This window comes from Sminthopsis crassicaudata, chromosome 2, assembly GCF_048593235.1.
Source record: "Sminthopsis crassicaudata isolate SCR6 chromosome 2, ASM4859323v1, whole genome shotgun sequence".
NCBI lineage: Eukaryota > Metazoa > Chordata > Mammalia > Dasyuromorphia > Dasyuridae > Sminthopsis > Sminthopsis crassicaudata.
This window is the reverse complement of record NC_133618.1, coordinates 275,842,164-275,986,342: the sequence shown is the minus strand read 5'-3', so window position 1 is coordinate 275,986,342 and position 144,179 is coordinate 275,842,164. Positions and strand designations below refer to the sequence as shown.

General features: G+C 36.7%; 3 protein-coding genes across 5 annotated transcripts; all 3 read right to left on the bottom strand.

The window, feature by feature from the left end:
- Positions 1–42,508: 42,508 nt before the first annotated feature.
- On the bottom strand, positions 42,509–106,114 carry LOC141556053 (normal mucosa of esophagus-specific gene 1 protein-like). Of its 2 annotated transcripts, XR_012486411.1 has the most exons (6): positions 105,909–106,114; positions 98,884–98,942; positions 98,701–98,786; positions 96,840–96,900; positions 91,356–91,921; positions 42,509–42,528 (listed from the first exon to the last, which is right to left on the bottom strand). XR_012486411.1 is itself a non-coding variant. In XM_074289542.1 (5 exons), the coding sequence occupies exons 2-5, from the start codon at positions 98,917–98,919 to the stop codon at positions 91,853–91,855; spliced, it is 252 nt and encodes an 83-aa protein (XP_074145643.1). In that variant the 5' UTR covers positions 98,920–98,942; positions 105,909–106,114; the 3' UTR covers positions 91,342–91,852. The 2 variants fall into 2 exon arrangements, 1 of the variants encoding a protein (XP_074145643.1); XM_074289542.1 differs by lacking the exon at positions 42,509–42,528 and having other exon boundaries at positions 91,342–91,921.
- LOC141556052 (normal mucosa of esophagus-specific gene 1 protein-like) lies at positions 80,738–87,845 on the bottom strand. Of its 2 annotated transcripts, XM_074289541.1 has the most exons (6): positions 86,766–87,845; positions 85,601–85,774; positions 84,306–84,365; positions 84,108–84,193; positions 83,202–83,262; positions 80,738–81,016 (listed from the first exon to the last, which is right to left on the bottom strand). In XM_074289541.1, the coding sequence occupies exons 3-6, from the start codon at positions 84,339–84,341 to the stop codon at positions 80,948–80,950; spliced, it is 252 nt and encodes an 83-aa protein (XP_074145642.1). In that variant the 5' UTR covers positions 84,342–84,365; positions 85,601–85,774; positions 86,766–87,845; the 3' UTR covers positions 80,738–80,947. The 2 variants fall into 2 exon arrangements, with proteins under 2 accessions (XP_074145642.1, XP_074145641.1); XM_074289540.1 differs by lacking the exons at positions 85,601–85,774; positions 86,766–87,845 and adding an exon at positions 84,563–84,764.
- Positions 106,115–111,579: 5,465 nt separating the features above from the next.
- AFG2B (AFG2 AAA ATPase homolog B) lies at positions 111,580–130,968 on the bottom strand. Its single transcript, XM_074289538.1, has 8 exons — positions 129,758–130,968; positions 128,323–128,502; positions 121,125–121,283; positions 118,749–118,958; positions 118,436–118,660; positions 117,055–117,189; positions 113,131–113,256; positions 111,580–111,801 (listed from the first exon to the last, which is right to left on the bottom strand). The coding sequence occupies exons 1-8, from the start codon at positions 130,895–130,897 to the stop codon at positions 111,637–111,639; spliced, it is 2,340 nt and encodes a 779-aa protein (XP_074145639.1). The 5' UTR covers positions 130,898–130,968; the 3' UTR covers positions 111,580–111,636.
- Between the last annotated feature and the right edge of the window lie 13,211 nt (positions 130,969–144,179).

Genomic DNA, 144,179 nt, shown 5'->3' with positions numbered 1-144,179 from the left:
ATCTGATCCTCACAGCCAATCTTGGAAATTGCTGCTATTATTATCTCCATTTTGCAAATGTGAATGTTGTACCCAAAAATAATTAAGTGACTTGCTCAGGATCACTCAGGTTGCAAGTGTCTAAACTAGGATTCAAATTCAAGTTTCCTTGACTACTAATCAAACACTACCCCACCCTGGGAGAACTTATCCCTTATTTGAGGAGACAACTTTAATGGCAAAATAAAGGCCACCCTCTCCAACTTTTGCTCACCTTGACCAGATTCTTCCTACTTATAGCTAGTAGGCAATAAGGAATTTTTCCATTTTTTTTCCTCAACAGTATTTTATTTTTTTCAATGCATGTAAAGATAATTTTCAACATTCATTTTTGTAAGACTTTGTGTTCCAAATTATTCTTTCTTTCTCCCTTACCACCTCTCTCCCCAAGACAGCAAGTAATCTGATACAGGCAACTGTTCAATTTTTGTCATTATAATTGTTCTCTAAGGCCATTTTATTCAGTTTAATTCCATTCAACATTATTCCATTTAAAAAAAAAAAATAAGGATGAGCAGGCAGTTTTCAGAAGAACCAGGAAAGACTTACATGAAGTGATACAAAGTGAAGTGAGCAGAACCAAGAGAATATTGTACCAATGACAGCAACAGTGGGCTATGATCAACTATGAAAGACTTAGCTCTTCTCAACTATACAATGATCCAATGATCCAAGACAATTCCAAAAGACTTATGGTGGAAAATGCTATCCAAATCCAAAGAAAGAACTGATGGAGCCTGAATACAGATGGAAACATTTTCACTTTTTTGCTTTGTCCTTTTGCAAACTAATTTTTTTTTTTTTGCAAACTGTTTCTTTTTTCCACACATGACTAATATGGAAATATGTTTTACATAATTGCACATATATAACCTATATAGAATTGCTTATCATCTTAGGGAAGGGACAGAGTAAAAAGGGAGGGAGAAAATTTGGAACTGAAAATTTTATTTAAAATGAATGTTTAAAATTGTCTTTACATGTAATTAGAAAAAAATAAAATTCTATTTTAAAAACATCATTCCACTCAATATAATGTTATTGAACATTACAGCATAGAAGGCATTATGCTAGGTATTGGTGTAAAGAAAATCACACATGCTCTCTGAGAACTTACCTTCTTTTATTTATTTATATTCTAAACTTAATAAAATAAAAGCAAACATTTCCATAATGTAGCAGAATAGGGGAAAAATGGATGAAGATAAAACTTAAAATCTAGTATGTAAAACTTGCTATTCCTTTTAAACATACAATAAAGTTATATGTAACTTTCTTTTTTTTTTCCTTTTCCCACCCCCATTTAAAAAACAACATTTATTTTTGTGGTTAGTTCTCCAAAAACATCTTTTCTCCTGGGGGAGGGCAGGAGCCATTTCAGATTAAATCAGATCAGAGAGCCCATTGTAAAATTTTAAATATGAGCAGTTGCACCTCAGAAACACTACAATTCAGTACTTGATTTATTGTTTTGTTGATTATCTAGATTTAAGGAGATATTAATAAAGCAAATTAGACTTTAAAATGTGTGCATGCATTTTTGTTTTTGTTTTTTTTGTTGTTGAAAGAGTTGTTAAATATTTTCCTTCACACCCATGTAATGCTCTTATAAACATTGCTTAAATTTGGCAGGAGAGTGGTAGTAGGCTCAAGGAATTAAGTCATCCCTAGACTGGAAGACTGGTGACTGACTAATAATCAATCATAATCATAATCATAGTCATAGACTCTAGATGTCATAGTGTTAGACCTGGAATTGGTAGACCCAAATTAAAATCCATCCCTTCTACACTTACTTTATTTATTATACTAAGTACTACACTAACTAGCTGTATGATCCAGGGCAAGTCACTTTACCTCACCTGTTAAATGGAGATAAAAAGAAAATAGCACCCACTCTCCAGGATTATTGTGAGGATCAAATGAAATAATTTTTATTAAAGCTTTTTATTTTCAAAACATATGCATTTTCAACATTCATCCTTGCAAAACCTTGTGTTTCAAATTTTTTCCTCTCTTCCCTCCACCCCCTCCCCTAGATGACAAATAATTCAATATATGTTAAACATGTGCAATTCTCAAATGAAATAATTTTAAAATATTACTAAATTACTATGTACACACAGTAAGCCTGGCACAAAATAAAGTGCTATATAAATGAAATTATTATATATGGTTTTTTAACTATTATCATAATTGGGCAGCTAGGGTGATATGGTGGATAGAATGCTAGACCTGCCAGGAATACACTTCTTCTTGAGTTCAAATCCTGCCTTAGATACTTATTGTGTGGGTGACTCTAGGCAAGCCACCTAATCCTGTTTGACCTCAGTTTCCTCATCTATAAAATGAGTTGGAGAAAGAAATGACAAACCACTCTGGTATCTTTGCCAAGAAAACTCCAGATGAAGTCACAAAATTGGACCCAATTAAAGAAAAAAATCTGAATAATCAATTATAGTAATAATACTGACATTTGCAATAGCACTTTTAAGTTTTGCAAATTGTCTTATACCCATTATCTCATTTGAACCTTACAACAACCTTGCCCTTTCTTTTCCAGATTTAGCTTGCCTTTTGTAACAAAGAAAAATAAATAAATATAAACAACAGATATTGGTATCTTCTAAAATATATATCACTCTGCCCTAGTAATCTTTCACTTTTTTGCCAAGAACATTTCATAGAATTTCATAGAATCAGAGAATTATGATGTTTAAAAAGAGTTTGACAGCCAATGCCCCAAAAAGAATACTCAATTTCACATGTCTACCAAGTGGTCATTTAACCTTAAATCTCTCCAAAGAAGAGAAAACTACCCTTTTGAGGCAAGTCATTCAGTTTCAGGATAGTTCTTGTTAGGATGTTTTTCTTCCCCTCAAACCTATTGGTGCAGTGGAATGGAATGCCAGTCCTGGAGTCAGGAAGACTGGACGTAAATCTGGCCTCAGATATTTATTAGCTGTGTGACTCTGGCCAAGTCATTTAACCGTTTGCCTCAGTTTTCTTATCTATAAAATGAACTGGAGAAGAAAATGGCAAACTACCCCAATGTCTTTGCCAAGAAAATGACAAAAGAGATCACAAAGAGTTGGACATTACTGAAAAAACCATAATAAAGTGGGTGCTTAATAAATGCTTTATGACAGTCTGATTCATACCTTATAGTACACTATCACCAGATCTTTCTCAGTCAATCAAATAGCTGTCTTCTGAAGCCTTATATGTCTTGCACTTATTAAAGTCATTTTTAAAAATGCAATTCTAAGAGTTGATCTTTATTCCTTTTAAATTGCATCTTATTAGATTCAGCCTAATGTTCCTACTTGTAAAGATACATTGACATTTTAATTCTATTATTCAGAGTTTTAGCTATCCCTCCCAATTATGTATCATTTGCAAATTTGATAAGCATGTCACTTATGCCTTTATCCAAATCATTGATAAAAATGTCAATAGCACAGGACCCCAGACAGGCAGATCCCTGAGGCATTCTACCTGAGACATGATACCAAGCAGGCAGGAACCATTAACAATTGTTCTTTGACCTCTGGCCAATTTCATATCCATTCAGTACATACATCTCCATCTTTTTGGAGCCACTTTATCAACTGCTTTGAATACATAATAACAACAACATTTCCATGGCTCCTACCCATTTCTATCATTGTAATGTCCCTGGCAAAAAGAAAAGGAAGGAAGGAAGGAAGGAAGGAAGGAAGGAAGGAAGGAAGGAAGGAAGGAAGGAAGGAAGGAAGGAAGGAAGGAAGGAAGGAAGGAAGGAAGGAAGGAAGGAAGGAAGGAAGGAAGGAAGAAGGAAGGAAGGAAGGAAGGAAGGAAGGAAGGAAGGAAGGAAGGAAGGAAGGAAGGAAGGAAGGAAGGAAGGAAGGAAGGAAGGAAGGAAGGAAGGAAGGAAGGAAGGAAGGAAGGAAGGAAGGAAGGAAGGAAGGAAGGAAGGAGAAAAAAAAAAGAAGTGAGTTTAGTCTGGCAAGATCTGCATCTAATGAAATCAAATTAACTCAATAATCATTTGCTAGATATTCGCCAAACATCTTTTCAATGATCTCTTCCAGAATTGAGACAGGTATAGAATTCTCTCCTACGTATGTGGCCCTGGGCAAGTCAGTTAATTTCTGTCTGCCTCATTTTCTTCAGCTATAAAATGGGAGTGCTAGAGAAGGAAATGACAAATCTTTCTAATATTTTTGCCAAGAAAATTCCAAGTGGGGACACAAATATTCTAACATGACTGACTATGATTGAGCAATGAAGAAAATGGGGATAGTAATAGTACAGACTTTGCAAAATGCTTGTGAAGATCATATTAGATATTTGTAAAACCTACTGCCTGCACATAGTAAATGGTTAATGAACACTTGTTCCTTTCCTTACCTGGAATTAAAGTACTGGAATTTTCTTTTCTCTATATTAAAAATATATATTTTCCAAGGCAATCTCAATGGATAGAAAACACCATCTGCATCCAGAAAAAGAACTATGGAAATTAAATGTAGATCAACTCATGCTATGTTCACTTCTTTTTTCTGCCTTTCTTTTTTTTTCCCATGGTTTTTCACTTTTGTTTTGGCTTTTCTCTCCTAATCTGAGTCATAGAGCAATGTATATTAAAAACAAACAAATAAATAAAAATTTAAAAACATATACATAAAAATATTTGTCCTTTTTCAGGCTTGTACTCTCTCCCGTTTTTTACTCTTCATTATTTTGGGAAAGTCTATTCATTTTTTCTGCAATAAAAAATTTCTTATAGCATAGTAGTATTCCATCACAATCAGATACCACAACTTGTTCAACTAAAGTTAATTAGGTATCTGCATTAAGTCTGGAACCAATATGATGAGGGAATAGAAATTCACCAAAGTTGCCTAAGGAGGAAGAAATCCAGTTCAGACAAATTGAGAAAGTTAAAGCTTGTGTAGGTCCTAGGCTATGGATGGTTACTGTATTTCCAGATAGCAATTAGGGAAATCCAGTCTCAAAAAAATACAAAAACAACAAATTTACTTATTCAGTTCCATAACAAACTACCACAAATTATTTTTATAGAGCTAGAAAAAAATCTTAACTAAATTCATCTGGAAGAATAAAAGGTCAAGAATATCAAGGGATTTTTTTTTTAACGTGAAGCTGACCTAATCATATCAGATCTCAAACTGTATTATAAAACTGAAACCATAAAAAATATCTGATACTGGCTAAAAAATAAAGTGATAGGTCAATAGGTAGATTCAGTAGGAAATGGCCATCATAACTTAGTGTTTGATAAACCCAAATACCCCAGCCCTGGGGACAAGAACTCACAATTTGACAACTGGGGAAAGTGTGGCAGAAACTAGGTAGGTATACATAGATCAGCATCTTATATTATATACCAAGACAATATCAAAATAGTTACATAACATAAACATGAGAACAAGAAATAGTTTGTCAGATCTATGGAAAAAGGAAGAATTTATAGCCAAAGAAAAGATAAAGAGCATTACTAGATATAAATTTTTATTATATTAAATTTTAAAAGTTTTGTACAAACACTAATATAACCAAGATTAAAAGGAAAGCAGAGGGGCAGCTAGGTGGCGCAGTGGGTAGAGCACCAGCCCTGAATTTAGGAGGACCTGAGTTCAAATGTGGTCTCAGATACTTAACACTTCCTAGCTGTGTGACCCTAGGCAAGTCACTTAACCCCAGCCTCAGGAAAAAAAATTTAAAAAGTAAAGCAGAAAGCTGGAAAATTTTTTTCATAGTATTTGATTTTTTCTAAACACATGTAAAGATAGTTTCCAACAATCATTTTTTGGTAAGATTTTGAGTAAGATTTTGGTAAGATTGTCTTACCTCCTCCCTCCCCAAGACAGATAATAATACAGATAATAAGATAAGACAATCTGATATAATTTATACATGTACAATCATTTTAAATATATTTCCATGTCATTCATATTGTGAAAGAAAAATCAGAATAAAAGGGACAAACCACAAGAAAAAAAAAACCCAAATAAAAAAGATGAAAAAAGCATGCTATGATCTGAATTCAGTCTCCATAATTCTTTCTCTAGATGTGCACAGCATTCTCTTCATAGCATTACAAGTCTAATGGAATTGTCTTGGACCACCACACTGTTGAAAAAAGTTAATTCTCTTAGTTGATCATCACACAATCTTGCTCTTATTGTGTACAATGTTCTCTTGGTACTCTACTCACTTCACTAAGCATCAATCAATTCATGTAAATCTTTCCAGATTTTTCTGAAATCAGCCTGCTCATCATTTCTCACAGAACAATGGTATTCCATTATATTCATATTGATGGGCAGCCACTCAATGGGGATTTTTTTTTATAATTGTCTCTGACAAAATCCTCATTTCTCAAATTTGTAGGGAATCAGTTAAAATTCATAAAACTACAAGTTATTCCCCAATTAATAAGTTGTCAAAAGATTTTTCAAGTGAAGAAATCAAAGCTATCTAAAATCATTTGAAAAAATGCTCTATATCACCACTGATTAGCAAAATGCAAATTAAAACAAATCTGAGGTATCACCCTGCACCTACCAGTCTAGATAACATGATAGAAAAAGAAAATGAGATATTGAAAGAGATGTAATAAAATTGAGACACTATTGTATTGCTCATAGAGAGCATTTGGAGCTATGTCCAAGGGATGATAAAGTATGCAAACCTTTTGACCCAGCAATACCTACCGTATCTTATATTCCAAAGAGATATTTTTTAAAAGGCAGAAAGACCTATTTGTACAAAAACTTTTATAAGAAACCTTTTTGTGGTGACAAAGAATTGGAAATTGCAGAGATGCCGGTCAATTGGGTAACAACTGAATGAGTTGTAATATATTATTGTGATTGAATACTATTGAGGTATAAAAAATGATGAGCAGAATGATTTCAGACGTGTCCCCAGGAACTGATACAAAGTGAAGCGAGCAGAAGTAGGAGAACATTGCACACAATAGTATGAATACTGCACAATGATCAGCTGTTACTGACTTAGCTATTCTCAGGACTACAATTTCCCAAGGAAATTCCAAAGGACTTGTGATGAAAAATGCTATCCAGATCCAGAGGAAGAAGATGGAGTCTGGAGATCAAAACATACTATTTTTCACTCTCTATATTTTTGTGTTGTTTTGTTACTCCTTTGGATCTGTGTCTTTTACAACATGACTTACATAGCAATATGTTTTACATGATTAAACATATATAAACTATATCAAATTGCTTCCTGTCTCATGATAGAGGAAGACAGAAAATTTGAAACTCAAAAAATGTTTTTAAATGAATATTTAAAATTGTCTTTACGTGTAACTGGGGGAAACAAAATATTATTTTTAAAAACAAAAATAAACTAATAAAATAGAAGATATTAATGTAGCTATGAAGGAAAAGAGAAAAACTAATGAGAGCTTGGAGTGTAGTGATTACAATAGGAATGGAAAAGACATAAGAAATATTGTGAAAGAATTGGCCAGAATAATCAACTGATTATATTTAAGAGGTAAAGGAAATAGTCAAAGATAGCACTGAGATTTCAAGTATACATAACAGAGAAAATTTATCCCACATAATAGAGTCATTTATGTTGATGTGGATTGTTTTCCAGGGTGGGAAAAAAAAGGAACAAGTTAGGTTTTTTAATGGATTTAATCTTTTCAGTTTTCTTGGCAAACATATTGGACTGGTTTAACATTTCCTTCTGCAGCTCATTTTACAGATGAGAATCAAGTGACTTGTTCAGGGTCACACAGCTAGTAAATGTTTGAGAAAAGATTTGAACTCAGGAAGATGAGTCTTCTTGAGTCCAGATCCTGCTATGCCATATAGCTGCCCTTTTCGTGGTTAGTGGTTACCATATTATTTTCCATTACTTATGATTATGACCATTCTCCAATTCCTTCTTTTTCATTTCTCTCAAGTATTGTAGGGCCCCATCTTCCATCTGTGAGTTTCTCTCAGAACTTGTATTTTGAGGAAGAGGTGAAACCAACTTTCCTCCTATCCTTCCTTCTCTGGACTTTGCAATATGCCCTTGCAAGGATCTTCCTCACTTTCTGCTCCCCCTGCTTTTCAAATCTCCTTTCTGTGTTATCTTCCCCCATTAAAATATAAACTTTTTGAAGTCAGGAACTATCTTTCTTTTTGTTTTTATTTGTACCTTCAGTATTGATCTCAGTGTCTGGAACACAATAAGCAGCATTTATGGCATCAGAAGGCATTTTGTTAGTTCCTAAAACCTGTGCAAAACATAAAGGGAAATTTCAGCAGAGAGGATATAGTGAGTGAGTTTTCATTAACCCATATAAATGTCAGATATTTGTGCTCTTCAACTGAACTTTTGGCAATACTGCGTATCTGTAAATCAGACCATAAGACAAACTGGACTGAGGACAATATATATGTCCCCTGAATGAAATAACTGTGCCCAGGCAAATAACTTGAAGACAAAGAAATGGAACAGGAACACTTAAAGAGTAGATGGGCAACTGTAGGTTTTCTCAGTTTTTCCAGTTGGCCATTTCTTACCTAGCTGCATTACTTTAGCACTTCTCTGGACCTCTTCACTCTATTCCTGGGAGTTTATTCGGGAATTTGCAAGATTCTGTCAGTCTTGATATTCCACTTCATTACGACATTCCATTTCTCTGAATTTCAAAATCTCCATTTAAGGAAGGAGCTTAACTCACAAAAAGTTGTTGGACATGACTACAACAAATCAGCTCAGAAATTTCATTTCTCAAGTGGCTTCTACTTTGGGACTTCACCACATCTTCCCAGCCTGTAATCCCAATATACATTGAGGATAACATCTCATACTCCATCATTTTGGTCGTCTGGTATGAGAAGACTCTGACTGCACCCCAAAACCTCAACAATTCCATTTGGGATTTTCTGCACAAAGATACTGTAATGTTTTGCTATTTCTTTCTCCAAATCATTTGACAGATGAGGAAACAGGCAAACAGGGATAAGTGACTTGCCCAGGGTCCCACAGTTAGACTGAGGCCAGATTCAAACTTAGGGAGATAAGTTTTCCTGTGTCTAGACCCAGAACTCTATCCACCATGCCACTTAGCTGCCCCTTAGTATGTTGTCTAGGTGTTTAATAAGTGTTTCTTAACTTTTATTATTGACTGGTCCCTACCTCAGATGCCTGCCTTTCACCATAATCCTGATCATTCTGATCCTGATCTTTCTGCCCAGTTCTCTGGACTAATTATGGATTCTTGTTTATCCTACAAAGGTCTGAAACATTAACAATCCACAAGATCTAAATATTGGCCAGCATGAGTAGTGAGGGACAGAAAGCCAGAGAGATCAACTATACACACAACACATACACACAGATATATACGTGTGTGTGTGTGTGTGTGTGTGTGTGTGTGTGTGTGTGTGTGTGTGTGTGTATCTTGGCCAGAAACCCTAAGGATCTTCCCCTCCCAGATTCATTCATTTATTCATTTAGATTTGATGGGGGGACTAAGTGAAAAAGGAGATTCTATGCTTTAATTGCCTTTATCACTGGATCGGTACACCCCCAGTCAAAGTAAAACCTGTTGAAGACCTTAGCTAAAAAAGACTAAGGTCTCCCATTCATCCAGGGTCATCTCTAGTTGTTCTGATCTGTATCTGGCCACTGAACCTAGAGGGCTCTGGAAGAAAAAAGTGAGACAGGTGACCTTTCACAGCCCCCCTTCACTTAAATCCTGGTGATGACCTTAGTTTGAATTGGGTAACCATTTCCTTTTTTTCTCTTTAGTTATCAAGAAGGCTGTGCAGTGATAGGTCAGGAGGACATGAAACTATCTTGAGGCTGGATTGTGTATGACAGCTGGAATTATGTCTTGTAGGAGGTATTCAGTGGGAAGAGATATAATTTTCGAACATTCTATGCTGGAGGGGGATTTCTTCATATCATCTGGACCATCTGTCTGCCTCTAGAGAAAAGAAAAAATAATGCATTCTTTTAAGAAAATGTGAAAAGGCAAATAAAAATTCCCCAGTAAAGGAGATATGGCCAACATGATGAATTTTCCTTAATATTCTGATACAAGAACTGGAAATAAAGCAAGTGTTCATGAATTAGGGAAAGGCTAAACAAATTTATAAAGGAAAATTAAGGTAATGCAATATTGTTCTATCTTAAAATAGTGAAAGGGTTAGTTTCAGAGAAACTTGGGAAATCTTTTATGAATTGATAGAACATAGTGAGCAAAACTAGGAGAATAATTTATACAATGTTTACAATAATGTTTAACAAAACACCTTAACATGAACAACGACATGAATGAATAAAACATTTATTATTTGCTTACAATATGCAAAGAATTAGGGATACAAATAGAACAATCAGACCAAACATGTCCTTGAAGACCTCATCATATTCTGATGATTTTCCTCTTTGATGATATTTCCCCATTCTAATGAGGAATGTAATCGAAGATTTCAGCTACAAGTCAGATAGGAAAAGTCCCATGGTTCTTGGGGTGATAACGTAAAGTAGATACCAGTACCTTCTCTTTTCATACCTTTATGTCATATGACCTACTTTAACTCCAAAAGCTTAATGATAAAGTATGTCTCCTATCTTTTGATAGAAAGACATAATAGACTTCAGAAAGATGGGACCTACATTTTTTTCAGAAATCCATGAATACTAGTTTTCAATACTAATTACTCTTGATAGTATTTATTTGGTACAATTGATGACTTTGGTGTGGAATACTAGATATGTAGTTATAGTAATATAAAACAAAAGAAGAAAAGCAAAGAGGGGAGCATCAATAAAACATTTTTTTAAAATGTAAAGAAAAAAGTAGAAGGAAGATCAAAGGATAGACCACAGGCAAGCAGGCAACTTTGTCATTGTTATGTCAAATGTTATATATGTGCGTGTGTATCTATAAGTATGTATGTATATATATTTAAATCAGGATAGAAGTTCATTATTTCATATACAATCCTCTTTTCCTCTTCTTTACATATTGAAATATTGCTGTTCATAAACTTGTAGATTTAGAAATGAAAGGGAACTTAAAATTCATTGAGTCCAACTCCTTCATTTACAGATAAAGAAACAGACCAGAAGTAAAATGACTTTTCTAATCAAAGAGCTAGTAAATGTCAAAGAAGATTTGAATCCAGGTCTTCCTTACTCTACTTGCTGCCTCAGTATGGTTGTTATATTTTTAGAGTCATAATAATAAATATATGGTTTTTTATTGTAATCTAATCATAGGATTTGAGAGAGAGGATGCAGTCCAGCTTTCTTGTTTTACAGAAAAAAAGAAAAAAAAAGAAAAAAAGCTGAAACCTAAAGTGGGAAAGTAATTTATCCATGGCCACACAAATGTAATGTTTTGTTGTTGGTAGTTTTTCCCCATTTTGTTTTGCTATCTAATGCCACAAGTGCTGCTCCACCAGTGCTATTCCAGATAGATAAACAAGAGAACAGGTATTTAGTAGAGATGAGATTCATGATCTTATGCAAACAACTTGAATCTTCACCATCATGTTTCTCATGTACCAGGGGTTAATTCTTAGACCAGATTACTGACTGTTAAATAAGCTGTGGGTTTTCATCCAATCAATAAATAAGCATTCAGATGGCTACTATGAGCTGTGCACAATGCTAGATGCTAGCGATACAAAGACAAAAATAAAATAATCCCTGACCTCAAGGAGTTTACAGTCTGTTGGTTTATTTTATTTTACCATATCTTTAATCCTATATCCCTTTATAGATACTAAAGATTAAATGTATTTAGGTATTAAATATAATATATCATTCTTACTTGTTATAGTACTGAATTTTGCAAAAATTCTCTCATTGTAAAAAGCCCTACAACATAGAGTTATATTTAAAAGGGAGGGCTGCAAAGCTGATATATGTAGTTCTCTAAGATTAAATATAGAGTATCCTGACTGTTTTTCAAACTATCAACCAAATATGACACCCAAAATAGAAATAAAGAGGAAGGAACCCACATGTTCAAAAATGTTTGTGGCAGCCCTTTTTGTAGTGGTAAGAAATTGGAAACTTGGTGGATGCCCATCAAATGGAGAATGGCTGAATAAGTTATGGTATATTAATGTTATAGAATACTATTATTCTATAAGAAATAATCAGCAGGATGATTTCAGAGAGGCCTGGAGAGACTTACAGGAATTGATGCTAAGTGAAGTGAATAGAACCAGCAGAACTTTGTACACAGCAACAAAATCATGCAATGATCAGCTCTGATGGACTTGGTTCGTTTTATTTTGTTTTTTTCCTGAGTCAATTGGGGTTAAGTGACTTGCCCAGAATCACACAACTAGGAAGTATTAAGTGTCTAAGACCAGATTTGAGCTCAGGTCCTCCTGACTTCAGGGCTGGTGCTCTATTCACTTCACCACTAGCTGCACCAGACTTGGTTCTTTTCAGCAATGAGATGATTCAGGTCAATTCCAGTAGACTTTTGATGAAGAGAGCCATTTGCATCCAAGATGACTATTGGGACTGAATGTGGATCACATAGTATTTCACTCTTTTTGTTCTTGTTTACTTGCATTTTATTATCTTTTTCATTTTGATTTGATTTTTCTTGTATAGCAAGATAATTGTATAAATATGTATGCATATGTTGGATTTAAAATACATTTTTACCATGTTTAACATATATTGGATTCCTTGCTATCTAAGGGAGGAGATGGGGGGAAGAGGAGGAAAATCTGAACACAAGGTTTTGAAAGTATTAATGTTGAAAAATTATCCATGGGGGGCAGCTAGGTGGCGCAGTGGATAGAGCACCAGCCTTGAATTCAGGAGGACCTGAGTTCAAATCTGGTCTCAGACACTTAACACTTCCTAACTGTGTGACCCTGGGCAAGTCACTTAACCCCAGCCTCAGGAAAAAAAGAAAAGAAAAAGAAAAAGAAAAATTATCCATGAATATCTTTTGAAAATTAAAAAACTTTAATAAAAAAGGATTATTCAGTATGACCAGGTGGATTTCATTCCAGCAATGCAAAATTTGTTCAACATTAAGAAAACCATAAACATAAAGGTTATATTGATAACAAAAATTACAAAATTATATCAATGGATACAGAAAAGGCTTTTATACCATTTATGATTTTTTAAAGTTTTAAAATGCATGGGAACAAATAAACCTTTACTTTAAAAAGATAAATAGTATCTATATAAAACCAGCTACTAGTGAATTCCTCACTAACATTACCTTGTATCTAACATGTTTGTACCAAATGTGTATATGTTGTTTACTCTAGACAGATTGTAAGATCTTTGAGGATAAAAGCCTACTTCACATTTCTTTGTATTCCCAGTGCCTATACAACACTTGATCAACTTGTAGGCACCTAATAAAAGTTTTTTATTAATTAAAAAAAAGAAATAGGGAGGAAATAAAATTGTAGAAGAATAGCCCCTTCAATTATAAAATCAATTTTTGTATATCAGCCTGTATGACTGACTGATTCAATGTTGGTGTGTTGGAGATGTCTGTCCATGGACATGGTGCCATATATTAATGTGTTGCTATGGAAGCATAAGAGATGTAGTACTTGGGGAAAATGAACTAGCACATATTAAGACACCAAAAAAATATCCAGTACTGAGAGCTACCATTTGTGGAATGTATATCCTTGTGAGTCTCACTGTATAAAGACCAAGAACTTGTTATGTGGAGCATAGTGCCTCTTAATGATATGGGTCTCAAAGGTTGGCAAAACAGAGCAGAGTGTGTGTTTATCGAATGAGATAATTATTGTAAAGCTCTTGGCATAGTGCCTAGAACACAGTGCTGTTATTGTCTATTATCATTATTATTGCTTAAGTGTTGCAAACTAGCCCCTCATTATCGGCAAAATGGCACTAAGACAAGAGACAAGATAAAAATCTTGGTAGTTCGTTTCTCTTTTTTTGTTATGGGGATTTCTAAGCACAGACCAATGTTTTTTTCAGGACTATGACAAGTAGAGTGAGATCCCTTGCTATACAAAAGCCTTACAACCATGTTAGTAACAAGTCTTACTACTAAGTGCTAAAGGGAAACCTGCTCAAATACTCAACAGTGAATGTTTCTTCCAGGGACAGAGAAGATCAAAAGCTTACCCTTACTTTCTCATCCTGTACAACATTTATCCATGTTTTCCAAATTCAGCATGGAAGTCCATCTAACTAGGAGACTTTCTTTAATTTCTACCAACATCATAGGAATACACAAAGTATACATTGGTTGTTCCTCCCTTCAGTCACATAATCTATCCTTTTTCAAGCATATATTTCCTTGATAAAATCTTTTGCTCAGGTTTTCAATTTTTTTAATTTGTTATACAGTGTTGTCTCTATATATCCATCATGCTTGGGACAAAATTGTGTTCTGAGATACTGATTTACTCAGTGAAAGAACTGAATTTAATATATGCTATGGAGGTGTCCTGAGAATTTATTAAAAAAAAAAAAAAAAAAAAAAAAAAAGACTTTGAATCTTAAATAAATCCTGAATTGTTGAGATATGGTTCCAATATCTCTAGAGCAGTTAAAATTGAGGTGATGCTAGATGTGACTTTTCTCACATCTATATAAGTCTTTAAATCATTTGTTACATAGTTGATAAATTGCCTGATCAATTTTTGGTTTTTGGTTTGGTTTTTGTTTGTTTGTTTTAATGGAGTGGGGCTTTTGTTTCAGGGAAAAACTGATGGGGGTTGAGGTCCCTTTAAGATTCCTTTCTGATTCCCAACCCCACCATGGCTGAAGAAGCTAGCACCTTTGATTCACAAATCCTGGTCAAAAAGCACCCTTTTGAATTCCAATCTGGGCTTTCCCAGTCCCCACTATCTGCTCAGGTTTCCCCAACCCCCACAAACAGCTTCTTCCTTATCTAAAAACCCATTGAATTCTATTCAATGCTAACCCTGGCCAAAACCAGCCAGGAGCCTGGGACTCCACCCACCTTCAAGATCATAAAAAGGAAAATCTGGAGTCCACTCGTTGCAGGAACCCAAACAATGGCATTCTTACATCAGCCATGCCAAGGATTCCTGTCCGCCCGGTGAGCACCTCTGGCCCTGGTGTCTTTCTACCTTTACCCTTACTTCCAAACCCCTACAATAAACCTTTTTTTATCAATCTAGGTTTTCGGGCCTGTAAATTCCTTTACAGGGGATTCTGCACCATCACTAGACTGCATTTAACTATGTATCCTTGAGCTGAACCTAAAGAAGGACAGCTAGGTGGTGACATAGTGCACAGAGTGCTCTGATCAAATATAACGACAAATACTTACTGTGTGACTTTGGGCAATTCATTTAACCCTATTTGCCTCAGTTTCCTCATCTATAAAATGAGCTGAAAAAGGAAATGTCAAAGCACTCCAGTATCTTTGTCAAGAAAATCCCAAATGGGGTCATGAAGAATCTGATACCATTGAAATGACTCAATAGCATTGTTTATAAATAGTCACTAAATAGATTACTTATTTCTTTTGTATGTATAATTTTTAAAAATTTAAAACAAATACAAAATGAGAAAAGAAAAAAAATTGTTATATACATAGTAGACCATAAGCAAGAATTCAATATAAAACCATGGATTTCCATTTAAAGAAAACCTATATTAAAAAAAATATATATATATATACACACACATTGTTTTTAGAACTACTCAGTTTTTCTTTGCTTCCTTGTTGGTTTTTCTTTGTTTCTGAACTTTTTACTTTATCTTTTTTCCCCCTCCTTTCCCCTATCCTTTAGGATGGATAGATGGATGGATAGATAGATAGATATAAACATATACATATATACTCACATACCTATATATAAGACTATAATGTGCTTATTTCCTCCTACCATCTGTTTCTCTGAAGGTAGATAGCATTTTCTTTCATGAATACAAATTTCCCCCTGTTTTTCTTCTAAATCAACCAACTCATCATTTCCTATACCACATTAATATTTTAATCCAGTCACATTCTATCTGATCGATTGTCTATGAAAGTTTTCTCTCAATTTTCTTCATTCCTTCTATTCTTTGCTACATTGATTTCACAAAAATTGTAATAATTTTCAAATAATAATCAAAATTATCCTTTTTACACTTGAACAATTCTGTCCCTTATAAAATAGTTTATCTACTTCCTTTACTTTTTTCTTCTTAATTTCTTGGAGTTCCTGACTTTGCTCCCAAGTTAAAGAGGAAAAAATTAGAATCACCAAAAAAAAAAAAAAAAAAAAAAAAAAAAAAAAAAATCATGGGAGCATTGATAATCCTGTAATAATCATGTAAATTGTCTTCCTAGCATCTTTCAGGTGGTGACTGGTGATTTTTATTTTTTATTTTTTTTTTTGCTGTGGCAATCAGGTTAAGTTACTTGCCCAGGATTACACAGCTAGGACATGTTAAGTGTCTCAGACAAGATTTGAACTCATGTCCTCCTCACTTCAGGGCTGGTGCTCTATCCACTGCACCACCTAGCTGCCCCTGGTGATTTTTTTCTATTTCTATTTTGTCCTTTATTCTAGAATTTCAAGGCAATTTTCCTTGATAATTTCTTATAATATTGTATCAAGATTATTTTTTTCATCACAATTTTCAGGTAGTCTGTTCTTATATTATTTCTCTTTGATGTGTTTTACAGATCAGTTGTTTTTTTGATGAGATATTTTACTTTCTCTTCTTTTTTTTATTCTTTTAATTTTGTTTTATGATTTCTTAGATTGTTAGAATGTCATTAGTTTCCCCTTGTCTAATTCTAATTTTCAAGAAATTATTTTCTTTCTTAAGTTTTTGATTCTCTATTTCTGTTTGGTTGACTTTCTTTTCATAATTTTCTTGATTTTCTTCAATTGCTCTTATTTTTTTCCTAATTTTTCCTCAATCTCTCTTATTTGATTTTTAAAGTGCTTTTTAAGTTCTTCCAAGAACTCTTTTTGTGTTTGGGATAATTCGACATTTCTCATTGAAAAAGGAGGGGGTGGGTTTTTTTGTTTTTTTTTAGTTCCATTATCTTCCTCTAAATATGAACCCAGATTTTTTCTGTCCCCATAGTAACTAGCTGTGATTGGATTCTTTCTCCTTTGCTTACTCATTTTATTTATTTATTTATTTATATTTTATTTTTAGTGGTTACTAGTATAATCAAACTGTAGTCCTGAGATATGGGGAATGCTGCCCCAAGCTTCAGGTCTTTCTTACTGTTATTTTCTAGGGTCTATCTCAAGGCTCAATCTTACACACCACTCTCAATTCCTAAATCAAAGCTTGGGCTCCCACCCACACTGCCTGGCAAATAATCTTGCTCTCTGTCATCCTTCTGGTAGCTCTGATGAATTGTGAGAATTGAAGGTAAGAAATTCCCTCTGGTTGGTGCTGTAAGGTCCCTTGTGAAAGAATTCACAAACTGAAGTCTGTGTGGCAAAAGGGAATGTATTTGAGCTAAGACAGCTTGCTAAGATTGCTAGGAAAACAGCCTTCTTAGTGGGCAAGGGCCTGTTAGGAATATAGCAAAGGTGGATTAACACTAAGAAGAAAATATCTTAAGCAGTGGGCAAGATCTTGTTAGGACTTCTGCAGAGATTCAGGGTTCAGAGTTGTCTTTTATCAGCTTTCTGAAGCCTTATCAGGGTTTTCTCAGACCTTAAGCTAGGAGGAATTGGAGAGACTAATCTCCAGTTCAATAGAGGGTGGTGATTATGCCCCTGGCCAAGATCTCCATTTGAATGAGACCTTTTACCTTGGGAAAAATGTTGTCTGAGAGATGTTTGAGGCTCAGGAACTCCCTTCCCCCCAAAAGGGGACCACAGTTTCAAGGCCTTCCTCAAAAGTTAAAGGGGACACAATTTACATCATTTTCCCCCAAAAGATTTCAGTTTACATCAGTTGCAAACTACAAGCTATCCTCTCTGTTCTGGAACTAAACCCAGAGACTCTGTTCTCCTAAAGATCCCCAGAGCCAACAGGTTCCCTGCCCCTCACTATTGCACTCATCAAATGTGTGCTAGCTTCTTCTCCCCGCAGCCACAGCCCAGAATGCTTCTGGTCAGCACAGCTATGTTTTGGGAGAGAACAACAAGGGAAAGTCCTTCAATCTTTCCTTACTCAGTGATCAGACCTTGTGTGTAAGGAGAAAGGCACTCTCTCCACCCAACTGCTCTAGGGCTTATTGGATTCTGCAAAGTTGGCTTGGAGGTATTTACACTTCACTTAGGCTGAACAACTGCCCCGAGGTCTGATCTTTCCTAGGGTCTTTTCAAATAAGAGAACAACTGTTTTACTCCATGTTTATTTCTGTAGCTCTGAAGTGTGAATTCTGTTTCTTTTTTTGTGGAGGAAATTTGAAGAGTCAAAAGTTTTTTGATCCACTCCACTGTCCTCTCAAAATACTCTTGAACTTTTTCTTTCAAAGATTTACATGATCTTCATGAATGTACAATTGTGAGACACTTTAGTGTAAGAATCATTAATCTCACAAATAAAAAACTTTTTCATAATTAACAAACAATAACCACAGTGCAATTATGTCTTCTCACCTTTTTGTTCTTCTCAACTCTACCCTACACATTCCAACTCTGCCCATGCATTACACTGCTCTCTGAAATTTGTATTCCATAATGAACTTCTCTCTCATATTCCTTCCATTTACTACCTCTCAATGAAACTCAGTTTTTCCCAGGCAACATCTCCCTGTCTTCTCCAGAACTTCTGGTCAATTATCACATACCCCCTCAAGCATTAGACCTACAAGAGCAGTAGAAATGCTTCTTGGTTCCTAATTTCACTTCTAGACTCTCCCTTTATTTATATTCTTACATACTTAGGCTACATTCATTACATACATTATATACATTACAACTTTCGGCAACCACACTTTTTTTGATGTCCAAAAGTATCAATTGTTTTATTCTATTTGAAGTGGTTACTGTTGCCTACCAACCTCTAGATCATTCATTCTCCTCTATCTTGATGTATTTTTCTCTACTCTTCCTTCTCCTCTTTACAGGAGGATTTAAACATACATATTGATGTTTACTCAACTTTTCTAATCTCCCAATTGTGTAACTTTTAAAAATCCCGCATTCTACCTCAGCTACACATACAGTCACACCCTCATTACTCACAACTATTTCACTTAGTATTTACAATTCTGTTATTTCTATCTGACTATAATTACAATTATTCCTTCTCTCCATGCCTCTAACCCTAAATACTTGCCTTCATTATCACCTATAAACTTTCCTCTGTAGGTACTTTCTCCAGCCATTGTCATAGCTCTCCCTTCACTTTCCTCTCCTCCCAGTCCCAACCCTATAGTTAACCAATTCCAAGCTACCTTCTTCAGCTTTTTGCTGTTTGTCTCTTGCCCAACCACAGTCCTGGATTCCTCCTCCTATCCACATGCTGTTGGAAGAAAGTTGGAGGAAAACTGGAGGAAGTCCCAGGACCACAATGACCAGGTACACATAAATTCATGCTGTCCGACTCCAACTTTAGCTTCTGTACAGCAAGACAGTCAAACAAGGTGACATGTGTTCATAAACACATAGGGTGTGTGTGTGTGTGTGTGTGTGTGTGTGTGTGTGTGTGTAATTATACCTGTATATGTGTAGGTGAATGGGATAAACTCTCATAAGAATGTGACCTTGACCTATGTTCTAATTGTGACTTGAGATTTTGCAATAACAAGTTGAGCAATAGCTAAAAGCTGCAGGTGTTCAATTGTCTTAAATAAATTTATTTCTCTCCTACCCTTTTCATTATTTTCATTATTCATCATTTTCCATTTCCCTGACTTTTCATTAGCATTTAAGTACCTGATATGATAAAGAGTCTGTTATTGACTAGTATTCTTTGTTTCTGGGGTGGATATTTAATCTCTGAGTTAATTAGAACTCCCTAGCTAATGGGAGAAAAAATCAGAAGGGGAGGGGGCACTTGTGTTAGGGTCTGTCTAATCTTGTGTTTTGCATTTTGTGCTTTGCACTCAGCTTACTGGCATCTTCTCTGTTCCGAGTTGCCCTTTCTTGTGAGATCATAATAAATCTTTTTTTGCTTTTTACCTTGAAAGTCTCTGATTTTAATTTGGGTAAGAGTTGCTGTTCCACACATAAGTATTATGCATATGTGTATATATACACACACACATATATATATGTATATATATATATATACATATATATGTATGTATATGTATATATGTGTGTATGTGTATGTGTATATATATTTAATGTTATTTTTTATTTATTTCTTGTTATTTGTGACCCCCATGTGAGATTTTCTTGACAAAAATACCGGAGTGGTTTGCCATTTCTTCTCCACCTCATTTGACAGATGAGGCAAACAAGGTGTCTCCTAGCTGCTCATATATGTATAAATGCATACTATATGTATATATATTGCTTATATGTGCATATTATAAATACAAAAACCTTTGGATCAAGTAGCTTAGGAGGCAACATTATACATACACATACATATATACATATATATGTTTGTATTATCTATAGATATACAAGGGAGAAAGAGGCAAGTAGTTTCTTTTCCTGAGTTACATGATGCAAAGTTTGGAGTTTGATCCTATAGGGCATGTAGTAAAGTACAACATGAAAAATGCTTAAACTACTATAAAGCCCAACCTTCTTTATCATCCAGTTAGTTAATTAACATTTGTTAAACTCCTCCTAGATGCCTTTTTAGATAAGAAAAAGAGAAGTGAGTGAATTACTGGAACTATTGAGTTTCCTTATGTAAAGGAATTGGGGGGAAAGGAGGTCCTGAAAGATATATTTCTATAATAGCAAATATAGTACAAAAGTAGTACATTGAACTTTGTACCTCTAGTTTATCACCTCTCTGATAAGACATGTATAGCATATTTGATAATCCATCTTCTGAAATAACATGGCATTCACTGTAGTTTTAAAGTTTTTCCCAGTTGTTTTCTTTTGCAATATTGTAGTCACTGAAATAGCTAGATGGTATTGTATAGAGAGTAGGCTTGGATTTACAATCTTTGGAAACTGAATATAAATCAACACATGCTTTATTTACATTTTTTTTCTTTTTCTTCTGTTTTTTTTTTCCTCTCATGGTTTTTTCCATTTGTTCTAATTTTTCTCTGACAACAAGATTCATAAGGAAATATGTTATTGTTATTTTAAAGAATGTACATGTATAACCAGGAAAAAAATTTTTTTAATTTAAAAAAAAAGAGGAAAAAATATTTATGTTCAAATCCCAATTCCATTCTGAAAAACTTTTTAGCTATGTGATTGTAGACAAATAACTTAATCTCTCTTTGCCTATGGAAGGAACTAACAAACCATTCTGGTATTTTTGCCAAGAAAACCCCATGGACAATATAGTCCATGGCGGTCACAGTCAGGTACAACTGAAGAAGCCATTGAATAAATTGTTCTTCTGCTAACTCACTTCACTCTCTATCATGCAAGACTTCCCATGCTTCTCTGAATTCATTCCTTTTGTTATTTCATGCAGAATTTTGATATTCCATTGCATACAGTCATAAATTATTCATCCATTTGCCAATGGATGGATTCTGACTTTGTTTCTATTCTTTGCTACAATCAGAAGTGATCTATAAATATTTTTCTTCATATTAATCTTTTCCCTCTGTCATTGACCTCTTTGGTAGTATTCCTAATAATGATATCATTGGGTTAAAGGTTTAGTGATTTTTTTTGTTTTTTGGTTTTCAGGACTTGTCTCTTGGTTCCCCCTTCTGGGCTCTTGCTGCAACTACTTGTAGGGAACTGGGTTTTTTTCACCTTGTACTTTTCAACTGAATTCCTTCTATCTTGCTTTATTTACTAAATATATATATACACACACACACACACACACACACACACACAATGCCATCTAAATACATTCCTCAAACTTTTTAAGGAACTTAATCCCAAGCACTACAGACTTAGGAACAGAGACTGAACTGAACTGGTGATTTCCTTTCCTTACCAAGTAACCAATTAAAAAAGATTCACGATTTTATCAGTGGAGGGTCCTTCTGGTATAGAAACCCCCTCTATTGGTGCTTTCTATTATTATTCTTACTATTGTTTTCACATCCCTGCAGCTGACTTGTACTGGCTCAGGACTGTTAATTTTTCAGTTGTGAACAGATACACCTCAGAAATCAGCAAAGGCTACAAAATAGGGCTGGATTTATTGTTTTGTTGATTGTCTAGACTTAAGAATATGATGGAGAAATCACTAATAATTCAGAATAAATGTGTCATAATACACTCATTTTCCCAAAGATTAAATATTTTATTTTTATTTTTAAATAAATAATAGCTTTTTGTAATAGCTTTTTATTTTCAAGATGTGTGCAAAGAGTTCTCAACATTCATTCTTGTAAAACCTTGTGCTGCAAATTTTTTCTCCTTCCCTTCCTCCATCCCATTCCCTGACAGCAAGTCTATATATGCTAAATATATGCTAATATATTTATATTATATATTGTATAATATATTTAAATAATATTTAGCAATATATGCTAAACAGGTACAATTCTTCTATACATATTTCCACATTTATAATCCTGCACAAGTAAAATTAGATTAAAAGGGGAAAATGAGAAAGACATCAAAAAGTAAGCAAACAACAAAAAAGTTGAAAATACTATGTTGTGATCCACATTCAGTACCCATAGTTCTCTCTCTGAATGTAGATGGCTCTCTTTATCACTAGTCTATTTGAATTGTCCTAAATCGTCTCATTGTTAAAAAGAGTCACACCCAATAGAATTGATTATTGCATAATTTTGTTGGTGCTGTACACAAAGTTCTTTTGATTCTACTCACTTCACTTATCATCAGTTCATGTAAGTCTCTGAATCTCTGAAATCATCCTCCTGATTGTTTCTTATAGAACAGTAATAGAATCGAATATTTATCAACATACCTGTTTATATACTTCTCTGATATCATAAGAAACATACAAAGGTGAAAAAAAATTAGGGAGAAATTCCTTCTATGACACAAACATGGTTCTGATACATAAACCAGCAAGAGTCAAAACAGAGAAAGAAAATTACAGACTACCCTCCCTAATGAATATTGATGCAAAAATTTTAAATAAAATATTAGCAAAGAAATTACAGCAACTTAACAGCAGGATAATATACTATAACCAAGTGGGATTTATACCAGGAATGCATAGCAGGTTCAATATCAGGAAAATTATTACCATATTCTACCATATCAATAACAAAACCAACAGAAATCATATGATAATCTCAATAGATGCAGAAAAAACTTTGTGACAAAATACTGCATTCACTCCTATTTAAAAAAAAAAAAACAAAACACTAGAGAGCATAGGGCTAAAGGGAGCTTCCTTTTAAAAAAAAAAAAAAAAAAAAGCAGATATATCTAAAACCAACAATAAACACTATTTGTAATGGAACTGCTGGATGCAGTCCCAATAAGATCACACGTGGAATGAGGATGCCCATTAACACTACTATTATTCAACATTGTACTAGAAATGTTGGCTTTAGCAATAAGAAAAGAAAAAGAAATTAAAGGAATTAAAATAGGCAATGGGGAAATAAAAATATCACTCTTTGCAGATGATATGATGATAAATCATGAGATGAGAATCATAGAAAATCATCCAAAAACTTACTCAAAATAGCTAACAGCTTTAGCAAAGTTGCAGGTTATAAAATAAACCCACACAAATAATCAGCATTTCTACATATTACTGACAAAGCCAAGCAGCAAGAGATAGAAGGAAATTCCATTTAAAATAACTGGACAAAATAAAATATTTCGGTGTCTACCTGCCAAGACAAACCCAGAAACTATATGATCACAATTACAAAACACTTCTCATACAAATAAAGACAGATCTAAACAACTGGAAAATATCAATTGTTCATGGGTGGGCCAAGCTAATATAATAAAAATGACAATTTTGCCTAAATTGGTCTACTTGTTCAGTGCCACACCAATCAAACTGGCAAAAAATTATTTTATAGAACTAGAAAAATAATAACAAAATTCATCTGGAAGAGCAAAAAGTCAAGAATATCAAGGGAATTAGTGGGGGGGAAAATTACAAAGAATGGTGGCTTAGCAGTACCAGACCTAAAGTTATATTATGAAGCAGCAGTAATCAGAATCATTTGGTACCAGCTAAGAAATAGAGTGGTGGATTAGATACACATGACACAATAATCAAAGTAATCTAGTATTTGACAAATCCCCAAACTCCAGCTTTTGGGATAAGAACTCATCACTTGACAAAAATTGCTGGCAATACTGGTAAATAGTATGTCAGGAACTCAGCATAGACCTACATCTCAAACCCCGTAGCAAAATAAGGTCAAAATAGGTACATGATTTTGGCATAAAGGGTGAAGTATATTAGGAGAGCAAGGAATAATTTACCTATCAGATCTTTGGAGAAGGGAGAAATTTATGACCTTAGAAGAATCAGAGAACATTAAATTAAAAAGGCTTTGCACAAACAAAACCAATAGAAACCAGATTAAAAGGGAACTACAAAGCTGGGGGAAATTTTTTTTTTTTTTACAGCCAGTGTTTCTGATAAAGGTCTCATTTATAAAATATGTAAAAACTGTCAAATTTATAAGAATACAAGTCATTCTTCAATTAATAAATGGTCAAAGGATATGGACAGACAATTTTCAGATGATGAAATTAAAGTCATCTATAGTTATATGAAAAAATTATCTAAATCACTATTGATTAGAGAAATGCAAATTAAAATAACTTTAAGGTACTACCTCATACTTCTCAGATTGATAAGATGAAAGGAAAAGATAATGATAAATGGTGGAGGGGATGTGGGAAAATTGGGACACTAATACATTGTTAATGGAGTTGTGAAATGATCCAACCATTCTAGAACCTGTCAAATTGTACATACCCTTTGACCCAGCAATGCCATTACTGAGTCTATATCCCAAGGAAATCATAAAGGAGGAAACAGGACCCACATGTGCAAAAATTTGTGTAACAGCTCTTTTTGTGGTAGCAAAGAATTGGAAAATGAGTAGATGCTCATCATTTGGGGAATGGCTAAATAAATTGTGGTATGTGAAGGTAATGTAATATTATTGCTCTATAAGTTAATTTTAGAAAGGTCTGGAAAGATTTACAAAAACTGATGCTTTGTAACTATGCTAAAAAAGTTATCAAACTGTGCATATCCTTTGACCCAGCAGTGTTTCTACTGGGCTTATATCCCAAAGAGATCTTAAAGGAGGAAAAGGGACCTGTATGTGCCAAAATGTTTGTGACCAGAAACTGGAAATTGAGTGGATGCCCATCAATTGGAGAATGGCTGAATAAATTGTGGTATATGAATATTATGGAATATTATTGTTCTGTTAGAAATGGCCAACAGGATGATTTCAGAAAGGCCTGGAGAGACTTACATGAACTGATGCTGAGTGAAATGAGCAGGACCAGGAGATTATTATATACTTCAACAACAATATTATATGATGATCAATTCTGATGGACGTGGCCCTCTTCAACAATGAAATGAACCAAATCAACTCCAATAGAGCAATAATCAACTGAACCAGCTACACTCAGCGAAAGAACTCTGAGAGATGATTATGAACCACTTCATAGAATTCCCAATAGCCCTATTTTTTTCTGCCTGCATTTTTTATTTCCTTCACAGGCTAATTGTACACTATTTCAAAGTCTGATTATTTTTGTACAGCAAAATAACTGTTTGGACATATATACATACATTGTATTTAACATATATATACTTTAATATGTTTAACATGTATACGTCAATCTGCCATCTGGGGGAAGGAGTGGGGGGAAAGGATGGGAAAATTTGGAACAAAAGGTTTTGCCATTGTCAATGCTGAAAAATTACCCATGCATATATCTGGTAAATAAAAAGCTATATATAAAAAAAAAGAAAAAGAACTGATGCTGAGCCAAACAAGCAGAACCAGGAATACATTGTATACAGTAACAGCAAGAATGTTCAATGATCCACTTGGTTCTTCTAAGCAGTTCAGTGATCGAAAGCAATCCTAATAGACAAATAGGCTAAAACCACTATTAAAAAGATTATAAACTATGACCAGTTTAGATTTATATAGGAATACAGTGTTGGTTCAATATAAGATTATAAATGTAATAAATCATATTAGTAACATAATAAAAACTAAATGATTATAGCAATAGAATAGATACTGGAAAAGTCTTTGACAAAATACAACTATTTCTATTAAAAACTTTGTAAACTATAGAAATAAATAGTTCCTTAATAGTAAGGAATATAGCAACATAGCAAGAAGTTGAGGAAAAGGATCCATGCGTAAAAAATATTTATAATTTTTCTTTCTGTAATATCCCCAAACTGGAACTAAGAGGGTATCTCCCTACTGGGAAGGACTGATATATGAATGTTTTAAAATATTTCTTTAATGAATAGAAATCTATTTTCTTTCCCACCCATTCCCATGGCATTAAAAAACACTTTTTTTTCAATTTGCATAGTCAAGCAAAATAAATTCTTTCATTGGGTATGTCCCCCCAAAAACAGTTTTATTCTTTATCCTGAAATCATCCATTACCTGTCTGCCAGGAAGTAGATAGCACGTTTCATTATCCAACCTCTACAATCATAGATGATTGGTTGTTTTTATAGCTTTTCTGTGTTATTATTGTTGGAAATTATTCTTTAGTTTTGCTCACTTTATTCCTAATCAGTTTACAAATCTGTCCTTCTTTGTTCCCCAAATTATCCATTTTTATAATACTGATGTTATAGTATACAAAATATTCTCTTCTATCAGTTCATAAATGTGTTTTTCCTTGTTTTGTGTTATGGAACACAATACTATTCCATTACATTTTCATAATTTGTTCATTCGTTTCCCAATTAATGGATATTCCCATGATTTCCAATTCCTTTTTATTTTGTTTTGGTTGGTGGGATTTTTGTTTTTTGTTTAGTTTTGTTTTTTGAGGCAACTGGAGTTGTGACTTGCCAGGGTAACACAGCTAGTAAGTATTTGAGGTCTCCTGACTCTAGGACTGGTTCTCTATCTATTGAGCCAGCCCACTACAACTCATGTCCAGTTTCTTGCCACCATAAATAGAACTGCTATAAATGGTATTTAAAATATATATATAATATATATATATGCTTATATATATATAATATATATACTTTTCCTCTCTCTTTGATTTCTTTGGGATGTAGATTTATCAGTGGAATAGCTGGGTTAAAAGCCATGTGCTGTTTCATAACTTTTTACCTGAAATTCCAAATTGTTTTCCAGAATTGTTGAACCTATTCACAGCTCCATTAATAATACATTAATGTGCCTGCTTTCCCACCTCCCTTCCAACATTTGTCATTTTGTTTTTTTGATCATTTTTACCAATCTGAGAAGTCTGCAATGAAACCCCAAAATTGCTTTAATTTTATTTCTCTAATTATTAGAGATTTAGAGCATATTTTCTATATGTCTTAAAGTCTGGGTTTCTTCCCTTGAGAACTACCTGTTCATATTTTAAGGCCATTTATCAATCAGGGAATGACTGTTAGCCTTATAAATTTGAATCAATTTTTTGTCTCTCTTTGGAAATGAGAAATTTTGTGAAAAAGATTCTCTTTATCTGGGAAACTTGCCACAAGGATTTTCCCCAGTTAATTGTTTCCCTATAAACTTAGATTTTATTGGATAGGTTTGTGCAAAAGCTTTTAGTTTTATTCAAACTAAATCTTTCATATAATATTCTATGATCTTCTCTATCCCTTGTTTCATCCTGAACTTTTCCTCTTCCCATAGATTTGATAGTAATTTTTTCCATGTTTCTCTAATTTATTTATGAAGTGGATTTTAAAATCTAGGTCATGTATCCATTTGCAGCTTTTCTTGGCATAAGGTGTGAGGTTTTGGTCTAAATGTAATTTATTCCATAATGCTGTCAAATTTTCTCAGTGCTTATCAAATAATGAGTCCTTATCCATTGCTAGGGTCTTTGAACTTATCAGTTACTAAGTTATCAAGTTCATTTGCCTCTGCATGTTGTGTACCTAACCTGTTCCACTGATTGATTTCTATTTTTAAACTAGTACCACTTTGTTTTGAGAATTATTTTGTAGTATAGAGAACTAGTACTATGAGACCCTGTTCATTCTCACTTTTTTCATTATTTCCCTTGATGTTCTTGACCTATTTTTGCTTCTATATGAATTTTGTTATTATTTTTCTAGTTTTACAAACTAAACTTTTTGTAGTTTTATTGTTACGGTATTAAATAAGTACATTAATTTAAGTAGTATTATCATTTTTATTATATTGACTCATGCTATTCATGAATAATTAATCTTTCCAATTATTTGTCTGACATTTCTGTAAAAAGTTGTATTTATATATTTCTTGAGAGTATTTTTGAAAAGAAGATTCAAGTATTTTACATATTCTCTACTTTAGTTAAATGGAATTTCTCTTCTGTCTCTTCCTGACAGATTTTATTGTTGTCATATAGAACTAGGGCAGCTTGGTGACATAGTGAACACTTATTATTAGCTGTGTGACCCTGATCGCCTCAAAAAAGAGGTATTATATAGAAACACTGATAATTTGTGTAGACTTGTTTTGCATCCTACAGCTCTGCCATCATTATTAATTGTTTCAATTAATTTTTAGTTAATTCTCTAAGTTTCTTTAACTACACCAACATATCATGTGCACAACTAATAATTTTGATTCTTTTTCACCTATATTTATTCCCTCAATTTCTTGTTATATAAATATTATTGTGTCACAAGAAATAACATAATGGACAATTTATAAAGAAACTGAGAGGACCTCTATGAGTTGATGTGCTATCATGTGAGCAGAACTAGACGAACATTTTACAGTATGACAACAACATAGAGAAAAACAACTTTGAAAGACTTTAAAACTCTGATTAATGCAATAATAAACCATAAATCCAGATGAATGAAGATGAATCATATCACCCACCTCCTACCTGATGTACTTAAAATACAGAATGAAACACATATATTTAAAGTAGCTAATGTGAAAATTTGCTTGCTGGACTTTTTTGGTGAAAGTTTTTGTTGTTCTTGTTTTTATTGTTCAATTGAGGGAGGGGAAAAGACAATTAAAAAAAAACCCAAGAAACATTACTCCCTGAAGTCATATTACAAAACAGCAATATCAAAACCTGATATTCTATTGCAAGAAATCATAAATGAAAACTGACCAGTTCTTAGAATCAGAGGGCAAAGTTAAAAATAGATAATATCCACCAAGAGCCTTCTGAAAAAAAGAAAAGAAAAACTTCCCATCAAATCATAGCCCAAAACTAAAATTTCCAGGTCAAAGTGTATTGCTCAGTTCTAGCCCTTTACAAGAGAATAGAGTAGAGTGGGAATGAAGGGGAAGAAATGAAGGGGAAAAGAAGGGAGAGAAGAGTGGGAAGGGACCAGACTATCAATTGTGGAATTAATGAGCAAATGGCAATATATTAATGTAGTGTTGTGTTATTGTGCCTTAAGAAATGATAAAAAGAGATTATGTCAAAGAATCCCGGGGAGTATGAATTGATAGTGTGAATCTAAGAAGCAACACTATAAAAGAAAAAAACTATTTAGAAATACTTAAGAACTTTGTTCAATGCAATAACTATTGTCTTCAGAGGACCTATGATGAAACATTTTGGCTACTTCCTAACAGAGAAATCATGCACTGAGGATGCGAAAACAGACATGCATTTTTAAAGATAGCCATTATATGGATTCATCTTGCTAGACTATATTTATTTATTTATTTTTCTTTCCTCTTTCTTTTTAAAATTAGGATTAGAGGTTGAAAGGAGAAGAGCAGTTAACAATAGAGTCTTTTTCAAATGGGGTCGGCCACTAAAATTTTTAATTTAAAAAAAGAATAGAAAGAAATTTAGAAGAAAGCACAGATCGTCTTGGAAATACTGCAAGGTGCCACTTACCAGAGAGCTGAGGAACTTAAAATAAAGAGAGGAATGTGTTTTACTGAAGGAAGGAAGGAAGGAAGCACTTATTAAGTGTCTACTATGTGCCAGGCTTTGTATTAAGTATTTTACAAATATCTCATTAATCCTCTGGGAGGTAGGTACCAGTATTATCCCCATTTTACAGTTAAGGAAATCAAGACTGACAGAAGTAAAGTGACTTGCTCAGAATCATGTTACTAGAAAGTGTTTGAAGCATGATTTGAACTCACATCTTCCTGATTCCAGTCTGGCTCTTTATCAACTGTACCACTTACCCATCTTACCTATCTGAACTATGTATCTTTCTTTCTTCCTCTCTTTCTTCTTCCCTCCCTTTCTTTCTTTCTTGACTTCCTGCTTTTGTTCCTTCCATCCTTTTTTTTTTTCTTTAGGTTTAGTGGGGAAAGTAGCAGGAAGAACAGACTATAAATGCATATCAAATGAATTCATAAATTTTTAAATTATAAAGCATTGCATTAAATTTGTTATAAATTGTTTTTAAAAAAACAAGCCATAGGAAATGGCGATTCATGATTTCAAATAAAATTATTTTTTTGTGATGTTCTATATACATGGAATTTTTTGTTTTGTTTTGTTTTGTTTTTTGGTATTTTAAATTCAAAATAAAAGTTTACAAAGATTTTGGTCTGGGGTTGTTTTTGTTTTGTTTGTTTTAAAAGTTAGGACCTTTGATACAAACACAAGTGTCAAGGGAAATCTGATGGCTTTTTTAGACCTTCAATTCTTTTATTTGATGTCCTATGTTCCTTGTCTAGGTTTCTGTGTTTTTCACTCTGTTTATTTGCCCAATCTGCTTCACCCTAGATCCTGACATCCATGTTTCCAGACAACCTGACAACCTGGCAATGAATTTCCCTGATTCAGTGACCTTTCATTTCCTAACATAGCAACTGAAGCAGAAAAAAGAATAATTTTATAGGTTAGGTCCTGAATTCATTCTTACTTCCAGGTTAACTGGATTATTAATATTGATGGTAACCATTAACTCCCACCAGAATCCTACTTGGGAGCTTCCTTCTAGAGTCAAGATGACTCTTAGTTCTTGCTGGGTATTTTTACCAACACAAAGAGGGAATCATGGGCCCAGTGATCAAAAGTATACTTACCAGGACCAGCCCAATTACCTTCACATAGGCTCATTAAGGGATCTGTATAATTATGCATAAAGTATAATTATATTTACATATGCATAATTAATTTTTTCAACCAAAGAGTCTTATAGACTAATTTGTTTTTGTATCCCCTACATTTTCCGATGTGTCCTACTCCCTCTCCTTCCCATAGATCTATCCTTTATATTAAATAATTTTTTTAAAATTTTATTTATAAAATTTTTTGGCATTATATATGCATGAGTAATTTTTTTTATAACATTATCTCTTGCATTCATTTTTCCAAATTATCCCCTCCCTCCCTCCACTCCCTCCCCCTGATGGCAGGCAATCCCATACATTTTACATGTCTTACAATATAACCTAGATACAATATATGTGTGTAAATACCATTTTCTTGTTGCACATTAAGTATTAGATTCCGAAGGTATAATATATTAAATAATTTTTATGAAAGAACAATTATTTTTAGCAAAATTAATCAACATATCAAAAAGTATGCCAATACATCTCATATTCTCACAACTACATCCCCACTTTTGTAAAAAAGCAATGTGAGGTGCCTTCTCAAATTTCTTTGTTTGGTGGTCAATCTTAATAATAATATAATTCTAAGCATTTGGTTTCAATTTTTTTGTTCTTTCCATTTACATTATTGCAGTCAATATGTATAATTTTGTGTCTTCTTGGGTGTACTTGCTTCACTTTGCATCCATTCATGTCAAGAACATATTGTTAAAAAGGACCTATAACTTCAGTGGTAAAAGCAGAAAACTCTTGGGGAGGTAATTTCCTGTAGTAATGCAGATTGTCAACTATTCTGCAACTCTGAAATCTTATTTATTTTTTTTATTTAGAATTTTTCCACAGTATATATGCATGAGTAATTTTTTTATAATATTATCCCTTGTATTCATTTTTCCAAATTATCCCCCCCTCCCTACATTCCCTCCCCCCGATGACAGGCAATCCCATACATTTTACATGTGTTACAATATAACCTAGATACAATATATGTGTGTAAATCCAATTTTCTTGTTGCACATTAATTATTAGCTTCCGAAGGTATAAGTAACCTGGGTAGATAGACAGTAGTGCTAACAATTTACATTCACTTCCCAGTGTTCCTTCTCTGGGTGTAGTTGTTTCTGTCCATCATTGATCATCTGGAAGTGAGTTGGATCCTCTTTATGTTGAAGATTTCCACTTCCATCAGAATACATCTTCATACAACATTGAAGTGTACAGAGATCTTCTGGTTCTGTTCATTTCACTCAGCATCAGTTGATGTAAGTCTCTCCAAGCCTCTCTGTATTCCTCCTGCTGGTCATTTCTTACAGGCAACTCTGAAATCTTAAAGAATAGTCACAAATAATTTGAGGGATTATTGAAGGAATGGCATCTGAGCAATAATGACTAAAAATGAGTATGGTTTCATTTAAAAAAAAACAGGTTATGACCTTCTTAGAGGTAGATTATTAGCTGTGGAATTTTTGAGTTAAAAGGCATGGATAGATTGGTTATTTCTTCATAAAACTATAAATCACTTTCCAAAGTGATTGAGCTGATTCACAGCTCCACTCACACTCATACAATATGCTCATCTTTCTACAATTCCTCCAAAATTGACTATTCCAACCCTCTATCTTCTTTGACAATTTGATTAGCATGAGGTAAAACCTTGGAGTTACTTTGATTTGTATTTCTCTTCATAGTTATTTGCAGGATTCTTTTATATGGTTGTTAATAATTTGCAATTTTTTTCTTTTGAGAACCATTCATTCCTATTTTCAGCTGCTAATTTATTAAGAAATATGAAAGGCTTTCTATCTGAGAAAAAAGTAGAAGAGTTCTTTTTATAGTAATAAAGGAGAGATAGATATCTATTGAATGAAGGTATGGCTAAGCAAGTTCTGTTTATATGAATGTGTTGTTGTGCCAGAAATGATGAACATAATAACTACAGAGAGCATGGGAAGAATTTTATGAAATAATGTAATGTAAATTTAAAAGAACCAAGAAAATCATATTAAATATTATTTTTCTTGTTTTTGTTGACATGATCCCATGACAAGAAGAATCTGACAAGACTGAAACAACTAAACAACAAATGCATTACAGAACAAAAAATATTGTTGAGATGGGATAGGTGAGCAGCTTTGCTCAAGTGAGAAAGCACCAGTAGATGGAGCCATCACCTTGCATACAACAAAATGGTCCTTTCTAATAGACTAGTGTCTTTTCATCAAGAAATTTCTAAATAAAAGCATATGCTTATTAGGTATTTGGACCACAAGCTTCCTAAAACAGTGAGGGGGAGAAAAGAGTTTTCCATCCAAACGCTATCCAAAGAAGCATCTTGCAAACTGAAAATATTTACTGTATTTTTCATTTCAAGTCTTTCTTCAAAAAGATTTGGTTGCCCTTCTAACTTCCCCGTTTTTTTATTGATGTTCCTATCATTCTATTGGTCACCAAAGGTCAAGACTTCAGAGTCATCTTTGGCTATTTCTTCTTCCTCAGCCTTATATGCAATATGAAGAAATCTTGTATAAAAGAGTCCTTTTTGATTTCTCTTTAAAAAAATATTAAGAGATCTTATTTTCTTTTAAATCTCATTTTTCTCCAGACTAAACTGCTAAACTGCTATGTCTCGTTTCCCCAGGACCTTCTTTATCATGTAATCAAAAATCTTTTCATTCTGGAAACTCAATTTACTCTGGAATCAGGACTCTGGGATTATTCACACTGGAAGTACCATCCATCCCATTGTTCTCTTTTTGTAACTAACTGGTTTTCCCAGTGAGAGCAGGGGGCCCAAACCACCATGAATTCATTTCTGTACAAGTTGTGCTACTGACTCATCTTCACAGGACTTTAATCTACAAAGTCATCATTGGATATCTTCACCACTTCCCTCCCTCACTGCTTTCAGCTAGCTCCCTTCTTACCCATTAGAATAAAAATTTCTTGTATTTGTATTACCATCACTTAGCATAATATCTAGAAGACTTAAGAGTTCAATAAATATTTGCTTGTTTGATCTAACTTTCTAACATCCTTGGAAAAGCCCCTAAGAAAAGTAAGTAGATTGAGGACAAAAAGGCTTTTCTTACCCAAATAAAAGTGTTTAAAGAAATTCTCATCAACCTGAAGTGATTAAAAGACCTATCTCTTACCTTTGAAAAAGATTTGTAATAAAAGTAGGATTAGATACAGCAGAGAAGTGGTCCATTGGTTTACTGTAGGAATGAGGGGAATGATCCTGTAATTTAACAATTCTGAATATTAACCCAGAACTATATAGTTACAAATCTTGCTTTTCTTCCTTGGAATTCCTCTAAACATGTTATTTAAAATTGATTTGGGGCACAAAGTCATGTTGGACAACATGCGTGGAGGACTCTACCACTCTAGAAAGCTTTCTCTCCACATTAAAAATGGCATGCATAGAGGTTGAATTATTTCTATTATATATGGATAGAGAAAATTATTTCTGGCAGATTTCTGGCAATACAAAATTATTTCTGGCCTAAAAAAATATAGAAGTAGTAATATTTTTAACCTATTATTTGCTCAGTCCTATCAATTATTTCTTTGCATTCATATTCTGCCATTTCCCTCCCCCATTAAAATATAAGGTCTTTTTTGGTAGACATGATTAAATTTTTTTGGCATGAGGGGAAGCAATTGGGGTTTAAGTGAATTGCTAATAAATGTTTGGGGCCTGATTTGAACCCACCTCACCACCTAGCTGACCCTGGTATAATTTAATTCTTGGTAGTTGTGTCCCTTATGTATAGTATATAGTAGGTACTCAATAAGTGCTTGTTGATTGATTGCTTGCAATTTTTTTTGCAGGCAATTTCTGCTGCCACCATCCTAGTTTGAATTCTAGTTACCTTTTCCCTACACTATTGTGATCATCTCCTAAGTGATTTTCTCTTCTCTGGTCTCTCCCCTCTCCAATCCCTTCTTCACACAAGCTGCCAAAGTAATTATGCTAGATCATATCATTCCCTGAATAAAAACTTTCAGTGCCTGGGATAAAGTACAGACATTCAAGGCTCTCCACAATCTATCTAAAAATTCCCCTTCTTCAATCTTATTTCATATTACTCTGCCACGCCATCTACCTTCCAACAAAATCTGACTATATATTTTCTGCCTCTGTGGTCACACAGAACAGGATCAGACTCTCTGAACTGTCTATCAAATGAAATAATATTTTTAAAGCATTTGACTCAATATCTCACTCATAGTAGATACTTAATAAATATTTGTTCCCTCTCCCCATTCTCCCTCTCTCCCCCATGATGACCATTCACAAATTTGAAATGAGATGTCATGAATAGCCAAGACATTGAATTCTCCAAGCTCTAACCTCAGAAGTTTCTTCAACCTATCCTCATAACAAAGTAAAGGGCCTCTGTCATTCTTGTTTTCTTCCTCTGGAGATGCTCCAGTTTATCAGTGACTGTGGGAAGCAGACCTAGTCTGACTAAAATGGAGCATTGAAGTTATCCCAAAGAGGGATACCCTCAATTGAGGGTAGGTTCACCCTCACTGAGAAGTTTTTAGATAATTGTTTGTAATATTCTTCTCTAAAATATATTGTTCTCTAGGAGCTGATTTCTTGGGGAGCTTCTGGAGGCAGCCAGTAATCACCACAAGTGCAGCCAGGGATTAAAGTCCAAATCCTTTATTGTCTCCTTCAAAGTCTTGTCTCCTTCACTTGGGGCTCGGCTAGTTTTTCTGGAGGCCTGTCTCTCTCCTTGGTTCTGAGAGGCCTGTTTTCTCTGGCTTCTGAATCTCCTCAACTTCCAAAGATTTGTGCTTGAGCCTCCAGCCACAATAAAGGTGGACAATGGAATGAATCTGTCTCAGCCTCAGAAAGCTACTAGTGCACCTGTCGTTTCTGGCCTTGACAGCTCCTCCTTATATGCTCCACACTGAGTATACATCAGTCATTATATCACTAGGAAACCATTATTTGTTGTAGAATTAAATCAATTCTAAACAAGATTTAATTCAATTCCACTTAGCACCTTTTTTCAAGTTCTGGCCCATAACAATGGTTGATGAACATTCATTGGGATGTTCTTGTATAGATTGGACCAAATAAGTTCTAATTCAGAAAAATCTGTGGTTCTGTTTTCCCAATATAGCCTTTTTGTCCACTACTTTCATGCATTTGCAAAACCCTTCTCCAATCCCTGCAATAAATTTTCCTCCTAGCTTGTTGAAAGTCTCTCTACTTTCCAATCAATTCAGGTGCCACTTTTCTCTGATCCCTATGATCAGAGAACTAGGGAGACAATGTAAATCAACACATCCTTTGTTCACTTTTTTTTTTCTCGTGGGTTTTTCCTTTTATTCTGATTTTTCTCTACCAACATGACTCATAAAGAAATGTGTATTTTTTTTAATTAATGTACATGTATAACCAGAAAAAAAATTTTTTAAAAGGTTTTTTTAAAAAGAACATAAGCTCCTTGAAGTTCTGAGGCCTCTTATTGCCAAGGCTTAGTACAGTGCCTGACACATAGTAAGCTTGTACTTACATGCTTGTTGACTACCTGAATATTTCATTCCATTAAAAGTTTATTGAGAGCTGCGACTATGTGAGTTTTTTCTTCTTTGTATTCTCAATACCTCCTACAATATTTTTAAATATTTCTTGTTTAGTGCTTCAGCTTCATTATTCTTTCACTGGGTTCCTCTTTTAATAGTGCAAATCACAACCCTTTCCTACCTTAGTAAATGGCCTTCATTAGTTACAATGACCAATAAATTAATCACCTTGTGGCCAACTTTCTGATGAATAGTCTCTTTGGTTACAATCCATCACCAGGCCCACATGCAAAGCTTTTTTGTAGGGCAGATCTTCATCACTTCACACCTTGATTACTGCAGAGCCTGTTGGTGGGTCTGCTTGCCCACCAAGTCAATTTGTCTTCCATTCAGTCACCAAGACAGCTGACTCCCTGGTTTCCTTATATAATCCCACCTTCTACAAGGAGCCTTCCCCAATCCTTTAACTCCAGTGTTTTTTCATGATTATTTCTGATTTATTCTATATATAGTTTGCTTTGTAAATATTTGTTTGCATGTAGTCCCTTCTCTTCCCACTTTTGTTACATCGTAAACTTCTTGAGGTAGGGACTGTCCTGGGCAATTTGGGGCATACAAGAATGTACATGTCCTAGTTTCTGTCATCAAGGAAATAGGAATGATAAGACATCCATGCAAATAGCAAAAATGAAGCAATTAGTAATAGGAATCAAGAATGGTACCAAAAAAAGTTCTATAGAAGTTTGAAAGAAAGAGAAAAAAGAGAAGAAAAAAGGAAGGAAGGAAGGAAAGAAGAAAGGAAGGAAGAAAGGAAGGAAGGAAGGAAGGAAGGAAGGAAGGAAGGAAGGAAGGAAGGAAGGAAGGAAGGAGGGAAAAAGAGATCACTTCCAGCTCTGGTGGACAATAGGAATAATTTCATGTAGATAAGGACAGGTTGATCTTTCTGGTACCTTGTTTTGAATGTTACTCTCACTCTTTTTAAAAACATTCACTGGCTCACTATTGCCTACCTACCCAATAAAGCTATGCCACACCATCAAACTGCCAAGAAGTTACTTCACAGAGCTAGAAAAAAAAATTTTATTAAATTCATCTGGAAGAACAAAAGGTTAAGAATTTCAAGGTAATTAATGAAAAAAAAAAAAAAGTAGCCTAACTCTACCAGATCTAAAACTATATTAGAAAGCAGTAGTCATCGAAATCATTTGGTACTGGCTAATAAATAGAATAGTGGATCAGTGGAATAGATTAGGTTCACAGGACAAAATAGTCTATGACTATAGTTATCTAGTGACTGATAAACCCAAAGATTCCAGTTTCTGGGATAAGAACAAAAATTTCCTTTGATAAAAATTTCTGGGAAACTTTGAAAAATAGTATGACAGAAACTAGACATTGACCAGTACTTAACACCCTATACCAAAATAAGATCAAAATGGGTTCGTGATTTAGATATAAAGGGTAATACTATAAGCAAATTAAGAGAATAGATCTGTGGAGAAGAAAGGAATTTATGGCCAAAGAAGAACTAGAGAACATTACAAAATGAATAATTTTGATCATATTAAATTTTAAAAGATTTGTAAATAAAACCAATACAGCCAAGATTAATCTAAGAGTTTTGATAAAGGCCCTCATTTCCAAAATATATAAAGAATTGACTCAAATTTATAAGAATATAAACTATTCTCCAATTGATAAATTTTAAAGAATGTGAACAATTTTCAGATGAAGAAATTAAAGCCATTTCTAGTCATATGAAAAAATGTTCTAAATCATTATTGATTAGAGAAATGCAAATTAAGACAACTGAGTTACCACTTTACATTTTTCAGATTGGCTAAAATGACAGGAAAAGATAATGATAAATGTTGGAGAGTGTGAGGGATGTAGAAGACCTTTACCCAAAATGATCACTCAGAGGTCACTCAAAATAGAAAGCAGAAAGTTATTTATTAAAACCTCCGGAGGGTGAGCCGTCCCATCACTAGGTAAGAAAGAGAAAGCTTGGGTAGGAGGGCTAAAGAAGTAGTAAAGATACACAGCTTTTATAGAAGAGATTACATCATAAGTAAGAGAACATTGAGAAGGGGAGGGGGAGGCACCTAATTGGTTGTTGCTATTCAGAGAGATTGAAATGGAAGGTTTCTGTTTCCCTGAAATCACCTGATTTCTAGGAAACAGAAAATCAGGCCTTCAGGCTTAATCAAGCAGATAGTGGTTAAGCTAATAGACTAAATATTGATAAATGTCAAATACTGATAAATGTCATCAGCTCAGGTTAAGTAAATATATTTATAGCCAAGGCTCAAGTAAATATGGGCCTGCACATATTATACAGGTCATAGGGAAACACAGAAATAATGAAAATAAAATACAAAAAAAGAATTCATACATTCCTGTAAGTTCTTCACCTTCTCTCTCTATTACACACAAGGGGATGAGGGAAAACTGGGACATTCATGCTTTGTTGGTGGAATCTAAAAGAATGATATTCAAGAAAGTGAATTTATCTAACCATTCTGGAAAGCAATTTGGAACTATGCCCAAAGGGCTTATCCTTTGATCCAGCAATGTCTCTATTGGATCTGTATCCCAAATAAATAAAAAAGAAAAAAGGACTCACATGTGCAAAAATTTTGTAGCAGGAAAAGAACTAGAAATGGAGTGGATGTTCACCAATTGGAAAATGGCAGAATAAGTTATGGTATATGAATATTATGGAATATTATTGTTCTGTAAGAAATAACCAGCAGGAGGAATACAGAGAGGCCTGAGGAGACTTATATGAACTGATGTAAAGTGAAATGAGCAGAACTAGGAGATCATTGTACACGGCAACAAGATTATATGATGATCAACTGTGATGAATGTGGATCAACTGTGATGAACGTGGCTCTTTTCAACAATAAGGTGATTCAGGCCAATTCTAATAGACTTGTGGAGAGAGACATCTGCATCAGAGAGTGGACTATGAGGACTGAATGTCACTCACAACTTAATACTTTCTTTTTTTTTATTGTTGTTTGCTTATTTTTTTTCTTCTCATTTTTCCCATTTTGATGTGATTTTTCTTGTGCAGCATGATAAATATGGAACTATGCTTAGAATAATTGTACATATTTAACTTATATTGGTTACTTCTAGGGAAGGGGGAAGAGGGAGGGAGAAAAAATTGGAGCACAAGGTTTTGCAAGGGTGAATATTGAAAGCTATCTTTGCATGTATTTAAAAAAAAAAAACAACTATAAGTATTTTTTTTAAAAAGCTCACACTTATTATTCTGACATAAAAGGTCTTCCCCCATTCTTCTCCCTTCTATTCCCCCCAACTAATTTAGCATTGATCTATCCTTCTGGAATTATTTTACAGAGAAGATATTATTTATTTTTCCCCAGCAATTAAAAAAATTTGTTTTAAAAATTCAAACCCGGGGGCAGCTAGGTGGCGCAGTGGATAGAGCACCAGCCCTGAATTCATGAGGACCCGAGTTCAAATGTGATCTCAGACACTTAACACTTCCTAGCTGTGCGACCCTGGGCAAGTCACTTAACCCCAGCCTCAGGGGGGGGGGGGGGGAAAAGAACTTAAAAAAAAATAATAATAAAAATAAAAATTCAAACCCTATTCTTCACTCCATCTTCTCACAAAAGTGTTGCCTCTTTTTTGTTTTTTTTAAAGAAATACATTACTAATTCTACTAATTCCTCTTCCCCACCAAAGATACACGAAAACGTTTGTGATCTGAAGGACCATCAAAAAACTATGCTTTTCAAAACAATTATAAATTGTCTTTATGGTACCGAATAGATGCTACTCTTGGTTTTGGAAACCTAATCAGTCAAAACAAACAATAAGACATGCTGAACAATTCATTTCCAACTTTAACAGACTTCTGTAAACACAATCTCTTGACAGAAGAAGAAAATTAGTTTGAGCACAAATATTGAGTAGAGGAAACAGGGGAATATGTTTGGAGCAAAGGGTATGTAAGAAACATGGTATGAGATGAGGCTGACCTCCCCTATGCCTTCTTTAACCATTTGAAATCTTATTTATCCTTCAATGCTTCACTCTATCCCACCTGCATAAAGACTTCCTTGAATCTCTTCTGTAACAGGGTATCTCTTATTCCTCTGAACTTTGATAGTGCTGTTTTTGTGGACAAGTAGGGTCACAGTATCTACAATGCTAGACCTGGAGTCAGAAAAACCTAAATTCAAATCTAATCTTATCTAATCTTAGACACTTACTAAAAGTGTAACCCTGGGTTAAGGGTTAACCCTGTGCCTCTGTTTTCTCATTTGTAAAATGAACTTGAGAAAGAAATGGCAAACCATGTCAAGAGGAAGATTTTAGTTCTACAACCACAAGTATATAGTCTTATTTATCTATAGCAGTGAAATATATCCCAATTAGGCATTCTTTGACATTTCCCAGTTTGATTTCCATTATCTTTTCATAATCATTTCCTAGACTCATAGAATGTTAGAAACACCAACTCTCCACTTCTTTTCAGCTTCTTTTCGTGTATAATCTTCCCACCTTAGATTATAAACTCTTTGAGGGCAGGGATTAATTTTCTTTCTATTTTTCCTTATAATATATTTCCCCAGTGTTGAGCTCATTGCCTCCCATATAGTTTATTGATAGACTGATTGACTGGGGCTTTTCTCCTTTCTCAGTAGATGAAAAATACTTTAAGAACTAGAAAAACACTTCTCTTTTTCTTTTATGAGCTCATATAGGTTTGACATTCCCTACTCCCCCCTCACCCCCAGTTCTTTGGGTATAAAGAATCAATAATCCTCCCTCTCCCATACCCCATACACAGCTGATGCAAATGAAGGCAGAGGTTGAAAGAGATTTCAAACTTCAATTTTCTTCCCACTAAATCTACCTACTTTTGCTTTCCTAATTTATGGTATTTTAGCAAAACAGCAGTGTAACACATAGTTCTTACATCCTTCTCACATAAATGAAATTGCAGCAACTTCCTGCCCCTTGGATTCTGGAGAAGGAGCCTGACCTTATCATGCATGGCCTTTACATGGGCCTGTTGTCATAATATGCTGTACATTAGAAAAACCCTTTAAGTTAGACCTCAGAGAAGAGTTAAAAAATTCATCTCCCTCCTTTCTTTACAAAGGTGAAAGACTGACTTAGGGTGCAGAATATTGTATATAATGTCAGATTCAGCTACTATGGATCCTTTTATTGGTGCTAGAACTGAAGTGTGGTACAGTGGAAAGAACATGGGATCTGATAGCACAGGTTATTGCTCAGTCATTCAGTCATGTCCAACTCTTTGTGATCCTATGGACAGTTCACTTTACAGATAATTGAGGCAAACAGGGTTAAGTGACTTCCCCAGGGTTATACAGCTAGTAATAAGTGTCTGAGTCTGCCTCTAGGCCAGTTGCTCTGCCCACTGTCACCTAGCTGCCCTAAAAAAACCAGTGGGAATTGAACAAAGAACAACTAAGGTCTAAAGTGAGAAAGGTCTAAATTCCTTCTAGATAGAAGAGAATGAGTTAAAATGAAAAGAAAAATAGATTCAAATTACTCAATAATATAATTTCTACAGTCAACTCTACTTTGTTCTCAGACATTCTTGAGCAGGATGGAAAGGGAATATAATTTTGAGCAAAGCTAAAAGTATGGGGTCATATAATTGAATGTGGGGGCAAAGAAAATTTTGGTAAGAGTAAAAAGTATTAAATATTCTGCCAATATTTAAATTTTTATATAAAAATAAATAAGCACATTCATATTGTTAGTATGAAAATTTGCTTTTGTCTTTAATAAATGATAAATTATATGTATACCAAAGGATTGTTTTAAAATAAATTTATTTATGATTATCAGTAAACGTTTGGTTTATATACCTATTTTACATATCTATATATTTTGTATACCTATATATTGAGGTTGTATAAAAATTTCTCTGGTGAAAAGATATCACAAGTAGAAAAAGTTTTAAAAGCCTTGACTTAAAGAAAACGTCAAGAGAAACCTGACTTATTCTCCACCATTTATCACTAGTTGAGTCACAATTTCATTTTCTGTAAAATTGAGATAATTATCACTAGATTTTAAGTTCTTTGAGGGTAGGAACTGTTTTTTACCTCTTTTTTTAAATCTTCTGTGCAGTACTTGCCACATAGCAGACACTAAATAAAATAAATTGATTGGTTGAATGTAAAGGGCTGAAACTCTTGAGTTAATGCACTGAGGTCAGACAACCGAGCCCTTAAGGGTAATTAACAATTGGACAATACTCTATAAGAATATGCTTGGAAAATGGCCCTTCCCACTATCCTGTGCTGGTCCAATCATTCATCCTTCGTCCATCCCCTTGACTGCTACTACTAAAGACCAAGAATAAAGACCAAGAACTGTTGCTTATCCTGACTTTGGCTAATTCTAAGGTATCCAGGGTGCTAACGCAGATTGAATGAATTATGCCTGTACTACTTCCCTTGCAGGGTTATTAGAAGAATCAAAGAACATCATAGATTTGGAGCTACAAGGCATTGTAAAGCTTCTTAAATTTGAGGTTATGACCCCATAATTGTAATTATGCCATGAAAAAGCACTCTAGTTTTATATGGCAGCAGGAGAGCTGGTTGAAGAATCTAGTCTGAAAACTAACTGTCTCAGGAATTGAGACTAACTGTCTCAACTGCCTTGGTTGCCATCAGCATGGATGCCTTAGAGAAATGTATGGGGCACTTACAACTCTGGAATCCTAGAATTAGAAAGTTCCTCAGAGATCATTTATTTAGTCCTACTGTCTGCCTGATGTGAACCACATTCTACAGTAGTATTCATTTACATGTGTCTAATGATTGGAGAATGACCAAATTGTGATATGAATATATTTATTTTATTTTGTGGGTTTTTTTTAATTTATTTATATTTGCTTTTTAATTTTGAGTTCCATATTCTCTCCCTTTCTTCTGCTCCTTTCCTCCCCACTGAGAAGGCAAGGAATTTGATACAAATTACACATAGCATTTCCAAATTAGCCATATTGAATTAAAAAAAAAAAAAAACAAGAAAAATAAAGTGAGAAAATTGTACTTCAATTTGCATTTAAAGTTCATTGATTCTTTCTCTGGAAGCAGATAGCATTTTTCATCATGAGTTCTTTAGAATTTTCTTGGATCATTGTATTGATCAGAATAGCTAAGTCTTTCACAGTTGATCATCATTACAATATTGCTATTACTGTATACAGTGTTCTCCTGGGTCTTCTAACTTCACTTTGTTGTGATATGAATATAATAGATTAATGCTATACCTTCATTTGACCACCTCCTCTCCATTTGGGCTGGCTTGCTTACTCCAACTTTTTCTCACACCAGCAAGTCTAGGTTATTAACAGGCAGACCAGGACAATTTTGTGACAACTCAACCTTTCTCACCATCTTAAGGGTAACTTGTGGAAGAAAGACATAGTTCTCCAATTGTGGCTCCTGAGCCCTAACAGGTGTATTTTCCTATTTACACAAAATCAGTAACCATGACCATTATTTCTTAAACATAAAACATTTACTTAATATGAGGCAAAAGCATTCTCCCAACACATTCTCCCACCAATATATTCAGGATTCATATGGAAGAGTAGGCACTTGCTTACAAAAACCTAGCAGGAAACCCTATGAGTAAAGAAAACCCATATGCCCAAATAGCCTTTTATGACTTTGAATTGCAGTATCTGTTTCCTTGGTCTTTTCAGGAACAATTTGTACTATTTTCTGCTAGATGTATCACCTCCTGCCCCGTACCACTCTTCTACTAGGCAAATCTTCTGCTCTTAAATTGATGAAAAATTATAGGTTCTTTTAATTTAATCCATTTAAAGGGAATTGAGAAAATATTTTTCCTTTCTTGTTTTTAATTTTTTTACTCTAAATTTAACAAACACTAAATAAAAATAGCATTTCCATACGCCAACTTAAATAGATTGTATAGGCAACTATGAATCTGTATTGTATACAACTTCCTTTTAAGTATATAACAAACAAAAAGTAGACAGCTAGGTGATGCAGTGGATAGAGCACTAGCCCTAGTCAGGACCATCTGAGTTCAAATCTGGCCTCAGACACTTAACACTTCCTGGCTGTGTCACTCCGGGAAAATCACTTAACCACAATTGCCTCAGGAAAAAACAAAAAGAAAAACGTCTCACTGCATGCACCTGGCATCCATCATTTCCCTGTCAAAAGACAAAAAGCATGCTTCTTCAACATTTCTTTAGAATCTTCCAAATAGGGGCAGCTAGGTGGCATAGTGGATAGAGCACCAGCCCTGAAGTCCAGAGGACCTGAATTCAAATCTGATCTCAGACACTTAACACTTCCTAGCTGTGTGACCCTGGGCAAATCACTTAACCCCAGCCTCAGAAAAAAAAAAAAAAAAAAGAATCTTCCAAATAATCAGAATTTTAACATCATTTAAAGTTGTTTGATCACAATATTATTATTCTTGTATAAAATGTTCTCTTCATTTTGTTCACTTAGCTCTGAATCTGTTCATACAAGTAATAGCAGATTTCTCAGAAATCTGTCATAATTTCTCATAAAGCAATAATATTCATAAACTATAAACCATTCATGAACCATTTATTCAGTTATCCCCAAATTGATAGGTATCCCCTTTGTTTCCAGTTGTTTTCTATAACAAAAAAGAACTGTTATAAATATTTTATATATATTGTTCTTTTCCTCTTTTTTGATCTCTTCAGGCCTGGAAGTGGGTCAAAGTTGAGTGATTTGAGTGGGCATTGGGGTGAGGAACAGTTCCAAATCACTTTCTATTTCTAATTGCTCAGCTCCACCAATAATGCTTGTTTTCTTACAGCCTGTCTATAATTTCATTTTTGTCACTTTTATCAATATGTTAGTGGAACCTCAGAATTGGTTTAATTTGTATTTCTCTTATCATTAGTGATTTGGAGCATTTTTTTTTTTTCATGAACCATTCATTCAGCCATTACCCAATTGAAAGGTATTTCCTTAGTTTCCAGTTCATCACTATTAAAAAACAAAAAACAAACAAACAAAAAAAACTACTATAAATATTTTTGTATTTATTGATCTATTGGCAGCTTGGATTTCTTCCTATGAAAAGTATATGATTGTATCCTTTGACACTATTAGAAAATGAACATTGTTCTTATGTATTTGAATCTATATTTTAGATATGAAACCTTCAGAGAAACTCACTACAAAGATTGCCCCATCCCTAACCACGATGAGAAAGTATTATATTATCATAGTAATAAGCAATTTCCTTAAGCAAAACAAAACAAAACAAAAAAGAAAACTGCATAGTTCCTCAGGCTACCTGTCTGAAAAATACAGATAAGCCCCGTTAACACTTCCCTCAATAAGAGTCTCCATTATACAGTAGAGGACCATATCTAACAGTCATAATTTGTATCTTGCCTCTGGAGCCAGATGGTCCTGGAGACAAAATTGAGAGTGGTCACTTTGCACAGCTTACCCTCATTCAAATCCAACTCACTTGCATGTCATGAAATCATCTCATTTCATGGTCCTCTTCAAGAATGAAGGCCAAACAAAAATCATTAAGTAGTCAGCTTTTAATTATCTTATTATATCAAAAACAGAAGGGGAAAGAAAGTACAAGAGATAAAGCAGGAGCAGTCTAGTGAAAGCAGCCCAATGGTACAAATAGCTCTAGGGACAACAAAGCAGTAGTGATGAGGTACACAGCAACTAAGCTTTATTTCTTCTTTTCTTTTCTTTCTCTTGCCAGTATTTCTTGTGAATTTATTTGATTTCTACTTAACTTATTTTGAAACTAGTTTTCAAAAATGACTAAGCTTAGCCATTAAGTGATTTAAGTATTTCATTAATCAAATGCAGCAGAGAAAAAGTCAATGAACTGGGGGAAAGAAAAATGCTTAGGAGTGGGAGGGAGAGGGAAAGAACTGTTTGTTTTATAATATTTCAGGGCAGGGAGAAAACAGAGCTGAATTATTTTTAGATGAGTTTAATAGCTTTGGTTTCAAGTGGAAGTCAGGAGTCACTGTGATGGGGATGAGAAATAGTACTTTGACTACTTTTTTCCATTAAAATTGGGCAAGGAAAGAAGGGTTGAAAGGAATATTATTCCTCCTTTGGGAGGAATAGGAGTAGGTAGATAGATGCCTGAGAGGAGAAGCTGGGGAGAAATAACATCATCCACAAAAGGAAGGGATAGGAGAAGAGAGAAGAATGATTAGCCCTCCACATCATCAGGACAATACATTACCCTCACTCCTAGATGTAGTAGCTGGCATGAAATATTATTATCCTAGACAGAAACTTCCACAGAGAACAGGAAAATGTCCAGGAATGCCTTATTTCTTCCATTCAGTCTTTTCAGGAAGCTTTGCCTACCCCAGTCACTAGAAGAATTTGATTCACTGAAGCTTCCTCTCTTTGTATGGTTTGGTTGTAAGGGATGTAGACAACAAACAACTTTTAAGTTTTAGGGAGTGGGGTGAGAAAAAGAAGAAAGGTACAAAGCAACCAGAAAAGCAATAAAAGAAAAAGCAAGGAAGCCATAGACCCAATCATCAATAAACAGGAATACTCAGCAACTGACTAATTAATGGTCTTGGAGATGAGAGAGTGGTAAAACCTACCTTCCTTCACTTGATTGACTTGATGGGGTTGGGAGAATATAAATGTTAAGGGGAATATCCAAATTACCTAACAAGATTACTGGTATTCCTCCTACTATGCAACATGGGAGTTGCCTCCTTTGATTTGTTGCGTAACTACAACAGAATGATGTCTTTAAATTTGACCAGACTAAGACACTTCCTGGTCTTTCTGGCTGTGTCCAAAGGATAAAGATTCACTCATAGTGTGGGAGCCAGAAGGTGGGGTACTTCCCTTTTTTATCCCAATTCCCAGAAATGGGCCTTGGGATGTTTCTCTTCTGTTTAGTTTATCCTCAGTTTTGGGTGCCCTTGATGATCTCAGGGATTCGAGCCATGATGAGGTTTGAGTTAAGTTGCAGTCTTAAAATATTGTACCCTGCTATGGTAGCCTTGGGTTTGGGACTGTGTTCTAAAGGAACCAAGGTAATATATATTCTTATACCTTTTGAAGCAAACCTTTCTCTCAGTGGCTAAATGGAACAGGCTTAAAAAGTCTAAAGACTGCCTAATCCCTCTGTAGAATACCAGAGAACACTGGGGGAGGGATAAAATGTTACATTCCTGGTCTCAAGGAAACAAAATAAAAGGCAGTGTGACACTTTGCAACACTCTTTCTTAGGAACTCGACACACCCAGAGCGGTGACTTCAGCCGAGTCAACCATACAACCTCACCCCACCTTCTTGATAGTCACCCATTTTTCTTGTTTTGCTTTGTTTCATTAATTTCCCTGTTCCTGCTCAGCCAGGGATTAGTCTGTACAGGTTTATTTGTTTGTTTGTTTTCCCTTTACAATTTCCACTGTACAGCTGCTTGGAGAGATCATAGGCTCCTGATCAAAAACTAGAAGACACCTCAGAAACCATTATTCCAAGCTCCTTTTCCACATGAGATGTGCTCCTACTTTGGATGTTGTTATAATTCTCAGTAAATATTCCTTAGTAAAATTTAATTAAGCTAGAGGCAAAACAGGAATCTGACTTCAAGGATCACACAGTAAGGCAAGCAGTCATGATCTATTTAAAATTTTTCTTTATAAATAAGCATTTTAGGAATGCAAAATTCATTCTTCTTACATTAGTGACAATTGCTGTTGTTTGTCCTTTGTTCTCAAAGAGGACCGTGACATCGGGTGGCATGCAAATTTAAGTAAGGATTTAAGTGAAAGAAGGTTGTGCAAGGTCACCTATCTCACTTTCCCTCCAGAACCACCTGGATCCAGTGACAAGATATAGATCAGGGCAACTGGAGATGGCCCTAGCAATATTTATGTTGGGTACAATTATACAATGGTTAGCCACACCACCATGTCTAATGCTTCATGACACCACCAGGTTTTCTTGGCAAAGATACCAGAGTGGTTTCCCATTTCCTTCTCCAGTAAGACCCTGTTTTACACATGAGAAACTGAGGCAAATAAGGGTTAAGTGACTTGCCCAGAGTCACACCCCTAGTATCTTTGACTGGATTTGAACTTAAATCTTTTTGGTTTCAGACTCAGTACTCTATCCACCACACTATCTAGCAGCCCCAAATTACCAGTGTACCTACATTCAAGTAAGGAAAAATAATAATAAAGAAACTTGTTTGACTTGTGAAGTATTATATCTCAAAACAAAACAGAAAAAAAGTTGCAAATTTTTCTCTATTGGATCTCCAAGACTAGAAAATTCAATAAAAACAGTCTTTGGTACAGAATCTCTCATTTGAGCTATTGCTCAAATCCACATTTAATGTGTTTACCCCAATAACTACTGTCCTGATATTTTGATCAGTTAATAATTTTCCAATCACTTAAAAGTTGTTAACATCAATTAATTATTACAAAGGAATATTTACTGAGAAGATAAAGCAAAGCCCTAAGTGAAAAAAAAATAACAGAATTGGGGCACACTCATTTCTATCACCTAGGTCCCTGTGGAGAATGTATTTAAACTAAAATGGTTGCTGCAAACATCCCTCCTGCCAAATTCAATTCTAGGTGTGACAGCTAATAAATGAGTGGCTCTCTTGGGTGACATGGTGTTTTAGGGTAAAGGTCAATTCACTGCAAAGCTGAGTCATTCAGGTTAGAGCTGGCTCAATGTTGTTTGGTGCTGGTGCTGGTTCTGGTGCTGGTTCAGTTTTTCATGGTATCTAATTCTTTGTGACCCCATTTGGAATTTTCTTGGCAAAGATACTGGCTGAAGTGGTCTGCCATTTTCTTCTCTAACCCATTTTACAGATGAGGAAACTGAGGCAAACAAGGTTAAAGTGACCTATCCAGGGCCACAAAGCTAGTAAGTATCTGGGACCAGATTTGAATTCAAGATGACTACTAGCATTCCCTTTGTTGTAAATGCCAACTGCTGAATCTCTGAAGCTCTTCCAATATTCCACTCTATTTCCCCCCCCCCCCCCCCCAATAGCCATTTATCCAAGACCAGGAGAGAAGAAACACAACACGGAAAAGGAAATAAGACATACCATGTGTTCATGGATTCCAAAGGGTTGAGGTGAGAAGATAAGACACCCAGTAGCAGTCCCTGCTACCCCTCTCCCCATATGAAAGCATACAGCAGTTCTTTCTTTACTTTCCGCCACTAGGGAAAATGGTTTTTTGTTGATTCCTGTTTTTTGTATGTCCACTCAGCTTCACCTCAGCAGCTAATTAAAGGACTTTTTCCCATCGCCATAAAGTAAATCAATAGGAAATATTCAAAGAATATTCTCAAGTCCTGAATCAGGGAACAAGGACTCGTTCACCTGCCTCCACTTGGATATGCAGCAAGCAAAGGACCCTGCAGATACTCCAAGAAATGCACAGTCCTTCCCTCTGTTATATTATCTTCCTTCCAAACCTAAATCTTTGCTTCATATTCAAATTTATTTTTTTTTACTGCAGCCAAATCAATGTTTTTTTAAAGTGAACTTTTTTTTATTTTATTGTTTCCAATTACATAGAATGATTTTTAATATTCATTTTTTAAAAATTTGAAGTCCCGAATTATCTTTTTCTCTCTCTTCATCCCTCCTTGAAAAGGCAAGCAATATAAGTTGGACATGAATAGTTATGCAAAACATATTTCTATTTTAGCCATCTTGTGAAAGAAAACACTGCACAACAACAACAACTCCACAAACAAACCAAGAAAAATAAAGGAGAAAAGTGTGCTATGGATCTGCAGTCAGTCTCCATCAGTTATTTGTCTGGAGGTAAATAGTATTTTTCATCATAGTTCCTTCATAATTGTCTTGGATCATTGAAGTGCTGAAAATGGCTGGCTATATTGCTTGGAACAACTGCCTAACAACAGTTGATTACAATATTGTTGTAACTACATATAATGTTCTCCTGGTTCTACTCACTGCACTTTGTATCAGTTCTTACAAGTCTTCCCAGGTTTTTCTGAAACCATTCTGGCTCATCAATTTTTTTCTTTTCTTTTCTTTTCTTTTCTTTTCTTTTCTTTTTTTTTTTTTAATATTTTTAATAGTTTTTATTTACCAGATATATGCATGGGTAATTTTACAACATTTGCCAAACCTTTTGTTCTAATTTTTCCCCTCCTTCCCCCTGCCCCAGATGGCAGGTTGACCAATACATGTTAAATATGTTAGAATATAAATTAAATACAATGTATATATACATGTCCAAACAGTTATTTTGTTGTACAAAAAGAATCAGACTTTGAAATAGTGTACAATTAGTCTGTGAAGGAAATCAAAAATGCAGGCAGAAAAAAATAGAGGGATTGGGAATTCTATGTAGTGATTCATAGTCATCTCCCAGAGTTCTTTCGCTGGGTGTAGCTGGTTTAGTTCATTACTGCTCTATTGGAACTGATTTGGTTTATCTCATTGTTGGAGAGGGCCATGTCCATCAGAATTGATCATCATACAGTATTGTTGTTGAAGTATACAGTGATCTCCTGGTCCTACTAATTTCACTCAGCATCAGTTCATGCAAGTCTCTCCAGGCCTTTCTGAAATCATCCTGCTGATTATTTCTTACAGAACAATAATATTCCATAACATTCATATACCACAGTTTATTCAGCCATTCTCCAATTGATGGGCATCCACTTAATTTCCAGTTTCTGGCCACCACAAAGAAGGTTGCCACAAACATTCTTGCACATACAGGTCCTTTCCCTTCTTTAGTATCTCTTTGGGATATAAGCCCAGTAGTAACACTGCTGAGTCAAAGGGTATGCACAGTTTGGTAACTTTTTGTGTCTCATCATTTCTTATAGCACAACTATATTCTAATAAAATCATATACCACAAGTTGTCCAGCCATTCCCCAATTGATGGGCATCCTCTCAATTTCCAATTCTTTGTCACCACAAAAAGAGCTGTTATAAATATTTTTGTACATATAGAACTTTTCATTTTTCTTTAACATTTTTAGAATAAAGACCTAGTAGTGGTATTGCTGGATCAAAGTTTTTACACAGCTTTATAGATCTCTGGGCATAGTTCCAAATTGCTCTCTAGAATGATTAGATCCATTCACAATTCCAACAGAGCCTTTGTGTCCCAACTTTTCCTCCAACATTTGTTATTTTCTTTTCTATCATGTTAGTCACAAATTAATATTCTTAAAAGGGCAAGTCAAATTGTATCATTGCCCTTCCCAAAAAGTTTCTTTTAAATGCTCCGTAGGCAGCTGGGTAAGACAGCGATAGAGCAATAGATATGCAGTTGAGACCTGAGTTCAAATCAAATGGCAGACATTTACTAGCAGTTCTTTGGACATTTGTGAGAATGATTCTTAGGATGTCACTTAACCTCTATTCATCTCATTAGGATACTAATAACACTTACCTCTCAGGGTTATTATGAGCCTCAAACAAGACAATATTTATAAAGAAATAAACAGTACCTGACACTCATTGCTCACTCATTTTCAATTGTGTCCAACTCTTTGTGCCCCACTTGAAGTTTTCTTGGCAAAGACACTGGAGTGGTTTACCATCTCCTTCTTCAGCTCATTTTATAGATAAGGAAACTGGGATAATGAGGGGTAAGTGACTTGCCCAAGGTCATACAGCTAATAAAGTATCTGTGGCCAAATTTGAACGCAGGAGGATGAATCTTTTTGACTACAGGCTTGGCATTTCATCTGCTTCATTAGTTCAAACCTTGGCTATGTAGCTGACACAAAAGAGGTGTTTATTAATTGCTTATTTCCTCCTTTTCTCCCTTTTGCTTCTAGGATAAAAGTAATATTCCTCTGCTTGGTTTTTAAAGTCCTTCAGAATCTAGCTACCTCCAACTTTTCCAATTGTATTTAATACAGCTCCTACTTCATTTACTTATGTTCCATCCAATGTGGCCTACTTGCCTTTCTTTGAACTCACCGTTATTTTTTGCCTCTATGTATTTATCCAGGCTACCTCACACACTTAATGAACTTCTTCCTCACTTGTACCTCCTAGCATCCTTAACTTCCTTCAAAGTATTTATTAAATATATGTTGGCTCTCTTCAATTCCTTGCTAAAATCTCACCTTTTACAAAAAACCTTTCCTGATCTCTCTTAATGCTAATTCCTTTTCTGTTTCTTATTTTCAATTTATCCCATGTCTAACTTGCTTGTATATAAGTCATTTTCATGTTGAATGAATGCTTCATTATTCTGTGAACTCCTTGAGAACTATATTGTCTCTTATCCCTTTCTTTATATCCCCAGCATTAAGTTTATAATACATGATACCCAGTAGACATTTAATAAATGTGGATTGACTGATAAGCTTCTAGAGAAAGATGGTTAAAATTATAAGAAGACTTGAAAGTAAGCCATATGAGTTGAAGGAATTATAAATGTTTAATCTGAAGACAGAACTTGGGGGTAACTTGAATCCATCACCATCAGGAGTTGGATAGAATGACTCATCAGTAAGATCTTCTGGAATAATAATTGGTCATTGCACTGATCAATATGAATAATAATTAAAAAAACTCTCTGAACCTAACTACATAAAGACCAAAAAAGATAACATTTTCATATTCTTAACACATATAAAGAGGATCCACTACAATATCATGAATTTACATTTCACACTGTTTACTTTATATATATATATATATATATATAATAAATACTATGAGTTTTCATATTTTCTATGCTTTCTTGTACATTTTCTTTTATTCTCTGCTTCTTTTTTTGTGTACTTTTTATAATTTTTTTTCCCCTCTCTTCTTTCACTCCACCTCATGGCTACCATTAGATAACTTTCTAAATTGTTATTCCAATGCTGTATAAATTGTTCTCCTGGGGAAAGGGTCCCACATGTGCAAAAATTTCTGTGGCAGCCCTTTTTATAGTGGCAAGAAAATGGAAACTGAGTGGATGCCCATCAGTTAGAGAATGGCTGAATAAGTTATGGTATATGAATGTTGTGGAATATTTTTGTTCTGTAAGAAATGATCAGGAGGATGATTTTAGAGAGACCTAGAGAGACTTACATGAACTGATGTGAAGTGAAATGAGCAGAACTAGGAAACCATTTTACACAGCAACATCAATATTATACTATGATCAATTCTGATGAAGGTGACTCTTTACAACAATGAGATGATTGATGCCAGTTCTAAAGATCTTATTATGAAGAGAGCCATCTACACCCTGGGAGAGGAATGTGGGAACTGAATGTGGATCACAACATAATATTCTCATTCTCAAAAATAAATAAATAAATTGTTCTACTAGTTCTGCTCAATTCTTCATCAATGTCTGTCTTTAAAACCATTTCTTTTTGTAATATTGACATTAAAATGTAATTTTTTCTTCCACTCATTTCATTCTTTAACAAGGATTATTAGATGATATCAATTAGTTCCACTTAATGAGTTGTTAGTTAAGAGTAAGATGATATAGTAAAAATAATTGGTACAAAATATTCCCATTCCCTCCCACCTAGACTAGGACACCCTTTTCTACAAAGATATGCGGAAGTTGAGGGAACTCATATGGCAGAGGGGTAAGTCACAGTTCCTGATTCTTGGAAATTCTTTTCTACTTTGGGTATAGGCATTATTTAGCTTTGAGGCATTCTCTTTGTATAATCCTGAAACTTCATTTCCTCAAGTTGTCTGGTTTGTTCTTGATGTTGAGATTTCCACCAGTCACTATTATCCTGCATGTATTACTGGGACACTGTTGAAAAATCCACTCTAAAACTTTCCAAGTTCACTAGATCCTCCTCTAGGAAGAGGAGGATGGGGAGGAGGAGACAGAAGCTTTTCTCATTCCCCCTCTCCTGCAATTGATTCCCTCCTAGAATCCTATCTGCAAATGCTTTCTTTTCTAGGTTGGCCAGAGACAGGAAGCTGGAAATCCAACATGGCTTATTATTTTATGGAAAATCTATTGAGTATGACTGAGGCTACGCAGCCAATCCCAATACACTTCTTGTTCATCCTCTTTCATTTCATTCACTGACTTTCATTCCCTCCAAATTGATCAAAAATATCTTGAACCTAGAGTGATGCCTTTTATTGATTAATTAATTGATTTAATGGAGATTGCCGAGACCTCTTCTCCCCTACTTCATATCTTATTTATTCAATTGAGAAGTCTTCATCCTCTGTGATTATTGAGGTAGGAGAGATAGGCATTCACACTTACAACAAACATTATAATTTCTATTTTTCCAGATGTAAAACTAAGGCTTGGAGAACTTAAATGAGTTTTTGAAATCCATGGTTAATAAGTGGCAGACTCAACATTTCAACCAGGCTTTCTAACAATGATTCTAATGCTCTTTAATATATATTAATATATTAAGACGATCTCATGGGACATGGCACTGCATCAGCACCACTCCAAATTCTCAAGGAGCATTGCTGAACTCAGTGGAAGAGTTTAGAGTATTTACTCAGAACCAGAAGATGAAGAAGAAAAGTCATGGAACATCAGGTTGCATTGTAGGGGAATGGTGCAGCAAAAGAAGCAAGGACATCTTCAGTTTCTAGCCGTGATGTTGCAGAGATGATTACCCTCACCAATGGAGTATCTGAGGGGTCATTGTGGTTGAAACAGTCTTTGCAGGGAGCTGTGTTCACTTCTCTTCCAAAAGACCCTGGGGTAGGTTGGGAAACTCTTACTTCCTAACTAAAAGCCACAAAATTTAAATATATTCCATTCTGCTTTAACATGTATTTCAAAAATATCTTCCAATACAATGAATATATTAAGGAATGCTTTGAGCATTGACTCAAATTTCAATTTTGCCTCTATACTATTTCTTCTGTAAGAAACATTAAGGATGCAAAAAATGGCACCACTTCACAATAAATCAAAAACTGCGACCCTTCCAAAATTTATCACTTCTCCCTCCATTTCAACCTTACCCTTCCCTTCTACCCAGAAGCTCAATTTCAGCCTGCAATCTGAAACTGAGGGTGTACCCACTTTATAGTGTAGTTGTTTAAACCATGTGACATATTAATTGTGCTACCCTATTTTATTGGGCAGCTAGATGGTACAGTGGATAGAGCACCTGGCCTGAAAGCTCCTCTTTGGGAGCTCAAATCTAGCCTCAGAGACTTACTAGCTGTGACAGTGCAATTCACATAAATGCTGTTTGCCTAATTATCCTCAGTGAACTGAGAAGGAAGTGACAAACCACTCCAGTGTCTTTGCCAAGAAAACCTCAAATTGGGTCACAAAAGAGTCAGCATGACTAAAAACAACTGAACTTCCATGTTTTAAGTAAGTTCCTATTTGTGTGTGTGTGTGTGTCACAAAGCTTTTTAGCATATGATCTCAACTCCATTTACCCCATAACCATAAATGTGGTTTCTACTGTGTGGTTTTCATAGAGTGATATTTTTCAGAAAACATATTTACTGTTGGGAAATTCTTCATCCCAGAGATCCTCCAGGAGAATAATTCCCTCCTAACTTGGTTCATTTGACTGGAAGTCAATAAAAAGGCAAGGCTAGAAGATAAAAAAGTTTATATAGCATCACCTGATGGGCAGTGCTCAGGTGACTAGTGTTGATAAGTTCCTCAGTTTAAAGATCCTAATATTAGGGAGTAATTCCTTTCACCTAGGTCCATTAGACTGGAAGTCAATAAACAAGCAGATAGAAGAAGAAGAAGTTAAGATAGAAGAATTTTAATTACATAGCTTTAGGGCAGACAGAAAAGAATCCTGTCAGAGAGTCCACAAAGCCACTTTCCCTATTTGGGAGGTTGATTTAAAAAGACAGGCTCACTTAATGATTTGTGAAGAACCATATTAATTATTCAATTAATCTTAATACTTCCTTTTTTTTTTTTTTTTTTTTTTTTTTTTGAGGTCCTCTTGAATCCAGGGTCAATCCTCTAACTTTAGTGCCTCCTAAGATAAGGTCTATCCTTGGGGTTGTTTCCCCAGAGTTAATCTCACCAGACCATCTTGGTGGGAATGGAGGTCTTAAACTAATCTCAGCATAACATAAGGCCCAGCATTTTAATAACCTTCTCCAGTAATTCCACTCAAACTCTTCCTGCTGCTAAAACCTTGTAGAAAGGGTAGAAAATAGTCCACCACAACCCCTATGTTCCTTATAAATTTTTGTTGTTGTTGTTTGGTTATTTTAGTCATTTCTGACTCTTCATGACCCTATTTAAGGTTTTCTTGGCAAAGATAAGGAATAGTTTGCCATTTCCTTTTTAGGCTTATTTTACAGACAGGGAAACTGAAACAACTGAGATTAAGCGGCTAGTTCAGCATCATACAGCTAGTAAGCATCTGAGAGTAGATTTGAATTTAGATTTTCCTGATTTCAGGCCCAGTACTGTATCCACTGTGCCACTTAGCTGTCCTATCTCTTATACTATTTCTTCAGATAAGAAAGAAGAAATAAATATTTGTTGAGCATCTATTATGTGCTAGACCTTTGCCCATAAGGTATTGTTTCAGCCATGCTGCAATGAATCCAGGTGAGACAATATTTTTTAATAGTGGTGCAGCTAGATGGTACAGTGGACAGAGCCCTGGTCCTGGAGTCAGAAAAACCTGAATTCAAATCTTTCTGGCTTCAGACACTTAGCACTGAATGAGATGAGGTGAGATCTTTCAAGACCAGTTGAAGTAAAGCTTCATCTACTTCAGTGTTTGAGTAGGCCTGAAGGACTGTGAACATCAAGGGCATAATTGCGTTCCCCTCTCGTGATACCTCCTCCCTATTTCAGCCAAATATGGGCAACTATGTACTTATTGGTCAAGTTCAATTTCATGGGCAGATCTCGAGTTTAGAATGTAAGACTCTCAGCCAATGAAGATGAGGGTCAGTGGTGGGAGGGGGTGTTTTGTGTTAAAGATTAAAGGTGCTGTCCTGCCCACAGGAGGTGCTTCCTCTCTTTGATTGTCTGCTCGAAGGGTGGGACACCCTTCTCTCGAGAATGTACAATAAACTTTACTTTTCTCTAGAGCTCTCTTCAGCTTTTTTTTATTAAATGGTGACCCCTCACCATTTCTGTAGCACACAGCACTTATTAGCTGTGTGACTCTGGGCAAGTCCCTTAACCCCAATTACCTCAAGGGGGGAAAAAAATGGTACATAGGAGATACTCCATAAATGCTTAATCCCTTCCCTTCTCTAGAGGACCTAATGTCTCTCAAAATCTCCTTGAAGTAGTTGCTCTGTGACAAACTTTCATCCTTTTAGTTTTGTAATGCCAGAGAAACTGAGGGAGATTAGAGAACAATTTAATAATTTATTTAATGGAGAGATTTACTGGAACCAAATGGACCCATGGTTTGGTCCGAGGGCTGAATGAGACTATGGTCTCAAAGAATCCAGCAGTGAATGTCAGATACAAGATTATTTTATAGGGTTACAAGAATAATGACATAATGGGGGAGGAACCTGGATGGGGAAGACCTAATAGGGGGAGGAACCTAGGATGAGGATGACATAATGGAGGGAGGTACTAGAGAGGCTCATGATATTCTAATGATGTTGTGGGGAATGGAGAGATAAGGTGAAAAACTTATAGGAATGTTTAAATTCTTTTTTCTATATTTTATTATTCATTATTTCTATGTCTCTGTGACCTGAATAATGATGTGTTAGTTAATATTTACTTAAACTTTAGATATATTTACTTGACTTGAAATGATGACATTTATCACTATTCAATGTTATCAATATTTAGACTATTAGTTGAATGCTGTTAGTTTAGTAATCTAAATTTTGAAGGTCTGTTGGCACCCATGTCTAACATTCAATTAAGGGGAGAAGGCACCTATTTCTCAATGCTCCCCAACTTATAATGTAAACAGAAACCTTCCATTCTAATCTCTCCAAACAGCAACAACCAATTAGATGCCTCCCCCTCCCCTTCTCAATGCTCTCTTATTTGTGAGGTAATCTCTTGTATAAAAGCTGTGTATCTTCACTACTTCTTTAGCCCTCCTACCTCAAACTTTCTCTTTCTTATCTCATCCTCGGGGGTTTTCAATAAACTTTACTGCCTTCTACTGAATGATCTCTGAGTAGTCATTTTGGGTAAGCGTCTTCTATATCCCTCACAATGTCTAAAATGGATAAAGGCCTTTATCCCATCAAACATTTAGTGGGAATGACTATAGCCTAAGGTCTAAGATATAAGACTTTTATCCTAACATTAAGAGGGAATGATTATAACCTGAGGCCGAGTAACTGAATAGGACAATTAGGGAAACTGGGTCAGGACATTAAAAGAAAACTGTGGCACAAGATTTTAAGATTAATTCTTATTTAAATGCACATAATTATGGGAGGGATATGATTTTAAACTAGTTATTTAAAACTGTTATTAGCACTAATAACACTTTAACCTTAGTATAAAGTATAAAGTATAAAGGAAGAAACTAATAGATAACTATAAGGGGTAGGAGTGGGGAGCTGGAAGGAGGAAGCAAGAAAGCTCTGGGGAGTGGGGAAGGTGAGGAGACCAAGTCCCCAAATGGATAGGGTGGAGTACTTTGGCACTTTCCAGTTTTGCACTGGGTTAGCCTACCTTGGTATTACTGTCAAACACTTGCCAAGATTGAATCATCCCAGAATCTTTAACATAGTTTTGTTCTGCTTTTTAAATTTCTTCTCTCTAATTATTTAGACCTGTATTTCTCCACCTTGTCTTTGCTGGGCTTGGCTATCCGGATACAAGCTCAATCAATGACTGCTCCATCGTCTTTACACTTTCATCACTGCAGAGAAGCTTTGAGAGATAGTTAATGCAGAATGACAAAAACAGTCTAGCAAGTGGAGGATCATCCATTAAGAATTAGAAGGAATTTTTGAGAGTCCTTTAATCCTGTACTTATCAAATTCAAAAAGAAATGATCCCCGGTTGTAGGTGGACTTAGAAATCCATAAATTAACATTATCTATGTTTTGGTGTACTTTTATTTATTCTGTTAAACATTCCCCAATCTGGTTCTAGCAGTTCTCAAGGATTAAGGTCAGGAAGACTTTGAACTCTCCATAATTCAAGGGGCCTTGAATTCAGTTGTCCTATCATAAGTAAATGGAAATTTCACTTATGCAAAGCAGCTCTGGCTGAGCTTCTCTTCAAGGTGGAGCTATGAGGAGACTTTCAACGGGCCAGAATGTGAGGATACCTTGATTCCAGAAAACCTGGGGACAATGATCAGTAATTTGGGGTATACACCATGTTATAGATGGATTTGATAAGCATATTCAATTTAGCCTCTCCCTGCCACGATTCACCAGAGGGGAGCTCCTCACTCCATTAAGGTATCCTACAAATCAAGAATCTGTACAGGAACCTAGCCCACAATCATCATACCCAGCTATTGCCTGGGGATAAATGAGTGGAGTAGGTATATACAGGCTGCTCCCTTTGGAACTGATAAAAGTGATTCAGATCTTAGGATCTAAGAGTTGAAAGATCCCTCTTAGATTTTCTATTTTTAACCACTCCTCATTCTTTCAATACTAGGTATATATATATAAGTGAATTTAAATTTGAAATCATTCCTAAGAATTAGCACTGTTCAAAAGTGGATAAAGTGCTTCAGGAAGCAATAGGCATCATCTAATTGGGGGCTACAAGCAGAAATTCAATGACCACTTTTCTGATAAATTATAATGGGAGTGTTCCTTTCTGCTATGAGTTGAATTCCACAACTTTGGCAATCTGTTACTGGCTAGATCTGGGATTGTTTGCTATGTAGGAATTTACCTTCCCCACTCTCCCCTGTCCCCCATTTATACCTATCTCTGCAGAAAATCCTTTATATTATGGCATTCTTTAAAGGGTTTTGCAGCCCATGTAACAAAATGCTTAAGTTAAGAGAAAAAAACCCTAATTAATTAAATTAGTTTAGAAGTTGAGATTAGTACATGTCTAAATTCAAATCTGAATTTAGAGCTTCCAGATTCCAGGCCTATTGCTCTATCTATTATGCAATCTAGCTGCTTTATTAAGCATATGACTCTGGGCAAGTCACTTAAACCTGTTTGCCTCAATTTCCTTATTAGTAAAATAAGCTGGAGAAGAAAAGGTAAATCACTCTAGTATGTTTGCCAAGAAAATCCTTAATGAGATTATAAAAGTGGGCCGAGATGGAAAATGACTGAACAACAACAAATTATCCTCTTTGCTACTGAATGTATCTTTATTCCCCTAATATGCTGATCTTGGAAGAAAAGTCAGAATATGCTTTGTTCCCTATTGACACTCCTTTTCACGCTCACACAGAAACTTTTCCCTTTTTTGAAGTTAATGAAGTTAAAAATTAAGCCAATTAAAAATTTCCCCCCTATACAGATTAATGGTTGTTCTTGTGTACTGTTTTGAGGTTATAGATCTCACTTCCTAAAGGAGGTCAAAGCTAAGCTTATCTCCTGCTTTCCTTCCCCATATTAGCTCAAACCACCCTAAACTTCTCAATTACCATGTTCTTAAGAGAACCTACTCTTCCACTCCACCTCAGCTTTTCACTGGGATATTAATTCCTGGATCTCATTACCCAGAAATATTCAACTTCCTTTTTAAAAAATCTGGCATTCCTCTAATTATATCATTCTATCTTATAATTCTATCTCCCCCTTTTCTTTACTCTCATTATATTTTTTCTCTCATTATAATATACAACATAACCGAAAAGTTTTAGTGCAGTTTTAAGCTTTTTATACTGCACTAGTATTTTGGGGATACTCTGAAAAATCTTTCTAGCCCCTCAATAATTTTTCAGATTATTACCTTTTGCTTCCTTTCTTCTCTAATCTCAAACCAATTCAATTGTACACTATCCCTTACTATTGAATCCTTGGCCTCTTGTCCTATTGATCCTTAAATGTTAACAAACATCTCTGGATTACTTCTCCCATATAATTCCTCAACCCTTACTCATGAAGGAAAGTTGAACATTTCTCTCTGAAAGCAATACAAGGAGATTGAGAGGCAGTTGCAATTTCTGACATTCCTCCTCTTCTCTCTTGCCTCTGATTTATTTCATTCCCAATTCACAAGCAACAGTAAAGGCTGATTTGCAACTCTTTCAAGTGTGTTATAATTCACAGCTGTTGGGGGCTTTCAGAGAACAGATCTGCCCCTTCAAATTTAGGCGTGGTTCTTAACAGGTGATAAGAGCCAGAATTTCTTTTGAATTTGAATCTGGTACAAGGACAAAGAATTTAGATTCATGAGTCACATTCAGAATTAGCCAAATGTGAAAAATTGAATTTTATGATGTTCACCAAAAAGCAGCAAACTGATAGACTATTTCCAGATTAATAGTTCTGTTTTCAACCTAATGTTTATTTATTTAACTGCCAGAAAAGTACATTAATAGCATGTTAAAATGGGGCAGATAAAATTTTATCTCAAGAGAAAACAGAGTAAAAACAGGTATAATAGATGCTTGATCAGACTTTACAAATCCAATTTTGAGATACTTAAAGCTTAATGACAGTAGTCATTAAATATTGAGATGAGATTATGAACAACAATAAAATGGCAGAAAAGTGTCAATAACACAGGCAAGATCCATTTACTGCCTGACAGTAATATTCACTGACAAAATAGGTGGCAAGCTCTTTTTTGTGTAGAAAAGAATTGGAAAATGAGTAAGGTACCCATTAATTGGGGAATGGCTGAATGAGTTATATAGTAAAAAAAAGTAATGGAATATTATTGTTCTATAAAAAATGATGAACAAGCTGATTTTAGAAAGGCCTGGAAAGAGTTACATGAACTGATGGTGAGCAAAAAAGCAGAACGAGGAATACATCATATACAACAGCAAGAATGTGTGATCATCAACTATATAAGACTTGGTTATTCTCAGTGGTTCAGTGATTCAAAGCAATCCCAATAGACTTTGAACAGAAAATTCCATCTGCATCTACGGAAAAAAAACTAAGGAGACTGAATGTAAATCAACACATGCTATGTTAACTTCTTTTTTCTTTTTTTTATTTCTCCATTGGTTTTTCTCTTTTGTTCTGATTTTTCTCTCCCAACATGATTCATAAGGCAATGTACTTGATTGATATAAATGAATTGATTTGTTTGACTGTGATACTTTCCCCCCCTTTATTTGTTATAACAGATGACTTTCTATAACAGATGACCTAAGAAATATGAGAATAAAGATAATGCAAAAACAAAAGATATCAATAATTAAATGATATAAAAAAAACAGAAGACATCAATAATTTAAAAGCATTCCTTTCACTCCCTGAGTTAGGGCTGAAATGCACCAGTAAAATATAAATTTAGTTCTCAGATTTCATGCCAATCGTCTCTTCCCAGTTTTCTTCATCCATTACTTTACTTCACCCCCCTAAATCTTCTGTCCTTAATGTTAAGGATAGGGAAAATAAACAAAATAGAAGTAAATAAAAATAATAGTATATGTGGTTCTTACAAATATTAAACTTTTAGAATATCATAACCTCATATCAATAATAGTAATAAATTGGTTTCAGTTAAGTTCACAAGTTATTTTTCATATTTAAAATAAACATTTTCAAAAGGACAAGGAAAAATTAAATGATGAACATAGCTCAGGAATTAATTTAAATTTAACTAAATTAATTAAATCTTATACAGAAAACCAATTCTACAGAAAAGAATCTGAAAGATTCTTTAAAATATTCTTTAAACCTTTAGAAACAGCCTCACCAAATTATAGATCAATTAACTTAAAAGCAGGCCTATCTCTTGAAATCTGGAACACACTTAGTGTGTGGGGGGGATTCCATGTGGCCACTCTTCCCAAAAGGCAGGGGGTAGGGAAGGCAGCTAACTTTCACCCCAGGCTAACTAGGTGCTAACAGAGCGAGTTCTAATCAGACGTTTTCTCCAACCAGAGTTCAAAGCAATCAGCATAAACTTTTGTACTCCAGAGGCCGCTCGTAAATTTCAACTATCCGAGTGGTAGTTTTTTTTTTTTTTTTTTTTAAGTTTAAAACCACCAGTAAATTTTACCTAATTCCCAAATTTCTTAATTTTAGCAGAGCTCTGAACCAACAGGACAAACAAGTGACAGAGAAACAAGTCACATAAATCACATGGACGTGATCTAGTGGCCAAAAACATGAAACAAAACATTTAACACAGACCAGGGCCTATCTAGAAATTTTAGATTAGCCCTGAGGGAAGTTGTGATCCAAATAGAGTTTATTTGTTTGTTTGTTTGTTTGTTTTAGCCAGATGGTATCCAGATTTATACTCTGGAATGCCCAGAGTTGTGCCAACTGGCACACAGATGTGTCTTCGACCCAGGTAGGGTCCCCTGTGTCCAGAAGCCCCTACTCCCAGAATTTATGCTCGTCAGCATTTCATGATTCTGGGAATCCAGATGTTAGCATACAGAACAGATGGTACCCCAAAAGGTACTCAGACTTACTCTCCAATGGCCAAAATGGGGGTGTCTACCTTCAGGCACATTTGTGGTTGGAAACTGCTCTCTTTCCTGGAGGCGCTGGAAAAAAAAAAAAAAAAAAAAAAACCAGGGGGGCCGGCCTCTCCAGGTCAAGAATTCAGATCCACAGCCACCCTGAGGCTCAAAAAGTCTTTTATCTCTAATCCTGCTCATTTTCTAATATCTCAGTGGGAAGCCTCCAAAATGTAAGGCCAGAGAAACTGAGCAACATAGAGATTAGAGACTATTTAATAATTTATTAAATGGAGAGCTATACTAGATCCACGTTTGGTCTTAGGCTGAATGAAACTATCCAAGAATCCTGTGAACAATCAGAGTTCTCAAAGACATATATACACGTGGCTCAGATGCAGAGGGTAGACTGAGGCAGGGGCGGAATCAGGGTGTTGAGAGCAGGAACTGGACTGACAAAGTGGGGTGAGCCTCCAGAGAGGAATGACATAATCAGGGAGAGGCACCCAGGATATGGGGAGAGGCAACTTGATAAGACAGTATCTGACATTCCAAAAGCTTGGGATGGAGAGAACCATTCTGATATTCTATCAAGTATTCTGATAAAGAGTGAGGGAAGGTTTTGCAGAACTGAGAAACAGGGAAACTAAGGCAAGATTGGGTCAGGATAATTAGGGAAACTGAGCCAGGACAATAAAAGAGAACTGTGGTATAACATTAGCAAAGACAGTTATGAAGATGGCAAACTAAGAATAGCTAAAGAAAATTTCCCTTAACTAAATGTACACACACATTCTCCTACAGCTACATGCAGAATCTGTCAGAAGAATGAGCTCAAAACAAGTACAATGTCAGTAAATCCCAAGACAGCCCAACTTTGGAGTTGCAGGGCTTTGGTGTCTTTTTTTTTTTTTTTTTTCCTCATTCTGTCTTTACAAAGCTTCCCCTTGAATGCAATTTTTCTCCTGGGTGAATTTCTGCTAAGTCAGCTCCTAGAGACCCCCCTCTGCAGCTCAACTTTTAATTGCCAGGCTGAAGTCTCATTTGAATTCATAGCTGGCTCTTTTCTTTACTGCCAGATGTCCCACTCCTTGGATTTGCTTAAATGCTGCCTCTCCATTGACCACTTCTCAATATCCATGTCTGTTTGAAGAGTATGTGTGTCTCTGCTTCTGAAATTATGCTTTGGAGTCTCTCAATGCACTCTCCAATTGCTTGAAAAAGGATTACCTACACTGACCAATAGGGTGGAGGAAGAAGAAGAAGAAAACCTCGTTTTTTTTTTTCCTCAAAAGCCATTCCATTTCAGAAAACAAATCATGTGAGGGAATCTTCCTTTTCTTCTGCCTCTTGACAAAATTACCTATAAAGCTAGCAACTCAGCCTTTAAAGGTCCCTCAGAGGCATAAATTAATTTCAATCTATATGAAAACATGATCTGAAATAAGAAAAAAATACATTAATATCTCTGAGATTTCATCTCATTCTGAAAAATGTCAAAAATTCTCAAAGATGACTATATGCTTGGCACATAGTAAGAACTATATAAACGTTAGCTATTATTATTATTATTATCATCACACCTTTTCAGGGAAGAACAGATCATCCAATCTTGTAGCTTCTTCTGCTCCCCTCCATTTGGGAATCAAAGGCTTTCTTGGAGAGGGGCAGGCATAGTGTCTATGCCTGATTCCCCAGTGAGTACATTTAGACAACCTACATGAATATACACATTTTACAAGAACAATACACACACCCTAGAATGATATATACACAATGATTATAGCCATGTAAATGAAAAAATCATTAAAAGGAAGACAAACTCTGAATAATTGAAAAGCCACTAATGGTCCCAAAGAAAAGATAATTCTCAGCAGAATGCTTCAGGCATTGTCAGAGGAGGTCATTGTACTTGTTATTTGTGTTTATTTGCTTTTCTTTGTTGCAAGGAGGGTTTAAATTCTGGTTTCATGGAGAGGTGCATATCTAGAAATAACTAAAGCTGAAAAAAATGTCATTTATTTTTCTTATTTTTAAATACATACAAATATTTTAAGACCTAGGGCCATTCCCATTAGATAACTGAGCAAAGGATATAAACCATTTTTCAAAGGAGAAACAAAAACTATCAACAACTTAAAAAATGAAACCCTTTTCTTTTCTCATTTGAGGGGCGGTGAGAGAAGAGGTATGAAATATTGGATAACAAAGAGTGAGCCCCCTGTATAGAGAGTGATCCATCTGTGGTGAGGGCAGCAGAATAGCCATCTCTAGCCCTTCCATCCCACCACTTCCCCCACCCTCCACCTACCAAACACTAAAGGAGACTTTAATTCTAGTGAAGAGGAGAAGCAGGAGATTAAGATCAGATGCTTCTCTGCTCTCCAGAGAGAGAGACAGAGAAAAAGAGAGAGGGAGGAAGAGAAAGAAAAAAAAAGAAAGATAAAGAAAGAAGGAAGGAAGGAAGAAACAAAGAAATAAAGGAAGAAGAGGTAGGAAGAGACAGAAAGAGAGAGAGAGAGACACAGAGAGAGAGAGACAGAGACAGAGAGAGAGAGAGACAGAGACAGAGAGAGAGAGAGACAGAGACAGAGACAGAGAGAGACAGAGAGAGAGACAGGCAGACACACAGACAGAGACAGCAAGAACAAGGGTAGAATTATATCTATCTTGTCCCTTAAATATTCTTAGCTTGGGGGATATGTTCAGGCTACATCTAACTTCAGATCATTTTGTCATTTTGAGGGGACAGAGGGTCTTTAGCTCTATGTCTAAGGCATGGATTCCTTTCTATAATGAACACACAATAGTAAATAAATAAAGCCATCCCCTCCCCCCCAAGTCATAGCAAAAACAGAAAGCAGAGAAGGTATACACAGGAGAATATATACCAGATAGTGAAGGACTTCTCCCATTGGGGGTGAGTGAGGTAACTCATTTCAACAAAGTGTCCTAGATCTCACCCAAGTAGAAACTCCCTGAACTTTCTAGAGTAACAAGTTGGCAATAGGGGAATGAAGGAGACTGAGACTACCTGCTCCTCTCATGTCTTCCAAAACAACTTGAAATGAGATAAGACCTCTTCCATCCTCTCTTGAATCTGGAAGCTGGAATCTCTCAATGTTTAAAGAGCTGAGGAGAAATTGAGTTGAGAAGATTCAACTTGATGAGTCTTGAAAGGGGATTCAAAACTTGAGTATAAAAGAAGACCATTGAAGACAGGAGCTCTCTTGCTTCTCAAGACAACTTCCCATTCATCTCCATCAAGAAGAACGGACCAATGGCCTTTAGACAGAGCTTACAGTTGAATGTGGTTGCTCTGTGGGTTAGTTTTGCTTTGACTGGTTTGCTTTCTTCTAAGGTCTCTTCCAGTTCTCAGTCAATGGATCCTGGGATTCCCAATACTACGAATGTTTTCCTTTGTTACTAGGAAGGTTGAATAAATCAATCAATAAAAGTTCTTACTATATGTTTAGGCATGGTGCTAAGTGCTGGAGAAGGGAAAGTAATAAATAAGGAAATCATCTTGGAGTGATTAAAAAAAAAAACAGAAATTGTATCATAAAAGTAGGTGATGTCGGCCCTGGGAGTCAGTTCATGCTGGTCAACTGGACCAGGGAAGGGAATGTAAATAGAAATCCAGGCTCACTACAATATCCATGGAAGGATCACCAGCTTATCATTCTTTTCTGTGGGAGTGGTTACCTAAATGGGTGGCTGCTTTCCTTCAATTCCTTGAGTGTGTCTGATTAATTTCTCTGTCCAGCAAAGTTTTCTAGGGGCTCCGAAATCTGCATACTGGGAATGATAAGCCTACAGATTTCTAAAATGGAAAAAGAGAGAGAGAGAGAGAGAGAGAGAGAGAGAGAGAGAGAGAGAGAGAGAGAGAAACAGAAGAGAGACAGAGAGAGAGAGACAGACAGAGAGACAGAGAGAGAGAGACAGAGAGAGAGACAGACAGAGAGACAGAGACAGAGAGAGAGAGAGAGAGAGAGAGAGAGAGAGAGAGAGAGAGAGACAGAGAGACAGAGAAGAGAGAGAGAGAGAAACAGAGGAGAGAGAGAGAGAGGAGAGAAAGAAAGAGAGAGAGAGAGACAGAGAAAGAGACAGAGAGACAGAGAGAAACAGAGACAGAGAGAGAGAGAGAGAAACAGAAGAGAGAGACACAGAGAGAGACAGACAGAGAGACAGAGAGAGAGACAGAGACAGAGAGAGAGACAGAGAGAGAGAAACAGAGAAGAGAGACAGAGAGACACAGAGAGAGACAGAGAGAGAAACAGAGGAGAGACAGAGAGACAGAGAGAAAGAGAGAGAGAGAGAGAGAGACAGACAGACAGACAGACAGACAGAAAGAGAGACAGGATAAGAGGCTGAGGCTGGCAGCTGCTCTCTTGTTTAGATCTCAGAGTGAGCCAGGAAAGATGGTGTCATTGTTAAAGTCCCAGAAGAAGGATTTAGAGGTGCCAGGTTCTGTAACCTTCCAAATGGATCAATCCTGACAGCCTAAAAGAGAGAGAAGAGATATAGGGCTCCAGTCGCCCCGCTGCCGCAGCTACCCACCCACACTCCCACTCTTCACATTCCCCGCTGATTTCTAGTGTAGAAACCGCCTGGGTCCCAGAACGCGCAGTTTGCGGAGCAGCTCGTCCAGGGCGGAGGGACTCCAGAACCACTTGAGTTATGTCCGCCATCTAGCAAAAGTTGATTATAGTGTATGCTGGTGCATGTGTTCACACAAGACCAATTCCCCGAAGTTTATTTGCCCACTGAGTTTGAAAATCATGTCACAGATATTGAAGTGCATGGAAAACAGGTGGAGTTGGCTTTGTGAGACACAGCTAGTCAAACAGATTACAATCGCCTCATTCTTTCCTACCCAGATATAGATGTTGTACTTAAGTATTTTTCCACAAAGAGATCTGATAGTTTAGAAAACATTTCAGAGAAGTGGACCCGGGAGGTGAAGCATTTCTTGTCCTAACGTGTTATCCTGGCTAGGAACAAAGGTTTCAACATTCATCGTTTCTGAAACCTTGTGTTCCAAATTTTTCTCCTCTTCCTCTTTCCATCTCCCCAAGACGGAAAGCAATCAGATATAGGTTAAACGTGTACAATTCTTCTAAACATCTTTCTATATTCATCATGCCACATAAGAAAAATCAGACAAAAGGGAAAAAGCACAAGAGAATTAAAAAACAAACAAACAAGCAAGCAACAACAAAAGGTGAAAATAGTATGCTTTGGTTCACATTCAGTCTCCAGAGTCCTCTCTCTAGATGCAGATGGCTCTTTCCATCAAGTATATTGGAACTGCCTTGAGTCACCTCATTATTGAAAAGAGCCAAATCCATCACAGTTGATCATCACATAATCTTGCTGTTACTGTATACAGTGTTCTCTTGGTTCTGCTCACTTCATTTATTCTTGCTTCTTTTTAGAATGAGAAAAGGTGATTACTTGTGAATTGGGCTTTGACTACTTTCATACCTAACACATCCTCTTGCTGTCAGCTGTAGGATCCTCTGGGGAATAAATGGGGAGTCACTTCAGAGAAAAACCTCTTATAAGGCTTTTATTGGTATAACTTTGGTTATTCAATTATTTGAAACCGAGGGTTAGCTAGGTGGTGCAGTGGATAGAGCACCAGCACGACCTGAGTTCAAATATGGCCTCAGACATTTAACACTTCCTAGATCTGTGACCCAGGGCAAATCACTTAACCCCAATTACCTTAGCACTAAAATAAAAATATCACTCCAATTATTTGAAAATGGGACCCAGTCAGAGACAGCCTCATCATGCAGCTGTAGCAAAGCATCAATTCTGTGATTTCATGTTAGTGTTAGTTATTTTGTGATTTGTGCAGCTTAATGTATATTAAAAATTGTCTACCTTACTTTAGATGAAGTATTTTTGGTATAATTGGATTTTCTAATACTAATATTACCTTCACAGCTCTCTGGGTTGCTGGGTTGTTCTTGTTGTTTTGAAGAAAGTACATTTGAACATATAATCAGATGAAAAAACATTTGAATCCCTTTTTGTCAGTTACACTGACAGCCATTAGCTGTCTACACCTGTGTCCACCCTTGTATCATGATCTGGAGTCAATGAATGGGAAATTGGTTCTACTCCACAGCAATGCAATAGCTCAGAAATTGTAGTGATTTTATCTGAACTCAAATTGCAGCATCTTGATATTGAAATGTTTCTTCATTTGTTACAGTAGTGAGTTCCCTTAATCTCTTTGGAGAGCTTGCTTCGCATTCTCTTTGGTGGAACCCAAAGTCCCCCTTGGAACTTCTCATTCCTCTCTAGTGAACTAAATTTTTTTCAGTATCAGTTAATTTTTTCCCAGTTTTCTAAACTTTCTTCCATCCTCTCTTGAATCTGGAAGCTGGAATCTCTCAATGTTTAAAGAGCTGAGAAGAAATTGAGTTGAGAAAATTCAACTTGATGAGTCTTGAAAGGGGATTCAAACTTAAGTATAAAAGAAGACCATCGAAGACAGGAGTTCTCTTGCTTCTCAAGACAACTTCCCATTCATCTCCATCAAGAAGAATGGACCAATGGCCTTTAGACAGAGCTTACAGTTGAATGTGGTTGCTCTGTGGGTTAGTTTTGCTTTTGCCCTCCAGTTTTCAGCCTAGATGGAAGAAATAAGACACACACATATGCACTGACTCACATGTCGCGATACTTGTACATCTAGAAGTGATATCAATGATCTCTGCACATTACCAACTGTAAGAAAGAAATAGAACCGATATCAATATTAAACAGTTAATGATATTGTTATTTATAACACTTATTATAGTTATATTTTAATCAGTGGGTGTCCAGTACTTGGGAAAGTCCAAGAACAAAGTAAGTGCTTAATAAATACTTGTTGATTGATTCATCACTTGATAACTGTTTATTGGAGAGTTCCACATGTTCTACTGGGGCTGAAATGCTGAATAAGTACTGTGTTCTCTATAATTACCAGAGTGTTTAAGACCAATAATCACTCAAACTTCACCTCCCTCGGTGAGCAGGTCATGACTGTAGGCTAAGAATGTATATATTCATTATTCTACTAAATAGATCCTCCACATATTGGCTAGCTGTACCTTCCTTTGATGGTGCTGTATTTCAAAGAGCTGAACACATGACGTCACAATGATGTTGCTCCACATGCTGAAATGCTCCACATACAGCAATTCCATTCTTTAGTATAGAGCCAATTAAATAGAGAATCAGTACTTAGTCAGAGAACACAATACATAATAAAATAATAAACAAAAATAACTTATAAAAACAACAAAAAATTGTAACTACAAAAACCACATCTCTATTTACAAACCCCAAAGACAAAGAATCACTCCAGAGTTAAGAGTTCTACGACACATATAGTTTGAGTTCTCAAGTAGACAAAAGATTGCTTCACAAGATAATTAGTTATTGTTATTATTGTTATTATCACTATTAATGGTTAGGATTTATATGGAGCACTAAAGGCTTTGCAAAGCATTTTACAATTTGCATTTTAGATTTCTCATTTGATTCTTGTGAAGTAGTGATATTCTTATCCCTATATCCTAGATGAGGGAACTGAGTCCACATGAGTCACCTGATCACGTAACTAGGAAGACTCTGAGGAAGGATTTGGCTCTGAGACTAACAGTCTATCTATTATGGCTCCCACATGTTGCATCACACTTGATGGTCAACACACTTTCCCAAAAATGTTGGTCATAGACAACAACTCTGGAATCGGGGTCTCAGCTAACCCACAACAAAGAGATTCAGTGCAGTGAAACTCAGGAGAGTTGATATTTCCTCCTTTAGACAGCTGGTTATTGATATAGACCTTTGACCTTTATTGATATAGCCAATTGCCATGTATCAGAATAAGTGGAATTGGCAGCTAGCTATATGAGGAGGCATAACATCATTCCAATTCCTTGTGCCTGAGAGAAATAATTCATTCGAACCTCTATTTTATTCCAATCAGTATTAATAATCTTGATAGAATCATATCAAAGTTTTGTAAATAAGACCCCAGAACTGTGAGCTGCAGACTAAGTTTACTTGCTTAGTTAACTAAAAACCCTCCTTTGTGGCAGAGATCACAACTACAACCCAAAATATTTTATACCTCTGGACCAATCACTTGTTTAATAGGAACGATAGACCATCTTATGACCACTTAGCTCATTGACTGTGATAGTTTGTACCATTTCCTCCTGTCCATATTAAGAAGCCTATTTATTCATCTTATGTAGAGATCATCTTTCTTTCACCCAAATTATGACTCTGCCTATTATAGTTTGCTTATTTTGACTTATACACCACATATCAATCAATGGAATATATTTGGTATAGCTGTTCCAGAATGACTGGATGTCTAGCCCTATAAAAATAGAGCTCTGCCAATCCTACTCCCATTGATCAATGATGGACAGAATCAGCTACACCCCGAAAAGGAACACTGGGAAATGAGTGTAAACTGTGAGCATTTTTATTTATTTTTTTTTTTCTTCCCAGATTATTTTTACCTTTTGAATACAATTCTTCCTTTGCAACAACACCACCACCATAATTCGGTTCTGCACATATATATTGTACCTAGGATATACTATAAGATGTTTAATATGTATGGGAATGCCTGCCATCTAGGGGAGGGGGTGGAGGGAAGGAGGGGAAAAACTTGGAACAGAAGGGAGTACAAGGGATAATGTAAAAAAAAATTACCTATGCATATGTACTGTAAAAAAAAAATGTTATAATTATAAAATTAATTAAAAAAATAGAGCTCTGGAAGGAGGAGGCATCTCAGATCATGAGGAAGATCTGAGGTCTACTTCATTGGATGGGCCTTTAATAAAGGGCCATTGGCTCAGAGTTCTGCCTCAGTCTCTTTTATTGTAAATGAGATAATTATAACCCCTACAAGACCATCAAGTCACCATTCCTCAATGTCATGGTAACTCATAACATTGCTCTCTTGCTTCTCCCAGTCCAAAACCCTCAATGTTCTTTGAAAGATGAAAAAAAAAATATTTGCAAAGAAAGAAAATATGTATTTGTATATATATATATATATATATATATATATATATATGTACCTATATGCATGTATATATGTGATAGAAGTGTATAACATATTTCATTTTACATACATATGAATATTTATGAGTGTATATATGCATGTTTATTTTTATTTTTTAAAGAAGGCTATAGACTCAGAAGAGTATTCTTCAGAAAAAAAGAATTATAAATGGTTTGCATAGGCTAGAACAAGGGAGGGGAATGTAAATAGAAATCCAGGCTCACTAAAACTAAATATAATGCCCAATGAAATGCTAAAATAAAATTTTACCAATGAGCACCTCACAGCAGTATTACCCTCTTAATCCTCTCTTGTATACAACATCAATATTAAGGCCATTTACTGAATTTGAATTTGTTGCTGTGGTTACTTTATGTACTTTGCTCCTTTTCTCCCTTTATGCCTATAGAAACAAAAATATGGAGCAACATAAAGTCAACTGGTCCCATCTTCACACACTTGTCCATCACTAATTGAAGCCATAGCAACAGCCCACAGCCATAGCTATGACCACAGAGACCCCACATAAAAAGCTCTGGTCCTTATAGGAACATTAATTTAATTTGCTTCTTGGCAGTGTTTCTATAATAATTTGCCATTTCATGTCATAGAAGGGGAGAACCACTAATCAAATATTCCTTTACATTATAATTTTTTCCTCTAGGAAATAGTAAAATAGTAGACCCATTACTATTTTAAAAAGCAAATAATGATGTCCAATAAGGCTCTATTGCCACAATTTCCTGAAGTCATTGATGACTATCTTAATATATTCATAGGGTTGTTCCAAGACTCATAAAAATATGACATTATAACATGATGTGATAATAAAATATATTATAGCTCATATAATAACTATAAATGCCAACTATCTACATAAGAGAGCTTTATAGTTTACAAAGCACTTTATAAAAGGCACAAAAAGAACACCATGGATAGAGCACCAGTCAAGAAGACCCAAGTTCAAATTCAGCCTCAGATACTATCTGTGTGACCCTGGGCAAATCACTTAATCCTGTTTGCCTCACTTTTCTTATCTGTAAAATGGAGATAATAATAGCATATACATCCTGGGATTACTGTAAAGATAAAATAAATTTTTATAAAGTGCTTTGCAAACTTAAAATGATATACAAATGTTGCTGCAGCTAGATGGTCCAGTGGAAAGAGTGCTGGGCCTCTTGAATTCTCTTCCTGAGTTCAAATGTGACTTGAGCAAATTACTTAACTCTGCCTCAGTTTCCTCATCTGTAAAATGAGCTGGAGAAGGAAATGGTAAACTACTCCAGTACCTTGATCCAAATGGAGTAATAAAGAGTTGAGTGTAACCCAATAACAACAAAATATTATTATGATGATCTCACAGTTTACATAATCTTGTTTGAGCCTTACAACAACCCCATGAGGTTAAGTGTTATTTATTATCAACATTTTATGGATGAAGAATTTGAGCGATGTTAAATGACTTACCTAGGGTCCCAAAGCTAGTAAACATATGAGGCAGGATTTGAACCAAGATCTTCCTGACTCTAAGTCAAGTACTCTGGCCACAGCACCATCATGAACAACTACAAGAGTCCCAGTAGCTCCAGCAGCAGCAGCAGCAATGTAAATACTTCATAAACTGCTGGCAGGGCAGGATTAGGAAAAGTCACTGATCTTCCCATTTTATTACACTTAATTAAGGACTCCAGTCAATGTGCAGAGAATAAATAATGCTAAAATTAAAGCTAAGAAAGCTCAGATGGAATCTTGCCTGAGAAACCTAGTAGTGAGGAGATCCTAGATAAATCATTTTCCACTCTGTGTCCCAATTTCTTCATCTGTCAAATTCCTATAGTATTGATCTCACATGGTTGTTATGAGGATCAAATATGATGATATATGTATATGACCAAATGAATGTATACAGTGTGTGTATATATATATAAAATTTATCTTTTTATATACAATGACTGGTAAAGTTCAGTTCAGTATGTCAATTATAGTATAATAGTATTATCTGTGTCCAGACCTCTCCCATGCTATTCATTATATGGTCAGTCCCAGTCTGGTTCCAACATTAAGCTGAGAAATAAGTCATTGCCTTTACAGGTTATCTGAACACCATAGGAAAGGAAATCTACTCACTCAACTCCACCACATAAACTCCTTTTTCCATTTTCATACATAGTACAAACCATTTATCCAGTATTTTCAGGAAATTAGGTAAATTAATAAATGAAGCATTTATTGTACTTATTATATAAAAATCTCTGGAAATACAAACAGAAAAAGCCCCTTCTAAGGAGCTTATAGTTTAATGAGAGAAATAACACATATGGAAGGAGGATTCAGCTGCAAGTAAGATGGGAAAATTCTGTGAACCTTAGGGTATAACAGCAAATGTCTCTTCTTTAATGCCATTTCTACCAATAAAATCATATTGGTTATTGATGTTAAACTATTTGATAGTGCTAAGATCTTTGAGGCAAGAGCATTCTAGCTATGGTTATAGCACTTGTAGGAGCAGTTTTGTTCTTATTGTTGACTGGTTTCAGTCCTGTTTAACTCTTTATAACACTATTTTGAGGTTATCTTGGCAAAGGTACTGTGTGGTTCACCATTTCCTTCTCTAGTCCATTTTGCAGATAAGGAAACTGAGGTAAACAGGGTTTAACGACTTGACCAAGATCACACAGCTGGTAAGTGTCTGAAACCAGAATTAAACTTAGGAAGATGAATTTTCCTGACTTCACATTCAGTACTCTATCCCTGAACTACCCACCAACCAATCAGCTTGCATCTCCATAAGGTTGCTTCTTACAAAGATGGCTAAGGGAGCTGTTAGGCTTGAAATATTTTTTATTCCATGCCTTTTTTTTTTTTTTAATTTTATAATTATAACATTTTTTTTTGACAGTACATATGCATAGGTAATTTACTTTTTTTTTTTTTTACAACATTATCCCTTGTACTCCCTTCTGTTCCGAATTTTTCCCCTCCTTCCCTCCAGTCCCTCCCCTAGATGGCAGGCATTTCCATACATATTAAATATCTTATAGTATATTAAGCTTGAAATATTAAAGTATTACCATTCTCAAGGGTCATGACTTGTAAGACCTTTTTTTTTTTTAAAGCTGTTTATTTTCAAAAAACATAATTTTCAACATTCATCTTTGCAAAACTGTGTATTCCAAATGTTTTTTTTTTTTTCCTTCCCTTTTCCCCATCCCCTCCTCTAGATGGCAAATAATTCAATGTGCAATTCTTCTATACATATCATGGTGCACAAGAAAAATCTGATCAAAAAGGAAAAAAATGAGAAAGAAAACAAAATGCAAGCAAACAATAAAAAAGGTGAAAATACTATGTTGTGATCCACACTTAGTTCCCACAATTCTCTCTGGGTGTAGATGGCTCTCTTCATCATAAGACCATTGGAATCACCTCATTGTTGATAAGAGCCGAGTCCATCAGAATTGATCATCATATAATCTTGTTGTTGCGGTGTACAATGATCTCCTGGTTCTGCTCATTTTTAGCATTAGTTCATGTAAATCTCTCCAGGCCTCTTTGTATTCATTCTGTTGATTATTTCTCATAGAACAGTAATATTCCATAACATTCATATACCACAATTTATTCAACCATTCCTCAGCTGATGGGCATCCACTCAATTTCCAGTTCTTTACCACTACAAAGAGGGCTGCCGCAAACATTTTTGCACATGTGAGTCCCTTTCACTCCTTTAAGATCTCTTTGGGATATAGGTCCAGTAGAAACATTGTTGGATCAAAGGGTATGGATAGTTTGATAGCCATTTGGACATAGTTCCAAATTGCTCTCCAGAATGATTGGATCAGTTCACAACTCCACCAACAATGGTGTCCCAGTTTTCCCACATTCCCTCCAATATTTGTCCTTGTCTTTTCCTGTTGTCTTAGCCAATCTGAGAGGTATGTACTGTTACCTCAGAGTTTTGACTTCTAATATCTTCTCTACTGTTTGAGAGGGGATGGTAGTTAAGGTGATGACAGTGATTTGATTTGCCTGGTACATGCTATCTCTTGTGTTTTCTCTGAGATGCTTTGATGCTTCTTCTAGGCTAACTGGCTTACCTGCCCTGCATGTGGCGGTTGGTTGGCAATTGATGGGCATGAACACATAAGGTCCACATAAGGAAGTTTTACAGAAAATATAGCTTTAGACCAGGTGCCTGGGTTCTGATTATTATTTTTTTTAAAGAGATAAACTTTCCAGAATAAATTATACTTTCTTATCTTATTTAACAAACTGTGTTCCATATGATTTAAACTTACCTTGAACATAGTGCTGGATTTAGAGTTGAAGGACCTGGGTTTGAATCTCAGAGAGAAGAGAGGTTAGGAGAAAGGAAGAAATTTAAGGAAGGAAAGGAAATGAGGAAGGAAGAAAAGAAGAAGGAAAAAAGGAAGGAAGGAAATACATATTTATCAAGTGCCTATTATGTGCCAGGCACTATGCTAAATGATTTAGAAATATTTAAAAATATCTAATTTGAGAAGCTCTAAGGATATCTCAAAGAACATTTAACAAAAAAGAATAAGCAGAGACTTTGGATGAGAACCCCAAGAAGAGAGTCATACTTCCAGGACATAATCCGGTATAGTAGTTAGTGAGCTGAACCTGAATTCAGTATAATGTAAGAGTATCAAGAACAGAGTAACCAAGCTTGTTAGTGTTGCAGAGAGCCCAAAGGAGAGGAGGCTGAAAAACCCAGGATGACTGCTGTTGAGATGAGGTCATAGTGACTTTGTAGAGAACTATTTCAGTTGAATATTAAGGGATTGAGGAGTAGGTGAAGAGGAAGTGGAGTGAAGGAATTCTTTATGTAAATTTGGGAGTGAGGAGAAGACACAGACAGATAATCTGGGGATGAAGGGTGGAGTGGAAATTCAAGGGAAAGGGGTGTGGATGTGTGTGTGTGTGTGTGTGTGTGTGTGTGTGTGTGTGTAAAGAGAGAGGGAAAGATTTGAGAATATTTATAGGCTGAGGGGTGAATGCCAACAAAAATACAGAAAGAAAGGATTGTGGAGGGATAAGCTTTGGCAAGTAAGAGGGTCATAGTGGGCTTCCCCCATTCCAGATTCTAATAAAGACAAGTGGTTCAGTGGATGGAGCATTAGCCCTGGATTCAGGAAGACCAGAATTCAAATTCAGCCTTATTTTACACTAATTAGCTGTGTGGCCCTAGGCAAGTCGCTTAACCCCAATCCTCTTCCCCCTCCCCCCCCCAAAAAAAAAACATGAGAGAAAAAAAAATAGATGAGAATATTGAAAGGTTTAGGAGAGTGCACAACTTTTATCTTTTCAGTAAAATTAGAAGCAAAGGGAGAATTATAAGTATAGAGATTTGGAATTCTTGTACAGAGTATGGAGAAACAAAAAGATATATTGGATAGAGAACTGGATTTGAAATGGGTTCATGCTAACAAGTTATTTAACCTCTTAGTTTTCTAGGCAAATCTGCCAATCTGTACTGATAGAAGGTTCTCTATATGATTGAAATCACAGGTCTGGTCTTTATCATGCTGAGAATGAGAGAAAAAGGGGTAGTATTGAGGCTTAAGGATATAAGAAAATATATAGCAAGTATTATGAGATGTGATAGACAAGAGACCATCAAAAAGTCTCATGCAATTCTAAAAGACTCATAATGGAAACTGCTATCCAAATCTAGAAAAAGAACTGAAGTCTGAATGCAGATTGAAGCATACTGTTTTTGCTTCCTTCCTTCCTTTGAAAACTTTTTTTTTTTTTTGAAAATTGTTCCTTTTTTCATAATATGACCAACGGAAATGTTTCACATAATTGCACATATATCAAACTACTTACAGAATTAGGGAGCGAAGTAGAAAGAAGTAGGCAAAAATAAAATAAAAGGTTATTGAGAGAGCAAAGAAGAGATATGAGGAATAAAGAAATGGAAAGGAAAGATTATAGTGCAAAAGGAAAATTTCAGACTACAGGATCTTAGAGATGAAATTGTTTTGCTAGATTGTACACCACATAGAGCAGGCTCTAGTGCAATTTAGAAAGGTCATATGCAAACTGGCATAACCATAACTTGGGCCTGAAAGTCAAAGCTCTGGCTTGCCTCCCCCAAAAACAAAACATAAAAAGACGAACACAGGGCAAACAAACATTTGTTAAGCACCTACTATATGGAAGGCAGTGTTAAGTGATAGGGGATAAGAAGAAAGGAACCAAAGATAGCCTCTATCTAGCAGGAGCTCACAATCTAATGGGTGAGACAAGCAAACAAATATGTACAAACAAGCTATGGATGATTGAAAGGGAAAGAAATAGAATTGAGAAGTTGGGAAAGTTTTCCTATAGAAGATGGGATTTCAATTGGAACTTAAAAGAAGCCAGGAGACAGAAATAAGGAGGAAGAGCATTTCAGGGATGGGGGACAGGTAGAGAAAATGCCCAGCATTGAGATGGAATATCATTTGGGGAACAGCAAGGCAAGGAGACTAGTGAGAAGAGTATATAATAGGGAATAATGTATACAGCAAGGCAAGGAGACTAGTGAGAAGAGTATATAATAGGGAATAATGTATACAGCAAGGCAAGGAGACTAGTGAGAAGAGTATATAATAGGGAATAATGTATAAGACTGGAAAGGTAGAAGACTAGATGAGCTTATAAATTATTTTGTAATTGATCCTGGAAATAAGGAGCAAGTAGAACCTTTTAGCAGTTAGAATTTCTCCAGGTCCTGAGATTAAAGAGCCAATGCTCTTTCTGTAGTAAGTACTATAACTTAGTCTGTAATAATGAAGTTATCTATGCAAGACTATAATCTGAGAAATGGATGTAGGACAAGGAGTTGGAAGTGATCCTGTTTTTGAAGGCAATGTCATGTAGAAGCTGGGAAGGTGTCTTTGTGCCCCATTTTGGTAATTTTAGCATTTCAAACTTTTTCCATTACTATAGCTGTTATGGTCATCTTAAAAAATTTGCATGCACTGAAAAAACTAAAAAATTTATGTGACGTGATGAGATATTTGCTTTTATTGCAGTGGTCTGGAACTTCTGAACCAATCTCTAAAGGTATGTCTGTATACATACCAACAAAATCAAAGATCCCCAAAATAAAGTTAAGTAATAGCTCTATTAGAGTGTGTGTAATAATATTTACAATTCAACTAGAAAGGTGTGAAAAGTCCTTATTCAGAATATGAAAATTCAAATTGTAGAGCAGCATTTTAGATTGTCTACTTAGACAATTTTTTACAATTATACTTTTGCCCCCAAAAGAACACGTAAGTACAAATGCTTGCAAAAAAGAAAAAAATCTTCATAAATACTTTAATGAGCTACATACATGATACAAAATTCACCTTTACAAGACAGCAAATATAAGAATTTTTTGGACCAACTACAAATATTGCCAAGCTTGCCACTTTTGGGGCAAAATGGAAATTTCCTATGTACAGTCCAAAAGTGTAGAGAGACCCCAAAATGTAGCAGAAACAATTCAGAGTGTGATTTAGAAGGAAACTTTTCATTTGGTCAACTTTTTGATAGTCTGCAGCTCTTCAACAGGTTCCCATTTTTGGTTAATTGTGACAAGCTATTGAAAAAACAAAACAAAACAACACACACATATTATTTCAGAAAGAGCTCTAAAAGAAATTGCCATCTGATAATCATATATATATACACATATATCTAGATAGATACAGAGAGACAGAGACAGAGAGACAGAGACAGACAGAGTGTAGGGTGTGTGTGTGTGTGTGTGTGTGTGTGTGTGTGTGTGTGTGTGTGTGTGTGTGTGTTTAGATGCATTCACTGACATGAACTGATGCTGAGTGAAATGAGCAGGATCAGGAGATCATTATACACTTCAACAACAACACTATATAATGATCAATTCTTTTTTTTTTTTAAGTACATACGTAATTTATTTTGTTTTATTTTATTTTAATTTTTTTTATTAATTTTTATAATTATAACATTTTCTTTGACAGTACATATTCATAGGTATTTTTTTTTTTTTACATTATCCCTTGCACTCCTTTCTGTTCCAAATTTTCCCCTCCTTCCCTCCACCCCCTCCCCTAGATGACAGGCATTCCCATACATATTAAATATGTTATAGCATATCCTAGGTACAATATATATGTGCAGAACCGAATTTTGTTGTTGTTGTTGCAAAGGAAGAATTGTATTCGGAAGCTAAAAATAATCTGGGAAGAAAAACAAAACAAAACAAAACAGTGCTCACAGTTTATACTCATTTCCCTGTGTTCCTTTTCTGGATGTAGCTGATTCTGTCCATCGTGTGTGTGTGTGTGTGTGTGTGTGTGTGTGTGTGTGTGTGTGTGTGTGTGTTTAGATGCATTCACATTCCCTAAGGTAAGACATTAAAGAACTTAGATTCATGAAAACAGTTACAGGAAAAAAAAAAGTTCTCAGCAACATGAGCAATGAAAGCAAAATTGTAATTTCATTGCTAGCCATACACCTTACTATCAAGCGCCAAAGACAACAATGATAAAAACAAATGCCTCATAGGTACCACAATATCCATAGCAGCTCTTTTTGTATTAGCAAAGAAGGGAAACAAAGTGAATCTCTATTGACTAGGAGATGATTAAAATTCCTATTACTGATGTAAAATATGTTCTTGGTTTTATTAAGACTTCTTTGAAAAAGTCTTTTTTTTTTTTTTTAACTACCTCCTTCATTGTTTCTTATAGCATAATAATAATATTCCATCACAGAATCATACAACTTTCTGTCATTCCCTGACAGGCATTGTTTCAGTTTTGAATTCTTTGCCACCATGAAGAGTTGCTACAAATATTTTTCTACATGTAGGATCTGTTCCATTGATATCTTTGGGACACAGACTTAGTACTGTTAGTATATATTCTTTGGCCCAGTAATAAGTTCTATAATCTGCTGAGAATAGTTTCAAATTCTTTTTTAGAATATTTGGACCAGTTCACAACTCTACTCAACACTACATTAGTGTATTTGTTTTTCCACATCCCTTTCAGCATTGGTTTTATAAGATTATAACTGATTTCTTCTGAAAACTGCCAAATTCTTTCTTTTGACCATTTTATCAATTGGAAATTGATTCTCCTTATAAATTTGACTCATTTCCTTGAGAACTCTGCAGTCAATTTCTCCTGCCCCTTAATTTTCTTCTTTCCTTCTAATTTTGGCTACATTGGTTCTGTTTGTGCAAAACCTTTTAACTTTCATATAATGAAAATTCTCCATTTCACTTTCTATAATCCTCTTTATCATAAAGTCTTTCTTATTCCATATAGCTGACAAGTAAAATTTTCCATGCTTTCCTACTTTTGGTAATATCATTCTTTATCACCTATATTGTGCACCCATTTTCACCTTATTTTTCTACATAATGTGGGACATTGATCTATGCTTCATTTCTGCCAAACTGCCTTTTAAGTTTTCCTTGCAATTTTTATCAAATAGTGACTTCTTACTTCAAAAGCTTAGATCTTTGTTGGATGATGACCAGTCAAGAAAAGCTTTAGAAAGGATTTCTGTCAAGTTGAATTAACTGACACCTAAAGTCTCTTCAACTCTTATAGATTTCATTTATCCCCAAAGGAATATTCATGTTTTTCCTATGTGGTAGGAGTTACAACTATATTGCATTATTCAGCACAAGACAGTTATAATATACATGTCTGAATTGTATCATTAATTCTTAAGTTTGCTCAGAAAAATTCCTCTAGTTTGGGCCTAACTTTGTCAGGTTATTTTATCAGTACCTTTTGAGGCTGGCTAGGATTCACATTTTCCCATGGTTCTGGATTTTGCCATCTGTTAACACTAAAAAATAATTTTGACATTAGATAACATTGTGACATCATAAGCAAGATTTTAAATTTAAAATTCACAAAGTTCCACTTTGGGTAAGTGCAACTTTTTCTACATTGCGAAGAACCATCATTTAATCTATCCTATGACTCTAATTGCATAGAATTGACTTCAACTGCCAAGGTATTTGAAAAGTAACAAGTTACACATTTCAATTCAGCTAGAAATTTAACTAAGTACCCTAGGCAATTCCTATCCTAGTCTACCGGGTAGCAGCTTCCTTTAGGAAGCATTTTCCCTATCTCAGATCAGCTGGACAGACTATTGGTAGTTTAGAACCAAGCACTAGCAGTAAAGCAAATTACATTCCAAAGGGGACATATATAATAGCACCAAGTCCCAAGCTGATAATAAAATGGAACAATACCTTAGAATTGAAATCAAATTTTTATTTTTATTTGATTTCACAATTATTAATATTGCATTTTTTGAAAATGTCTTAAGTTTAGAAATTGAAAAGTGACATTCAAAATTGTATACCGTAAGTCATAGACTATAAGATATTTATAACAATTTCTCTATCAATTTTTAAAAATTCTTATGAATGGAATGATTTTTCCCAACTTTGACTCCATGTTCCGAAACTCACAACACAAGAATGAATGACTGAAGCTTTAAGATATTATTATATGCAAACTGCTGAAAATGTATATTCAAAAGTAAGGCAGTCCCAGCTGGAAAAAACTCACTTTCTAATACGGGAGACAACGCAAACCTGAGACGGCTTTCACAATTCAGCTATCACCTAAAGCCAACTAGCCAATAATTCTCTTCCAATCATACCCCGTAGTACTTACATCACATCACTTTTGAATAAGGAGTACATGGACATAGAGACTGCTCCAGTTCCAGCAATACTTATAAATATGACCAAAGGAATAAGCTAATATAAAAAATATTGAAAAGATATCTTCAGATGATTTTAAAATCTTAAATAATACAGAATAATAAACTTTACTTATTGTAAGAATTTTTTTTAAAATGCCAGTACTTACTTCTTTCTTCTTCATGAGGAATTGTAAGAAGTTCATGATTGCGACTTTTGGAATGGCAATCTAAAACAAAGAAGCCCAGTTATTGGTCAAGCCAGTCCCTGATACCCCCAAACAAGCGTCTGCGTCCAATGCCCGCAAAATGCAGTTATTACCCCGATCCCACTCCACCAAAAAAAAGAAAAAAAAAAAAAAAAAAAAGGAGCCTTAAGATTTCCAAGTGCCGAGAGAATGGATAAAGCGATCCAATCTTTCCCTACCGGAGAGAAGGAGCTGGTGATGGAGCAAGTCTCACTACAAACGAGAACTATTATTAGGGAGGCTGGCCGCCGCAGAACTTTATACACCAAATTACGCCCCCGGAAGAAGGCTGGCCCAAATCCAAGTCACGTAGACAAAGGCAGGTCACTTAATTTCGTTTCCTAAAGGACACTTCCCCCTTCTCCTCCTCCGGGACATTGTTTAAGTTTTATAGTGTTTGGGCGTAGCTAGATCAAGTACTTAAGATTAAGTATTGGAGAGGGAGATACCAAACGTAGTCCTCGCGCCTCCTGCTGGAGACTGAATGATTCCAGGTGAGCCGCAAGCGAGCTCCTGCTAAGGGCGACAGGTGGCTCTCCCTCAACCCTCCTTCCTCCCTCTCTCTTCCCAAACTCAATCCTCCAAGCCTCTCCAGCGCGCGCCCGCTCAAAATCGAGGCATCAGTGCCTTGGCTTCTGGAATGAATTTAAGGAGCCCAGCAGGGCGTAGGGGAAACGCGAGAATTGTTTTATTACATTGTACAGAGGAAAAGAGGGAAGGTGAGCGATTCGGTGAGACAGTTCGTCATGTGAAGACAGAGGAATCCGACCAATCAATCAAAAGGAATAAGAGTTGCGGATTAAAAAAAAAAAGCGAAAGATCATCTCTGTGAGACAACCAAACAAACAAATATAGACAAGGGATGAATGGGAAGAATTAAGCGAGGGAAGGCGCTGGAATTAAGAGGAGCTGGGAAAAGCTTTCTATAGATGATGGGCTGTTAGGTTGGGAATTACAAGAAGCCAAAGGAGGTCAATATTTGAGAAGGGAGGAGGGAGAGTGTCCTGGGAATTGAGGGAAGCGAGAGAAAATGCCCGAAGATTTAAGAGTTTTGGGTTAGTTTGTTTTTTAGAATAGCCAAGAGGCGTGAAACTGGATAGAAAAGTGCTTGTCGGGGAGTAAGAGGTGGGCGGACTTGAAAGGTAGGGGGGAATTAGGTTATGAAGGACTTTGAACGTCAAAGAAAGCATTTGTATTTGATTCTATAGGCAAATCACCGGAGTTTGTGGAGGGGAGAGAGCTCAGGATATGATCGGGTCTGCTTTTAAAAAAGGTTTGAATGGACCGTGGATTGGAGTGAGGGAAAGACTTGAGTGGGGGAGATCCACCCAAATTTATCTCAATAATCCAGGTGGAAAGTGATGAGGGCCCGGAGCTGGAGCGGTGGCAGCCTGCAGGGAGAAAAAGGGGTGTATTTAATAGATGTTGCAAAGATGAAATCGACGCCTTGACAACTGCTTAGAAACAGGGAGGTAAGGCGTTGGGAGAATTCAGTGACTTATTATCTATTTTTCCCCCCCAAACCTGGGGTTTGAGACACTGACATTGCCCCCACAGTAGTAGAGAATATTGCAGATGGGAAGTGGTTAGTACAATAGATGAGTTCTGTTCTGAGCAGCGGGTGGACTCTGATCAACCTGTTGAATTGAGCTGATTTTTCTAAGGAAAAAAAATGCTCTTTGAATATACACAACTATTTCCAGCTCTTTTTTTAAATGACAAAGAATCAGAATCCGAGATGTTCATAAATTTGAAGGAATACTATTTACCAGTCTAATGATCAACCAAGATTCCAGAGGACTAATGATGACATTCTCTCCACTTCCTTACAGAGGTGAAGGACTTTTTAAAAATTTGGTCAATGTGGAAAGATGTTTTGATTGGTCAACACTTTTTTTTTTCTTGTATTCCCAATTGGAGAGGATGGAGTCCCTAAAATGCGGAGGAGGAACGGTGAACAAGGACTCTGAAAGTATGTACAGATCCTGACTCTAGGCTCAGTTCTTTAGCCATTTAGCTGTGTCTTAACGTGAAGACCTCCAAGATTCCTTCAAACTGTAAGTTTATGATCCAAGAATCAATCGATGATTCCTTAAAACCAACGTAGTCTTCCAAAATAAAAATATGACTGTATTCAACTCTACAGCTAAACTGACATTTATGGAGTAATCACAGCTTCCCTGGCTTTTCCTACAGCTTACGGGTCTGGCTCTCCTCTGCCTCCCCTGCTTTTCAGCTCCCTTTTGTGGGTTGTCTCCTTCCTTTGGATTGTAAATTTCATTAGAACAAGCTCTACTTTTTTTGCTTTTAATTTCCCAGCATTTAACACAATTGTTCCCTATCACACTTAGCACCAATTTAATTAATGTTTGACTATCTCACCTGAATTCCCAACAGTTTTGTATTTCAACTGTGTGAATTTCCCTAGATATTCTTCATTTCCCAGTCACATTCAGCAAAGCACCATAAGAAAGAAGGCAGGTTGAGGGATTAGCTCTAAAGCAAAAATATGCTCAATGCATGTACGAAAAAATTTCTTTTGAGATCTTAAAGAATGGGAATTTGAGTGAGTGCTCATAAACTGGGAAATTGATGTGATGGAATAGAATTGTGCTGAGTTCTTGATTAATTACTTCCAGAGGACTAGTGATAAAAACATACTATCTAACTTCTAATAGAGATTCACTTTTTGGGTCATGCTAATGTGGAAAGTTGTTTTGATTGTAATCCCATTTGACTAAATTCCTTGAGAACAGAAACTAAAGTGCCTGTTTTTGCACCTTAGTACTTAGGAAGAGTCTTAATAAATATAGATTATTGATTGGTTATTTCTACTTATTTGTAATGGGTTTTTTCTTATATTTCCAATCAGAGAAATGGGCCTGGGGTGAGAAGGTATCCAGAGTTAGAAGATCATAGACTGGATATGAAGGAATCAGGTCTTCCCAATTCCAGGCCCAGAATTCCTTAGTCTGACTTCTCTCTGTTGCTGGATTAGATAGTCCTTAGAGATCTCTCAGATCTCTAACTCTGATCCTATGATTAATCAATAATTCCTAACATCAATGTAGTCTTCCAAATGAAGAGTCACATCTGCCTCATCTCTCCCCACTCCAGCTCATCTTCCATTCAGTCACTAATGTGATTTTCCTAAAGGGCAGTTCAAGCACATTACCTATTCCCTATTCAAAAAATGGTGGTGATTTATTGCCTAAAGGATCAAATTCAAAATATTGTGTGGCATTCTAAGTTCTTCATTACCTAGCCCCCTCCTCTTTCCAATCTCCTTACCTTACTCCCTAACATTGACTCTTCAAATCAGTGACATTGCCTCCTGGCTGTTACTGGCTAAATTCCATAGCTGGAATGCTCTGCCTTCTCTCTGACTCTTAACTTCTCTGGTTTCCTTGAAGTCCAGCTAAAATCTAACCATCTATAGGAAATCTTCCCCATCTCCTAAAAATTCCAGTGACTTCCCTGTTTATTTCCTATTTATCCTTTATATAGTATGCTTTGTATATACAATATCTGTATATTAGTTATGTGTGTGTGTGTGTATATATATATATATATATATATATATATATATATATATATATATATATATATACTTTGCATGTTTTCTCCCCTGTTGATTATAATAAGCTCCTTGAAGTCTGGGATTGTCTTTTGCCTCTTTTTGTATGGCTAGTGCTCTGCATTAGTGGCAAGCACATAGTGCTTTGATTTTGTTTTTGGTGCCCCAGGAATCTTCATTGGGGAAAACTTCATTGTTTTCCAAGATCCCATCAGCCTTGAGATTCCATATCATTATCAGCCTCTGTCCCTCTGACTACAGGAGGGAACTATGAATTCCCAAATCTCCATTTGAGGGATTACAATTCAGGACTTTTCATTTGGCTGAACTAAGTTCCAACTTTACTTTTCTTATATGTTCCTGTATCAGATACCTTTTCTTCCCCCTTCCCTTTTATATGATGGTTCTGCCCATTGTAAGCTCTTGAGAATAAGTATTGTCTTTAAGTTTTTCTTTTTATGGGAAGAAAAGGGAGTACTATATGTATCCCTAGCTCTTAGCTCGTGCTTGCACTTTAGTAGGTGCTTAATGTTTACTGTTATATAGTATATATATCTATATCTATATCTATATCTATATCTATATCTATATCTATATCTATCTATCTATCTATCTATCTATATATATATATATATATGTACAATTTTGTATACATACATATTTTATATGTGTGTGTTTATATATATACAATAAACAAAAAAAGTTTATTGACTGGCAACTCCACCCCAACTTTCTACCAGCTTTGCAATTCAATTGCCTACATTCCATAAATATTTTCCATTTCTCATTCATATGCTCTTTGATGTTTTAAAATCTTGATTCATTTCCTTTGGCCAGAGTCCTAAAACCTATTGGTATGGCACTCTCTCCTCAGTCATGGAGATCAATACCCTGGCCAGACCTGAGAGTTGCACTCTACTCTTTTTTTTTTTTTTTTAATTAATATAGCTTTTTATTTATAAGCTATATATGCATGGGTAATTTTTCAGCATTGACAATTGCAAAACCTTTTGTTCAAATTTTTCCCCTCCTCCTCCCCACCCCCTCCCTCCCCAGATGGCAGGTTGACCAATACATGTTAAATATGTTAAAGTATATATATGTATACATGTCCAAACAGTTATTTTGCTGTACAAAAAGAATGGGACTTTGAAATAGTGTACAATTAGCCTGTGAAGGAAATAAAAAATGAAGGCAGACAAAAATAGAGGGATTGGGGATTCTATGTAGTGGTTCACAGTCATCTTCCAGAGTTCTTTTGCTGGGTGTAATGGGTTCAGTTCATTACTGCTCTATTGGAACTGATTTGGTTCATCTCATTGTTGAAGATGGCCATGTCCACCAGAATTGATCATCATATAATATTGTTATTAACGTATATAATGATCTCCTGGTTCTGCTCATTTCACTCAGCATCAGTTCATGTAAGTCTCTCCAGGCCTTTCTGAAATCATCCTGATGGTCATTTCTTACAGAACAATAATATTTCATAACATTCATATACCACAATTTATTCAGCTATTCTCCAGTTGATGGGAATCCATTCGATTTCCAGTTTCTCGACACCAGAAAAAGAGCTGCCACAAATATTCTTGCACATACAAGTCCCTTTCCCTTCTTTAAGATCTCTTTGGATATAAGCCCAGTAGTAATACTGCTGGATCAAAGGATATCCACAGTATTTGATAACTCTTTGAGCATATTCCAAATTGCTCTCCAGAATGGCTGGATGTATTCACAATTCCACCAACAATGTATTAGTGTATTAGTAACAATGTATTAGTGTCCCTGTTTTCCCACATCCCCTCCAACCTTCTTCATTATCTTTCCCTGTCATTCTAGCTAATCTGACAAGTGTGTTGCACTCTACTCTTGAAACGGGTTGTGGTCCCTTTAAAGATCCTTTCAGATTGATTTGTGCTTCAGATTACTCCCAGCCCCTTCTGGCTGATGCATTATCAGTTCAGGAAGCCTGTACCTTTGATTCACAAATCCTGGTCAAAAGAGCCCTTTGAATTCCAATAGGAGATCCGGGTTTGTCCCAGTTCCCACCAGATCTGAGGATCTGAGCCAATTTGGGACTCCACCCATGGGCCCCCTTTAGCTAAATCTCTCATTATAAAAACAGCCAAATTAAAATCCTCTCTTTGCAGAGTTTCCAAATATGCCAGTACCATGCTTGGTACCCCAAGGACCTCTGCCCACTGGAATACTGTTTCCAGTGCCCTCTTCTCTTTACTCTCACCTATTTCCTTAACCAGACTTTAACCTTACTTCTAATCCCTATATGGGGAATGGAGAGATTAAGGTGAAGAATTTATTGGAATGTATGAATTCTTTTTCTGTATTTTATTATTCATTATTTCTATGTCTCTGTGACCTGCATAAGTATGTTGTGTGTTAGCCAATATTTACTTAAACTTTAGATAGATATAAAAAAACTGATGGTAACAGAATATAGATAGAAACATACTTTAAAAAGGTATTTGTTTTTTTCTTTTTTGAGGGAGGGAAATCTATCTTTTACCACATGACTACTATGGAAATGTTTTCAACATTATACATGTATAACGTATCTTATTGCCTGCCTTCTCAATGAGGTGGGTTGGAGAGGAAGGGAGAGAATTTGGAACTCAAAAAGTTTTTAGAAACAAATGTTGAAAATTGTTTTTACCTGTGATTGGGGTAAATAAAATGCTAAATAAACCTAATTTAAAAAAAAAAAATATATATATATATATATATATGTTCTCATGAAGGAGAATGTTCACTTTTGACCAAACTGAGACCTTAGATTAAATGACTTGCCCCGGATCCCATGACTAGTAAATGGCAAAATGACAATTTCCCCCAGGCCATAAAATTCTGAAAGCCAACAGTACTTCTACTGTACTATACTATTTTTATTCATTTAGCTTATTTCTACCATATCTCTGAATGTAGAAGATTCTTATTAACGACATCATTTATTTAAAGGCATACTCTGAAAATGGGTTGATGATTCTGCCAAATAGAAGCTGGGAAAAACCTCTTCCTTTAGGGCCTGGTGATAAGATGTTTGCCTTTTAAAGATCAGTCTATATTCTATGCAGCTCCTTACCAAAAGTTTGATCAACAGGTGATGATTTTGAAGGGATTGGGAGCCTTCACTATTTATTAAAACTATCCACTAAACCATTAGGAAGCTGGGAATGTTTTTTTTTTTTTTTTTTTTTTGGCTTCCATTATTCATTAAAACTATCTTCAGAGTAGTTGTGATATATTGTTAGCAAAGTAGTAAACATGTACTCCAATGAAATAAAAGATCCTTAAAGTACAGAATTAACAAGAACTAGATGCAATGAATAATTTTTGTCTATTGGCATTAACTTGGAAAAGATGTGAGTAAAAAGTACTTAAATTTTATTAAGTTCATTTCAAATATGAAAATTCATATCATAAAAGCTGCATGTACATTTATCATTAGATATTTTTCTGATTTCTGATCAGTTCAACAATGAAATAAACATTTATTTAATCTTTGCAAAAAACTTAACATTATATCACTTTATTATAAAATATAATTTACCTTACAAATCATTTTACATATTCAATTTAATGAAAAAATACATAGCTACAAATGCACTCAACAGTTCTTTCTCATGAATACTCTAATGAACTAAAATTCAACTTTACAACAAGACGCCAAACATCAGAATTTTAATTTTGGACTAAGTGGATTTTGTTAGGCTTTCTATTTTTAGGGCAAAATGGAATGTCCTCATTCAGAACCCCCAAATGCAGGGAGATGCCAAAATACAGAAGAAGCACTTCCACACACTGGTTCCAGTAGTCTAGTTTGTGCAGAGATGTTGCTGCTAGATTCAGAGTGTATTTTGCAAGGACAATCATATCACTTGGTCAACTTCCTGACCTTTTGTAGTTCTTCAACAGGCCTCCACTTCTGGTTAATTGTGATAAGCTACCAAGAAAAGGTCACACAAAACATGGTTTTAAAGAAACTCTAAAATAAGAAATTAGTTTTTTTTATTCAACAGCATGTATTAAGTCATTTTACTAACGCATTGCACCAAGAAGTATATTATATTCAAAAAAGAAATCCAGTATTGTAATGATCTAGAAAGAGAGAAAGAAAAAGAAATACAGATAATTAAAAAGGGCCTCATATAAAAGATATGTCTGGAAGAATAGAGAAGATAGAAGTTCAGTGCTTGGGACAATAACAGTAATGTTAGCAATTGACTGAAATTGAAACCTTCCAAACGTCTTCCTTGTCTGCTTCATTAAAGGAACAATCTTTAAAGGATTAAACAAAAATGGTTTGGAAGCAGAGCTCAACACAAGTTGAAATGGGAAATGTTTTAAAATAAGTTAAAATCTTTGATGAAGAAAGAGGTTCTTGATATTTTTTTGGTGACATGAACCCCTTTGGTGATGTCTGTGTGGATCCCTTCTCAGAATAATATTTTTAAATATGTAAAATAAAATATATGGATTAGAAAGGAAACCAAATATGCTGCAATATAGTTCTCTATATCTCTGTATCTGTCTTGTTGTCCCTATATATAACTATATCTATAAAGACAAGCTTATACTCCCTAGGAAAGAATCTTTGGCTTATCTTTTCAATAGTGAGGTGATTCAGATCAGTTCCAATAGACTTGTGATGGAGAGAGCCATCTGTGTTCAGAAAGAATACTATGGGGACTGAATGTGGATCATAACATAGTTATTTGCACCTTTTGGGTTATTTTTTGCTTGCTATTTGTTTTTCTCATTTTTTTCTGCAGCATGATCAATGTGGAAATATGTTTAGAAGACCTGTACCTGTTTAATTTATATTGGATTGCTTTCTGTCTAAGGGAGGGATAGAGGGAAGGGAGAAAAATTTGGAACACAAGGTTTTGCAAGGGTAAATGGTGAAAACTAATTTTTTTCCTGAGGCAATTGGAGTTAAATGACTTGCCAAGGGTCACACAGCTAGGACATGTTAAGTGTCTGAAGTCAAATTTGAACTCAAGTCCTCCTGACTTCAGGGCTAGTGCTCTATCCACTAAACTGGTGAAAACTATACATGTATTTTGAAAATAAGAAGCAATTATTAAAAAAAAAAAGAATCCTTGACATAGATGAATTATATATCAGGATAATTCAAAGAACTTGGAAATATGAAAGCAACATTAGTATTCCCTAAGAAGTCACAGAAAAATGGTGTTTCACCCAAATACTATAAACATGGGCAAATATTCCAATTTGCATAAAAGGAGAGGGAGAAAGAGATAAAATTAAGGAAGTATAATTGATATGCCTAATATCAGGCAGCTTGGTATACAGTAGATAAGAATTTGGGCCTGGAGTCAGAAAAACATGAGTTCAAATGTAGCCTCAAATACTAGCTATGTGACACTGGGCAAATCACTTAATCCTGTTTGCCTCATTTCCCTCATCTGTCATATAAGCTGAAGAAAGAAATGGCCACTTAAGTATCTTTGCCAAGCAAACTCCAAATTGAGAGAGAATCGGACAAAATTGAAAAGGCTGGACAACAAAAATATCACTTTCTTGTAACATTCTACAACAAATATTATTAAGTCCTTGACTGGTGTGCACTTAAGACAGTACCAACTACTATGAATTCATTCAGAACTGTCATGACAAACTTAATTTCATTTCCTTTTCTGAAAGAGTTACTAAATCCCTGGAAAACTAGACTTCACCAAGACATTTTGGTCTAGTATCTCATTATATCCTTGTTGACAAAAGAGAAATGTCAGGAAAATGGTAATAGAGTGATAGCTGGATGAGTGACCCTAAACAATTTTAATAATGGATTAAATATAAAACTGGGGAGTTTTCAAGTGATCTGCCAAAAAAAGTCTTCATTCTATTCCATGGCAAGGATGAAAAGATAAAAGTCTGCAAATCCAGAGTAACAGAGATAATTCATTTGATAGGACAGAATTAGTATTTACAAGATGAAACTTAATAGAAACATAGTAAAATCTAGCACTTCAATTTATCACTGTAGAGCTCCAATGATGGAAGAGACCACTTAAGAAATTCATTTGAAAAAGAGCTGAATTTTAATTTAGAAATTTAAGGAATCAAATTAAGGAATTAATGTTGCTGCCAGGAAAGCAAATGCTCCAAAGGAGATAAAGTGTTGAGAAGCTACATTATTATGAATGAATCCATAAATTAGTGTAATCATTCTGAGTCACAATTTGACAGATTTGACAAACTGCAGAAGAAGTACATATTTTGAGTCAGCAAAGATTTTACTTAACTTACAATTTGTATCAGTGGAAGGAATATTTAGTGAGATCATGGTTTCATTCACTTATTTGTTGATATTATTATTAAGTTTACCGCAAAAAGTGATGCTGGGGAAAATATTAAGTATCTTTGATAGTGTTCTCACATCCAAGATATATATGCAACTAACAGAAATGTCTAAGATCAAAAGCCATATTCCAAATGGTCAAAAGATATGAAATAAACAGTTCTCAAAAGAAAAATTTCATAGAGAGAGAACTGTCGAAACCGAATCTGGAGCAGAACACAGTATTTTCATTTTGGGGATGTCATTTGTTTATTTTTTCTTCCATGTTTTTCCTGTTTGATCTGATTTTTCTTGCACAGAATAATGAATAAGGAAATATGCTTAGAAGAATTTCATTTTTTAACTTATAGTGGATTGCTTGCTGTCTGTGGGAGAGGGAGAAGAGAAGGGAGAAAAAAATTGGACACAAGGTTTTAAAAAGGTGAATGTTGAAAACTATCTTTGCATGTATTTGGAAAAAGAAAAAAACTTATTTAAAAAAAAGAAAAGAAAAATTACAATCTATAAACAATTATATTAAAGAAAGAATGCTCCAAATCATACTATGAGAAATACAAATAAAACAAAATTTTATAATGAATTGTTCCCCTCACATCCAGCAAAAAGATGACAAAAGATGGGAAGTCAATATTGGATACATTGTGGAAACATACTAAAGCACTGTTGGTGGGGCTTTAAATAGTTCTGTGACCTCACAGATAATCACACCTGCTTGGTGATGTAAGCACACTTGCCTAGCCTGTGCCTAGTTTGCTATATTCCAAGCTGTACTTTTCCAGGCATTCCTGCCTGCTTAATCTGCACTCAGTCTGCACTAACTCGTGTCATTCTGACTTGGCACAAACCCCCACTTCAGTTTGCTCATTGGTCAGTGGAGGCCTGAAGTATGGGAGTAGAAATGGTTGAAGTGAATGGAAACGGATCTGCAGGAGTGATAAGCCACCTGCCTGAATAGGAGAGACAGTTTGTCTTGAGAATGCTAAAATTTCTCCTTGAACCCAACTTTCACATAGTCCTTTCATACACAGACTGATTTATGTACTTTTGTTTTCATTTGTGTTTCCTTAGCCACATTGTAGTTAGAAAGCATTTAAGGGTAGAGTTAATGATAATAAACATCTTTTACTATTATTCTTTACTTGATTATGCCAGTGTGTGTCTTTGACTTTTCATGATCTCTTGAGAGCCAGAGTAGCTGGTCTGATTTCTGGCATTTTCATGTATCCCTATGCTAGAAAGCGATTTCGAATTATGCACATAAAAGGACTAAAATGTCCTTGCATTTGGACCCAAAAGTTCTACTACTAGGCATATTCCTCCCAAGTAAGACAATGATAACAAAGCCCTTTTTGTATTAGCAAAGAACTAGGGAGGAAAGTAGAAGCCTGTTACGTGATTGTTCAGTTGCTTCAGTCGTAGGTAACTCTTCATAACCCCATTTGGGGCTTTCTTGGCAAAATTACTTGTGATTTGTAGTTCCTTCTCCAGTTCCATTTTATAGATGAGGGAACTGGGGTAAAAGAGGATTAAGTGATTTGCTCAGGGTCACACAGCCGCTAAGTGAGGTTTTTGAACTCAAGTCTTTCTGAATTCCTGAATACAGCTCAGCATCCTATGCATTGTACCAACTAGATGTCCTACTATGCAGAGGTGTTAAACAACATTGCTGAGTTTAAGAAAAGACAAATATAATGAATGCCAAGGAATGCAAGAAAATGGAAAATTGTAATCACTTATTGATTTCATATTTTTAAGGGTCATGAGTTAGAGAGTAGGAAGCTTGCCCTGAAAAAGGATATTAGAAGATCAGAATGATTAAAAGTCTGAAAATCCTATCATGAAAGATAAGGATTGGTTCTTTTAAGAGTTCAATAGTTAATCTCAAGAACAAGATATTTAATGGAGAGAAAAGAATAGTGAGATGGAGGGTACATCTCCAATCTGAAGAGATGTCACCAGAAATCAGACATTTTCTGTGCCACTAATTTTATAGTAGAGTAGATAGGAACATGGGCACAGAGATTTTGATTTCATGTTAAAAACAACAACAACAACTTTGTAACCACTGGTTACTTAACAACAAACTAGCCTGTCTTTTTGTGAAATAGTGTGTCCTCTATGACAAGTATTCAAGGATAAGGTGAACCTACCTTCTAAATTAGGGTAGAATGTGTGGACTAAGTGACAAGTAGGCCTTATCAAACTCTACAAACGTCATTTATCTCTACCTTGATTTTTTCCCTATGTTGCAGATACAGTTTTTTGCATTATTCATTATCTGGCAGTTAGTTATAAATGAAGCATGCTTTTCTTATATGCCCATTCTGATATTTAACTATTTATTAATATATATTTATAATAATTTGTTAATTTCAGATGACCAAATTCTGCTAGTGGTGGCTTTTAGACTTTCAATTTTCATTATTGCTATATATTGAGTTTAATATTGTTACATAAATTTATTAACTCTATTTGCTTAGAAGAATGCCTATACTTTGGATTAAATATATTAGTTGCTAGGATATTTTATCAGTACCTTTTGAGGCTTGTTGGGATTTACATTTTCCCATGGTTCTGGATTTTTTCTCTTGTTAATGCTAAAAAAAAACATGAAATTAAATAACATTGTGACAATAAAGTATTTATTAATTGACTATTATGTCCCAGGTACTAAACTAAACCGTAGGATATAAAAGAAGACAAAAGACAGTCCCTGTTCACGCCAAATTAACCCACTGGATAAAAGCACAGGATACATCCATCAGGCTATTTTCTATTATATACAATTTTAGTTGAACAGATCTGACTTCAGGTTAAGAACTATCAGTTACTTGAAACAACTACAGGTAGATTCACAAATTTTGATTCAACTAAATGTTTATTAAGCACTTTTTGTGTGCATAGCTATTTAGATAAGAACTCTAGATATGACTGCCACCTGTCCCTATCCTATCCCCTGGAGGGAGAGGGAGAAGAAGGGAAGCTAGAACTTAGTTTAACCTCCCTTCCAAATAAGCATATTTTGCCTTCTCTCCCATTAGCTAAACAGCCAAAGCAAACTGTAGTGGTTAAAATCAACTACTAACTTGGAGAACACAAATTAAGAGAAAGGGACCAAGAATTAGGAAACCTGAGTTAAAATATGCCCTCAGACACTAGCTCGTGTAATCCTGGTCAAGTTATTTTACCCTATGCCCAAAAAGTTATCAAACTGTGCATACCCTTTGATCCAGCAGTGCTACTACTGGTCCTATATCCCAAAGAAATACTAAAGAAGGGAAAGGGACCTGTATGTGCCAAAATGTTTGTGGCAGCCTCTTTGTAGTGGCCAGAAACTGGAAACTACATGGATGCCCATTAATTGGAGAATGACTGAATAAATTATGGTATATGAATGTTATGGAATATTATTGTTCTATAAGAAATGACCAGCAGGATGAATACAGAGAGGCTTGGAGAGACTTACATGGACTGATGCTGAGTGAAATGAGCAGAACCTGGAGATCATTATACACTTCAACAATGATACTGTATGAAGATGTATTCTGATGGAAGTGGATATCTTCAACATAGAGAAGATCTAATTCAGTTCCAGTTGATCAATGATGGGCAGAATCAGCTATACCCAGAGAAGGAACACTGGGAATTGAGTGTAAACTATTTGCACTACTGTATATCTATCCAGGTCACTTTTACCTTCTGAATCCAATTCTTACCGTGCAACAAGAAACTCGGTTTTGCACACATATATTGTATCTAGGATATACTGTAATACATGTAACAGGATTGCCTGTTATCTAGGGGAGGGGGCAGAGGGAGGGAGGGGAAAATTCGGAAAAGAAGTGAGTACAAGGGATAATGCTGTAAAAAAATTAACCATGCATATGTAATGTCAAAAAATTATAATTATAAAATTAATAAAAAAAATATATAAATAAAATAAAGCGAAAAAATTCTTTTTTATGAAATTACAATTTTTATTTGATTATGTAATTTTTATGATTGCCATTTTAGGAAAATCTTTTGTCAAGTTTAGAAAATGAAAAGTGAAATCCAAATTTATATACCATTTGAAGAATCATTGAATAAATAATATTTATAAAAAATTAATGAATTTTTCCATGTCAATTTTTTTATCCTTCTGAATTTCCCAACTCTGTCTAAAAATGGCTATTCTTACACCAGAATGATCATGATAATTGTAGAATTAGAAGATGGAAAAAAATGAATAATTTAAGTGAGTACTATACCCAAAAATGAGGATACAAATAAAAATGTAAGATAACTTCACCTTTTAAGAAGTTAGTTCTAAAGGGGGAGACAAAACATAAAACTGCAACTTTTCACAATCCAGAAATCAACCCAATGCCAATTATAAATACACCAGTTTTACTTACATCACATCACTTTTGGAAAGGGAATATAACCCCATTGAAATTGCTCCAAATCCAGCAACACTCACAAATGCCATCAAAGGAATAAGCTAATGAACAAAAAAAACCGTTAAATGATACAGAACAATAAGATGCTCTTTAAATATCTATTTATTGTATTTAATGTAAAAAAATGACAATACTTACTTCTTTCCTTTTCATCATGAGCTCCAAAACGTTCATGATTATGATTTTTGGGCAGGAGCCTACAATAAAGAAGTTCCATTAGTGGTCAAACTAGTTATTGAAACTCTCAAATAGGAATCAGCATCCAGTTTCAGTAAAATGCAAGTCTTTACCCACCATCACCCCAGCCAAAAAGCAGGGGGAGGAGAGAGACCAAATAAATCTAAAAACAAATAGAATGATATGTCCTGGGTAAAGAGATCCAAAAGTTCAAGAAACAAGTTACCCTATTAGTGAGGACTATGCATCCTGGATGCTGCCTCTAAATCTTATATACTGAAAGTGATTTCAACTGTCACTGATCAAAAGGTGCTGCTATGGCTTGGTCATCTGATTTCATTTTTGGAAATGCCTTACCAGTAACCCACTTTTTCTAGATTTGAAATGTGGTATGCTCCAGGAGCCACTAAGGACAGGTAGAGAGCACATAATCCTGGCATTGCACGTCGGACCCTAAATTATACCAGGTAAAGTGGCAATCAAGGTCAAGGTTAGGTAGAAAGGGAATTGTCTATACTTCAAATCCTTTCCCTTCTTTCACCCTCCTGGAGTCTCCACCCCAACCCATTCCTGTTCTCCTGGCTTGGGGCCACATTTTGGCTTCTGGAACGAGTTTAAGAAGCCCAGAAATATAGCAACCAGAACATGAGAATTGTTTTATTATATTTTGGAACGGCAGGAAAGAGGAAAAGTGGATGATTTGGTTAGATGGCAAACCATGCTCTTGGTTTGTGTGTGTAGGTGGTTGAAGACTTGGCTGGCCCTTATAGAACTAGTCACTAACTTTTAAAGTCCTTAACAAAAAAATTTTGTCAAGTTGAGTACCAGCATTATCATTTCACAGATGGAAAAATTGAGGCAGAAAGATGAAGTCATTTGTTAAAAGTTATTTGCAAAAAGATCATGATAGCCAATTATTCTTAATTGTATGTTAGTAAAATGAAAAATAAATTTAACCAATAACCTGAATGTTAATAAAGTCCTTTTTTTTTTTTTTTTAAAGTAGTAGTAGCCTGATATAGGACAAAGACTTGGCCATGAAAACTGGAACCAGGTTCAAGTTTAGCTTCTTACAAATGATATTTGAACAGATGAATTAACCAGTCTGAATCTTAGTTCCCTCATCTTTAAAATAGAAATGATAATGATAGCATCTATTTCTCAGAGCTGTTTTATGAGTCAAATAAGTTTATATATAAAGTTTTTACAAATTTTTAAGCACTATATATGCCAAGCACTACTCCTCCCCCTTGTTGGGTATATGTATGTGGGGGTGGGTATAGTGACAGTAGCAGAATTTATTACTCCTTGCTCCCCACTGCCACTTCCAGATCCTCTCCCTACAGCCACTATTCAGTAACTTCTTAATTGAGGTTCATGTTACCGGTTACTCCATTTAAATTCTGGTAGCTGCTATCTACAGCTACCTCCCATGGATTTAATTACTATTTTCTATGTTGATGAATTCTCAGATCTCCCTCTTCTGTCTCAGACTTTCTGCTGACCTCCCCTTTCACATCTCCAGTTGCCTTTAGGATATCTCATACTGGATGCTCTAGACATTTTAAATTCATCCAAAACCAAATTAATCTTCCTCCCTAAACCTTTTGCATTCTACTTTTCTCACTTTTTGTTTTGTTTTATAGAGGGCAACACCATCCTCTTGGACTCAAAACCTAGGAATCATCCTAGATTCCTCACTATCTCTCATCCTTCTTATTCAAGTCATTGCCAAGACCCGCTGATTTTGCCTTTGTAACATCTTTTGAATATTCCTCCTTCTCTCCTAAGATAATGCCACAATTCTGGTCCATACCTTCACCCTCTCACACCTGGACTGTTGCAGTCACTCTAATCCATCCTCCAATAAGCCACCAAATTGTCCTAAACCTCTCCCCCACTTAATACTCCAAGGGCTCATTATCTTCAAGATCAAATACAAGATCCTCTGTTTGGCATTTAAAGCCCTTCTTGGCTCCCTCTTACCTTTCTAGTCTTCTTCTATGGGTACTCTTCAATCTAGAAACACTGAATTCTAGGTCATTCCACACAAAACAATGGAAAAATGTCTCTCTTCATTTCATCTACTGCCTTCCCTGGTTTCTTTTAAGTCCCAAACAAAATTTTATCTTCAGTGGGAAGCCTTTTCTACCCTACTCCCCTTCTTAATTCTAGTGCCTTCCCTCCTTTAATTATGTCTTGTAGATCAGGGCTTCTTAAATTTTTCCACTTGTGAGCGCTTTTCAGTGGAGAAATTTTTCTACAACCCTGGGTATACAGGCTTATAAAATAGATATGCAAATAACTTTTACTGATAATAAATCATTATTGTGTGGCCCTCATATTCAATTATAAGATCCCATGTGGAGTCATGAACCACAGTTTAATAAACTGAGCATAGATCATATATGTAGCTCATATGTACATAATTTTTGTCTCCCCCATTACATTGTGAGCTCCTGGAGCAGAGGGGAAGTCTTTTGCTTCTTTTTGTATCCCCAGCTTTTGGCACCATGCCTGACACATAGCAGATGCATAATAAATAATAACTGGCTACTAAGAGGTGCCCCAGACATTCTCTTAAGACTTTTAAGTTGCCTCTATATCAGATCTTTATTGTTTTGGAGTATTTCTACACTGGCAATTCCCCATATAGATGAAATTATAGGTCTACATTAAAAATAACGTTTTAAAAAGCACATACATCTTGCTGTAACTGGGAGCTTCATTAGCTGAAAACACTAAATAAAACAAAACAAAAGGTGAGGAATGTCCTACTATTTGGGGGAACCTCATCCTCTTGTTTTTTTGGGTTTTTTTTTTTTTTTTTTTTTTAAGAATCACAAATCTAGAGTTGGAAGGGGCCTCAGAAGTTATCTAATTCAACTGCTCTTGAATGTAAGTGACTTGTCCAAGATCACCCAAGTAGGGTAGTAAGTATTGGAAGAAGGGCATTCTTTCTACGGTATCAGGCTGAGCCTTCGTATTCAGAGTCCAGCTAGATTTTATTATTTATAGCATGCACTGGCCCCCACCAGAGCTGAACTCTGGTTATTACTAGAATAGTGAGAATTGAGCAGCCATCACAATAAGTTATATCCTAAGAACCACAGAAGGGCAGCTAAGTGGTGCAGTGGATAAGGCATATCTGAATTCAGGAAGACCAGAGTTCAAATCTGACTTCAGACACCACCTGTGTTGACTCTGAGCAAGCCACTTAACTGTACCATTGTACCACTGTACCACCAACTTTGGAAAGGAAAATAAAGAAGGATGCAAAAATAAGCCAAAAATTTTTTTTTCAAGCTGAATGTTGAAATGGGTATCAAAAAACACTCAGAACCCCTCAAGAATAAGGAAATTCGGATTTTTACCATGTTATTTCACATGGAGGCCAAGCCTGATACATCTAAATCAGAGTTTCCCATTCTAGAATCCATGACTTGTTTTTAAAAATATTTTGATGACTATATTTCAATAATATTGGCTTTCTTTGAAATTCTACGTAGCTTTTAACAATAACTGATTGGTTGCTGTCCTTTGTTCTTACAGAGGATCAAAATGATGTTGCTGTGTAAGGGTCAAGGAACGATGTCTCCAATATGGCAAATCAGACCGCTATGACCTGGGAAGGCTCCACTATAGGTCAGGTACAAATTGTCAACACGGACATTTAGATGTTTCTAAAGTTGGACATCTCACATTTCTTTTGTGCTACTACACGCCTCTCCTGTGCCAGTGTCTTCCATGTCTCACAATCAATTCCAGAATTGTTCAGAGAGACCTTGAGAGTATCCTCGTATTGCTCTTTATGACCTCCATGTCAGTACAAGCCTGGTGTTGACTTCTCCAAAAAGTAGTCTTAGAGGCAAATTCGCTTTTGGCATTCAAACCTGGCCAGCCCATCCGAGTTGTGCTCTCTGCAGTAGAGTTTGAGTGTCTGGCAATTCAGTTTTAGAAAGGACCTCAGCGTCCTGTACCTTATCTTGCCAAGTGATCTTCAGAATCTTCCTTATTCAAATGGCCTTGAATTGGAATAATTCAAATGGAAGCCATTCCATTTCCTGGCATGGCCATAATAGACTGTCTCAGTTTCACAGGCACACAACAATGAGGTCAGCACCTTCAGTTCAGTGGGCAGTCTAATATCTCTTTCCTCTGACACTTTCCTTTGGAGCCTCCCAAACACTGAGCTAGCTTTGGCAATTTGTGCGTCGACCTTAGTATTACTATGTGTAAATCCTAGCAAAGTATACACCAAGGTAACTGAACTTTCCCCCAGCATTCAAAATTTCTCCATTTGCAATAATTGATGGTTCCACATATTGATGTTGTGGTGCTGGCTAGAGGAGAACTTCTATTTTTTTGATGTTAGGCCAAAATTAGCACAAGAAGCAGAGAACCAATCCATACTAAGTTACATTTCAGCTTTAGAGACTATCTTGAATGCAGCCATCTGCAAACAAAATGTTAAGCATTAAGTTATCTTCCATTTTAGTCTTGGCTTTTTTCATATTAAATAATTTATCATCAGTATGAACTGGTTTTGTCTTTATTGGAGGAATCTAACAACACTGAAAACATCATGCTAAAAAGCATGGAAGGAATCACATAGCCCTGTTTCATTCCATTGATGACTAGGAGAATGAGAGCATTGTCCACTAACTATCCACAACCCAGGCAAGCAGGCCATCATTAAACTTTTGCCATTATTTTCCACAAACCCTCTCAATGAACAGTATTAAAGCTTTGTTCAGGTAGACTAATGTTGTTTAAGATCATCTTTTCTGCTCTTGGCATTTTATGGAATTGTTGAGCAGCAAACACTATATCATCCATTCCTTAGTCATTGCTGAAGCCACATTAGCTCTAGAGTAGATGTCTATCTTCCAGGTGAAGGGTTGGCCTATTAAGGACGACTCTGGCAAGAATCTTGCCAACAATGACTAAGACACACACACACAGCTCCACTCCAGAACACCTATTTCCTTTTCCTTTGCAGAGATGGAAAATGGAGGCATCCTTGAACTCCTAGGTATAGCCTCTCCTTGCCATATAACCCAAAAAATTTCAGTCAACTCTTGTCTGAAAACATTTAGACATTTAGTAGACTCCCCTGTCTTGTAAATCTCAGCTGGGATAGAATCAGCAGAATTTACCACATAAGGAGCTTTACCACATAAGAGCCTAATGACATTCAAAACCTTTACTTCAATTAGAAGTTCATCTAGAGAGGGATTGATTTCAACCTTACAAATAGGATCAATGACTTCAGGATTTATTGATCATGATCTGTTTATAATGCTATGGAAATGTTCAGCCCATCTCCCCAGGATCATGTCTTTATAACTAATCAATGTGGCTCCATCAGCACTGAGTGGCTGAGATGCACCATAGGTCTTTGTCCCATAAATTGTCTTTGGGGAATTACAAAAATGCTACTATTATTACAATACTGAATTTCATTTACCTTCTTACTGAGCCAAGAATCCTACATTTCTCTAAGCTTTGCTTGTACTTAATTTTTCAAAAGAGCATTTTATTTTCCAAATTCTTTATGTAAAGATAGTTTTCAACATTCATTTTTGTAAGACTTTGTGTTTGACAATTCTTCCTTTCCTCCTTTCCTCCCCTTTGGGTTTCTTCCTCTGGCCTCAATGCCCCATTCCTGGGTATTTCCCTCTCCTCCCCTTTCAGCTTCCTTCTGTGCATCCTCCTCTTCCCTTATTGGAAGCTCCTTGAGGGCAGACTGTGATTCCATCTTTGTACCCCTCTTTCCTTTTCTGAAGATTGCTTAGTCCAGTGCCTGGCATCAGAGTAGACCTTTAATATAGGTTTGTTGATTGACAGGATACATTCCCAATCCTGTTTATTACATATAAAGACTATAAACACAAAGCAGCCGTTATTATTTGAATGGTACTGGCAGACTCTGTGTTGGAGAGGTTTATTGTTGATATTCTATGCTTTCATTATAGTCACAGCCATTCACAAAAGCCAAGGCAGAGAACTGCCATAATAGAGTAGTGAGAAATCTCTTTGGAGTCAAGAAAACCTGAATTCAAGCCCTGCCTCTGACCAATACTCCTGTCTTTCGCTGGGCAATCACTTAACCCCGATTTCTCCCAAACTACCCATGACTAGTTGCTGCTGGTCTGTGGAGAGGGTTAACGGAGTGGATAAGATGCCAGTAAAAAGACCAGGGCTGTAGGAAAAGCATTAATGGGAGAGGCAAGCAGGGAGGAACACTGACTGGATTACCTCCTTTAGACCTTTGAATTCCTTGTCATTCCTTGAATGACAAAACTGTCATGACCCGTTACTGTATCCAATCTGAAGGCCAAGTTTTGACGTCATCCCCTATAGTTATTTTTCCTCCTATAAAAGAGCCTGCACTAATTAAGGGTTAGCCCAACCTCTATTGCATAATCTGCTAACTTCTGTAAGAATTTAGCTCGCCTTACAGCAATGAGGGTTCATCAGGAACCACCTGCCTTAAGGCACAATTTCTTGCCTGCATAAGGAGACTTTCCCCTTGTTATACTACTTAGTTACTTCTTACACCATCTTACTAGCAAAATAAAGCCTCTGCCTCTAGACTAGAGAAGGCCCAAGAGGAGTTCTTGTGAGATACCCTGTGACAGCAGCCCAAGGCCTGACATAATTTTGCCCCCACACTTGGCGGGCTCTGTGGGAGCCTGAAACCCCAGCGTTTGGGAGGGTAGCATTTCTGCAACCACCTCCATCCTGGACATTCCCCCCCACCCTGATCAAATTAACAATTTAGGCTAAGATATAAAGGGAGGGAGTGGGTCTTTCTCATTGACAGGAGTCCCTATATCAAATAAATCACTTATTTTAAAGTATATTAGTAAAAAAAAAAAAAAATGAAGGAATGAACAAGCATCCTTCTACACACAACCCTCCCTCCCCTTCAAAACACAGATTCCAAGATGGCGATCCAGAAGGCCATTCCTCCATCCTACCCAGGCCTGTGAGGAGAGAAAGGCTTCAGCAGAGACCCTGCAGCTTTCCAGTCCAATTCCCACCAGCTCAGTGCCCCTCGCCAGGTTCCTCAGGTCCTCAAATGGCAGCTCCAGATCTCCTCAGACAGGACCCGCCTTCTGTAGGATCTTACTGGTTAGAGCCAAGCAGAAAGCAGCTTCCTGAGGGAGCACCAGGGCTGTCACTCAAATAATGGGAATTTACCCATAAGCCCTTGCAAGATCTTTCTTTCACTCTTTCCCTTCTCCAACTGTCAGGAACTTCCAGAACCTTCCCACCCACCCCAAGTGACCAGTCTGGCCTGTTTGTGTGGCTACAGGGCAGGACAACGAGGACTTTGTTCCATGTCTCCTTTTCCCCTTCTTTCATCCACTTGTCCAACTTCAGTCTCTTCCCTCAGGAATTTAAAGTCTTATTCTTCTCATCCCCTTTCATGAGTTCAGGGGCTAGAGGAATTCAACATCTAATCCTTTTATTTTTGGATCCTGGGAGCTGGAGTATTATACTTCAGTGGGGAACCTTCCTTATCCCAGAGAAAGATGCCCATCCCTGCAAGGCTGGAAGTTGTTGAAAACTAGCCTTGGGGTGCTTGACTTTCAGTGATCCAAGAGTTAATTGGTCAAAATAGCAATTTGAAATATGAGGAAACTATAGGTACAATTGATACATGCTATACAAGCACTTCAACAGTAACTTACATACAATATGCTAATGATCATTCTAACATACTAATTAAAGAAGGGATTCCAAATACTGAACTTGAAAGTGGTTAAACTGGAGTTCGCTTACAAACATCTGGTAATCCAGGTCGGACAGAACTTCTCCCTCCTTTCCCTGTAATGCTGAAGAAACTGAGGCAAGATAGAGATTAGAGAGTTTTTAATATTTTATTTGGATTTCTGAGAGAGATTTTCTGGGGGCAGATAAGAATCCATTTTCCCAAGGCCTGAATTAGACTTTGGTCTCAAAGAATTCAGCATCAAATGTGAGATTCCAATGATTTTTATATGGTTCTAATGATCAGGGGGAACAAAGGCAAGGGGTGGAGTCCGAACACTGGTGAGCGGGAATTTCCAGGAATGGACCATAAATGCGGTTGACAGGTTGGGGGGTAAGGACCATAAATTCTTGATAACTTTAGGTGGACTTAGGAGCCAGGAAATAGAAGCTCTCCCCCTGGTCTGAGATGAAATATTTACAATTTATAACTCTAGAGTAGCCAATACTACTAAGTTACAGCCGTCCTAATAATCAGGAAAGGGGTGTGTGTGTTGCAACCAGGGGATTGAGGCAGAACAATTTAGGGAAACTGAGGCATAACATCCCAAGTAAAAGAAACTTCTACATTTTAGAAAATTGTTTATTAATGTCAAAGGCATCACCAATCACCAAGCTAGCAACCTTAGTACCATCTTTGACCTTTCATTACCACCTCTCATATTCAATTGCGAAATTTAGTCTTTTCTACTTCTCTTTCTCTACACATAATTACATAGCTTTCATCATCTGGACTACTGTAGCAGCCTTCTAATTGCAGTAGGAGAACAGGTTCTATAGGTAAGCATTACCAAGAGATCCAGATTCACTTCTTAAAGAAATCAGCTTTGTCATCATAAAAAGCCAAGAAGTGTCAGATAGCTCTCTCTGGTTGGGGAGCTTGCCTAATATAAAACAAAAGTTGTCTTCTCCCAAGGTAGGTGACCTTTCAATCAAGCAATTCTGCTTGTCCCCAGCACTTGAAACACTCAGCACTTCCCAAAGTTCCTACAACTGGCTTGGATGGGCAGCAACATCTCTCTACAAGCTGCCCAAGCATAACTAACAAAGGCCTTCCTAGAGCCCATTCCACATCCAAGAGACACTGAAGACTATTTAGTAAGGGGAATTAAAATCACCAGGATAGCCATATGGAGAATAGATTAGAGAGCAGAGACAACTGATATCAACTGATTAGTGGAATGTAATCCCTCCCCATCCCACCTTTCCAATCTTACATCTTACTCCCTTTCTTACAATTCTTTGATTTAAGTATACTGGTCAATTTGCATTTAATACACATTATTCTATCTCCCAATGTATTTTTTCACAACTGTTCCCTTTGGATGAGCTGTTCTGCCTCTTCAAGGTTCAGCTCATAACTACTGCAGGTTTTATTAGTTTCAACTAATAAAATCTTTCAATTATGTATTGGCCGAGGTGTAGGACTATTTTTCCAATCCCTTTAGCACTAAGGCCTGCCATCTAACTCTGTACATATCTTACATGATGTGGTTACTTAGATGCCCAGTTCTTTGTTAGAAGGCATTCTTTTCCCCCCTCCAAAATCCTACAGTTTAGCATAGTGGCTGGTACACAATAGATACTTAAATCCTTTTGGACTGACCAATTAATATTTGGATTAAACAATTAACATTGAAGCCTTGGGGGCAGCTAGGTGGTGCAGTGGATAGAGCACTAGCCCTGAATTCAGGAGGACTTGAGTTCAAATGTGATCTCAGACATTTAGCACTTCCTAGCTGTGTGACCCTGGGCAAGTTACTTAACCCCAGCCTCAGAAAAAAACAAAAAACAAAAAAAAAAAAAACCCAAAAAACAAAACATTGAAGCCTTAAGTTTCTGGATGTGACAGAGCTAGACTGAAGTGAGCCCCAGACCTAGACACAAGCTGCCATCCTAGCTTATGGGGAGTTGGGAAATCTCAGATCCAAAACAGTTTCTGGAAGCCATGAGTTGATGGGGCTGGAGAGATCAAGACAAGACCTTTCTCCTCATTGTTCCAGTTAAATAAGACCTAGGACCTCTAAAAAGAAGCTTTGGACCCATAAATTCCTTATAGGGAACTGGCTTGATTCTACATGGGGGCAAGAGGAACTGGAAATGTGTGGGCTTTGCAGTCTATGAAAGGTTTCAAGATATAACTTATCCTTTTTCTTGCTACACTAAAAATGCATATGGTTCCAGGGCTCTGTGAACTAATTCAACTAAGCCATAAAACTAAATAAGGTGCTACTCTGTAACTCAAATTACTTAGTAGCTTTAAGAAAACTTATAGTATTTAATTTTCATGAAAATTACTTTTTGTTTTGAACTATTTGGACTTTTGACCACTCAGATACATTCAAAATTGGAGCATGTGCCAGCACCAAGTTACCACTTCTCCTAAGGGGAGGGAGCAGAACAATGAAGGTGCAGCCTTTATTAAGGACACCTTTGCTTATGACATATCTGCCTTTTCTTTCCTTTCCCCCTTTCCCTCCTCACCAAACTCAATCTGCCTTCCCCTTTCACAGCTCCTCCTCCTTATTCCTTTCCCCTTCTACTTCTATTTTCCCCATTCCCCCTCCCACTTCTCTATAGGATAAGATAAATTTAAATATATTTGATATTTTCTTTGAGCCAAATCCGATGAGATTAAGATTCACACAATGCTTTTCCCCTTTTTTTTCCCCCTCAACTGAATATTGTTTTGGTCTCTTCATGTGAGGCAATTTACCCCATTTTTACCTTCCCTTTCCTCTTCCAATATAATACTTTTTCCACCCCAGTATCTTTTTTTATATCATCACTATAAAGTCAGATTATACCTACACCCTCTAAGTATACCTCTAACAAAAAATATAGTTCTCAAGAGTCAATCATTTTCCCATTTGGGATGTACTTTTTTCCCCCCTTTCCCTTTTTATCTTTTTATAGCTCTTGAGTTCTGTATATGAAGATCAAATTTTCTATTCAGCTCTGGTCTTTTCATTGAAATAAATGAAAAATCCCCTATTTCATCTAATGCCCATCTTTTCCCTTGAAAGATAATGCTTAATTTTGCTGGGTAGTTGATTCTTAGCTGCAGTCCAAGTTCCCTTGCTCTCCAGAATATTATATTCCAGGCCCTTCAATCCTTTAAAGTGGAAGCCTCTAGGTCCTAGGTAATCCCAATTGTGACTCTTTGATGATATTTAAATTGTTTCTTCCTGCCTGCTTGCAGTATTTTCTCCTTGCTCTGATAAACTGGAATTTGGCTACAATATTCTTTGGACTTTTTATTTTGGGGTTTCTTTTAGGAGGTGATTGGTAGATTCTTTCAATAGCTATTTTATCCTCTGGTTCTAGGATATCAGAAATTTTCCTTAATGATTTCTTGAAAGATATTGGTATAGGCTCTATTTTTCATTGTGGTTTTCAGGTAGTCCAATAATTCTTAGATTGTCTCCCTGGATCTATTTTCTAGGTCACTTGTTTTTCCGATGAGATATTTTACATTTTCTTCTATTTTTTTTTTTTTTTTGGTTGTTTGATTCTTGATGTCTCATCAAATCAATCCCCTTTGTTCAATTCTAATTTTTAGTAAGTTATTATTTTCTTCAGTTAGCTCTTTCCCCTCCGCCTCCTTTTGCATTTGGCCAATTGAACTTTTAAATGAGTTATTTTGTTCAATGGATTTTTTTTTCCTATTTCACAAATTCTATTTTTCAAAGAGTTTTCTTTTTCCATTTAGTCAAAACTATTTCTAAAGGAGTGATTTTCTTCAATTTTTTCCCCAGAGCTCTCATTTCCTTTACCCATTTTTCTTTTTAACTAATTCCCTTTTAAAAATCCTTTTTTAATTTTTCCAAGAGAACCTTGAGATGGAGACCAACTTTTATCACCCTTTGGGGCTTTAAGTGTCCTCAGGGTTTGAAGTCTATCCTTCACTGTCTCCATAAAAGCTATCTATAGTCAGAGCTTCTTTTGCTCATTTTTAAAAGCTTAAGTCTGCTCCTACTTCCTCTACAGATGATGCACTGGTGCCAGTGGCTCACTATTTGCCTTCTGTAGCTGCATTGGAAGTCTCACAGCTACTCAGCTGATCCCCTGGCTTTTGAACCAGGAGAGCAGCAAACACCATACTGGGCTGCAACTTTCCCCTCTCTCCACTGTCTGAGACAGATCTTTCCTGAAGTCCTTCCAAGTTATCTTCTGTTGGAAACATTACACTGTAAAAATTTGTGAGTTCTGTCACCCCAAAACCCATTCAGAGGCTGGCTCTGGTCTGAGAAGACCAGGAGGAGCTCCAAGACCTGGCTCCTCTCTGCCACCTTGGCTCCACCCCCTATATTTGTCAATAGGGTTTTATTTACTCCGGTCCAGCCTTCTCAGGGGAACCACAGGAGCCTGGCTATTGACCAATTTACTCCGACTATTTTCACTGAATTCCAACAATTCCAGTTGTCATTCCTTTCTTCCTACCCTCAAGACTGAAGGGAGTAGCTGGGCTTTACTTCTTTCTAAAAGCTTTTCCGGCCTCCAAAATAGGATCACCCAAGCTTAGCTGCTGCAGGAAGTAGTTGACATGGTTGTACTGTGTGACACCAGGCAGAGGTCCGAGGGAATTGGACAGAAGCCCAGTCATGTAGCTCAAGCCCCCCAGATGGTAAAGATGAGGAACAGGGGCCCACTGAGAGTGAGCAAGCCCATATGGAGAACACGTGGCTGGTGACTGACCCTGGGCCCATTCCCTCCTTTCCTACAACAAGGTCTAATTCGGCACTGAGTGGTGGGGAGGGAGGACAAACCACTGGAGCCAGATTAACTTCACTAAGAGCACTCCTTGGGTCTGGTAATCCCCGACCCAAGTCTCCATTCTCTCCAAAGTTATACACAAAACATGACCACCTGAAATGTAGGGGAAAACCCCACACATTTTAGTTTATTCATGGACAAAATTACAAAAGTAATCTAAAGAGTCTCTAAAGCAGAAAGTTCTTGCTTTCGAAGTCCTTCATAAAGAGTCAAATCTTGATGGCATAAGGATGGTTTTATAGTCTTCAGTGATTTCAGAAAGTGCTCTTGATTCACTGTGGTTGCTTCTAGTCCATTTTCTTCAAGGGCCAATAAGGCAGCCTTTAAAAACAAAATACTAGTAAGTTAACTTTTACCTTCTGTAAACTATGACAAAGAATAATCTGAATACAAAGTGTTATTTTAGCCAATCCATTACCCATGAAATGATGAGACATCACTTAACAAACTAGTTAGATTTCAAGTAATTTTTAAGTTTTTCTTGTTATATAAAAATATATATTTAGAGCAATTCCTATTGTAAATACTTAAAAGATATATTAATATTATGTAAGTTGCATTCCATATGGTTGTGATGCTTCTGTGTTATGGTTTCACCTTCTGGGGGGTGGGGAGAGATGGAGATTATATTTTTACTCCATAGGTAAGTTTGAAGAAGATACAAATAATATAGAATGGGTGTGTATATGACTGACCTAGAAGTGATCTTACCTTTGTTGTAAAAGAAGTTGAATGAGAGAATCAGAAAGGAGTCAATGTTCCATGGTAGTCACACAGGGAAGTGTGTCTACAGTGGATACACAAAAGGAACTGACAGTAAATCTGATTAAACAACACTAAAGTAGGAAGAATAGAGAAGGACTTTGGGAGCAAATATATAGAAAGCCTTGACAGAATAAAGGCACAAGTTAAGTTTGCTGTAAAAAGCAACTATAAACCAAAAAGTAATCTGATGTGACCATTAATTTCTTAAAAAAAAAAAATTAAATATTTAAAATAGGGCCAAATTATATTAGGCTCAATTTAATAGCTGTAGACATTTATATTGTCATTAAAACAAGATTAACTTTCCTATTTCAAGAAATTAAATCATTTAAAATTCTTTTTAATGTCAAAATTGTAGGAAAATTAAATGCCTAGAATTAAGTTTAAATGAAGTTACTTATCTTTTTTTCATTACTATACTTAATTGGTGGATGGCAAATGAGGATAACAGTGAGGATGACACTTGAATAAACAGAAGTTTTTCAGTAAGCAACCTATGCTATTCCAGTTTGCCTTCTAAATTCTTAAAAGGATGGATTTTATCTCACAATGGGTTTGTGTGGACTTACAATTCTACTTCAACCCAACTCCCTTATATAATCAGGGGAAAATGTTTGAATAATAAAAGACCATAAGGTACGTCTGAGGAAGATGGTGGTCCTTGTTTTGGAAGTAGTCAACAGAGATATGGGACAAATTATCAAACTTTACTCTTTGATATTTAGAGGCAGATGAATTACTCTTTAGATACCTCTCCATGGCACAAAAGTAACTGGCTAACAAATTTGTCAAAAGTTTTCTGATTGCACTTGATAGTATGGAACAACTCAATTACACACCTTTCTGAATAATAAGTTTACTCACTGATTAAGAAATAAAACTTACTTCCTTGCAGAGATTTTCAAGATCAGCTCCAGAGAAAAAACAGGTTTTTGTTGCTAAGCTTTCTAAAGACACATCAGGACCTAGAGGTTTATTTTTAGTGCAGATTTTCAAAATACAATGTCTTTCCTAGGGTAGAAGTAAAAAAATACAAAAATATTAACTTCCTCAAAGAACATATAATACTTAACCACATAAGCTTGCATTTTCTACTATAAGCACAAAATAATAAATATTTTTATATTAATAATTAACTGGTTACATAAATGTTAGCTATTACAAGATTTTCAAAGGATTTGACATATATGCATTTCATTGGATTATCATAACTCTGTGAAGGAGACACTATTAATATCTCCTTTTTATTAATAACTAAAGTAATAGAATCAGGGGTCCTCAAACTTTTTTAAAATAGGGGGCCAATTCACTGTCCCTCAGACTATTGGAGGCTGGACTATAGTAAAAACAAAACCTCACACTCTGTCTCTGCCCCTCAGCCCATTTGCCATAACCTGGCGGGCCATTTTGGGCTGGAGTTTAAGAACCCCTGTAATAGATGGTAAATGACTTGGCCAGGATTATATACAGCTGGTTAAGAGTGAGGTTGGCCTCAAATATAAATCTTTTCTGACTTGAGTCCAACACATTCCTCACTTTATTAAAAAAAAAAAAAAAAAAGCACCATGGTGCCTTCAATGTAATATAAATACAAATATAAAAATTAATTCCAATGTTAACATTTTATATTGTTAATTTATGCATAGGAAAAAAATGTAATTAAAACTCCAAAAGCTATGAAATATATTTAACTTAAAAAAAAACTTTTTAAGATAACAGCTTTTTATTTTCAAAATATATCTAAAGATAGTTTAACATTCACCCCTTGTGTTCCAAATTTTTCTATTTCACTTCTCCTCAGTCCCTTTCCTAGACAGCAAATAATCCAATATATATTAAAATATGTACAATTTTTCTAAAAATATTTCCACAATTATTATGCCGCACAACAAAAATCATATCAAAAAGGAAATGACAAAGAAAAAAAAAAGCAAGCAAACAATAACAAAAGTGAAAATATTATACTGTGGTCCACACTTAGTCTCAACAGTCCGCTCTCTAGGAGCAGATGGCTCTCTCTATCACAAATCTATTGGAACTGGCCTGAATCATATCACATCTTAGTTTTTTTCTTTATGTAACAAGAGAGTGAGTTGAGAGGTGTTATGATTTAGGAGAATAATGAGCACATCATTTTTTTTTTTTTTTTAAAGAATGAAAAATGGTTGGTTTTTATTCCATTGATTTCACAGTCTTCACCTTGTGACCAAATAATTTATATCTGCCATGGGGAAATCCTTTACTTTTTAAAAGGTAGACCTAGGTATTTAATTGGTGTAAAATGAGGGTTGTTTTCTGATGGACATGGCAAGAGGTAGAGGAGTTGTACAAGTTTAACCTATATTGGATTACTTGTGGTCTGGGGGAAGAAAAAAAATTTGGAACACAAGGCTTTGCAAGGGTGAATGTTGAAAATTATCTCTCCTTATATTTTGAAAAATAAAAAGCAATTATAATTTTTAAAAAGTTAAGCAAAACACAACTACATCTTTTGGCCTATCAATCATTCTGAATAAATGGTTCCTCTCCCATTTAACTTCTGAGGAGAGAGAAAGGTTTCCTCTGTTCAGAATCGAGATTAGTCCATGCAATTAACTTCAAATGAGATATTCATAATGTGCTTTGCAAACCTTTAAAGTACTACAAATCTGCTGTTTTCCTGAATTCCTCATATCTGTCATTTCTTTTTTTGTCAATTTTTAAAAACACAACAATATTCCATTATATTCATATTAGAATTTGCTCAAACATATTCTGAAAAGTGGGCTAAGAGGATTCTCCCCTTCCCCCCCATCACAATAGGCTAATGCCTATTGGATTGGATATTTTGACATACATAAGATCTTTCTGTTACTGACCTCCCTCCCCGGTATACATTCAATGGTGGATCAGAGTGTACTAGCAGATTAGGGGTTTTTAAAATAATTCCAAATGATTTTCCAGAATGGCCAGGTCAATTTCATATTAGTTCTATCTTTTTACGATCTCTCTCCAACTCTGACAATTTCAATCTCTTAATTTTTGTCCATTTAATGGATGAGATGTTGTTCAATTGCTGATTTAGGCTGTTCTACTGATCTACTCTCTTCTCATATTTATTAAACAATTTTTTTTTTTTGGTTTGTTTTTTGCTTAGACAATTAGGGTTAAGTGACTTGCCCAGGGGGTCACACAGCTAGGAAGTATTAAGTATCTGAGGCCAGATTAGGTCCTTTTGATTTTAGGGCCAATGTTCAATCCACTGCACCATCTAGCTACCCCTATTAAGCAATTCTTAACAAGTTTTGAAGATTACTAATTTATACAAGGCTGGAAACCTGAAAATACAATGGTCCCCTCAATCCTGTTTTTTCTTGCACTTTCAAAGTTCTAAACATTTAGTTTCTTCATGTGAATTGTAAAGTGAGTCATTTTGTGCTTATTCTGTAAGTAATTGTATATAAACTTGCCTTCTCCTTAGATTATGAAAAGAATTTCATCTGTTTTTATCTATATAATCACTACCGCACCTTACATAGTGCCTGACATAAGGGAGGTACTTAATGTTTGTTGACTTGTTTGATTTTGCCCTTAAATTTTCCTTTGCTTTTTTTCTGTTTTGCTGAGGCAATTGGGTTTAAGTGACTTGCCCAGGGTCACACAGCTAAGAAGTGTTAAGTTTCTGAGGTTGGATTTGAACTCAGGTCCTCTTGACTTCCAGGTCAGTGCTCCATCCATTGTACTATCTAGCTGCCCCAACTTTATCTATCTATCTATCTATCTATCTATCTATCTATCTATCTATCTATCTATCTATTTATTCATTCATTCATTTTTGTTTTGCTGAGGCAATTGGGGTTAAGTGACTTGCCTAGGATCATACAGCTAGGACGTGTTAAGTGTCTGAGATCACATTAAAAAAACTCAGATCTTTCTGACTTCAGGGCTGGTGCTCTATCCACTTCACTATCTAGCTGTCGTCCCCTCTCAACCCCCCGCCCAATTTTACTTTTTTTCTTTGCTTTTTAACTCCTTCACCAACCAAGGAAAGCCTATTCTAGGAAAAAGAAATCTCTTGTCTTTTTCATCATTCACCATTACAGTAAGCAAAGTCTCCATCACCAGGGACTATTTCTAAGGCAAAGGATTAACTAGTTTGTGAATAAATCACTGAAACTCATTATATCCTAATTTCCTCATTTATAAAATGAGTCAGTGGTTGAGCCCGTATTGTTCCTAAGGACCTAAATTAGTGCCAATATTCCCTGATTCTACAATTTTCCCTTCAGTCTTGCTACTGCAAGACTGGACAGGAGATGATCCCCCATCCCTGTGCTTGGATCTTCTGACTAAGACAAATGATGACAGAAAAACGAAGAGTAGGAGAACAAAATGTGACCTGAGACAATGCTAGGTGAAAGGATATAAACCAGTAAAGTAAGATATATATAATGACAGCTGCAAAACCATTTGGAATCATAGACCTGTGATGGAAAAAGCCAAGAGAGCTTTGGAGACTGAAATGTGGATCAAAGCAGAGTATTTTCACCTTTCTATTGTTGTTTTCTTGTTGCCCCCCCCCTTTTTGATCTAGTTTTTCCTATATAGCATGATGAATATGAAAATGTTTAGAAGAACTGTACATGTTTAACCTATATCAGATTACTTGCTGTCTTGGGGGTGGGGAGAGAAAGGGAGAAAAATTTGGAACACAAAGGTAAATGTTGAAAACTCTCTTGGAAAAATTAAAAAACTATTTAAAACAAAAAAAAATATATTTTGAAATCCAGTTTGTTATATGTACATATAGCAGACAGAGATATAATCTACCTTCTGATCTGGAGGTGGAATATAAATAAGCTTGTCTAGTCTTCCAGGTCGTAATAAGGCATCATCTAATACATCTGGTCGGTTTGTGGCAGCAATTATCATAACATTTTGATTAAAAACCTCTTGAAACTCTAGCTGAAAGAAAACACACATACACAAATGAAAGTCACCAAATTTTAAAACATACACATACACATATAAAATGAACTAAATTATGAGAAAGAAGGATCTTGGAAAAACCAAATAGTAGGGGAAAAAAATTATACTTCGAAACATCATATAAGATTTCAGCAAATGATTCCTAAAAGTCTTCTAAACACCAGAAAAAATTGTTAAAAGATATATTTGACTTAAAAAATTAGGAAGAGCTTACTTCTATGAACAAAGACAGCATGGTTATTAAAACAAGAGCACTGAGCATGTTGCCCAAAGATCTGGATCTGAATCCCATTTCTGCTCCTTTATCTTAGCAGTGGGAATTCGGGTCCCTTCTCTGCACTTTTGCTCTCTCATGTAGGTTGGTAAACATTACTGTTCTACCTATATCACAGGACAACTGTAATGAACAAAGAAGAATACAGAGAATAAATACATTACTATGACTTAATTTTATTAGTAGAATGGTGGAATAAGCAACCAATAAGCATTAATTAAATACCTATTAATTTAGTCAAGCACCATGCTAAGAATCAGAACAAACTACAAAAGGAAATGTAAAGTTGAAGATTTATTCTGGAGAGGTAAGACTCAGAATAGAAGGAATGGCTGTATAACTGCAGAACTGTTTTCTACTATTCCAAAGGGCAGAACTAGGCCTAATAGGTGGAAAGTTACAAGAGGACAGATTTCAGAAAAGTTCTTCCTTTTGCTGAATCAACTCAAAAGATAAAAAAAATAATATCTGGCATTGACATAGCACTTTATGGTTATAATTAACAACCCACTTTCTTCACAACAATCCAGAGTTAACAGCAGCACAAATATTGTGCACATTTTACAGCTGAAGAAACACAAGTTTAAGAAGTGATTTACTTAAGAAACTGAACAGGGGTCTTCAGACTCAAATTCAAATCTCTCTCTCCTCCTCTGCAGATTCTACGAACAGCTGCTTATGTTTACATAGTATTTCTTGCTTCTAAACCTTCAGGAATTAAGCAAAGGCCTGATTAAACTGAGCCAGTATAATGCTCTATTATAAAATCTGTCCCTGCCATTCTAGAGAATTATAATCCATGTCACATTTCATGTAAAAGCAGATGTGGTGAAATTGGACAGTTATTACTTTGCTGTTTTTTATATGATGAATACAGCAAAGGAAAGGCTTTATGAGAGTACAGACAAATATTTGGTGTAGTTTTGTGTACATATATAAAATGAATACCTCTTCGTTTTCTCTCTGCTCTTCACAGTTATCCTGTAATCTCAATTTATTTCCTCTTCTTTCTACTGTCTTGAATCCAACACCATCCAATTCATTGAGGAGGACAGAAAGAACTCTCTCCTGAATACCATTTTCAGTTTTGTTGATGAAACGAGATCCCAAGATTGAATCAATTTCATCCAAAAATACAATTGCTGGAGTATTAGCTCTTGCTTGTTGAAAAACCTTTCGTGAACAAAAATTTGTTTAATTACAATGTACTTTACAAAGTTAGCTAAAATAAAGAGGGGAAAAAAAATCACAGATAACATACCTGAGCCAAGACTTTTTCTGAATCGCCAACAAAAGGTGAGAAGAGGTCAGCGGCACTTACAGATGCAAAAGAGCAATGACAGCTTGTGGCCACAGCCTTCACTAGTGTGGTTTTAGCACATCCTGGGGGTCCATAAAGGAGAATTCCTTTAGGTGGACTCAGGCCCATCCTAGCAAATTCCCTAGGGAATTTCAAAGGCCATTCAACACTCTGCAAATACAGCCCCCCCAAAAGGGCACATCAGCAAAAAAAAAAAAAAAGAAAAAAGAAAAAAAGAAAAAAACAAACAAAAACTAAAACACAATAAGATACTTTAAATATAATACTTTAAAATAATTCAAGTATATATTTAAAGGTATTAGGAGCTAAACTTTTAGTGCATGAAAATATTTCATTGTTTATAATGGCTCATGGCCAAATTTGGGGATCCCTATCTAAAAAGAGGGAAAACAACATGACATAATAGAACACTGTTTCTGGAATGAGTCTCAGTTAATAAGCTTCTGTGCTTAAATGTGCTAAGTACTGGGGATATAAAGGTGAAAAACTCAGTCCTTGTTTTCAAAGAGCTCATAACTTAAAAGATGAGACAGCAAGCAAATAATGATATGCATACTTAATAAGTGATGTGCAAATAGAAAGAAATCTCAGAGGAAAAGATTACAGTGGAGGAGGAAGAAGAGGAGAGGAAGGAACAAAGGCCTTCTGCAGAAGGCAAGATATAAGCTGAGACCTAAAAGGGAATCCTAGGAGTGCAAGATGAAAAAAGAACCTTCCAAGTATAAGGGACAGTCAGTCAAAATGTAAAGTTGGGAAATGGAGTGTGATAGATTAGCAATAGTAAATAGGCCAATGAGGCCGAGTCACAAATATATAGAGGTTTAGTTTAAAAAACAAAAAACAAAAAACAAAAAAAAAACAAAACGCTACTGAAAGTAAAATTGGGGGAAAAAAGCCTTAAGACTACAAAGATTGGGAAGAACTTTAAATGCCAGAAGGAAAATTTTATATTTGATGTTGAGAGATAGTAAAAGGGAATTGCTAGAGTTTTCTTGATAAGGAAAAACATGGTCAGACCTGTGCTTTAGGAAAATTACTTTGGCAACAGTGGGATGAACCAATCTAGGAAGAGGTTTGAGGCAGGGAGACCAATGATAAGGCTATTTCACTATTAGGTAATGAGGTTCTGTATGAGGCTGATGGTCATGTGAAGGGAGAGAAGGGAAAATGTGACACTGATGTTGTGAAAGTAAATCTGAAAAGATCTGACCATCTGGATTTGCAAGGCAAGTAAGAGTGAGGAAGAAGATAACGAGTTCTATTGTGTACAGAAAACATGAGATATACATGGAACATGTATAAACATGGAAAAAAAATAGCTGGTGATAAGGAATGGAGCTTAGGAGAGAATGAGGGTTGGATATAGAGACTTGGTAACCATGTGTGCAGATACAATTCCTACCATGGGAACTAATGTTCAAAGGGCTATAAAACTGTGCTCACCCTTTGATCCAACAGTGTGTCTACTGGACCTGTATCCCAAAGAAATATTAAAAATAGGAAAAAGATCCATATGTGTAAAAATGTTCATAGCAGCCCTTTTTGTAGTGGCCAGAAACGGGAAACTAAATGGATGCCCATCAGCTGGAGAATGGCTAAATATGTATGGCATATGAAAGTTATGGAAGATGATTGTTCTTTAAGAAATGGTCTGCAGGATGATAGCAAAGGCCTGGAGAGACTTGCATGAACTGATGCTGAGTGAAGTGAGCAGTACCAAGAGATCATTATATAGAATAAGATTGTGATGATCAAGTGTGATGTATGTGGCTCTTTTTAACAAAGTGATTCAGGCCAATTCCGATAAACTTGTGATAGAAAGAGCCATCTGCATCCAGAAAGAGGACTGTGGGGACTGAATGTGGATCACAACATAATATTTTCACCTTTTTTTGTTGTTGTTTGCTTAATTTTTTTCTCTTCCCCCCACCCCTTTTTGATTTGACTTTTCTTATGCAGCATGATAAATGTGGAAATATGTTTAAAAGAATTGAATATGTTTAAACCTATAATTGATTACTTGCTGTCTAGATGAGAGGGGTGTGGAAAGGGAGGGAGAGTGAAAAATTTGGAACACAATGTTTTGTAAGGGGGAATGTTGAAAACTATCTTTGCATTTATTTGGAAAAATAAATTTGCTATTCTAGGCAAAAAATAAATAATGAATAAAAAGGAGGCTGAACTACATGGTCCTTGAAGTTCCTTTCAGTTCAAGATCTATGATCCCTTTTAGAAACTATTTAAATTTGTTTCTAGTATTCACTGTAACTAAAATACTAATAATTTTTCCTGTCTTAACATGATTCTGTGTTTTACCTGCTTTAATTTTAACTTCACATCTTCAAGGCCGCCGATCTGTTCCCAGCTAACAGGCTTAATATCTGTCAGTCCAATGTAACTTCGAATGGAAGAAGGCTGAATCTTTTTGAAGGCTTCAAAGAAATCTGCTGCATCAATCACAGGATTTTCAGAATTCTGAGGGAGAGAGGGGAAAAGTACAACCAGAAATCAAGGGTTAGAGCTAGTTTAATAATCTTTTGAGAAGTCCCTACTGAAACTTCCCTGCACACAAAAGTACTGTATATTTGTCATATCTAATGAAGTCAATGTTATCATATACTAGTGTTTACTACTCTTATACTTCCACAATTATTCAAATATTGTCCTCACATCTTGAACCTAATCAATTTTTTAGGAAATCATACAAAGTGTGCCACCTACAACAAATTTCTACCTTCCCATTTTTTCCGACTAAAAAGAATAACTATGGCTTTCAGCAAAAATTTCCTGAGATCTTTAAAAAATGCCTGTTTTCATAATTTGACAGCTCCTATTATATTTCTTTCCCCCCCCCCTGAGGCTGGGGTTAAGTGACTTGCCCAGGGTCACACAGCTAGGAAGTGTTAAGTGTCTGAGATCAAATTTGAACTCAGGTCCTCCTGAATTCAAGGCTGGTGCTCTATCCATTGCGCCACCTAGCTGCCCCTCCTATTGTATTTCTACAGTAATTTCACATTTCCATTAGAATTCACTTTACATAAAACTAGATGAGCTTCATTTGTGTCACTAAAAACAAATGGCAAATTAGTAAGGTAATAAATAGCATCCAGTTACATTGGAAATAGGAAAGACACGAGACATTTTTAGATCTTTGCCAACTTGCCTCTTCTCCATGTCATCTTTTTCCCTCCACTTCAGCTGTTTTTGAGTCTGATTAGCAATGAATTGTGGTAACTGCCATTAATAAGGCATTTATTTAAGTTCCCAATCCATTAGCAACCTCATGAAGTGACACTGGGGTAGCTGCTCAATCTTGCTTTCCCTAGAACAAAAAGATGCTTAAGTTCCCAACCTGAAAAGGACAGGAAATTCTACTAAAAACAACTGATTATACTCACTCTCTCCTTACAAATTACTAAACCTTCACACATGAAACCTCCATTAAAATTTCTTTGAATACTTTGCTCCTCTTCTTTATTGACAAGTCTCATCTGAGATTCAACTCAATCCTTTCCCCTCCATTTTTTTGAGTGAAAACATAAGGGTATGGAAATGTGTGAATTATGCAAGTAGAGAGACTATTCTTTACAATTTAGAATGAAGTACTATTTTCATTTTATAATAATTCATATTAGTTAAGAACTAATTCTTTTGATAGAGGAATCCTTTGCTCTGTTTTATGAGCAAGTTGAGATGAAAGGAGTGAAATCCCTTGCCCAAAGCTTGATGGAACACAGCTGGGAACAGCATCCAGGTCAGCTGAGTCCCGTGTTCTTTCAATTATATTTCATACTGAAAGTGAAAGAAATGCAAAGACCTAAATTTACAGACCCAGAATTCCCAGTCTGATGTTGGATTCAAGTGTTTCTAACTATGCAAAATCAATTGTGTCAGACACTCACTACTACACTAAAATGTAATAACTCATTACTTTATTCTTAATGAATATTTGAAGTATTTAATGATAAACTTAATACTGGGAACATTTCTCTATAGAAAAGACTCAGTATGTATAGGGAAAGATAATGGGATCCACCACCAGGAACTTTATGAATAGTTTTTAAAAAGTGAGGGGAAGGGAGTCAGTTTCCAAGTTCAATCTCTAAACCAGCTATAGAAAGCCTATTTCAATCTCCACTACTCCCTACAGCAATAACAAGTGTATGACTCAAATACAATATTCCAGAGAGCCTTTTCTTGAACCAGATGCCTTGGGTAAGGTCAGTTTTTGCTCAAGTCTTTTCTCTTCAAAATGCATGTCTGACTAGGACTAGGATTTCTATTTTCTGCATGCATAAATTTTTTATTTGCTAGTTTTGTGGGCATTTGAAATGGGTTGAAATTAGCATTTTAATTGCTCTTATATAGAATTGTGGAATATTTACTTTTGGAATTCAAGTGGTTTGCTAGCTCGTGGTGTGCAATACTGCTTCTATTTGTGTAGTCATATCCCTTTACAATGTACTTGTATTTGTGTACTGTATATTCGTGTGTTAATTAGTGTTATCTTTGAGTGTTTACCTTTAAAATTGCACAGATATGTGGTAAGGGCAAAGGAAAAGTCAAAGCAGTTCTCCATCAACTTTCCCCCAGAACAAACATATATTTTTCAAAGAGATAAGAAAGATGGCCCTGACTGTTCTCATATTGCCAGGATTGGGTTGATTTGAAACCCCAGACTTTGCTGGCCCAATTGCGACAACTTTGATAAGACCAAATTAGAAGATTTAAGGCAGAAACTGATAAATAGGGAAACATTCTAGAATAGGATAGTAAATGGTACTTAAGAGGCAAAGCATATGTCTGAATTAGAATCAAGGAAAGAAAGGATTAAATCACTTGAAAATCTCCTTAACAGCTTCCAACTACCTAAACTATACATACCTTTACCAAAAGACCTCCAGCAACTCCCCAGCTTTCCTTTCAAGGTGCAAGCCAAAATTTATCTGAAGAAAAACCCTGAGGACAGTAGCTTGATGAGGACCTGTGATTCTAAGCCCTGTCATTGTAGAGAACTCCAGGCTACCGCCAAGGGGTATTCCATCCCATAGGTTTTGGTAAGCAGTTCCAACTCACCCATACAGAACCAGGCTATCTGGATCTGTGTAAATTTATGGTTGCTTTGGTCAGGAAAGGAGACACTATGAATTGGTGCCAAAAAGCTGGTTGGTTAGAGCCAGAGGAAGATCTTAAGATGGTCGGACCGCAATATGTGAGGTACCAATTCACCCAAGTTATGGGTGAAAAGCTCCTTGAGGGTATACCCCTTGCAATCCTCCAACCCAATGATTTAACAAAGGTCCAAGATTTTAAACAAAACTCAGGAATCTACCAGTTATATACAGATTCACTGAAGCTTCTGATCAATAGTGCATTGGGAAATTTTCAGTTTCTTTCCTACTTTGTTAATAATCTTCACCCACCCATCTTTAAACAAATTAAGTTGCCTATTTCTGATTGGCAACACTGACATTGGGCTTCTCCTTGAGACTGAAGTACAACTGGCAGTTACTCTGCAAAGGATGAAAATGATAAAAAGGAATTTAGGAAAGCAAAAAGGAAAATTTTCTTTATAAATTCCTCTGCCTTCCCCACTTCCCTCCCCTGAAGTCAAGAGCATATCTCAATTGTGGAGGCTGCTACTAAAACCATTGTAGCCCATACCTCAGAACCACTCTTTTTTTATTGAAGAGATCAATGTCTTCTTCCCTTTTGTCCAGGTCTGAGGCTCCTAGCCACTTAACTAGGACTAGATCTATTCCACAAATCACAGGACACTATTTCATTTGATTCATACTTGTGTTTGTTTGTTTTTTTTAATTTCTGAGACCCTCCACACCTAAAAGTATCCCCATTCCTTTAGTTTTCTTTTCCTTAACCCCTCCTGACCAAGTTCCCTCCAGCTTGTGGCTTTCATCAGGTCAGTGAATAGTGCCTCACCTATTGCTGTGCAGGTAGACCCACGTAACCCTCACCTTCCATTCATCAATATCCACCTAGCCCTTGAATCCACTGAGGGAGTTTTGCCCCTTAACAATGCCAATTCTAAAGGCCCCCATCTCCTGTGTTTTCCCCTGGGACCATCCCCATCTCTGGTCTGTAAGCCCGGTAGAGAGCCTGGTGACTTGTGCATCATCCTGAGCAGCTGCCCAAGCCCCACACGCTGGGCCATTCACTTTGCATGGCTGACCTCTTTAGTGCCTTCTTTTCAATGCTGGTTTCCCCTAAACCTAATTCGTATTTGCTTTTACTTGGGAGAGATGCCAGGATCTATCCTCATTTGGAACCACCACGCTATTTCTCACAAATATAAAACAAGACTTATCCTCATTAGATTTTAAGGATTCTGTCATCTTCTGGCAGGCTGAGGACCTCCTCCCTTGCTCTTTCCCAGATGTTTCTGTTCAGGACTATACACTTCCTTAATGATTTAGAAGCAAGAGGCTAGTTTGCTGCCCTTCGGCAAAATTCCTGGAACATCACCTCTGCTTCTAGCCTCTGCCTAGACTCACTCATTTTGTCTTAAATCTGCCATTTTGTTTCCTGTACTCCACATCGGAGACAGCTCTGCCTTCCTTGGGCTACTGCAGTCTCTGGATCCCTGACTTTTCAGGAATCGTCCACCCCCTTTATGACCTCCTAAAGGATACTGTACCTGAGCCTTTGGCTTTTTCACCAGCTCAAAATTCTTTGCTTCTTTAAAGTTTGTCTTCCAATACCCACCAACTTTAGGCTTACGCACCCATTCTCTCCCATTTGATTTACTAACACAGAAACAAGATGAAAACTTTTGTCCCATGGGGTACTTTAGTAAAACTTCAGACAATGTCACTAAGGGCCTCCCAGGCTTTCATTGCTGTCCTTGTCTCTGCCTCAGGACCCTTATCTTAATTCTCTTGGAAGGGCACCCCTTTCCCACGCCACCAAAAAACTCCAAAATTCACACTGTCTCATTTGTCTCCTACCACGCTAGCCAATCTGAAAGTGACTGGGATCCACCCATCAAACATGCTCAATCCTGCACCTATCTACCTGGGTGAAAAGTGAGGATGAAACTTTAGACCAACTATTCAATTTATCTGGAGGTCTTGCTTTCTCCCGGGGAAGATCTGAAGGAAACCCTGTTGGAAGGAATGGACTTTGGTACACAGATGGATCCGGCCTCAGAATGAAGGAAGAGGGCTGCTGATTATGGCATCATTCCCACCACAAAAGTGGCTGAAGCTTCACTTCCTGATGCCCAATCAGTGCAACAAGGCAACCTTGAGGAAGAAGCTAGGGCCTTTCACTTAGGCCCACAGATACATTCATTTTGCCCTAAATCTCAGCCCTACAAAAGAAATAGTTACAGTCTAGAAAAGAATGCTTATCACAAAACAGGAAAAATTTCAAAAAGGAGGGAGGTAACCTGATAGATTTGTATTACCTCTTAAGAACCTCTCTCTTCCTATGATGGAACATCAGGACCAGACAAGCTAGTGGAGCTAGTCCAAAAATATTGGTGGGGGAATTTTCACAGGGCTGCTGTCACAACCTGACCCAACACATCTAAGACCTTGGAACCAGCTCATGGGCAATTTCTTTTCTTAGATGCACCCTCTGAAACCTGGCAGTTCTACTTCATCCAACTGCTTTGGTTATGACATATATTTTTCTGGGGGATGGAAGTGTTCCCCTGTCATGCTGCCACAGACTCTGGGGTAGCAAAAATCCTCTTAGAAAAAAAATCAACTTATTATGTGGTGGTGGAGGGGTGGGTGGGTGGGATGGGGGGATTAGGAGGGTGATTCTAAAAAAACTACATGCCAATAGTAGTATAGTAGTACCCATTTTATAGGAGCTTTTTAAGCTTTCATCCTGGCCAATTACTCAGCACTTCCATTGTGCCTATCACCCCGGATATCAGGGATTGTTGAAAAAAGTTAATAGGATACTTAAAAAACTTTCCTCCTAGATATCCCCTGGCCCAAAGCCCTTTCCTTAACCCTGCTAAGCCTTAGACCTAGGCCATTTGGTTCCCATAAATTCAGTCCTTAGGAGACAATAGCAGGATGCTCAATGCCACTTTACCTATGGGTGGGAAGCATAGCAGGCAAAGATTTCCTACTACAATACTGCACTGGATTGGCTCAGAAAATATCAGAGATTGCCAATTTGCACAGTCACAGTCCCTTTCTTTAGAAATTCCAACTGAGACTAACCCCAATCCAACCTGGCCTATTGGAAACATCTCCAAAAACATTTTCTAGAACCACAGGGGAAAGGTCCCTTTGAAATCCTGCTCACTACCCTTCACAGCAGCCAGACTTCAGGTAGTGGAGTCCTGGATCCACCTGTCACATCTCAGAAGGGCAGTACCATCCACTTAAACTGCAAAACCCAAGTGACTTGGTCCTGAAAACCAAAGAGTCCAAAGCGGCCAACATCTGAGATAGACAACTGTTACCAAAACCCCAGGCAGACAAGCAGACAACAGCAGATGTAGACAACTGCTCCCAAAAAAACGGATGTGGGCTGACGGTTGCAGTTACTCCCCCTGTAAACTAAGCCTCCTTGCTACTTTCTCCTTAGTACCAATGTCAACGATCATGCAAATAACGGCTTTTTTTCCTACACCATATCACGGCCTGCCGGCCTTCCTGCCTCCCTTCTGAGAAGGCCTCTGTGACTTTGTCTACACTATGTCCAGACTGTCCCCATTTCCAGGAACCACTCTGCTGAAGCTCCTCTCATTAACGGTGTCCCTCCATCGGCAGCAGGTTTGCTTTCCTGCCCACTGTGACCCTGTTGGCATCCCCTGGATCCCTGACTGGTACCACAGCTCTGGACCCGCTCTACCTTCTGTCAGGAACCTCTGAGCAGAACTAGCCATGGACCAGGGAAGCTTGTCAGTGGCCTCCAAATGCAGGCTGCTTCACTTGCCCTCCTGACAAGTAGCCCTAATTATTGAGAAAAGGGCTGACCCGAGCCACCCCTGAGGAGAAAGGTTGTTTTCATGTCAGCCAATGTTCTGCAAATAGAGGAAGACCTTAGCAAGCAGATTTAGAGAACAGAGGGTAAAACATTCTGAAGCATGTCTCTCCCTCACCTTCCTCTGATCTACTCTGCTGGTTGCCTGCAAGCCTTGGCAGCATTCTGCCCGTCCTGGCGCTGAAGTTTCTCTTTCTTATTTTCCCTGCCATCTACCTTGGCATTAGCCTTTTTCAAAGCCATGTTTTAAATGAACGTTTCTCATCGATCTATAGGGTTGTTCCAACCTTGGATTGAAAGGAAGAAACAAGGGGGGGGAAACATTAGGATTGTCATAGTAATTGATATATGTAATGAATACACTAAAACTTAGATTTTTTCAGAGCTACAATTTTCTCAGCAGATTCTGACTTAGGAGTCAGGGTCTCAGAATGCAGCAGGAAATGAATAAAATAAAAACTGGATCCTGCTATATTTTCCTTAGCCCCACAATAGATAAGTATCAGAGAAAAGGCTCTGTCACTCAAGTAACTTCATACCTTACCATGTGACGCATTGCCTGCATGGCAGCCTCTCGGCAGAGCGCGCGCAGATCCGCTCCCACGTAGCCAGTTGTTATTTCTGCCAAGTGAAGTAGATCCACATTACTGGAGACAGGCATCTTTGAGGTTATTACTTGCAGAATATCCTTCCTCTGCTTAAGTGTGGGCGTCCCAATGATGATCTAAAGCAAAACAACCCCCCCAAATCAAGTCCGTATAGTTTCTGAAGTTATAGATTTTTTTATTTTCCTCACAATTTTTTTTAGGCAGCTCAATTCCACAAGCATTTTAGCACCTATTGCAAAAAATATAAAGAATCGGGCAATTTCAGTCCTATCAGAAAACTGAAAATTTTGCCAATTAAATTGTGACAGGCATTCCATGCAGGAAGGTAGCTAGCTGCACAGGGTGCCAGGTCTGGGGTCAGGAAGGCTCATCTTTCAGAGTTCAAATCTGGCCTCAGACACATGACCTGTGTGACCCTGTGCAAGTCCCTTCATGCTGTTTGCCTCAGTTTCCTCATCTGTAAAATGAAGGACATGGCAAGTCACTCCAGTATCTTTGCCAAGAAAAATTCCAAATGGGGTCACCAAGAATTGAACATCACTGAAAACAAATGAACTATTACATTTAAGGCTGGGCACCAGTCTCTAAAACGGAACTGGAAAGGAACTGCACATTGCATATCTGCAGGTAAAGTTCTCTTGCACCAGTCTTCCCTAACTGGCAGAAATGGGCTGAGAGCTGCTCTAAGGCCCGAAGGACTCTTCCAGGCGGTCCGGAGGAGGGGGGCTCCGGTTCAATTTCAGACACTCACTCGCTTCAGCAAATGACCCAGCCCCCAATCTGGGAAAACCACACGCTGACAGCAGAAGCCAAGATTATGACCACATTCAAGTCTACAAAGGAGTTTACGGTCCCTCACCGGAGCCCCACCGCAGCCTTCAAAGGCAGATGCTGTGATTCCCATTGTATAGATGGAGAAACCGTTAAGTAACTTGCTCGGGGTCATCCAGCTAAAAAAAATCGGTGACAAATTCCACCTCACTTACCAGCTGGGAGAGCTTACCTCCCCCCATGCCTGTTTCTTCATCAGCAAAACAGAGCACCTGCTCCTCAAGTTGTGGGAGCCCAACAAGCTAACCTCTGTGTAGTGCCGTCCCTGTCAGGCGGGCATTCAGCACCGGTTATTGTTAAAAGTGTGGGAGGCCACACCTGACCTCTTCTTGACACCAATGGATAAGAGGGGCTGAAAAGCATGGCTCGGGACCTGGAGGAGCTCACGGGTGAGAACTAGGATTTTTTGGCACAGGGCACCCACGGCGCGGCTGGCACCTTCCCACCACCTTACAGCGGTTGCTTATCACGGAGAGGTTAGGAGACGCCCCCGGGTCACACAGCCTGGAACTCAAGTCTCCCCGCCCGCGGAGCTCTCACCTCACGATCCAGGCGGCCGGGCCTGCGTAGCGCCGGGTCCAGTGCGTCGGGTCTATTGGTGGCGGCCACCAGGAGCACGCGGCGCTCGCTGCCCACGCCGTCCATCAGCGTGAGCACTTGGGCCACGGCTCTGCTCTCGGGGGCTCCGCGCGAGCCGCCCCGCCGGGGACACAGGGCGTCTAGCTCGTCGATGAAGAGGAGCGCGGGTCCTCTCCGGGCCAGTTCCCGTGCCCGCGCGAACACCCGGCGCACGTTCTCCTCGGTCTCTCCGGGCCGCGCGCCCTGTAGCTCTGGCCCACTCACAGCCAGCAGGCGGGCCCGCGCCTCCCGGGCCACCGCTCTCACCAGCTGCGTCTTGCCCACGCCGGGCGGCCCGACGAGCAGGAGCCCGCGGGGAACGGAGACGCCGAGCGCCGCCAGGGCGCGGGGGTGCCGGTGCGGCAGACTCAGGAGTTCCCGCAGCGCAGCAGCCGCCTCGGCCAGGCCGCCCAAGGTCGCCTCCGCGGGCGGCTCCGGGGCCGAGGACACCGACGGCTCGCCCAGTTCGACGCGGGTGCGAGGCGTGACCAGTCCGGCGGGCTCCGGGCTGGGGTCGCCCCCGAGCACGTGCACCGCGGCCACCGGGCCGAGGGCGCCCGGGGGGGCCGTCAGGACCGAGCACGCCCCGATCGGTCGGTTCCGCAGCAGCTCCTGCACCGCCTCCAGCACGGAAGCCCGGCTCGGGGCCCCGCCCGGAGCCTGCGGCTCTCGCAGGACCGGCCACACGGTGATGCTCCGTAGAGGCGGGCACGGCACCGCGCGGAGACTGCTCAACCGGATGCTTCTGTCTGGGCCCCACGGCCCCGTGGCCGCGCCGGGGCTCGCGCACCCCGGGTCAAGCTGCACAAAACCGTCTGACAAGTCGCGCCGGGGCCAAGCGGTGCAGATGCAAGAGCCGCCGTCGGGCAGAGAGACCATAAGCGTGGCGCCCAGACGGACCCTCAGGGCGCGGAGGGCAGAAGGACCCAGGCGGCAACGCTGCGTCCCCCAATCCCTGGAGTCCAGGGGTAGCAACTTCAAAAGCGGATCAGCCACGGGGAGCCCCGAGTCCGGAGCCATTGCACCAGGTTGGGCAAAATCAACGGAGGACCTGCACGCCATAAAACTCACTCTCCGAGCCAATCACGTCCCAGCGCGATGACGTAGTCCTTCCGTCCCTCACCGCGGCTAGGGCGAGTGGGCCGGAAAAAGATGCTGCGCCTGCGTCTGTGCAATTCTCGCGGATTCACTTTGGAGCAAGCAGAACCAGTGCGCTTGCGGGGGTGGGACGGAGGAAACCTCGGCTCTCCAGTGGAGGGTAGTATTTACATATGGCTCCTGATTGGTTCCATCACACTCGGCTTTTCCCGGGTCTGTGGGAGCCTCGATCTGTCGTTTAGAGCTGGAATCAGTCAACAAACCGCTAGGTGGAGCACTTAGGCGATAGAGGTGCAAACCTGCAGTCAGGGAGACCGAGCTCAAAAGCAGCCTTGGACAGTGATGACTGTGTGGCACCCAGCAGGTCACTTAGCTTTTTTCTGACTTATTTGCATCCTTTTTAAAAGGGAGAAACAATAGCACTCTCCTCCCAGCTTATGAGGCTCAAATGAGAAGATACTTCTGCAAGCTTGTAAATGTCATATAAATAAATCCTAGCTAGTATTCTAAAGCATTTGTTAATGCTGCTGCATTTACTCGTGCCTGACTCCTGCTGGAATTTCGTAGAATGCCTCTAGTTTCACCTGTTCCTGAGGAAATGGGCCCAAGAGTTAAACTGGTTCGCCCAAAGTCATTCTCCCAACAAGTAGCAGCCGCAAGTTTGAATCTGCTTCTATCGGCCTCAGTTCTCCGGATGTTCTCCCCCAGTCTTAAGCGGCTGCCACGCTGGTGGGAAACCAGAGGTACGTTCCCAGTCAGTTCGTTTCTCTAGTTCAGCACAGCGAGCGCTTCCTAAAGGCTTCCTTGATCTCGTGTAACTGCTCACTAGCTCGCATTTATGCAGCATTTTAAAGGACTCCCACATCAACATTATGCAACAGCAGTGTTGACTTCCCCAGAATCACACGGGAGAGATGTGACCCAGGCTTACAAGGCTTCATCAGTACCAGACCACTTTGTGGCCACTCACAAGGAAGGCACTGGGAAGTACCCAGGCAGAAGATAGGACCCGAGCACCTTACATTGTAGTGAGAACATGCAGTGTGTACACAGATCAGTGAGAGAGAGGTAGGGACTGGAGGGGTGAGGAACTTCCACCGGAGGAAACTCCCGCTACCAACGGAGCAGCGCTTTGTCTGCAATGTCCGGTCCGAGAGCCGCCTCCAGCATTGACAAGCTGAATGGTTCGCCTAAGCTCTCCCTCCGCGCCCGCTGTGGGAACCAAACACCGCCTTCCTGGTCTGCGGAGGGCTCCGCTTCTCCAAGCCGCCCGCACTTTGAAGGAGGGGCCTGCACCAGAAAGTGGCGTGGTCGGGCTTTGGGAGAGAGAGTTGGGGGAGTCTGTTGGAGCCACGGGCGCAGTCTGTAGAGGAGCTGAGAGGTGGGTGAGAGAAGTGGTACTGAGGCCCGAGAACAGCCGTTAGTCCGGGAAGGGCAGAGGTGTGAAACAAGGCCGGAGGGAATCGGGAAAGGCGTTTAAGCAGGGCACTGGCGTGGCTAGAGCTGCGCCCGCGGAGCTTAAGTTTGGCTCCCATTAGTGGAGTTGGAAGGTGTGCCCTCCAGACTCCTCTCTTACAGGGGAATGAGCATTCATTACCATCTGATGCAGACTTAAGAACATCTAAGTTTAGCATTCTTTGTTCAATAGACACGTGTGTGGACGTCACTTTACTTGACACTAAGCTAAGGACCATATCTAAAATGCTTTTTATATGAAGACAATTGCCTTCTCTCTTCTCTGCCTTTACACCCCCAGCCCCCTTCCCAAACTAGAGGGCTGCTCTTCTGTCTTTCCCACTGTTGATATTTCCTATCCCTTCTAAATGCCATTCATCAAAAAGGGTTTCAGATACATGACTTTTTTCCACCCTTCTTATTACATCTCCCTCCCTTTATTTGCATTCTCTTCCCTGCCACATCACTTTATGAAACTAAAAGTCAAGCTATCGTAGGGGTTCTTAACCTTTCTGTGTCTTGAACCTCTTGGGTAAAATCTCAAAGATTTTTAAATAATTGAAGGAAATGCTAAATTTTTTGATAAATGTATGTTATTTTATTAAAATAATATTTTCTAGAATTCATAGTTGTTAAAATCTAAATGATTAAACAATAACTTGATAAATAAATCTGTTATTTAAATTTATGCTTTTACTTTTTACAATTTATTTTTAAATCAAATAATGCTATTGTTAATAATGAAATATACAGTACTATCTTTAAAATAATATCCATTTAAGTATATGTGTATAAAATGTATTTTTATGGGGGGAAAAGTATTTTTTCCTATCCAAGTTAGTGTATTCTTTGAAATATCTTCATATGTCAAAATTCTTTCTGTACATACGTCTGTATCTCTCTCTCATTGTGTCTTTATCTGAGTCTCTATCTCTGTGTCTCTCCAAGTCTTTCTTTCTCTCTGTCTCTATTCTCTCTATTCCAGCCATTGTAAAGTCTTAACAATTAGAAGAATGGAGGAGAAGGAATAATGCCCAAGTTTGGAAAGACAGATTGGGATTAGGTTATGAAGGCGTTTTTAAAAAATTAAAAAGCATTTCAGGAGTTCATATTTGATCCTAATGGCAATGATCCCAACTCCACAGAACCTGTAGAATTTACTGAGTAGGGAAGTGGTGAGGTCAGATCTGTACTTAAGGAAGATCACTGTTGTAGCTATGTGAAGGCCACATAAGAGTGGGAAGACATTTGAGGCAGAGAATTCAATGAGAAGGCCATTGCAGTAGTTCAGGGAGAGGCGATGAGGGCCTCGCCTAAGCTAAGAAATACAAGTCAGAAAGAGAAAATTTGACAGCTGATTCGATTTGTGGGGTGGGGCAGAGTGAAGAGTCCAAGTTAATGCTGAGATTTTTAGAAGAATGGCGGTAAATTCACCTTACTGGTTTCCACATTCTTGATTTGTGAACTTTTTTTTCCTACCGATTGCACCAAAAACAAGGTTTAGAAACCAGTGTTTTGATTAACTATTTAAACACGGTCCTGGGAAGAATGAGCATATCTTTCCAGTCTGACATGGAAATGAATTCGGAGACAAACCATCTATCAAACTCACAGTTCTTTGGCCCAGGCCATGAATGTTTAAGAGAGAAGTGATGAAGGCTTAAACTAAGAAGAAAACTATGAGGAAGAAAAGTAAGAGAAATATATGATAGACATTTTAAATATAATTGTATTTTACACTAACATTTTTTAAAATTCTGAGTTCCATTTTCTCTCCTTCCAGCCCCGACCCTACCCACTGAGAAGATAAGCAATATGATATCAATTATACATGTGAAGTCACGTAAAACATTTGTATATTAGCTATGATGCAAAAAAATTAAAAATGAAAAAAGTATGCTTCATTCTATACTTTAGTCTGTACAATCGGTTCTCTTTCCAGAGGTGGGTGGCTTTTTTTCATTATGAGTTCATCAGAAATGACTTGAATCATCACAGTTGACCATTACAACACTGCTGTTACTCTGCACATGTGCTTTTAGTTCAGCTCATTTTATTTTGCATCAGCTCATGTAGGTCCTCCCAGGTTTTCCCAAAACCATGCCCCTCCTATATATTTCAAAGGAAGATCTGACCAGATTGGGAAGTTTATTGGTTCGTTATTATTTCAAGGATCTGTGACTTTGTCAATGTGGGTATTAGCTCTGTAAACTAAAACCAGAGCTATAACTAGGACAGGTAAGTAGAGCTTCTCCCACAGACACACATTTTAGAGGGTTCAAAGAACAGTATCTGGGAGTGTACTTCCTCTCCCCTTCCTAATGACTATGTTCCAGGTTATCTATTCTCCGCTGAGATTCAATCTAGACTAGGATGAGAAAGCTACTCCCAGCCTTACCCATCCCCACCCTTGACTCAACATTCCTCGGTTCTTCAGAAGCTTAGAAATATCACCGTGTTACTTATTGTCAGTATCTCCATCCCAGGTGAGCTGCCTGCTGCCGTGTGATATCTCTTGGCAAAAGTTCCTAGGAATGGCTCTGAGACCAAACTCTCTATGCAACTTAGCAGGTAGATTTTGCTCCCACTGATGGAGAAATTCTGGTACCTGATAAATTTTACCTACTCTGGCTAGGCTAGTTCTCAGAGATAAGACACAGAATCAGTTACAAGTGAAAGGCTGAGTTCTAACCATGTAATCCAGAGCAAGAGGTCAATTATAATTAGAGTGGTCTGAGGGATTGAGTGAATGACTAGTGGTGAAGCTTGTAGTGAGCCAGAATAAGGCCATCCCCACCTTCCAGCCTGCATGGGAATGCAGAGCTGCCTCTGCCCTGAATCAGGAACCTTGACAATTAGAATGGATAAGACAAGCACATTCTCGTGAAATTGCAGAGATGCTTACAGGACAAAATGTCTCAGAACATGCACATCCTAGAAGTAGAATGAAAATGTCGAAATTGCAAAATGTTATAACATTCTTGGCATTTCCCCATCATTACTTAAACTATTCACCCTTTAAACATATAAAAATTTAAAACTGTAGAATTGGAACAGTTCAGAGCAATCTGGCTCTGTTTCTTGTCAGCAAATAAAATCTCTTTTGATTCAGAGTTGTTTTTCTTGGTCTGGGTTTGGATGAAGTGAAGAGACCTTCTGGACACAGTGTGCTTATTGGCATGATTGCTTGAATATGCAAATATTCAACATGAGTTTCTTGATTCATTGGTGAGTACCATAGGGCTAAATAAATAATGCTCTGGGCATTGGGGAAATTGTTAAATCTGAAAAGAGAAAAAAGAAAATATTTGTTTTATTTTTTCTTCTGTTCCTCTTTTCAAGTTAAATTTCTCCCTCTTCCCTGATTCCTTCCCATATACTTATAAATATGCTTATCATTATAATCATCAACAAGCATTTATTAAGCACTTATCAGTACATTTATGCTGCTCTAAGGACTAGAGAATTAAATAATCCCCTATCCTAAAAAATAAAAAACAAAAAAAACTTACATCTCATTATTTCTCCCCCTTATTTTATTTTTATTTTTAAAACAATGTCTGTACTAATTACTTCCACTTATTACCCATTTGCTCTTCCAAATTTTGTTATTTGGCTCCTCATCCAAATATTCTGCTGATCAAAGTGGCCAAATCAAGTGACCTCTGCCCCAGGGACATCACTGATCACCCCCTCCCTTTTGGTCCCCTTTCTTCCCTTGGCTTCTATGATATAGTTTATCGTTGTTCTTCTCTTTCCTCTTTGAGTAGTCCTTTTCAGGTTCTTCCTACTCACATTGTTCAAGAATCTTGGCAATCTCATCCATTTCCATGGATTCCTATCAACACTGTAAATAATTTCTAATCTGTTTTGCCAGCTCTAATCTCCCTCCCAAGCTTCAGCCCAGCACCCCCCCCCAATACTGTGTAATATCTCCATCTAGATTTTTTTGTAGTACTTCAGATTCACAGTCAAGAATAAATGCATCATCTTTTCCCCAAACTTGTTTCTCCATCCTACTTTCCCCATATTTCTTTCCCCCCCCCAATTTCAAATGTCAGTTTTATTATCAGATGGTTCAGAATTTCTTCCATAGGAAAAGATATTGGGAATCAGTGGGAAATGCATTTACTTATAAAATAACTACTTTTATACACATTTTGTGGCATCTTAATAAAGAGTACTAGTATTTTTAACAAATAATTTAAGCCAGAATTTACCACTTAAAAGTAATATAATATTCATCAAAAATAGTAATTGGTGGTAGGACACACTTCACAACAAGGAAAAGCAAAAGTTAAATGGACTGCCTGAATGGGGAGGGGGGCGGGGGCTTCCCTGCTTATTCTATAATGGAGATTGTTTCCCTGTATTTTTTTTTTAATTAAGGCTTTTTATTTTCAAAACATATGCATGGATAATTTTTCAACATTGACTGACAAAACCTTGTGTTCCAAATTTTCTCCTCTTCCCCCCCCCTCCCCTAGATTACAAGTAATCCAAAATATGTTAAAATATATGTTAGATCCAATATATGTGTACATATTTATACAATAATCTTGCTACACAAGAAAAATCAGATCAAAAAGAAAAAAAAATGAGAAAGAAAACAAAATGCAAGCAAACAACAAAAAGAGTGAAAATGCTATGTTGTGATCCCCACTCAGTTCCCACAGTCCTCTTTCTGGGTGTAGATGGCTCTCTTCATCAAAAGATCATTGGAACTGGCCTACTTTTCCCGATATCTCTTAAAGAAGCTAAGGTTACCTGTTAAAACCTGTTATTTATTGTTGAACTTGTTGATTCTGTCTCCAAAATATCTCTTCCTCCTATATCCTATTTTTTAAAAAAGATTTCTAATATTTATTTTTAAAATAACTTTAATAATAATAACTAGAACTTGTATAACATTTGAATTATGCAAAACACTGTATAAATATCTACTTTTATCCTCAGATGCTATTATGATCCCCATTTTTCAGTTGAGAAACCAAATTTGCAGAAGAGAAGTACATTTTCTCATCTCTTCTCTCAGGCCAAGCCTGGACTTTATAATTATATAGCTTTCTGTTTTATTTTGTTGTTTTCTTTGTCATGCTTGCCATTTATATTGTTATTATGTGTGTTGCTTCCCTGATACTGCTTTCTGCATTAGTTCATAGTCTTTCTACGTTTCTTTCATGTCTTATGTTTTTTCTGTTTTTTTATATTAATTTTTTCTTACAATACAATATTTATTACATTCAGATATCACAATTTTTTAAGCTATATCCAATGAATGGATACACACTATAAAGTAATGCTATAATTAATATTTTTCTATATGTGGGACCTTTCTGTCCGACACAAGAATTCCTGAGAAAACTTAGAAATTTCTTGATTAATACAAACCCAGGTGGGATCTATGGGTCAAGGATTATGGATAGTTTAGTCTTTTTCTTAGTATAACTCCAAATTGTTTCCCAGAGTGCTTAACCCAATGCAGAGTTTCACCCCAGTGTTAGTGAGCTTATTTCTCTGTAGGCTCTCCAACATTGGTTTCTTGACATCTTTACCAGTTTGTTGTCTGTGAGATGAAACTTCAGAGTTTTGATTTGCATTTCTGATAATTTGTGATTTCGAACAATTGTTCATATAGTCGTTTATAGTTGGAATTCTTCAGAGTGCTGTTTATATCCTTTGTCTATATTGGGCAATGTGCCCCTTCTTTTCTAGTTCTACCTAGTTCTACTTACCATTTTCTACCTTTGGATTATTATAATAAATTCCTAACCATCTCCTTACCTTTAGCCTTTCCCCAAACCAATCTCATATTTTTGCCAAATTTATCACATGAATGCATAGCATGATTATTTCAATAGTTGAAAATCATAAATGCTTCTCTATTGCTCATGAAATAAAGTCCATATTCCTGAAAATGGCATTCAAATGTCTTCTATAATTTATACTATCATTCGATTCCAGTTTTATCTTACACTGTTCTCCTTTATATAGTCAATATTGCAGTCAAACTGAACTATTCACTATCCCTACAAAAATTCATAGATTTAGAGCTAGCTTAGGGGCCATCTAGTCCAATCCATAATTACAGATGAGAAAAATGAAGCTCAGAGAGTTTAAGGGGCTTATTTAGAGTCACAGCTAGCAAATGTCAGAGGCAGAATTTGAACTCAGTTCTTCCTGACTCCAGAACCAGCATTCAATCTGCTTCTCCATGTTGCCTCTTTAATCTTTAATTTTTATTCTCTTGCCTCTCTGCCTTTATCCCTGGTTATTCCTTAAACCTGGAGCACTCAAGTTTCTGCCTATTGAGATTCTACTATTTTTCAGTATTTCATGTCTTTCTTGAAGCTCTACCTGAAGGGATATAAGACTATACTTGTGAAAGGTTGGGAAATGACGTTGGAGTTTAAGCTTCTCTTTCCATCCAAAAGCCATTTCTCCCCATCCATCAAATAAACTTCCATAACACCTTGCCTATGTCTCTCTTTGGTTCTGTTCTCAAGAAATCCCCTGGGGAGATCTGAAGTGTTACTCAATATGTAAATATAAGGTCTTTTAGGGCAAGAGCACATCAACCCCTTGGAGTATTACGGAAGCTTCATGGAAGAGATGGCACCTGAGCCTTGTTAGAAGGTAATGATTTCTGAGAGGCTAACTTGAAAAATGAGTGTGAGGAAGTTTTTGAGTTAGAAGCCAGATTACAAAGGGTTGAGAAGTGAATGGGTGATGAGGAAAAGGAGGCCAGCCCATGTTAAGACTCTTTTTAGGAGTTTGACAGTGAAAGGAAGGAGAGATAGAGGGAAATAGCTTGAGAGAGTGACCAAGGGAACTTTTTTTTTTTTTTTTTTACATGAAGGTAGAAGCCTAGGTATGTTTGTAATCAGAGTGATAAAAAGATCCTAGGTTCTGAGCCAAAAGAAATCTCAGAGGCCATCTTCATTTTGCAGATGAGGGAATGGAGACTCTTTCTTTGTGGAGTGATTTACTCAAAACCATATTGGTAGTGAGTGCCTTGTGGCTCAGTAGATAAGGGACATCCTGATTAACTTGTTAGGTTGGTACAGCTGGTAGGGATTAGGGAGCAGTGTTAGTAGCAAGACTCATGCCAATTCTCCCTCTTGGGAGGAAGGGAGAAGAAGGAATTAGCAAAAATGTCATCTGGAGAAAAGATTTGTGATCATACAAAAATATGGAAATGGGAGAGGAACTCTATTTTAAAAACATTAATAAGTGAAAGCTTCTGAGAGGGGAAGGGATGTAGGGCAACATTTAGGAGATATAAAAATAAAAGATATCAATAAAAACTTATTTTAAAACAAGAATGTGAGAAGAGATATAGGATGAAGAAAAGACAGAATAAAAAAGTTGCTGGAAGTCACAAAGGCCTTAATTCTGAAGAGGGATAAAGCTGAGAGCTAGGCAGAAATGAGAGAGGGGAAAAACCGGAGGTTTTGTTTGTTTTGGCTTAAGGTTTCAAGAATTCATTTCACTACTTAGCACATAGGACACATACCACAGAGAACATGGCCAGGAACAACAGGCCTGCAGAACTGCCAGCTCTCTGATGAATAGGTCTCAATTGACTTAATCTCTCCCTCCTTCCAAGACCACTCTGCAAACAGTACAGTGTGTCCCAAAAGTCTCAATAAAGTCTTAAGCTACAAAATAGCTTAAGCTATTTTTAATACATTTTAAAGCTACTAAAAGAGCTTAAAATTTCATTAAAGCATTTGAAATACCCTCTATAAAGAACCAGCCTGCAAAACAGCGTCCAAAATCCCATTTCTCCCTGCTATTATCTGCTGTATACTGGCAGTCCCAGAGGGAGCTCATATGTGCTACTAGTTACCCACTACACTGGGTAACTTCCGTGGGGTAATAGTGTCCCTCCTTCTCCCTTTTCCTGCCCCCATCTTGTTATTTGATGGCCAAAACATATTAAGAGTTTCGACTCCCATCTTTGTATTAGAATGGTTCATTGCTACACCTGAAATCAGGAAGGCCTGTCTATAAGCAGGCTTCAGACAATTACTAGCTGTGTGGCCTTTAACCAGTCTGTTTCCTCTTCTGTTAAAATGGGAATAATATTAAAGCCTATCTTACTGATTCAATTATCCTCAGGATCAAATAAGACTGTAAGTATGTGGAGGGCAGGGATTGTGTCTTGTCTGAAATCTAGCCCTGTGTGGATAAAATCTAGAGTCTCAGAATTAGAAGGGACCTCTGAAGCTTTCTAAGTTCAATTCATATCCAAACAAGACTCTCTCAACAACACATCTGGCAAATGGTCTTTGGCAACACAGCTGGCAAATGGACAGTACAGACTTCCGATTAAATCTTTCCTCCAGTGAGAGGAAATCCATTTCTTCCCAAGGTACTCAACTTCCCCATTGTCCTCATTGTTAAGGAGTTTTCCTTCCATCAAACTTGTATTTGTCTTTTTGAAAATTACTTAGATTATTGATCCTGTTTCTATCTTCACCAAGCCAACGAATGTGTGGGGAAAGCAATTGTGTTTGATGCTCCCAGGAAGGCAATGCTCATTGCTGCCCCTCAGTTTTGCTAGGCAAAGCTCCCAGCATCTGCGTGGATCCTGGCTAGTGTCCAGAAACATGATGGAGTTTGAAAGGAATGGACTCATCCTAACTCCAGTGGAAGGCTAGGTGCCATACTAACTCTTTTTTACCTGGAAAATGAAGCCACACAGTACTATACATGGAAAATGCAGCCATATTCCATGAACCTTTGGCTGACGCGCTTTCTGAAACTGCCTTTCTGGTGGTCTCACCCAGGTAAAACCATGTCAGCAGCCCCCAAAATGGGCTAAACCAGGGTAACTGAGAGGTCTCAAACCTATCAGTGAGGTAGGGGCTATCCACCCCAAGCATTTCAAGACTTTCCCAGAGGAATGGACAGTTAAGAACAATTTGTTCCAACATTCACGAAAGCTGCTGAAGCTGGCGCCATGGAGTGTTTAGTGCTGGGTCAGAAATTGAAAGCACCGAGGTCATCCACTGCATCTCAGGCTATTGCCAACCAACAACCATTTTGTCTTGTCATTTGGTTTTGTTGACTCTGGCAGACAGTAAATACTTATTAAAAGCTTGCTAACTTCTGGGAATGGCAGTTGAGGTAGCAGCAAAGAATTCCAAAAAACAGACTTAATTTAAGAGCAAGGCAATTGCTAGTTATAGGTCTAGTCGTCTAGTTGTAGGTCTAGCTCCCAGAAAAGCTGAAATAGGCCCTGAGACTAAGAACTTAAAAAGCACAGCCCCTTCCCTTGTAGGGAATCAGCCAAATCATACAGTTCAACAGAGAACCCGGCAGATGGCAATCAAGAGCAAGCCAACAGATTCAGCAGAGCTATCAGGTCAGCAGAACTAGTCCAGCACAGGACACCAGCAACAAGCTGGTAAAGTAAGCGACCTTTGGCCTGCCTTCCTACGAGCAACCAATATAACTTTTTTCTCTACAAATCATGGCTAAGGTCCGTCTACCCAGAAAACATCAAGGGCATAAGAAGAAGGAGGGCCACTTCATAAAGAAAATTCAGAAATGGGACCAATTCACTCTGGACATCATTCACCAGCTAAGACCCATCTTGCATAAAACAGAGGGTCTGATTACCTGTTACCAGGGGGATAGTATTGATTCATGACACAAAAGGCCTTTTGAGCAACATCCATCAGAAACTTTTGATATGAATAATCCTGCGGAATGAGAGTTTTTGCATCCTCCAGATACTATTGAAAACCTGGAAAACTAATTATTTCCTAACTAGATTATAAATCCCTTTAAGGCAGGGGTCATGTCTTATATAAACTTTGTATCTTCCTCTTGAACCTAGCAAAATGCTCTTTACTCTAGCAGAGTCCTAGCCAAAGTTTATTGAATTCAATTGAGTGTTTATTCATAAACTTAATAGCTCCGATTTGAAATTTCACTCTTGAAAACAGTAATTCTGTGCTTCCTTTATTTTTTTTCTCTAATCTCATAAATTTAACAACATTGCCATAATGTGGCATAGGTATTTTTGACTACAGATAAAGTTGTGTGATATAATTCAAATTATGATGAAGTTTATAGTAAAAGGCTGTAATCTTTTGACCTGTGTTAGTTCAAGAAAATCTGAATTAATAGAGAGTATGTTGCATGTTATATTCTCGAGATAGCATCTATCATCTCCTATAGCCTAGTTTAGAAGACATTATACTAGAAAGGAGAATCTAAAAAATGAGTGTATTTAACACAGGTGAGAAGGGGATAATCAAAAGTCCCCCCCAAAAAAATACACCAACTCAGTAACCAAGGAAAAGTGAAAAGAATTGGGACAGATCAACACAGCTTATAATGCTGTAGTGAGCTTTAAGTTTCTTCCAAAGCTACTGGGCTTGCATGGCTAATCAATGCATCCAGGAGAGGTAGCAACAGGGGAAAGGATTTACTCTAAGCTTGGGGCTGTCAGATCTTAGAGTTTAGCCTGATAATTCAAAATAAGTGAAAGGGAAGCCGAACTATTAGGGATGGTAATTCATTTCTGAAAAAAGGTTAAATCAGCACAAGATTGTAATTCATCTATGAGCCAGGTGTGCCCTGGTCTGAAAGTAAGGTAACCATGTATTCTCATTGGTTATGATTCTCAACATTTAATTTATTCATGGTAGGGATGATTAGGGAATTCCTAGTTTGCTAGACTGGGCACCTCCCATGATCTGCATATGTACTCTGATTCCTTGCTGAGGGACATGGATCTCGATGGGAAGGAAGCACAAAGACTACCATATATGTCCCCAGGGACTAGCACTTTGTGAAGATGATTGGCATCTGGGCCAGGAAAGAATTCTGAAGATGGACTCCTATTACCATAACTGTTCCCTACATGGGCTAGAAGGCAAACAAGGAGAAAACAACTCTGTCTTCTTTTTTGATTATTTTTGGACACTTTTTCTTGGACTTCCATAAAGCAGAAAGAGAAAATGTACTTGTGCTATCAATAGCCATCATTGAGGAGGAAAATGAAGGGAGAAAAATATCCTTTTACCTTGGTCCTTCTGGAAGTTCAAGGGAGGAGAGAGGAAGACAAAGAAATAGAGAGACAGAGACAGAGACACACACAGAGAGAGACAGAGACACACAGAGAGAGAGAGAGACAGAGAGACACACAGAGAGAGACAGAGACAGAGAATGAAAAGTCATTTCTTTTCCATTTTCCATTTATTTGGTTTTTTTCAATTTGCTCTTTTGTTTTAATATAATCTAAATTTCCTTCTTCATTTCTCTTCCCTTTTTCCCTCTCCCAGAGGGCCATTTCATCTAACATAATTTTTTAGAAAAATAAAAAGAGGAAGAAAAAAAATCAGCAAAACTGATAAATATATTTTTAAAACTCTGACAATATATGCAGTATTCCATAACTGTAAATCACTCCCCTTTCCCCCCACCTTAGGTAAAGATATTTCTCTTCTATTTCTTTTTTTAAAAAATTGTTTATTTAATATTTTCCCCCAATTACATTTAAAGCAATTTTTATATTGGTTTTTAAAACATTTGAGTTCTAGATTCTTTCCCTTATCTCCATCCCAAATAAGAAACCAAGTTATACAAAACATTTCCATAAAAGTCATGTTGTGAAAGAAAACATAGATCTCCTTAATGATACCTTAACAAAAAAACAAAAACAAAAAAAAAAAAACTCTGAGAAAAATAAAGTTAAGAGAGAGAGAAAGAGAGAGAAAGGGAGAGAGAGAATGCTTCAATCTGTATTCAGATACAATCAGTTCCTTCTCAG

Excerpts from the sequence above, each read along its gene's own strand:
- AFG2B (XM_074289538.1), bottom strand. The coding sequence starts at position 130,897 with ATGGCGTGCAGGTCCTCCGTTGATTTTGCCCAACCTGGTGCAATGGCT. Across the intron at positions 128,503-129,757 it reads CCGGCCGCCTGGATCGTGAG|ATCATCATTGGGACGCCCAC; the intron begins GTGAGAGCTCCG and ends GTTTTGCTTTAG. Across the intron at positions 113,257-117,054 it reads TTCCACCTCCAGATCAGAAG|GAAAGACATTGTATTTTGAA; the intron begins GTAGATTATATC and ends CTTCTACCCTAG.
- LOC141556053 (XM_074289542.1), bottom strand. The coding sequence starts at position 98,919 with ATGAACGTTTTGGAGCTCATGATGAAAAGGAAAGAA. Across the intron at positions 96,901-98,700 it reads CTTTCCAAAAGTGATGTGAT|CATTAACAAGAGAAAAAATC; the intron begins GTAAGTAAAACT and ends GTTTTTTTTTAG. Across the intron at positions 91,922-96,839 it reads ATCCCAACAAGCCTCAAAAG|CTTATCACAATTAACCAGAA; the intron begins GTACTGATAAAA and ends TTTTCTTGGTAG.
- LOC141556052 (XM_074289541.1), bottom strand. The coding sequence starts at position 84,341 with ATGAACTTCTTACAATTCCTCATGAAGAAGAAAGAA. Across the intron at positions 84,194-84,305 it reads TCCTCATGAAGAAGAAAGAA|CTTATTCCTTTGGTCATATT; the intron begins GTAAGTACTGGC and ends TTTTTATATTAG. Across the intron at positions 81,017-83,201 it reads ATCCTAGCCAGCCTCAAAAG|CTTGTCACAATTAACCAAAA; the intron begins GTACTGATAAAA and ends TTTTTTCAATAG.